The sequence below is a fragment of the Lepidochelys kempii genome, chromosome 10 (genome assembly GCF_965140285.1).
Source record: "Lepidochelys kempii isolate rLepKem1 chromosome 10, rLepKem1.hap1, whole genome shotgun sequence".
Taxonomy (NCBI): Eukaryota; Metazoa; Chordata; order Testudines; family Cheloniidae; genus Lepidochelys; species Lepidochelys kempii.
This window is the reverse complement of record NC_136389.1, coordinates 69,561,071-69,705,249: the sequence shown is the minus strand read 5'-3', so window position 1 is coordinate 69,705,249 and position 144,179 is coordinate 69,561,071. Positions and strand designations below refer to the sequence as shown.

The window sequence follows — 144,179 nt, the reverse complement described above, 5'->3', positions numbered from 1 at the left end:
AAATATTTATTTCGTATACACAAAATAATTACTGTAGTCTACTCAGTAATCATGGAAATATACCTATGAGTGTGCCTGGAGTAAGTGTAAAGTGCTTACTTATGTGACACCATAAACTTTGCACTCAAAGTAGAATGTATGCTCAGAGCTGCTTTATGGTGTAAACTCTTAAACCCTTTTTTATATTTTCCATTGTTATGTACACAGTACGCCCTTGCTTAGATATGGCTAAATGGTGGCTTGGCAACTGTCTGTAAAACACACGACAGCTACAAACGTGTAACTGGAGTGAATGCCTATTGAACCAAAGTACCATCATGAACTCTCTCACTGTCACATGTTCATCTGCTCAAGTTATTGTTCCTGAAGATTACTGGCGCTACACTTTCCAGCTTCAGCCTTGGATCTTTGCTCCCTTGAATTCATTTGAAAAGTCTCTCCTTTGGTGCTTATGCTACTTTGAGTGCTCTGATTATTTCATCCCCATGGGTATACAATGGGACAGCCATTATTTTCAATGGTTCTAACATGGATGCTGAGCAAAAGTAACATTGACAAGACGAGACTCCTTTACGAGGACTTGAGTCATGAAGTGTACCTGCCTTTTTTACACTACTGCCCCCTCTATGAATCCTGTACACCACCAGTTGAGGAAAGCACACTTAGGGCAGCACTTAAGCACATGCTTAAACACAGTTCTGAATGGGGAGCATCGCTGGTCAGCGTGGAATAACTAGATGCACAGTCTTCAGCTGCAGAGAGGACAAAGTTACTTTGCAAACAAGATTACGAGGTCAAAAAGTTTCCTCCAGTCTCCCTGTCCATCTCCCTAGGGTCAAGTGCAATACCACTTACTCTATACAGCGAGCTCATTAGGTTTATTTAATCTCTGGGAGGATGGACACAGATCCTGACATTTAGCAAGGAAAAGCAGTTCTCCAGCTCCAGTGCAGAAATTAGTGGGTGACATTTCTGTCCTTTTACCCCTCTGATGTGTGGAAGGAGGAGAAGGGTGAAAAAAAGGGTTGTGGATAACCGCTCAAGGAGTTAGAGCACCAACGTGGAGAGGCATATGCAGAGCATAGCACATCAAGCTCCCCCCGGAGTACTAACAATCTGCTGATCATTCTTAATGAGAGCAACAGCAGTGAAGAGCAAGGTGAGATTTACAGGGTCCATCTGAGAGGGAGCACGTAAGAAGTGTCAGAAAAATCCTTCATCTAATATTTCCCTCTGAGCGCGTCTCTGCCAAGGAGAGCTCCTTCATTTGAATGCACATAAGGAGCCAAGACAAAAACAGCGAGCATTGTATAGACAGCCATCCTTTACCACCTCATCCTCTTTGTATCTCCAATGTCTTTTGAGCTGTGAAGCAGTGGAGAGGTAGGGGCAGAGCATGAGGGATGTTAAGGCCACTCTAAACACCAGCAACATGCCAGATCAACAGCAGCATATTTCACGAGAGTAGGGAAGATAAAATTAAAGAACAAAAAATAAAATCACCACTTCACAGTCAAGCTACTATACTCAGCAACACTAAGGAAAGAGAAACTAACGGGGTGACATGCACTGACATCCTGGTCCCTCAGGAGTCCTTGACAAAATTCTCATCGACTTCAGTAGGGACAGGATTTCAGCCATGCTGCTTGGGAAGGCTCAAATATCAGCTTAACAGCCCATCTGAACAATCCTGACCTTCAAACCCTAGTTTCAGACTGCTTGGACACATGGGAAGATCAGATTCAATCCTGAATAAGAGACCTAAAATGGGTCCCTTTTTTGATAATGGAGCTAGCCAAAATCCTGACACCAAAAAGTATCCCAATTTTTTATTTTTAAAAAGAGAAGTTTGGATCCACATTCCAAACTGAATTCTGTAGCTCAGACCCAAGTCCAATGACAACAGACAGGGTTCATAAAAAAGGGAGCCCAACATTTTAGAACTAGATAAATACAACACACTTCCTATGACCCATTTCCCTGTATCACTAGAATGTTCCCTATTTTAAGCCAACTAGACTGTCCAGTAGATTCAGTCTTCAAAACCAGCTACTTTTACAGCTGCTCAAATAGGTATAAGAACGGAACAAGAAGATGGTAGCTCAATATAATGCATAAACTAAATCAGTCAGCCTGGCAGCAAAGCCAGGCAGTCAAATGGATTTAAAGTTCTTCAGGGTAGGAAACAAAGGGAGCAGGAAGTAGAACATGAACAGTGAAGTGATACAAAGAACGGGAGTGAAACAGGACCCATTTTTTTATTACCCTGCACATACAATCGCAAGCATGGCCACATTTGCGGCTGGCATGGAAAGGGAGGTGACAACAAAGATGATGTAGTGTCAGGCTTGTTCTGGAGTGAAGACCCATAGAGTTTAGTGTAGCAATGTGTTAAGTAATGAGACGAGAGAGGGAAAATATAATCAGGCAACATGCTGACTATGAAAAGTACCAGAAGTGATTAAAGGGAATCTGTGCCATGTACAAGATACCTGGCTGTAGAAAAGAGGGGTGGGGGAAGGAAGGCATTTGCTCTGTGTTGATTCTTGATATCCCCATTTTGTGTATGGGTATGCACACTCCCAAATTTATTAATGTGATTTTGGCACCACCCACCCAACCCCCTGCCCAATTCTGCCCTGCCAGCCTTACCTGGGCTGTGCCTGCCGCTCCTGGAGTTCTTCACCTCCCCTCCAAGGCCTGGGAGGGGGGCTGCAGCAGCATCTCCTCTCTCCTTTCCAGGCTGGGGGTGCAGAGAGGGAAGGGGAGAGGAGCAGTCCCATTGCTTACAAGGAGGGGAGAAGGAGGAACTGCTCTGAGCTGCTGGGCTTTTCTTTCTCGCCCGTGAGGCAGGGCTGCTGAGGAAAAGTGGGGAGGGGTGGTTGGGTACAGGTAGATGTCTGGTTTCTTTGTGAAGCAGCTGATTGGCTGCTCTTCCCCCTGAGGGGAGAAACGGGGAAGGCAGCCAGTCAAAGGAAGTTTCCTCCGCCAGGCAGGGCTTGGGCTGAAATTCAGGACGGGCTGGCGCTTGTCACACCAACAGGAGAATGGCAACAGCTCAAGCCAAACTGTAGGACTGGTGAGAGGTCAGCGGAGCTGGCAATGCTGGTTATGTGGTGCTTGCCCAGTAGCGCTGTCAGGCAAAGCATTAGTGAAGCTGTATGAGACCTCGGTGCGTACAGCCAAGTCTACACTACAAACTTACATCGGTATAACTAAGTCACTCATGGGCATGAATCATCCACACCCCTGCATGACACAGTTATACTCGCCTACCCCCCCCCCCAGCACAGACAGCTCAATGTCAACGGGAGGGCTTCTCCCATTGATATAGCTACTGCCTCTCACAGAGATGGGTTAACTACACCGATAGGAGAAGCTCTCAAGTCAGTGTTGCAGTGTCTTCACTGAAGCTCTACAAGAGCACAGCTTTGCTGCTACATCATTTTAAGCCTTGACCTACCCTAACTGACCCCATTTGGGCTGAACCCCAGACCTTCAGTACTGAAAGCATGAGCCTCGATTGCATGAGCTAAAGAGCTTACTCCTCTGTGTGTAACAGAAGAAGATTCATTAACTTGCTATGTAGACAAGCCGGGAGAGGGGGACAAAGACCCACAATCTCCTAGCGTGGCTCTTGCACAATTCTAATCGCTACCCCACAGGAAACATTTTAATAAGACTTGTCTAAGATTCTGGGGGTTGCAGATTAGTAAGAGGCAGCTAGATGTGCCTTATTTTTAACAGGCCTTTGAGAAAATACAAAATGGAGGGGGAGTTTCCTCTGAAGACAGAGTAGAACTACTGTTTTATTGTAGTTTCATAAAATCTTTTCTCTCGCATTTCCTGCTGGGGTTCAGCCAGCGTAGAAGATGCCAAAGCAGCTCACTGCTTCCAACCGTGACTGTCAGATACTACTTGTGGCACAAGAGCCAAACCTTCCCCCCAAAACAACAGATGTTTGCTGCCTGCATCCTTTTAATACTTCCCTGATCAGTCCATGGAACACTGCCATGTGACAGTTACTGCCTGAAAGTCAAACAGTATCTTCTGTGCATAGGCAGAATATGTGGTTGTAACAATACAGCAGTTGCAGGTGGATTCATTTTGTGATAAAATAGATGGTTTGGAGTAATGGTGTTTGATATTCTTTAACACAGGAAAATCCACTCTCTTGCTTGTGTACAAATCTTTAAACGAACAAGAAAATTCATAGAATCATAGAATATCAGGGTTGGAAGGGATCTCAGGAGGTCATCCAGTCCAACCCCCTGCTCAAAGCAGGACCAATTAAATCATCCCAGCCAGGGCTTTGTCAAGCCTGACCTTAAAAACTTCTAAGGAAGGAGATTCCACCACCTCCCTAGGTAACGCATTCCAGTGTTTCACCACCCTCCTAGTGAAAAAGTTTTTCCTAATATCCAACCTAAACCTCCCCCACTGCAACTTGAGACCATTACTCCTTGTTCTGTCATCTGCTACCACTGAGAACAGTCTAGAGCCATCCTCTTTGGAACCCCCTTTCAGGTAGTTGAAAGCAGCTATCAAATCCCCCCTCATTCTTCTCTTCTGTAGACTAAACATCCCCAGTTCCCTCAGCCTCTCCTCATAACTCATGTATTTCAGTCCCCTAATCATTTTTGTTGCCCTCCGCTGGACTCTTTCCAATTTTTTCACGTCCTTCTTGTAGTGTGGGGCCCGAAACTGGACACAGTACTCCAGATGAGGCCTTACCAGTGTCGAATAGAGGGGAACAATCACGTCCCTCGATCTGCTGGCAATGCCCCTACTTATACATCCCAAAATGCCATTGGCCTTCTTAGCAACAAGGGCACACTGTTGACTCATATCCAGCTTCTTGTCCACTGTAACCCCTAGGTCCTTTTCTGCAGAACTGCTGCCGAGCCATTCGGTCGCCAGTCTGTAGCGGTGCATGGGATTCTTCCGTCCTAAGTGCAGGACTCTGCACTTGTCCTTGTTGAACCTCATCAGATTTCTTTTGGCCCAATCCTCCAATTTGTCTAGGTCCCTCTGTATCCTATCCCTACCCTTCAGCGTATCTGCCTCTCCTCCCAGTTTAGTGTCATCTGCAAACTTGCTGAGGGTGCAGTCCACACCATCCTCCAGGTCATTAACGAAGATATTGAACAAAACCGGCCCCAGGACCGACTCTTGGGGCACTCCACTTGATACCAGCTGCCAACTAGACTTAGAGCCATTGATCACTACCCGTTGAGCCCGACAATCTAGCCAGCTTTCTATCCACCTTATAGTCCATTCATCCAGCCTATACTTCTTTAACTTGCTGGCAAGAATACTGTGGGAGACCGTGTCAAAAGCTTTGCTAAAGTCAAGGAACAACACGTCCACTGCTTTCTCTTCATCCACAGAACCAGTTATCTCGTCATAGAAGGCAATTAGATTAGTCAGGCATGACTTGCCCTTGGTGAATCCATGCTGACTGTTCCTGATCACTTTCCTCTCCTCTAAGTGCTTCAGAATTGATTCCTTGAGGAACTGCTCCATGATTTTACCATTATTACAGCAGAAGAGAGAACCCTGTTGGACAATACATTAATGGTGTTAGTTACTGCCATTAAACATTAAGCCAATATAAGTAAAGTCTTGGATTCTTTCCGGGCAGATTGATAAGCCTGCCAGGAGTTGGATTGCTGTCCAAGCAGTGGACTTTAGATTTCTGTAGTGATTTCTAGCTTCCCTGCATGTAGGAGGAGAGGATAGACCTGCCAGTGTATCATCCTCAGGAGAGTTGGGTTCAAATCTTGGCTCAGCCACAGACTTCCTGTTTGGCCTGAGCCAAGTCACATAGGGTTGGTCTTCACGGCTGTGTTAGCTCGAGGTAGAACTTGAGTGGAGCCCTTAACCCAACTCCCATGCACACACACAAATCTCTAGCTCTACTGAAGTGGTGCTTTAAACTCAATCTAACTGACCTGTCAAATTGTGTGGGGGTGAAGCATGAGCGCTGCTCGGGCCGGAGCTAGTTATGCAGGGGGGACTCAGCTGCTCCCCGCTGCTAATCCAAATACTCCATGCAGCTCAAGTACTGTGTTGCAGGGTGACAGCTCTCATTCAAGCCAGGCTAATTCAAGAGACATTAACTCAAGTGTACATAACTTGAGCTAACACTGCAGTGAAGACAAGCCTCTTTCTTTGTGCCGCAGTTGTAAAATGGGGATAATACATCCTTGCCCCTCACCCCACCCTGTTGTTTAGTCTTTTAGAGTAGGAACTATCTATTATGTGTATGTTCAATGGAACTGAGAGCTCAGTTGGGCCATTAAGAACTACTCTAAATATGCTTCATAATTTAGTCCCCAAGCAGCTTAACTTCATCCAGTTCAGGGGACAAAAAACACCAAGCATTTGGTTTCTGTATTAGCTATAGCTTTAGTCAGACACACAGTAGTTAAGTCTTGTGACTCTAGCCTGTGTCTTGTCTCAGACTCACATATGAACTAAGCCGTTCACCTGCCATGAAAGTACAGTTGTGCCAGCTGTTTTCTCTGAATAAAAAACTCATTTTAAATTGTATCCAAAAATTAATTCCCTTGACAATACCACATGGCAGAGATTCAACTGCTAGAGCAATCTGGTCAGTTAAAACGATACCCCAAAAGTATGGAGATAAAAATCAAATACCCTGTTCCCACAGAGCTGCACGGAGCATTCGAGGTGCCCTCAAAGCCCAGTCAGAAACCTGTGCTGAAGTATAGCTTTGGGGCAGGGCTGCCTGTACATGCTTCCAATGTGCTGACAGAATATTAAGGGAAGAGGACAGAACACCCATTTGTGCAGCTGCTTTATGTCCCTGGCTATCTGAAGGTATACAAGAGAGAGTTAACTGTCCAACAAATTGCAGGAGCGAGAGCATGGTAATAGGATAGGGTCATGGAGCAGAGAAGGTTGTGGGCAAAGGGGCTGATCCAAAGCCCACTGAGGTCAAAAGGAGTCTTTCCATTGACTTTAATGGGCTTCGGATCAGGCAGAAAATCAATAGCATGCAGTTCACCATAAAAATCTCAGTTGGCCATCAGCTTTCGCTAGTAGGTGGCCATGAACACAGGAAATGAGAGGTTTGGAAGTGAATCCTTGCTTTGTGTTGCAAAAATAGATTAGGGAAAAACAAAGGCAAGTGCAGTTAGAGGTGATGTTTTATATGAATCTTATATCAGATCTTGTTAGGTCTGATTCAATTTCCTTTTAAAAAATATACACAAAACATAAGTAGAGCGCTAAATTCTGCTCATTTATGCTGATGCATGGTAAGTAGCATAAAATTCACTTCATGGCATCCTCCTTGGGTTGATTTATTTATTTTTCATCTGTGCTGCATCCTTTTGTGTTTTTGCTTTTAAGGAAGCAGCAGCAGCTAAAACACCCACTTCCTTTGCTTCTAAAACAGCTCGACGTCAGTTGATAAGTTCCGCTATCTGCTCCCTGCTCTCACTTGAGCAATCTTTTGGCTGCTGGACATCACTGAAAGCATTTAGGGCAGCATCAAATCTAAATGCAGGTGCAGCGTGTCCCTCAATCTCAGCAGTGGAGGCGGTTTGAGCAATAAAGAGGGACATTGGTAGACTAGGATTTCTCACTGCCACCTTTTTTAAAAGATGGATTCCTTTGTTCAACACATATTTCTGTTCTAGGTAGCAACAGAGCACTAACTGAGACAGACATGACAATTCAAATTAAGCTAAACGGCATTTAGATGAAACTATCCTGAAGGGAAAACTATTGTGTGGCAGTGAGATCAAACAGACATTTTGCATACAAACCAAAGGAACAAACACTTGCAAGGTAGGAAGGGAGGGCAGTGGTTTTACCTCATACTCTACTTTTGCTTTTCAACGTTTTCATTTGGTGTCAGGCTGAGATATATCCCATTAAGTTGGGTCAATCACAGACAGCGATGTCACCCATCCCATAATTTTGGTGAATAGATGATGCTTCCAAAATTGTGCTATCCGGAGAAAATTCCTTTCAAAGGGTTTTAGTCAAGATGTTTAATTGATACAACAGTTTGAATGTTATTTAGTATTTATAATAGGTTAGCACCTAGAGGCCAGCCACATCAGAGCCCTATTGGGCCAGGTGCTGTACGAGTATATCTAACATATCAACTATAGCTAGATCTCTGATATTCCCAGTAATATCTCCAAATTTATTCTCATCATTTCTGGGAGGTGAAAATAATTCTTCTATCACACATTGTAAAGCAACACTGTCCTAAAGGTAAATTGGAACTCTGAAGCTGTTAATTGCGCAGAAAACAAACAAACAAACAGTTTAAGGACACAAATGACTGCTTTCTCTTAGGTCCCATTTCAGCAGAGCACTTCAGCACATGCTTAACTTTAAGGTCTGGCCTTTGTCCTAGAACTCAATGGGACTTAAAGAACATACCTAGAATTAAGCAGGTGCTAAAGTCCTGTTGAGTTCTGGGACTCAAGCCCATGCCTTAAAGTCAAGGATGCGCTGAAGTGCCCTGCTGAACAGAGATAAGCCCTGATTGCGCAGCCTAAACTGAACGTTGTGTTGTCACAGTATGTCCCAAAGTATGTTTGCACTTTTGCGCACATATGTCTAATGCAGACAAGACAGGGTCACATGTGTGTACAAAATCAGGGTTGCAGGTATGCACACACATCAGGACTCTGTGTGCCTATGGTGGGCTTGTGCAAAAGCACTTAACATTTTGACCATAATGTTTCTCAACAGGAATTTAACAACCCAATAATAAATGGCCTACAGACGCTCCCTGACTTACACAATTGTTCCGTTCCAGAAAGCCTTGCGTAACTCGAATGTTGCGTAAGTCAGAAACCTATACCCGAATGTTATGCAACAAACAACCCCCACACCACTCTTATTTCTAGCTTATGGAACTTTTTCCATAAGTGTGAATTTGCATAAATCAGGTCTTGCATAACCTGGAGAGCGTCTGTACAAGGAAGCGAGGCTGGGATGTACAGCACATGGATACGATGTTGAGCAGGAACACAGAGGCTTCCTTAAGCAGCTAAAGGAAAGAGGAATGAAACGTTCTGCTCATAAATGGCTACTGCAATGGCATTTTACCATATAAAACACTCAAGAAAAACCCTAGCAATAGTGACACAGCAGATGGTGGATGTGATGCTTTATGTCTGAAAATGACCCTTTGTATCATTGCTGCTACCACTGTTATACAAACCATCAACTCTTATACAAAGTGCATCACGTAAGGGGGGGGGGGGTCCAATGGAAAAGTTACAATAGCTCAGTGGTTTGAGCATTGGCCTGCTAAACCCAGGGTTGTGAGTTCAATCCTTGAGGGGGCCATTTGGGATCTGGGGCAAAAATTGGGGATTGGTCCTGCTTTGAGCAGGGGGTTGGACTAGGTGACCGCCTGAGGTCCCTTCCAACCCTGATAGTCTATACTCTATATAAATAGGATTATCCTAGTTAAATCCATGTATCATCTTTGTATCTGAAGTTATGAACACTGGCTACATATTTGTATCTCAACAGGTATTTGTTCCTGGGTGACGCCTCACAAATAGATTTACATCAAGGCTAGACACTTCACTCTAACAATGGGCCATAGAAGAAACTCATTCCACCCAGATAGTTCTCCCTGAGGATGCCTCAGACATGGAGGGCCCAATGGCCAACCCCTATGAGTCAGCAAACCATGAAAGGCCATGTGATATGCTCGTGGGACCCTGGACTCCATCTTGGGCCAGGAACTTTCCACAAACAGGAGCTGTGGGCTTTGTTTGGGCTAGTACAATTCTGTCCACATGGCAGAGGATCTAAAGACACACCGGACATCTTCATTTCTTGCTTCATTTCTCTGGACTGGATTTCTAATAAGGAAGCTCTAAACAAGGACTGATAACCCTCCCCCAATTTGTTTGAGTGATTCCAGAGAGACTTTTGCAAGTTAACAGTTTATTCCATCACTGCAAGAAATACGATATAAGGACTTCGCAATTTCTTGTATGTATAAGATTCCTTAAACCATTTAAAACACTCTTCTTTCTTTTTCTTTTTAATAATAAATCTTAGATTTAGTTAAGGATTGGCTGTATGGCTGTATTTGGGTAAGACCGGAGATTCATATTGACCTGAGGGTAAGTGTCCAATCCTTTGGGATTGGTAGAATTTTAAGTATAGGATTTTCTCTAACTCCTGACTATTCTAGACTTGGTTGTCTGGATGGGAGCCAAGGGCTGGAATGCCTAAAAGGGACTGTGTTTGGCCACCAGTGTGGTACTGCAGAAGCTCTTTTGTTACTGGCTTGGGGAATCTAATTATAGAACACACACCAGTTTGGGGAATTGCCTGCCCTATTTCTTGCAGTCTGGCCTGAGTGTAACATTCTCAGTGTGGCCCATCCAGGCACCAGGTTACAGAGGTCTACTAGGGAGCAGTTTTCCTGAGGTGTACCATAGGCCAAGCAACAAGAAATGGAAGGTAAAAATGAGCATTCAAACAAATTGTAGCACCAACATTGATTTCCTGGTGAGGTAGAGGAAATCAATCTCATGTCACTTAAATACACACCCCCAGCAGTCCTGAAGGTCTAATTTAAAAAATGGCTCTGCCTTGAGGGCAGAAGTAAATCAGTTCCCATGGTGGGACTGAGGAAAAACAATGACTTGCAGGAGTTGCGGTATAGGCTGGAGGCCAGATGTACAGTATGAAGCTGTTGGCTATGGGGCATTTTCACTGAGCTAACCAAAAATCAAGCTCCAACTGGGAAAATTCATGTCACTTATTTCTGAGAGCAAAAAACAGCCTGGAGCGGAGTATGGGGAGAGAAAACTGTGATATCCAAAAAAAATAATTAAGCTATGCTCTTGCTCTGCTTTTGTCAGATGGAGACTGCAGCCTCAGGTCAGAAATGGCAAAGGTACAAAAGCCTAGTGAACAAGGATATGTTGTCAAAGAGAAGCCAGACTGGGAAACTAGCTAAGAGCTAGGAATGCATGAGTGCAGGGGATCAGAGAAATAAGATATATGTGGACTATATATTGTGCATTCAGGGTCACAGTTATTGCAGAAGAAAATTATTTCTTGAGAGGAGCTGGAAGGTTCTTGTAAAAACATCCAAGAGGGAGAAATCTAGGGCATGAGAGGAACATTACCCATGAATACAATGACATTTCCTCTGGGACTTCTATACCTTAAAAATGAACTTGTTTGTGTTTGTCTCCCATGTACATTATCCATTGCTGAAATAATGTTAATTAACAACAAAATTCTTATATACCTTTGATATCTGTTTATTACTGCCACCCAACTAAACAAAGCCAACAATTTCTATGTTAAGTGGAATTCTGTATAATAGCTACAGCAAGAGCTTTCTTCTGTTCCCCCAATATAGGCCACAATCCATAAAAGCACTTAAGCACCCGCATAACTTTAAACTGGTGAACTTAATGACTTCAGTAGGACTACTCACTTTCTTCAGGGGATTCACATGCTGAAGCACTGTGCTTCAGTGGAGCACATATCTGAAGGCAGATGTGGAAGGAAGCTCTCAGGGACTCCCGTATTTCCCTTTTGAATATGCTTATTACAAGCTTATTGGCTTTACACAGCCACACCAAAATTCCTTATTGGTTTGCATTCAACTACTGCCAAATTGTTGCAATCAATAAGTGAGAGGTAGCAGCATGTCTGAGTTGAAAGAACAAAGCCAGGCAAAGAAAGAGAAGTTACTAAAAAAGTTCAAAATGCTGCTTAGGATGGTTGCGTCACCAGCTGTAGTTTTTAGTATTTGTGCAAGTCCCACATGGCCTAGGAGCCAAAAATAGGAGAGAAGATTTAGAAAAGGGAACTAAATAGGAGGGAAAATTAAATCATTAACTAGGCAGGAACAGCTGCCATCCTCCTTCATTTGGGTAGATCTCTACAGTAAGTGCTACAGTCCACAGCTCTGCCGAATTCAAGTAGGTAAGGTTAGAACACTGATGACAGAGTTCAAAGAATGAAAAGTAAGTAACACTGCATATAGCGTGCAACCGTTTCCTGTTTTATTGAAAGGCAGGAGCTGCTGGTGCAATACTTTGAAGGTCAGCATTTCAAGAGCTGTGTGCAAAAACTTAAGGACAAGGAGACAAATCTATTTTTTTGGCTTTAAAGAACTCATAACGCTGGAATATCTAGACATTGTACATCATATATACTTCCAGTAGTCAGGTGACTTTATTTTTGCCAAAATGTTAACTTTCAGCTTGCCACATTAGTAATATTAATCTATGCAAATTTCATAGTATCCTACACATTGAACATATTCAACTTCTCAATAACCCATTTTGAGAATGTAATCTGAGAATCTGTAATTTGTTTGCAGATGAAAATGCTCCTTATGAAATGGGCTCAATCAACATTTGCAGAAATTGTACTTTTTTTAATAGAGCACATTTATTAGGATTAGTTCACATTGAAAACAAAAAGAAATCTAATAAGAGCCTGGCTTCAGGTACTGAGTCCCCTTAATTCCCAGTGACTGCAGTTGAACGTGCTCTATTGAACATGAAGAACTGAGCCCTAAACTGCTGCTGTAAGACAGTATGATGGGCACTGTAAGGGAAGGGGCTGCCACCTGGATGTTACTAGGACTCATAAGCAAGAGCATGTTGAGAGATGTACCTCCCAGGAAGAGCTATGTAACTATTATTACATTTCACAACCTCGAACAGAGAAATTAGATTAAAAATAAGATACTCTTGCTGGAACGTTGCTACTTAATTTCTTAGCATTTAGAACACATGGGAATGTTCCCTTTCACCCCCGCCCCCTTGCAAGAGAAACAAAGCAGGTTGCTCCCTAAACAGAGGGGCACAGCTCACCCCATCCAAGGCAGTCTGCAGATCATCTGCTGCTAGGCATAGCTCACATGCTTCCCTACAAAACCCCCTAGTCTGCAAGTAGGACCCAGAAACCCCCTGAAATTTAAAGCCTACAATTAGAACCGAGTTTTCTATACATCACAACTAGTAGGACTATTAAAGAAGGCGCTTGTGGCTCATTTAGAGAATCCAGGTGGAGGGTAACTGTCAGCCAAGGGAGCTGCGAAAGCCTTAGGAGGGGCTGTAAGGGTAACATGCAGGGAGCAAGAGGTACTTGAGGAGGCAAGGGGTTAAAACCTGGAGAAGGGGCTTTCCATCAAGAGACAGCAAGGATGAACAGAAATAGTCACAAACCCGCTTCTGGGGGGGACTACATCTCCCAACATGCCCTTCCTTAAAGGACTACGCTTCAGTAACAGCCAGGAAGCAGCACCTTGCCCTTAAAGGTCCCATCACACCTTGTAACTAAAGTAACTTCCATTACAACTTAAAAAAACAAAACAAAACAAAAAACCACACACAAGGGTTAACTCTTACAGAAGTCCCATGCTAAAAAACCAGCAGCACACAGAATTCTCAGACAGGGCTAGGTTACAACTTGGAGTCAAAGCCTGCCAAGGCAGTAAAGGAGAGTAAGAACCCCCCTTTGCACTCCTGGATGGGGAACCCAGACTTTGGGTCCTGAGACACAGGAGCTAGGGGAGGCTGCACAACTGCCCACTCTGCCACAGAGCAAGCGGGAAGGTAGTGAGCAGAGCCGTGGCTCTTCTACTTCTACTCAGAGGGCAGCAAAGCTGAGCAGACTCTTGGGGTGTTAGAGTTAGCTGCTGGAATAGGTCAACAGCAATGTTTCTGCTTCCTTCTCCAAGAAAAAGGAAGCAGAGGAGGACTGTGCCTCACAGGGCTTACACATGGTCTCTTTATTCAGGGGAATGTCTCAGGGCATTGCCTGCCCTTTAGTGTTACACACATCCATCGAGGTAACAAAAGAAAGCTTTACAGACTATTTCTATTGGACTGTCTCTTTTTTTTAATTGTTCAGTGAGCATGAAAACAGCAGCACCCATGGTATAAGTACATCAGTGATTGATATGTGCTGCGGCATAATAGTTATGGTATCATGATTCCATTTGACAAAAGATGATTTTTTTTCAAAAAGGAGCCAAGAGCATCATGTCAAATATTATGAGACAACAGCAGCCTATTAGTTCCAGTGCCGAATTTTAAACCTCATACCGCCTAGAAACCGGAGGATTGTTTTTATTTTTTTCAAGGCAGCCCGTCACCTCTTCAAGGTATAAATAAATAGCATAGTGACTGGTTCATCTCTGCCTGTCTTCAGACCAGAAAAAAAAAAAGTCAAGAAAGAGCTAAAATTTCCTTTATATGTGGAGTCTTTTCTCCTCTTGATAAATATCTGCAGTTCTCACTGGAATACATAGAACACACACATGCATATGGGGCCTTATCCTCTAAAAGTGGTGAGCACCCTCAGTTATACCAAAATTAGAAAAAAAAATCACTAAATCGCTGCACTTGACAGTGGCCAATGCCAGGTGCCCCTGAGGGAATGAACAGGTAATCAAGTGATCCATTCCCTGTTGCTCATTCCCAACATCTGGCAAACAGAGGCTAGGGACGCCACCCCTGCCCATCCTGGCTAATAGCCATTGATGGACCTATCCTCCATGAAGAAAAGGAGTACTTGTGGCACCTTTTGTTTTTGCGAATACAGACTAACACAGCTGTTGCTCTGAAACCTATCCTCCATGAATTTATCTAGTTCTTTTTTGAACTGTGTTATAGTCTTGGCCTTCACAACATCCTCTGGCAAAGAGTTCCACAGGTTGACTATGCGTTGTCTGAAGAAATGCTTCCTTTTGTTTGTTTTAAATTATTAATACAAACCCTTTTGCCATTTAGTAACCATTTCAGGTCAATAGCTGTTACTGCAGTTATCTATGTGCAATGAATTGGTAGTTTTAAGACTGTTACTAGAGGACAAGTGTTTACATACAAAATCTCACTACCACCCAGAAGACACTCAATGGCCATAGACAATGAACCACATTGCCCCTATAGACAGAGGGCCAGATCCTCAGCTTGTGTAAGTCAGTCACAGTTTCATAGAGTTTAAGGTAATAAGGCACCATTAGATCACCTAGTTTGACCTCCTGTATAACACTGCCAGTAGCATTTCACCCAAATACCCATACTGAGCCTAATGACTTCAGTGGAAATAGACTCATTTACACCATCTGGTCCATATTGATCAGGAAGTTGTCTCCAGTTATCTGCACATCCCATTGATCTGAAGTTTTTTTTAATGTCCCCAGACAATTTTTGTTGAGCAAGATTGTGTGGAACTTAACTGACATGAAAACCTTCCCCTTTAGCTACCTGCTCTCAGCTTTGGTTATTTTAGGCACCAAGTTAAATGAATCACACATCCGGCCCTTTTTTCAAGTGTTTTACATGCTTATCTCTCTGGCACCACACTCCAACTCTCCTCAGTGACCATGACTCATGTATATCATATTCAAGAAGAGATCAGTACATCCAGTCTGAACTGTGGGAACAGCTAATTTGTCAGTTGGCTATGAGCTGGAAGTGGGTGTTTTTATGACTCAAATGCATTTACTTAACATTATAAATACAAATAATACTTTTCATTCAAGGCCACAATTTGGGTTACTTATAAATTGCTGTACAAAATATCACCCACTTAGGTAGTGTTTGAATACTGTATATATTAATGATGCATCAAAAATATCTCATTCAGTCAAGATGTCTTCCACTAATGAAGTCCCTAAAGAAAATCACAACAGACTTCCTTAGCTAAGATATTCTGACTGCTTGGTTTTATCAAGAGATAATTAAAATAGCATTAGATATAAGATCTTCCTAGTAACATTCACCAAAGAAGCACAAACATCAAAGAGTTTTAACTATTAAATTATTCTTATGTTTGCATTGATAAGAAAGTAGGGTAAAGCCCTATATGCATAACTATGAAATATGCTATGGCTCTTGAACTTGTGTGACTTTCATAAAATGTGAATTTTAAAACCAGTTAATTTTTGCCTTATATCTAATAGAAAAATGGCATGCATAATGTATCTAATATCATAGCATGCGTGATTGCTCACTCTTAATGCACTGACACCAAATATTTTCAAGGAATTACGTTGTACATGAAATTCAGCTAACAAACCTAGACTAAATTTAAGCACTAACAAGTCATTTCGCAGTTCCTTTCTGTACATGTATGGGGAAAAAACATGGTCAGATCAGACATGGTCAGATAGCTTTAAAAATGTATATCAATTAGAGATCATTCCTTATGATAGAAGCATCAGTTCCCAGTTTAATTTCCTCCTCTGAAATAATTAGAGCATCTTAATTCTGTACCAAGAGTCAAATGATGGCAAAATGCTAGAGATTCAATTATAAATCTGATTTTACTCATGAACAACTTGTGTATTAATATCACTTTTCATGTACTCTATTGAAAAGTAAGATGCATATTTGAAGACTTTCCAGTAACTTCACCGAGTTCTGCTTGAAAGCTTTGCTCTTCCATGGTCAGAAATTAATACCACACTAAAATACTTGTCTTCCATATTGCGTATAACTTTTAATGTATGTACAAGTTAATTGCACATCCATTAAACATTATGACAATTCAATTATAGAAAACACATTTCTGTAGCAACCTTCTCTCTGGGCATTTTACAAAGGTAAAGGACTACTGGAATAGTGACTTCTGATGTCAATACACTTGACCATGACAGCACTGAATAAATCAAGAGGAATGAGCTGGGTTTAAGGGAGAGTCTCTCTAATTATAGATGCTGAGTTATCTGACTAACACCGCATGCAACCCCATTGACTTATACTTAGTGAAGGAGCTTCAGCTGAGGTTGTTGCTCTGTTATTATTGGAGTTATCAGTAAAGCTAAACTCCTGGAAAAGGGCAAGATCAGACAATATGCAGTATACGTACACTCCGTCTGGAGCAAAGTGGGGATTCCATCATCTTACAGTGACATAATACATGGTGATCTGTGACATAAGATATTGGCACTTAACCTGCAACAACAATCTATTCCCCACCCCTGTTCCCCCATTGAAATGGGGCAAAATCCAGAGCCCAGCACCTGAACTAAATAGTTAGGCAGAACACTAGGTAGGTGAGAAGGGGGACAAAGCAAATGCACCTTGCTGTCAAGTTGTTGAGAGTAACAGAGCCACTCCATGAATCTAGTTATGAGTAGCCCATTAGGAGCCCTTATGGCCCTCCCCCTTGGCCTCATTTCTGCTGTGCAGGGGAGCCACACCGAACTGTGCTATGCCCCCCAGGGAATACACCCTTTGCATGGCCTATCATATCCAGTCCCCCTCTCCTCCTGCCCCTAGTTCTGCTGCAAGGGTAACATCGTCCCCATGGAGCAAGTTCTGGATTTGCCCCGCAATAGGTGGATTTGGCATGCTGGGTAAGTGTTCCGAATAGATTGTTTGCCACCATCTCACAACCCAATAAGTTTTAGTTTAAACACATGGCACTTGAAAACAGAGTTATCAGAATTAGCCTTTTAACTATAAATTGCAGGTATTAGAGATCTGTGGTAATTGTCTTATCAAGTTCTAAATGTGCTTACAATGCTAAGAGAACAAATTGGTTTAGGTTCTAGACAGGCTTTTCCATTTTCATACATTGCTCTGGGAAGCAATAGGATTTCTGAAATGTAAGAGAGTTGCTTTTGACAAACGGGTTTTATTCAAGGACCCTTGAGAAAGGGAAAAAAAAATCCACCAGGGCTTTTTAAAAGGGAGGGATGGACAGGAGATAACAGATGTCATCTTAAACAGTAGGGGCCTAATTCTGCTCTCAGCATCCCCACTGCCAATCCAAAGGAAGCCCACTGAATTTAGTGAATTTACACTGGGGTAGCTGAGAGCAGACCTCTCTCCTTGCAGATTAGGGTGACCAGATGTCCCAATTTTATAGGGACAGTCCCGATTTTTGGGTCTTTTTCTTATATAGGCTCCTATTACCTCCCACCCCCTGTTCTGGTTTTTCACATTTGCTCTCTGGTCACCCTATTGCAGATGGATATGCAGGAAGTGTGCAAGCTAGACTAGCACAGGGGAGGTCCTTGTGTTTTCAAGGGCACAAGTCTAAAATGGGATTCTGTAGGTCAGAATGTGCAAAGCATGACAGGTAATGAACACTCGGCATGATCTGGAGAATGGAACACACACACACACACACACGAGGGGAGGGGAGGGGAGAAAGCCAAAAGTATACAGGGCCAATGTTTGGAGGGAAGGAACCATATTAATAGCATGCTTAGCCCCTCCTGCTCTCCCCAAGGCTGCTGCAAACCTGCAGCTAATCTGTGGTCTTTGCTCCCACTTCATGCCCCGTGACTCCCCAAGCTTGACCCTGACACATTGAAGTCAATGAGAGTTTTGCCATTAACCAAATGGGCGCAAGATCAGACCCACAGTGCAGCCAGAGACAGACAGCCAGTGACAGTATATTTACGAGTGCTACCATGTGACTTTGGCTGCAGTGAGGGGAGTGTAGGGCAGCATGGAGAGGGATTGTCTCTGCCTGGAACATACATTACACAGTACTGGGAACTCAGACAGTCCATGCTGTGGAACAGTTTCTTTCCTGATTCCTTTGCACTTTGGGTTATATCTTACCTCCCTGCTCTGGCTTTCATGGCAGCAGAATGTATGTACATTTGTCTGCCCCAGAATTAGAGGCTCTCAAATTCAAAAAAACCTGAGATGCACACATTTTGGATTTTGGTGTGTCTCTCTGTTCAATCTCTGAAATGGTCACTGCCATATGCAAAACTATGGACCCAATGTTCTTGGTGTAAGAGGGTGCAACTGGGCCTCAGTAGCATGTTGCTCTTAAAATTATACTTAATTTACATCTTTGTTTATATTCGCTGAGTATTTTGAAGAGCACATTGTTATTCTGTGCACACTGGACATTTATGATGGTGCAATCTGATAAAGATCTGAAAACAGATTATCCTATAAGATATTAAGATGCTTTATCCAGATCTATAATTAAATTATAGATTCCCTTTCTGAAGTGTCTAATCTTGTGTCCAAAACTCCATCAATTGTACAGTTCAGACAGGAAAAAGATGTAAAGATTGTATAATCAGAAACGGATTGGTCACATATCATGAATATACTGAGTGGGGGTAAGAAATGCAAATTTCAAAGTGATGCAGTGTTGATTGCAACATACACTGCATTAGACTTAATCTGCATTTTACTGATTGGGAATAAAGGAAATAGGGGCTTGAATGGGAACAGTCCCAACAGTAGGAAGTTATATATTTGTGGGAATGCTCAAACACCACTTTTTGGAAGCCAACTATTCAGAACATTTCAGGTGAAATTATACCTGCTTTGTCCCAAGTATATTTTCCACATGATTTCTCTTAATTGCAGAATACATCCAAGAATGGTGCCACTAGAATTTTTAAAAATATTGGACCAAACTCATGCCTGGTGTAACTACTAAGGTTAGTGGAGACAAATGTGCTCCATTCTGGTTTACCAGTGGCAAACAAACAGAGACAAAACCTTCTCTAACTGAGGGAGGCTCTCCTGAAAGAAAAATAGAAACTCTGCAAAATAATGGTGAGAAATACAAAAGCATTTTGGAGCCTGGGCCATATTAAATCTTCAAGGTGTTTGGTTAAAGATACTGCCATATTCCCTGCTTTGTAATTTTTTAGTGTCCCCTTCTTTCTCGCGCCTCTTTTCACAGAAGAATGGATAAAATATTTATTCCAGAACTTAGTCGCTGACTCTGTGGGTGCTTCAGGGCTAGAGCACCCAAGGGGAAAAAAAATTGTCACCAATCAGCTCCTCCCCCTCCCACCCACAGCCCCGCCAATCAGCACTTACCCCCCTCCCAGTGCCTCCCGCCCACCATGATCACCTGCCTGCAGGAGGCGCTGGAGAGGAGGGGTAGGAGCGAGGGTGGGCTATCAAGAGGTGGTGTGGGCAGGAAGAAGCAGGGCAATGAGGGCCTTGGGGGAAGAGGTGGAATGGGGGCAGGGCTGGGGGTGGAGTCAGGGTCAAGCATACCTGGGGAAAGTGGAATGTCAGCGTGTATGTCTCAAGAATATGCTGCCTGATGCATAAAGATATCTTTTATGTTATTTCTCTGTCAGAAGACGTTCCATGGGAGATCTGATGCGGATTCCCCCCCTCCGCTTCCAAACACATATACTTTTTTTGTTTATTCACAATGGCTTTTGTTGAAGTTTTCGCACATAAAATCAATAAGTACATTTTAAAGGAAAGTTTAAACAAAAGTGGGTTGGTATTAAGGGACATAGCAAAATAAATAAAAATCCTCTAAACAGGAGAGGTTTTAAGTCACCCTGGTACTCTCCAGTCTGGTCTGGCTGTATGCTAGCTGCTAAGAGCAAAGATTAAAAACTGCACAAAGGCGAAGCCCTTTGCAGGGCAATTGTATTGGTCCTAGAAAAACAATGAACAATGCTGCACAAGATCTACTGGGTCTTCAGCCCTACTCCAGATTCACTAGTCCACTCCCCTTCTATCAGGGGGATTTCTGCCCCACGTTCCCCATCAGGCTGGTAGGGGAACCCAGGCCCTCCTTCTCCAGTGGACTCCAGTCCAAAGCCCCTTTAATAAGCAGCCAAGGCCTATCCAGATAGGCCTAAGACAGGTGAAGGTAGGAAGTGGTCCTGGGAGGCAGCAAGAGGTCTTTCTCACAGCTTCTTCCCAGACTCACAACGTACCACCATGTCTCCCCTCCCCCCGCAGCTCACTGCAGAGCTTCCTAGCATTTTCTACTACCCAGCTGGCTGTACAGCAGGAGTGTTTTCCCTGCTCCCCTCACAAAGTAGTCCTTAACCCAGCAGGAATCTTCCTGATGCCCACAGGCCTCTCTGTCAACACACAGAATCCTGAACAGACTCACTTCCCACCCCCCTTTCCCTTAACAGCTGCCTGAGGCTCCCCTTTGCATGCCTAGCTTCCTTGAGGAAGGCCATGCCTGCTAGCAGCCTAGCTCATCACCCCAGCTCCAGACAGGTTTCTCTCACTGAATGAGAGCCAGCAGCCTAGTCTCTTTCCTAGCCAGCCTACACCTGACCTGGGTGAGCCCCGTTAAGCTTCCCTCCAAACTTGACTGTGTACTGCAGGTATAGCAGGGCAGGACTGATTGAGCACACAGGCTCTCATTAACCTTTTGTGGCCCAATTCGGGATAGGGTTAGGGTTACCTTTCTAACTGCTGGTAACCATACCCCTGAGGTCCAACTCAAGGTCCGGCCCGGCCCGGCCCGGCCCTACCCCGCCTCTTCCGCAAGGCTGCCCATCCTCATTACTCACTGGATGGTTTTAAGGAGCTTGCCCACAGGGAGGAGACTTTAAGAACAAGGCTGAGCAAGGGCTGGCGCAGGTTAATGACTCGGCACCTCCTCCAACCCACGATAACTGGACTTTTGGTTCGAGTGCCATAAAAAAAACAGGCACCTGGCAACTTTAAATGGCACCCAGACACAGAAGCCAAAAACCAGAGTGTCTGGGTAAAACCCAGCCGGGTGGCAACCCTAGTTTGGGGTTGGTACACCCCATTACAAGAACACAAAGAGAATTTCTTGAGGGAACACTGGTTAAATCTTGATACTTTGCTGCCTTCATTCCCCCTAAGGCATCGCCTTTATTGTGGATTTTGCTCCCACATAAGCCACATCATTATAGTTGTTTACATACCATCACTAACAATAATAATAATGGATACATCCTAATTCCTCATTTGAATGTGACAAACGGCTTCTTCTCTCAGTAAAAATAAATACACAGGGAAAGGGAAAATACATCAATGTTACCAGCAAATGAGGCATAGTGCAAGAAATTAAAATGTCTGGCTGATAGAAAAGGAAAAAACTCCCTTGGATGGAAGCCTTAAACCAAAAGGCAGAAGGATCATTTACTGAACACAAGAAAAATTAATAGGGAAGAAGGCTAATTAAGAGAAATGAAAATGTTTGCTGAAGTTCTGTATAGCTGAGTACACACAGGCACATAATCAGATTCCGAATAAGAACACAGTTTAGGATCAGACAATTTACTTAACACCCATTCACAGGCAACCTGTCTGTGTTTATTTTTTTATTTATAGGTTTCAACAATAAACAATGCCCATACAAAAATGGCTTATCCAGTGGTTAACCTTCCCATGACATAAGGTAGCAGCTCAGGTTAATTTTCACTTGACTGAGACAGAACAAACTGAGCCCTGCACTCTCCCCTATTTGTAAAAACAATGAGTAGTACTTGTGGCACCTTAGAGACTAACAAATATATTTGGGCATAAGCTTTTGTGGGCTAAAACCCACTTCATCAGATGTTAGTCTCTAAGGGTCCCCTATTTGCGTTCAGCTCGGCTGAACCAGTCAACAACCTGGGATTTCAGGGGTTAATTCCTTGTCAGGAGTTCAAAGGCAGCACAGGGATGCTACCAGCTGGGAGCTAATTAGGCAGCAGCTGAGCTTATTTAGGACCAAACACCTTAAAAGACAAGGAGAGCAAATGAGGTTGGCAGTAGGAGGGAATAGTGGGGTAATACTTTTTGTTTTGTATTTGTAAGTGTTTTATTGCCTGCAAAGCAAGGATATGCAGCTACAGAGGCATTTAAGAAGGTGGAGTCAATTTACATTAGGCAAAGACTCCTTCAATAAAATCCTACATGGAGAGGTTTCAGAGTAGCAGCCGTGTTAGTCTGTTTCTGCAAAAAGAAAAGGAGGACTTGTGGCACCTTAGAGACTAACACATTTATTTGAGCATAAGCTTTCGTGAGCTACAGCTCACTTCATCAGATGCATTCAGTGGAAAATACAGTGGGGAGATTTATATACATAGAGAACATGAAACAATGGGTGTTACCATACACACTGTAAGGAGAAAAGGAGTACTTGTGGCACTAAGTACTCCTTTTCTTTTTGCGAATACAGACTAACACGGCTGCTACTCTGAAACTCACGTGAGCTGATCACTCTCCTTACAGTTTTCAGAGTAGCAGCCGTGTTAGTCTGTATTCGCAAAAAGAAAAGGAGTACTTGTGGCACCTTAGAGACTAATGAATTTATTTGAGCTATCCTTGATTATCACTACAAAAGGTTCCCCCCACCCTCCTCTGCTCTCCTGCTGGTAATAGCTCACCTTACCTGATCGCTCTCATTACAGTGTGTATGGTAACACCCATTGTTTCATGTTCTCTGTGTATATAAATCTCCCCACTGTATTTTCCACTGAATGCATCCAATGAAGTGAGCTTTAGCTCACGAAAACTTATGCTCAAATAAATTTGTTAGTCTCTAAGGTGCCACAAGTCCTCCTTTTCTTTTTACATGGAGAGGGTGATTTGTGCACTGTTCTGCCCTGACCTTGTTACAGTCCCTTCTCTTCCCCTCTTTGTTGCAAAATAGATTACACGGGGCTCAGGCCAAGGATGGGCAATGTTCACAGTGAAACCAGTGATGGCTTTATCTGAAATCTTAGGGCCCTTCAGAGTTTTAGTCACTTGAAAGGCAGAAATCTCTTCACTTCCAATGAAATGAGGCTTTTATTTCTAGCTCAGGCATCTAATAAGATACTGAGCCTTAAACTCATTCCATTCTTATGTAGGCAAAAGCTATTCTACCTAGACAAAAAGGTATTTTATAGGATTTTGGAGGTTGTTTTTTTTTAAAATGTATCAGTCAGAATTTACCTCTCCTTCTGAAGGCTTAGACTCATTGTATTGAAAGAGCTTTCCTGTGCCAGTGTGGGGGGAGGTGTACAAAAACTAGTACTTATACATTCTTTAAAAAAACAAAAATCTCTAAAACAGCCTGTCCATAAAATATGGCATATCCAGACTACATGGTGGTGTGAAGTAGGATAAAAGTTTTATTGACATTTGTCTGGGAGAACTTGTTACATAACTCACGAGGTTTGAATCTAGCCACCCCAAGCTCAGACTCAGGGTCTCTCTAGACTATGTATATAAAACTTATCAATATTAAAAATGTTTTATTACGCTTTTAAGATCTACTTTAGCAGCCACAACAATAATTTGCCAATGTCTGTTCTGAATAGTTGGGATTTAGTTTGACACTGAAGCAGAAACCTAAGACTTGATTCATCAAAAGGAGTCAAGGTTGCCCAGGTTCTGATTTTCTCCACCTTTTGTGCAGTTTCTTAAGCTGCTTATAAATCCCTGAGGATTTAGCTGCTGCCTTTTGGCAATGTCTCTGGCTTGCTGCTAAGCCTGCAAAGATGGCCAAAAGCACACTCCTTTTCTAAAATGTAATTCTTTTTGCTACTCTAACAGTAATGAACAATATTGCTGAGAAATAGGCAGTGGGGCAGTCATATGAAACCAAATGATAATAAGTGATTGCTATTAATTTTTGGTGTCAGATGCATGGGGTGTCTGTGCAACAACTCAAAACCCTGATTCTCAGAAATGTTGGACCCATTCAGTTATGAGACTGTAGAGCATTCAAGCAACCAGCTCCTTAAAAGAACCTGTAATCTATTTTTTAACCACTATAAAAGGGAGATTTAAGTTAAAGAGGCAAAGTTTTCATTTCAGTGAGATGTCTTACGTGACCCTTACTTTGAGTTCATGTCCACCAACCAACTTACAGAAGATTAGCTAACATCTGAAGAACAACAAACACAGTAGTTTCTCCTGCTCTTGAGACAGGAAAAACAGCAGCAGAGAAATTGACAACTAGCCCTATCTGAGCAGGCTTATTCATTAATCATTATTGTTGCTATTATTTCATGTGCATTTATGTACACGCATGCACATACCTGAAAAGAGCCTCAGACTTGTGTGTCCTGTAGTGCACAATGACAGAATGAAGAAGGCATCTATATTTAATGACATTCCATTATATTATTACTCACTCTTTTTCCAAAGTGAAATGTTTTGACTTTGTTTTTCTTTTATATTAAAGGGGAGGAGGTATCTCTCAATGTGCATATAATTAATCATGAAATACTGTGCTTTGTTTCAGCCTCATAGTGACTCAGAACTTCCATGCTCATTAAAAACTAGTTCAACCTTTACCTTTATTTCCGAGTGACTATTAATGTCACTTGTGTGACACGCTGCAATGAGGAAAGGTCCCTTTAGTTCTACAGTAGTGGAAAGGTCTGGATCATGTAGCCAATGTAATTTCACTCTAATGGTATCATCCATAATACATTGTTCTAATGAAAAGTGCACAGGAGAAATCAGTGTGAGGCTCTGGCAGTTGTGATTACTTAACAAGTCTAGGTATCATGGGAAAAAACTAAACTTTTGTTTAAACCATGAAAGAAGGTACATGATAGAGGGAAACTGAGCCTTCCAGCCAATAAAAAGGGGACAGTGCAAAGTACTGTAGTTGGTAAATACTGCTCAGCAATATTATTCAAAAATAAAAGCAGAGACTGGAAGTTTATCTTTCTGTCCTGCTAATAGCTCCGGTGTGGGGGAAATTGCTACAAGGCCATTGTAAAAGAGGATGGAATTAAATTCTAGGTGGAAAAACGACATACTGGCTGCAATCTTTTAGAGAGTACGGACAGAACAGGTATAGGTACAAACCCAAATAATCCTCACTACCAAGTGGTCATCTAGCCTTCCAACAATAATGTACCAATCCAACTCCTTTTGAAGTTAATGGCAAAAACCGTGTCAGGCCTTTAGTTAAACACAAGCTTCATTGGACCACTTCCCAGTAGCCTCTCCCAGTGGGATTCACCATCCTGTCATGTCAAGAACTGCTCCATCTGCCAGCAAACAGAAAGAGCTATCACCTCTCCCTAACTCTATTCCAAAATAGCTATAGATATTAACTCTCTGTGAGAGTCATCTAGCAGTTGATCACATCAATGATTGCTTGGCACCAAGTGCACCCATTCAAGAGCAGCCATCCCCTAAGAAGGAATGTATCTCCAGGCTGAATCTCTGACCTCAGGACAGAACAATGCTGGGCTGTAGTAAGAAATACTCTGCATCTGTGTATCTTGCCATATATTTGGGTAAGCTTTCACATTTCAAGGGTCATGATCTCCTCGGACTGATCAGTTGTGATGGGTGAGATGGCTCCCAACCCCTCAGCTGTGATAGCATGTCTGACCAAGCCCACCTACCCCAGGGAAATAAAAGCCTAACATGAATCCAGTCTCTCTGACTTTAACCAAAAGCCCAAACCCTGAAGTGTGCACTGCCATTACATGGAAAAGGGTCACAAGGAGCAGGAGAAAGAGACTTTGTACATCTAGCTGGAGTTGGTCCCATTGCTTGCTCTTCATGTACTCTCACCTTGTGTGAACAATGTTTAAGTTGATGCTCAGCTGTGTCCTTGGCAGTTTCCTGCTGCTCTCCTCCAAACTAGACAGATGACGATGTTTAGCAATCCACCTGTGCCACCCCTTGTTTGGGTCTCAAAAGTGTTAATAAAAAAAAAAAAGGGTGGAGAACTGTTAGGATATAGATATTCAGGCCTCTCTGCAAAGGCCTGTACTCTAAGAATTTAGGTGTATTCTTATCACTTGGCTAGTGATAGAGGTATAAAAGAAAGAATCAAAATCACTGTCTGCTGGTGTAAGGGCCTTCTCTTACTGTGACAGTCTGAGGCCCTGTTCTTAGGCTAAGGCCTTTGGCTAAGCAGCAGAGGCAGCCATAAGCTGGGAAGCGACCGGTCACCTCCTCACATTCCAAACTAGTCACACTGAAATAAGGTGCTATTCGGTTGTTGGGAATACAATCCTGTCCTGATAGTTCCTATCACCTCCAGAGAAAGGGAAGTGCCTAGAAAATGTAAAAGGAAACTTAGTTTGATAGCATCCTGTCTGGCAAGAACTCACTTATCAATACTGGGATGTGAAATCCTCACTTCTGTATTGTTTTGTCATTATAGTTCCCACTTTGCTATTGTTTGTCTGTATAATCTCTGTCTGGTTCTGTGATTGTTCCTGTCTGCTGTATAATTAATTTTGCTGGGTGTAAACTAATTAAGGTGGTGGGATATAATTGGTTACATAATCATATAACAATATGTTAGGATTGGTTAGTTAAATTTCAGGAAAATGATTGGTTAAGGTATAGCTAAGCAGAACACAAGTTTTACTATATAATCTGTAGTCAATGAGGAAGTGACTGGGTGTGGGTGTGGGTGGGCATGTGGGTGTGTGAGATGGGAACAGGGAATGGGGGTAAGAAAATTGGAATCATGTTTTGCTAAAGGGGGAAATGGGAACAGGGAATGGGAGTAAGGAAGTTGGAATCATGTTTGGCTAAGGGCAGGAATGGGAACAGGGACACAGGTGTAAGGCTCTGTGGTGTCAGAGCTGGGAAGGAGGATACTAAGGAAGGAAACTGGAATCATGCTTGCTGGAAGTTCACCCCAATAAACATCGAATTGTTTGCACCTTTGGACTTCGGGTATTGTTGCTCTCTGTTCATGCGAGAAGGACCAGGGAAGTAAGTGGGTGAAGGAATAAGCCCCCTAACAAGAACTAACAACCAGGCATGTGAACCTATCCTTCTGCCTGAATACAAGACCTGCCACACCCCATCCCTCCTGGTATCCTGAGTTGTGCAAGTGTGGGAATGAACAAAAGAGACTGATCCAGCTCTAATTCAGAATAATGGATGCTGAAATATTGGAGCATGGGACTCAGAGGATAAAATCTAGTAGAACTCTCCCCAAAATTAGAAGTAGGTAAAGGATTTCCCATTGCCATTGAGGAATAAGAACTCTTCCCTGGGACGGTAAGAAGGCAGTATGCTTTCCATAGTGTTATCACAGGGCACGCTTGCCTAGTGAGGTGCTTCTACAGTGTAACATTGGGCCCCGCACTCTTATGGTCTGCCATATTGCTTACTAAGTTATGTCATCCTGAGAAGGGCACATGCTCTGCCTGTAGCTGCCTCTAGCTGGTCATGTCAATCACCCTGCCCCACTGTCATGCAGCACTGAGCTTAAGCATCCTGGCCATGGAGGTGATAGAAGCAGCTATATGGTATGAGAAAATTATGCAACCAGCATTTCCTCTCTCTGCTCCATCCCTGTGTGATCAACCCCCATCTATATGATAGTTCCTCAGTTTTCCTTCCCCTGCTCCCAATTCTACATGGCAGAATAGATCATCTGGGCCTTATGTAATAGAATCATAGAATATCAGGATTGGAAGGGACCTCAGGAGGTCATCTAGTCCAACCCCCTGCTCAAAGCAGGACCAAGCCCCAATTTTTGCCCCAGATCCCTAAATGGGCCCTCAAGGATTGAACTCAGAACCATGGGTTTTGCAGGCCAATGCTCAAACCACTGAGCTATCCTTCCCCATACTTAGGGCTTATTATTATCCCTCAAGGACTTTACAACCAAAAACCCAGTAGTTAGCTATTAACAGAGGCCACTGTATGAGAGAGAAAGGGCTAAGAGTAAAACTGGGTCTGCAAATAAGAGCATGTAACTGCAATAATTCTTTAATTTCCATGACTGATGAAATGAGACTGCACTGCCAGAGCTGGAGTGAGGATGGAATATACTACACCATACATTTATAAAAGAGCAGGTTTGCATCATCCACAGGGCTACAGAAAGACAAAGATTTATGCGAGCCAGAATTTTGGCAGTACCTCCACCTTTGTTCTGTTTTCCAGAATTGTTCGGCCTATGGTTGTGCCGAGCTCCAGATGGTGGATTCACATCCACACTATGAGAAATTAGGCTTAGATCCCATCACGCCTCTAATGTATACAAGTTTTTGATTCAAGACGGCTCAGAGTAAACAGAATTCCGCAGCTGAGATATTTGGTAATCCAAGGTGGGAGAAAATACACAGAAGCTTTCAAGAAACTACTGTGCTGTGATTATAGATGCTAAGTTTAACACTGCACGAATTTAAAATACATCAGCTGCCTTGGACAAGACAAGAAAGAAAAATACTCCAGACCACACCAATATGTAAGAAAAAAAACCGTACGGACTAAGGATCAAATTCAGCCTCAGTGGCCATAGGCATCCACCTGGCAGCACATATATCCTGGATCCCTCTCCATCAGGTTCACGGTAAGGCATGGCACGGAGACAGCATTTGCTGCTTTGGTGGGTCACCTACCACTTATCTGTAGGCAAAAGAAATACATCCATATGTATCTCGCTTTACTTGTCTGGCATATGGTACTGTAGATCACCTACTACTCCTGTCCCACCTGCAGGGATGAATGAAAATGCCTTTAAATGGCTCACGTCTCTCCTCTCAGACCAAACCCAAGGAGTCAGTATGGGCAACTCTTCTTCTAGCTCCAATAGTGCTCTCAGACAGTGAATCCCACAAAGCTCAGTCCTCTGCCACTCCTTTTAATTATTCAACATCTAGATGAAGCCAGTGGGAGAGCTAATGAAACAGCATGGGCTGAAATGCCAGCAGTATACAGAGCTCTACATCTCCTTTAAATTGAACCTAAACAGCATCACTTCTCCAGCTTTCTCAATGCCTAGCACAGCAGTTCCCAAACTGTGATCCATGTACCACCCATGGCTGGTCCCTTCAGCACCTGCTGGTGATCAGTGGGTAGCAACCTAGACTATGGTGGTGTCTTCTACCCCTTGTTTTCACATGCTGAGTTGTATTAAAAGACAGACACATGAAACACTTCCCTGATATTAATTCTCCATGTAAGCAATTGCTATATTACCACTGGGATGTTACTTTATTGCCACAGGGAGGGGAGGGGGCAGTCTGTGTGACATCTTTATTAAGATGTGGCCCATAATGTGGAAGAGCTTGAGAGCGCCACTGAAATCAACATGTAGATGAAGAGCACACAGCTAAAGATAAACCTGTGCAAGACTGATGCGTGTAGACAGAGGGAAGCATTTTGAAGAGCTTGCCTCCTCTGTAACATGCTCAACTATTGAGAGGATCTGCATTCACTTTGTGATGTTAAGTTGCAGCTTTGAGGTCCTTTGGTTCTTGTGCTCAGAACTCTCAGAACAAACGTTGCTGGCACTCCAGCTCTTGTTGTCTCACTTGATTTGTACCCTTCTGAGACATTAAAGACTAATTGCTAATTTTTTATTAATATTAGCTTTTTTTAATATTGCTTTTTTTTAAACCACTAACCAGATCCTATTTTTACTCTTACAACTCTGTTGAAAGATTATCTTTGGAAACAGCTTAGTCCTCTCTGCTCCCAGTTGATCTAAAGGCCTATGATCTGTTCAATCTTGAATGAGCAAATATTATAAGTGGCACAGTTCTTTCACAGACTCACTCTATCCTTTTGATGTATCACTTTCCCAAGTTTATAGAGGTGCTCAGAGATTAGGCTAGATGGAAGGAAATGGAGATGCAGCGCATGGCCTCTGGCCTAACCGATCATTTTGATATAGGAAAGGTGGTCTGATAGTTAGGAAGACAGCCTGGGACAAGAGACCTGCATTCAATCCTCTGCTCTTCTGTAGACACCCTGTGTCAGCAAATCACTTAGGCCCAGATCCACAAAGGTATTCAAGCTCCTAACTTCCACTGAAATCAGTAGAAGTTAGGAGTCTGAATACCTTTGTGGAACTGGGCCTTAGTCTGTCTGTGCCATAGTTTTACATGGTAATGAGAACCATATAAGTATCTAAGGTAGATATGGAAGAATCAAATTAAGGTGTCTAAAAGAAAATTAAGGCTGGCTTCTATTTGCGTTTGATGCTGAAATGAAGAAATTGCTCTGCATCCTTATTTCAGACTATTAATTTTCTTCTTAATCCATCCTCCCAGTTGTTCCTAGGCATCACAAGATTTGCCACAAATTTTAGTCCTAGCCTTTTCAGATTGAAAGGGAAGATACTTGGGATAAACATTTCTTCCAGTTTGACAAACTGTAGCGATCTGACTTTATCTTATATTTCCTTGTATTCTGGTAACTCTGATCTCGGTTAGTAAAATTTGCTTCTTGCTGATGATTTGCGTGAAATTATCCTATAGCCCAGATCAACAGCTTCCAGGCTAGATCTCTAGTGTTCCTCTCACAATTGTTTTTGAATATTTTTCTTAGGCTCTAGACATAGGCAAAATCCAATGGTGAAGAGGTTCTGTTTGTATCAGCAATAGTCAAAAGTTTGGCTGCTTTATCTCACCTTGCTTCTTGTCCCAGCTGAAATCAGGAAATGAAGAGGCAAAGTGGTTTATTATCATTGTTTATTAAAAGAGAAGTTAAAAAGTTATCCAAACAAAAAGATTCAGGTAGGGCTTGATTTGGAAGTTTCAGTCAGTTCTTATTTTATCTGGATCAATTCCTCCATCCCATATTGTAAACATGGAATCCATATAGTTTTTATCAGAATCAGTTCACCAATAGTCTTAAACCATATAATTAATCTCTCTTTGGCTACTTGAAAACTGTGAGCAAATTTGAAATCTTTCATGAAAATTTCAAGGGTAAAAAATTTAAATATAGCACGAGACGTTGTTAATTATCATGCCATTACTAACCTTTCTTACTTCACTTAAGATACTTCCTAAGTTGTATCCATTCTGTTTTAGAGCCACATGGATCATCAGAATTTTAATTAATTCTAATCAGTATGGCTGACCCAGGACTGCACAGAGATTGTTCTCCTTGATTTAGTAATAAGTGCTTGTCTCGGCTGCTGTCTTTAGATTTATTAGTTGTATTTGGTACCATGAACCACACAGTTATGATGGCCTCCAGTTGGATGCAGGTCTTTCTGAAATGATTGTGGATTGAGTTCCTTGCATTTAATTTATATCATTAGTGAAGTTTGCATCTTCCCTTTATTATGGGTGTTTTGTAACAGCTAAATCCTGTTTGGAACCATTCATTATTACCATTAATATTACAGCCAGACTTGGAGTCTGAACCTACTCCCATTTATATCATAGCCATATTCCGCTGCAGACCTTTAGATTCATTTGTTTGCTTCAGCAAATGTTTTTGTAGATTCTCTCTAAACTGCCCATGTGTTTGGCTGGTGTTAAACTTAGATATCCAAACCTTCTGAGACCAGAGGCAAGAAAACACTGGAAGGAACCTTGTATCTTGTAACTGATATTCTAATTATACTTTGAGAATTCAGGCAATTGAATAACACCCACTCCGGTGTCAAAGAATCCTCTGTGAAATATTCAGCTTCACTCTGACAGACCCAACAGTTGGGCACTGGTGTTTCTCCATTGACTTCTCCTGATATGTGTTGATGGAAGGGAAGGGAATCAGATCTCCAGAAATGCTGTTGGCAAGTGTACTAGCATCTTAGAGGGAGTATGGTGGTCTCACAGATTCCAAAGCATTCAAGACTTTGTGGGTTGAACCCAACACATTAGTAGCAGATTGTAAAGTAATGGATTTGCCCATGAGCTTGTCCTCAAGTGGCATGCCCACAGGTAGGATGAAAGACTGCTGCCACCTAGTGCAATGTCCTTTATCTCATATGGTAGAGGCCTGTGGTTTTGGAACTGAAGGAGTAAGGTTCTTGTGTCCCATGCCCAAGTTGTGGGTTTGTGATTTATCTAGTCACTGTGTCTGTGCAGAATGCCAAGGCCAGCAAAAGAGAGTGAGAAAGCATCATAGATCACCAAAACATGAAATTAAAAGGCAAGACAAGCCTTTACTACAGCTACTGATAGGAGTGTTGAACATTAGAGATAAGAGGAACCACCGCTGCCCTCCTCCCCGAAAAAAGGGTTTGAAGTAGGACATTCCTTTTTTATTTAAAAACAAATTATATCCACTATAATAGAGAAGATAACGCTCAGTATAGAGCTGTGCAGAGGACAGAAGTTCTGCTTTGTGAAGGATTTAGCTCTAGTTCTACAGATTCAGCAGGAATAGGGGCACATGTGAAAGAAAGATAGCGGGTGGTTTTGGGAGTCAGGCTTATTGGCTTGGTTTGTCCTCTCAAGGGGCCAGCTGTGGAGTGCTTGAAACATGGGCCAAGAGTTTTATGAGGCGAGTATTGAGAAGTGTAGTGTTCTATGAAAATTATACAAATACAGGAACGGCAAACATGTTCTGCATAGCAGGACATCATGGCAGTATGATATTATACGACTGCAGAAGTGAAGTTCCCTAGGAGCTCTCTGAATTTAATGAGCAGCATCATATTACTGAGGCTCTTTATTAATGATATTTAGGCTAACAGAAAACATGTTGTGGGGATAATAAACAATCTGAAGTTACACAAAAAGCAGTTGTGGTAATGCTTCATGTGAAAAAGCCAAGGCCAAGATTTCCTGCAGATAGACTCCTAAACATCGGTGCTGGAACTAAGGGTGCTGCCACATTCCCTTGCACAAAGTGGATTCCACCACATACAGGGTTTACAGATTGGTTGAATAACTCTCAGCACCCCCACTATAAAAATTGTTCCAGCAACCCTGCTCCTAAATCAGTACTTAGGTATCTAAATCTTTGGTCTGAGCTTTCACTGAAGTCAATAGGAAATGTTAAGTGCTTGGCCCTTTTGAAAGATCAGGTAACTTATTTAGGTGCCCAAGAGTTTCAGTGTAGGCACCTATTTTTGAAAATAATGGCCCAAATGTCCTTTGTGACAGTATCAAAACATTTTCATTCTGAATTCCTGCTTTTAGTAGTACAGCAGTATTACTTACATTAACCAACAGGTGTCTTGTTAAAAGTGATTCTGAATAAGCTGATAAATGTTGCCATTCCATTCTCTGAGGATAGGACAAGAAGCAATGGGCTTATATTGCAGTAACAGAGGTTTTGGTTGGACATTAGGAAAAGCTTCCTAACTATCAGGGTAGTTAAGCACTGGAACAAATTGCCTAGGGAAATTGTGAAATCTTTGTCATTGGAAGTTTTTAAGAACAGGTTAGATATACACGTCAGGAATAGCCTAGTTAGTATTTAGTCCTGCCTTGAATGCAGGGGACTGGATGAGATGACCGAGTGAGGTCCCTTCCAGTTCTACACTTTATGATTATCATCCTCATCAGCTAATGATCTTAAAAGCAATGTATTTCCATTGAACAGAAAATCCATGTTGTGACTCTGGGACAAGAAGTCTTGGACAAAAATGCTCTTTGCATATCATATGCTTTGATACCTTTTGTATTAGTTAGGTAGGAAAGATCATTTTAATCAAAGAAATCTGTTGTCTGCAAAGTAACATATTAAGTCATTTTTATCATTGATAAATGGTTCCTGCTGTTTTGTTCTATTCTCAGTTCCCAGTTTAGTCAGCTGTAGTTTATTAAGTCAAAGGTTGCCTTATAACACATCCCACTGTTCCTCTCCATGACAAAAACAAACATTAACCTTTATGGATGCATCCATACAATTTTGTCAAAGGAGACATCAGACTTTCAGGCTGTAATAATCCAATGTGAAACTGTAGAGCTTCACATGATGAGGTATTTGAATGTGAGCATTGATTGTCCAAACCTGTTGGCTGATAAAGCAAAGTATAATTTTTTAAGATGCTGTTGCAATATTTAAATTCCCAGAGAAAGCTTAGTATGTGATAGCATCTTCTTCCTCAACTTATTGACATAACCTATATCAACTACAGTGCCTATGACAATACCTAGAGAGAAAAAGGAAATAGAGTAGTATTTTTAAAACCATATTTAGGCTTAATTTAAAAACTATCACGCCAAAGCTGGAAGTCCTTATTCAGAATTTACTCCAACCATACTCAGGCAAGGGGAGCGCAGTGGGCTGAAGCCAGTAGCATCCATGAATAAACAGATGCCACCACTCAGAACTCCCACTGACTTCATAGAGAGTTTTCCCTTAGTAAATTCTGTCTAACACCAATTCTAGATTGTGAGCTGCCTGGAGCAGGGACTTTGTGTTATCTGTACAGCACCTAATACAATGGGGTCATGATTCCCAGGTAGGGTCCTTGGGTGCTACCACAGTAGAAATAAAAAGAACAAGTAATAATTTCAGGATTTGGCCCTGTAGCAGTAATTTGCTCTTCTGTAGGGACTCTTCTCTATGTCTCAGTGCTTTACAGATGTTACTGGATAGAAGCCCACCGTGCCCTGTGTCATTCTGTGGGTAAATCATTTTTATTCTAATGTACAAAACAATCCACATTGGTGTCTAATGCCTGGTACTGGCTGTTTATATCCAGGTTTCTGACTGTTTTTCCCAGGGTCTGATCCTGCTTGTGCTAATTTACAGATAGCAGCCTTATTGCTTTCATTAGGATTCTTACAGGTTTGATTTTCAGACTGTGCTCCAGGCTGTAGGTACCACTTTAGGCCCCCAATGAATTGAACCCTTAATTCTAAAGGCATATTTCATGCCTTTTCCCAGCAGTGTATTGCGGGCATAAAACAGTCTGTGTAGTTCAGTGGCAGTCTCTGAACTCTACCTGCGTAACTGGAGGTCTACTTTGAAAATCAGACGTTGAGTGAGGACTGCTCCCATAAGGACAACTCCTTACAGGAGTGGACTCGCTTCCTCTAGTGTGGGCCTAGTTACTGCTGTTGTAATTAGAGCTTCATCACTAACTACTAGCTGTTGGAAACTACGTCCAACTATGACTGAAGCACACTGTAAGCCCTTGTCAGACCAACAGGGGAAAGAAAAGCCTCCTTAAAAGAAAAGACTGTGACAAATACAACAATACACTGCAATATCCTGGATAAGCCTAACTGAACTGAGTTTGATATGCTGGGGGTCCATTATATTAAAAATGCAATTGTTTGTGTGTTATCGCATATAACTTCGAGGAGGAGGGGGTACGCTAATGTATTTGGCTCTGGTTATCATCCCTTTGAAGTGATGCCTGGGATAGGTTTGCATCTACTAATTCAAACTGGATTCTCCAGGGACCAACAGAATTTTTGGATAAAAAAAACAAACCACCTGTTTAAACTGACTCAGGGTCTCCTTTCTGATCTAGCAAACATACAGGTCCAGGGTGGGCCCCAATCTTTAGGGAAGAGTTGGAAGGAGTTTGGCCTACTGAGGCCCCAAAGGCAGAGTGCTTGTTCTGAGCCAATGCTATGATGAACATATGATCACAGGGAAGACCCTGTGTGCGGTTTGAAAGACTAATCACCAACCAGAGTCCTTGCTGAAGGAGGGGGAGGGGTCATCTTTGGTAACCTTATTAACATGCATATAGGTTCTTTTTAATATGTTGTCTCTGTAATACTTTTACCTTAAGAATAAATCTGCTTGCTTAGAAACAGCTGTGTGGTAACTTATAATTGTGGCAATCACTCTGCATACTGTCTGAGGAAAGACGCAAAGCAGGCCTGCTTAGACAGTCTGTCTTTGGATGGGAAAAATGACTGTATTGTCAGGGTACTGTGAAGCCCAGAAATAGCCTTATCAGAAGGGAGAGAGACAATGGCTGGTGACCTGGAAGCCTAGAGGAAGTACCCTTGCTGGACAACACAGAGGGAATACAGGTGCAATTGCCCTGAACTGTAACAAAGACTACACACAGTTTCCAAATCATCTGAGTCAGTGGTGTTTTGCAATTCTCTCATTGGCCATTGACAAAAAATAAGACACAAATTGGAAGCATGAATCATAGCTTGATTTAGCTTGTCTCTTATTAATAAGAAGTAAGTTACTCAATTATTTCCCCTCCCTGTAAGACTCAGCAGGAGAAGGACTAAGAAGCACATGATGGATCTAGAAGAAGAGAGAATCCAACTGAGTCATCTTGAACTTTGCAATCCCCTATTTTATTGTCTTGCTTTTACATTTATTTATGCAAGAAAAATTCCTCTAAGGATTTCTGTACAACATACTCTCCTAAATTGGTTTTTAGCATCCATATATCATCCAGTCATTGGGAGGAAGGGGGCCTTTTGGTTAAGGCACCGGACTAGGATTCAGGCTTCAGTTCCTGACTCTACTACAGATGTCCTGTGGGACCTAGGGCAAGTCACTTAATCTCTCTGTGCATTAGTTCATCTGCAAGATACAGATAATACTACCTGGAATTATAGGCATGATGGAAGGATAACTGATTACTGTTTGTGAGGCACTCAGATACTAAGGTGATGGGGTAAGCAGATATATAAATAGCTCTGAATTGTAGCTCTCTCTTCATAAATAAAGAGATCTATTACATTCAAATAAGAAATTGAAAGAATCAGAAACAAAATCTCCTGAAGCAGCAAAGGAAATATGCATTAGGTTGTGGATGTAGTTTATCAATGTCATGGTTGTTGTAGCACTCCACAATAGAACTGAAAGTACAAAAAAAAAAAAACCACTTGTAGGAACATAGATACATTTCAAGTAGCGATTACATGCAAAATAGTGGCAGTATTCTAGAGGACATAACATAGCCCAGATGGCACATGGAAATAATCCAAATCTTTAAAAAACCCACATGCATATTTTTATGCTATTGCAACATTCTATGTAAACCTTTTGTAGTGTTCCAATATATCAGTGGGGTAATGCACCTTATTGACATAAAATGCCTACAAGTACCGCCTGGCTAAGTTACAAAACTCTATACTTATTTTGCAGAAAGTTGCAAAATCCAAGCAGACAGGGTCTACTTCAAAGGAAGAATTTGTTATCAGTGAAAACAGATGTGTGGTAACAAAACACAGATTAAATATTGATGAGATCCAAAGTTCCCTGTGCTAATATATCAACCTTTGCTACTGGGACAGAACAATGACAAAGCTATTTGGAAACAGTTCTGCAGAAGTATGCTGAAGAGCTGTTGCATTTTGAAGAATTTTTTTTAAAAAAAATCAACTAACCAGCTTTTAGTACCATTCTATTCTATTGCATCCTTGCGAAGCAGAAAGCAAATCAAGGCACTGTCATGTACTTGATGATCTATTCTATTTCTGTTCTATGATGCTGATATCATTTTAAAGGACCAAGAATGTTTCAGTGTTGTACATAGTGAAGTTTTACAAAGGCTAAAATTTGTTTTTATACAATATAGCACTTTTCATAATCCAGGAGTCCCAAGCACCTTTACAAAGTGATTACGTTAATGCTAGCAGAGCATGAAGTATATAGGCAAATGGTGTAGCAACGATCAGTTTAGCAATAGCTTCCACACAGCCTTGGACTGTAGAACCGTGAATGTAATTTTACATTCATATTGGTACTTTTGGGTACTGTAATGGAAAAAAAATCAAAATAGATATGTTGTTTTTACTAAGAAGTTAGCAATATAGCATATTATGCCTGGCATGATTATGGTGATAGCCAGAGGATTTGCTTATAATAATCAATAAACCTTGAATAAGTATTCTAGATCATGATGATCAATGGATCTATAAAGAGTTCAAACCCATCCCCTAAGTCTAAGGAAATGGATATTACCACAAGCAATCTAGAAAAGTTGTGCTCCCCATAGGAAGACCATAGAGGACTTCTTGCCTGTGAATTGTTCTATGATCAGATAAAGTTAGAAACAAATGAAGATAACTTGCCAAATATATTTCTCAAGATTTGTCTATTTGATACCCATCCTGATATTCTCTAATTCTCTGAACAGCAGCCCTAAAAGCACAAACAGGAATAAACAAAATTTGTGGGAGACAACATGCCCTCCAGAATGTCCCATAATCTGGACCTGACCAAATCTCAAAGCCAAAGAAAAAAGATTTCCCTTCACTTCTCAGGTATTTGTATTAGACTCTCTATGAGCATCAACATCCCAGTAGAATAAGAAGAGAAATAATGACATAAATCAGGTCTTTCCATTTCCCAGCTGACAGAGTACAGTCATTTTGTAACCAACAGGTAATAAAAAGAGCAACTCACATTAAAAGTCTACAAACCCACATGGTTATTACTAGTCAGACCAGCAGCACCAGCTAATAAAAGTTGCTTTATGAAATATAGTTCCCATTTTATAAGGTAATACTCAACTTTTTCTCCCTTAAGCTGTTTCTCTGACAACTGCAACCAACACTTCATCCTTCACAAAGCCTTTTTCAGGCCTGGGACACAGAATATATTTTATACAAATATTTAAGATGTTATGCAATATTTTGCTTGAAGGGCCAGATCCTCAGGATGGGACTTTTAATGCACAGTACATTTAGAAGTGGAACCAGGAAATGCTCTTTAAGGATCTCTGATCCTTACTCTGTTGACCACCAATTCAGCCGTGAGTAAAAATTTAGAACATTCTCAGGGCTACTCTGAATTGCATCACTTGTGATGACCTCCCCCAAGATCAGAACTCAGCAGTACTTCAGTCATACCCCTTTCCTTCCAGCCATGCCCCTTAGGAGTGGGGTGACTGAGGCCAGCCAGGGTAGCAGTGAATTGCAAGCAGATATATCGTCTATACATCACCTGGGGATTCCCCTAGTGCAGGGTTTCTCAAACGTTGTTGTACCATGACCCCCTTCTGACAACAAAACTTACTACATGATCCAGGAGGGAGGACCAAAGCCTGAGCCTGCCCGAGTCCCACAGCCCCAGGCATGAGTGCCAAAGCCTACTACCCCAAGCAGGGGGGCCAAAGCCAAAGCCCAAGGGCTTCAGACCCATGCGGGGGCCTGTAACCCTTGGGCTTTAGCTTTGGCCCTGGGAGATGAGGCTCAGGCTTTCACCCCAGCCCCCAGCAAATCTAATGCCAGCCCTGGCAACCCCATTAAAAAGGGGTCATGACCCACTTTGGGGTCCTGACCCACAGTTTGAGAACTGCAGCTCTAGTGTATGAAACAATCCACCCTGCCCTGCCCAGCCCTCAGTGGCAACACTTTACACGTGCTTTTCACAAGTGTAAAGGCAGTAGAGAATAAGGTCCATATACTGCAGTGACAAATGAGGCACAATGTACATAAAAAAAAAAATCATGCATTTTGGGTTTACCACACAATGGGAGAGAGAGACAGACAACCAAACTACCCTGGGAGAAAAATAAAAAAGCTTTCCAAATCAGACTGTTGTGTTTTTATTTCAAGAGATGTTTAAACCATCTTCTTAGCAAGTAAATACATCTGATACCATTGTCTGACATGGGAAAAAACAAAAGGGAAAAGTTAGTAGGTAGGTGGGCTGTCAAAAAAAAAATCCGATAACAGAATGTGCACCATGTTGTGGGAGCAGAGTTCCAAAATGAGGAGGCAACAAGTCTGGTTTTGTTTCCTCATGATTTCAATGATCAGTTGAAAGTAAAAATAAATGCTAAGATTCCTTCTGAATGTGACCATTTGAAGGTACCTGTAACTTCCTGTTTAGGCCCCAAATCTTGTCACTTGAAAGCAGTCATGCCTGCCTCTGGAAGCATGACAGAAACTTACAGCTGGCAGGCACTTACATTTCAAATTGCCTGTTTGTTTCCTCAGCAAGTTTGTTTCCTCACAGTTCACAGCTGCACTATCACCTGAAGTGTGAAGGGACACAATTCGTCTTTGGTGAGGAACATCCCATTCTCTGAACTGGCACTTTGTGCCAACAGAACACCATACATCAGTTCTGAAACCCCTCTTTCAGTGAACTGATTGATTCCTTCCATTGTTCACAGAACAAGTGCTCAGTCCAGTTCTTGTGCTTCTGGCCGTATGGTCAGCATGAGGAGGCAGCGGCAAGTTGATTTTTTAAGCTTCTTGGTTAGATCTTTCAACCACTTGTATATAGCAAGGGTTGGAAGCGGGGCCTGGAAGTTCACCCCATTCCGTAGACTTCAGAGCTTGAGCTCCATCCCAAGCTGCAACTTCAAAGGGCTGTCTCTGCAGCCTGGTGTCTGAGGCTCACTTCTACGGGCTGCAAAACGCTGTGTCAATAGACTCTGAATGAGCAGGGTAAGGCCAGGAAACCCCTGCCCCTGTGCAGGTCCACCAGCCATTACCTTCCCACGGAGTGAAGGTGCAGTAGCGGCAGGGAATATGGAAGCCTAAATCTGTAGCAGTAGTGTCAGGGAGAAACCTCCCTACCACTCCACAGCTTGTGAGGAACTATCCTTTCCTCTCTCCCTGTTGTCCCTATGGATGCCCTCAAGCCATGCCTAGCTATGGTCAAGTCAAGTCATGACACAAATGTGCAGACACCTGAGCATCCATGAAAAAATATGCAGGTGTAGCACCCTGGTAATTAGGCCTCTGATAAAGTATAAAAATCACCCCGATATTTACAATGAAGTTTTGGGTTTCTATACGGGGGGAAAGTTACAAAGAGGAAAGGATTCTTCTGTCTGGGCTCTTGACTCCCGTGGGATTATGGGTTGGGAGATTGATTCATGAGTCCTGGAAATCATTTGGAGTAGCTTCAGGAATGGTGCCAGTTTAGCTACCGGTGTTGTATCATTTCCACGTGGGTCATCCTTCCGAAAAAGGAATGCAGACAAGGGAAAGGCTGCTCCCGCTGCCTGTAAAGGTTACAAACACATCTGTAATTTCTTTCCTGGCACTAGGGTGACCAGATGTCCTGATTTTATAGGGACAGTCCTGATTTTTGGGTTTTTTTTTTCTTATATAGGCTCCCATTACGCCCCACCCCCATCCGATTTTTCACATTTGCTGTCTGGTCACCCTACCTGGCACCCCTTTAAAGGTCTGTTGATGCAGACTCCAATAACATATCCAGCTTGCTGCCGAAATCAGTAAGATTTGTATGTGGTCATTATTGCTTCCCAAGCAAGCACTTGATAATGTTCACATATTTCACTGAACAAATTTAGAAGCAAACAAACAGTCTCAGAGAGAAGAGATGAGGTAAAATTAATATAGACCCAAACACAGTCGATGGTGCGACACAACTTACTTGTTCAGAAGTTCTGGGCCAGATCCCAGCTCATGCTAATGTCCCTTTGTAGAGCTGGAGCAGTGCCAGGGGACCTAAAAGAAGCACGAAAGGGGGTATCTTCAGCAGGCACAGAACTGGCATAGCAGGTCCTACTGCTGCGCCAGGTACATCTCAGGAGCAAGAGAGCCTGTCAGAAATGAAGCACATGGCACTCTAGAAATCATTGGCAGCATAGTAGCTCCTCGTGGTTGTTAGAAGCCAGGGCAAGTTAAAGCAGCCTGTAGGCTGCTCTAACTTGTACCAGTGTGACCCCTGGATAGCCCCATAACAGCAAGGGGAGGAAAGGCCATTTAAAACTACCTTTGTCTCCCTGCAACAACTACATTGATCTCTACTCCAGCACAGTTGAAGATTTAGCCCATTAAACCCTATTCTTCTGTTCTTTACTCTGGTGTAAGTAAGGAATGATGCCATTGAAATTAATGGAATTATAGTGATGTCAAACCAGGGTACACAAGTGTCACTGACAGCTCTACTCACCACTGGAGTGCCTCCTTCTGGCCACATCTGGGGATTATCTCTGCCAGGCCAACGCCCCTTCCTGTGGTTGCACTCCATCACTCTCTCTGTGTCGCACTCTCCTCAGGACTTAACTGCTCTCACTTCATGGCTTGGCCCCCCAGCCTTCTAGGAAATCAAAGTCCCGCAGGACCAACTGTCCCAGGGAATCTTTCCATTCACTGCCCCTTAATGGCACCACTACCCAGTGGCTGGTAGAGGGACCAAGACCTGCCCTCTATACTGGGTTCCAGCCCAAGGACCTTACAACAGGCAGTCATGGTTTGTACAGTCCTGAACCTTACTGCTGTAGCCTTGGGCTATTTCCTATCTTACTTTCTCTCACCCTGAGTGTGACTTCAGTTTCTCTCCCTGCAGCCCTCTTCTGCTCTCAGCTACTAGGCTTTATACAGACCCTTCCTGTTCCTGTCCAGCTGAGCTTTATCTGTAATTAATTCTTCTTGCTCCCTGGCTCCTCCTCCAGGTGCAGCCCAGATGGATAATTGGCCCACATAGCCGCCTTAACCCCTTCAGGCTCTGTGTGGGGTGGACACCCCAGCACAGTGAGAAGGAGAATCACGCATGTTTTCTCTTTATTCAGTGTGTCATTTTGGGTTAAGATGAGCACATAGACACAGAGACTTTTTAGCAAGACAAAGTTAAGGGTGCGTGAAGCAAGCAAAATCAACGGTAATCAAAAATATCTAGGGAGACCAGCCATCAGTCACACACTTCTTATGACACCGAGGATACGAGCTGCACCTGTGTTAGCGCTTCTGTAATATTCCGAGTTCGTCATTTCATTTCAGAACTTCCGTGTGAGAGCTAACCTACAGCAGTGTTCCCCCTTGCTGCATTTAATAAAGCTGACTGTACGTATGAGCCATCGGTATATGTCGTGAAGTGGCAGTGATGCTCTTTTCCCTATTAGCTGAACACAGTCTCAGTCCATGTAAGTCTCAAGCTGTGAGAAACACACTTTTAGATGCTGTAAACCAAGGTTAGACATTTCACGCTGTAATCAGAACTGGCATCTTCCAAGGAGCTCCTTTGCTATTTAAAAGCAGAACTGATTGTAAAGTAACAAGGTGATAGTATGAAAGAATGATTTCTCTAGCAGGAGCCCTCCTGGCATAACTAGATGACCTGCTCTAAAAGCTCTCATTTTAAAACAGCAGGGTAGACATTAAACATACAACTCAAACCTGGAGAAAATCTCTGAATAGTCAAATAAATATATAAATAAACAGCATTACCTCCCAGTTGGTCCACCGACTTCCAGATCTGTAATTCTTGCACTTCATTCTGTAATCTGTTTATCTAGCAGATTCTACTCCTAGCTCATAGTTCAGATTCATCGGGGTCGACATCTCCTTCCACTTCTCTGGAAACACAATGTTCTTCAAATGAGCAACCTGCAGCCTAATGCTCCTCACATATTACCCTCTCCTAGTATGGTCACAAGTTATATTAGGGTTCTATTTATAAATGGTGTACAAAGAGTTACTAGGTTATTAGCAGATGTTAAAAGCATCTTACAGACATGAGTAACATGTGTTAGGAGCACCTCAGTTAAAGGTGTTGCAGATGGTATAAACCAAGATCACGACCAACCTATTGACCTGTTGGACTCTAAACCAATCCAAAACATTTAATCACCCATTTCTTGAAACATCTATTAATTCTTTATTTAGCCTTTATAAAGTGTCTATAAATGTAGCCTGGACATACACTGTGACTGTAATATTAAAGAATGATATTTTACCTTTTCTTTACTTAAATTTCAATTTGGCAAACTGGGAATATAATCTAAGCAGTAGGAAATTTGCCAGATTATCGTTATCTGACCAAAACATTACAGCAATTCGCTGCCTTTGGCCCAGTGATTTAAATGTAGACACCTAAATCTGTATTTAGACATGCAGAGCTCAATCCTGCATGATGCTGAGCATGCTGCCCGGCTCCAGCAAAGCACTTCAGCACCTGTTTAACTTTAAGCATGAGAGTAGCCCCATGAGTTTGCTGAATCAGTGCAGGATGGAACTCCTACGTGTGTGGATTGATTTTCAGAAATGCTGAGTACTCACTACCTTTTCTGAAGTTAATGACTCTCAGCACCTTTGAAAATCAGGCCATTTTGGTAGGCACCTAATTATGGAGTTAAGTGCCTGAGTTTAGGAATAGACGGTATAATTTTTGCCCTTTATTTATACATCTCCGGCACATCACAGTACAACAGGTGTCTGCACAAATGCATAATGTGCAACCTTAATGTAGTTACATATTAGGGTCCTGTCTTGCAGTTGTCCTTTTGCGGAAGCCTACTGGGTGAATGAGGGTGCATTAGCATAGATGGTCCAGCTAATAGATCCTACTGCAAGAGCAGAGTCCAGATGAGATTCCTTCATTGAAACTGCAAAGCTTGTGAGTGTTTTTTTTTTTAAACAAACCTTTCATGAAAATAGATCCTTCCTGCCTCTTTCATGAACCAGTTCTTTTTAATAATTCATACTGATTTAAGAACATTTTATTATTCTCCGTAGTGTTAAAAGATAGCCTGACTGCTAAATTAGCAACTTCCTGCAAATTGCAGATTTTAATAGCAGTGGTCACAGTTACAGAAAAACCCAAAGAGAATCCAATTAATGAACTGAATCAATTAAAAAAGACTAAAAGAAACAACATTAAGAAATGCCACTGGCTTTTTGTGGTAAGAAATGATAGGGCAAGTAAATTATGTAAGCCATTGATAGGTGTGACAAGCAGACCTGGCAGCTATGAGTTAGCATCCCAAATAATTTCTTAATATCCTATTTTGGAAAAAAATCTTACAATGTTATGTGATTTGTTACTATTGCATAGCAATTGTTATTTCTCTAATGCCAATAATGAACAGACAGGAAGAAGGTAGGACTCTAACTATATTATGTTGCCAAGTCTTGCAATTTTCTCACAGGTTTCGCAGTATTTGGTGTTTTTTGTTCAAGCCCTAACTCCTGAAGCTGAGCAATTTTGAGACAGTTTCTGCCTTCATTTTTTTCACAAAGTGTTTAGCTTTCATGGGTGAGGAGAAAAGCTTGAAAACATGACCCGGGTGGGGCCTAAAGACTCAAAATCCAAGAGACAAATAAAAAGAAACCCAAACACATTATTGTAAAAAATCTCCTGATTTTTTGTAGCCTGGTTCATGATTTTTTAAACGCTTGCAATTGGCAATAATGATATTCTGCTCTATTGGGTAGGCATTTCCTTAGAGACTTTACCTGTGCCTGAGCTGCTTTTCACTTGGTATTAAAGTTTGTACACTAAGTGAGGGACTAAGTGTGTCATTTTGCACGGACCCGCGCTGGAGGTGATGCAAACCACCCCACTCCACGAGCTACAGCACAACAGGACCCAACTTGGTTGCAGATTTGAAGGGCTATCTCAATGTCAATATTAAATAAGAATAATGGGGAGGTATAATCCTTCCCCCAGCAGCCAGCTGATCTGGGTATAAATTGGCCATGGGTAAATCTGGGCTGGGATAGAAGGTTACTAAACCTCCAAGAGGGAGGTTCTAGAGTAGCCTTCCAATAAAGTAATGCGGGGCAAGAAACCTAACTGATTTTAAGATGGAGCTTAGTAAATGTGGTAAAGGGACTACATGATGAGGTTGCCCATGATAGCGGAGGACTGGAATCAAGGGCGCAGGACATCCCTTCCAGTGCTATGTTCTTAGAAGGGTTCACCATCCTTTTGCAAGCTGTATGGACAGAAGAATGGAGCCATGTGTCCACCTACCTGAAACTCCCCACCCACTCTGGGTGTTCACCAAAGGAGCAAGGACTGGCTCCTGTGTGGAGTGCTCAAGCCAGATTAACTTCCTTGCACCCTGCCTCCTGTGCATCCAATCAAAGGTCAGTCATGGTCTGGCTGTGATTCACTGAAACTACCCCCAAATAGGGTGACCAGATAGCAACTGTGAAAAAACAGGATAGGAGGTGGGGGGGTAATAGGCGCCTATAAAAGAAAAAATCTCAAAAAATGGGACTGCCCCTTTAAAACAGGACATCTGGTCACCCTATCCCCAAAGAACTGAGTGTGTGACTGGCATGCCTTCCCCTTATTGTTAATGTGGTTGGGACAGGTGTATTTTGGGAAATGCAATTTCAAATGCATGCCGGGCACTTATTAAAAGGTTGTTTGCCTTATACTAAAGTAAACTGACAGGTTTCAGAGTAACAGCCGTGTTAGTCTGTATTTGCAAAAAGAAAAGGAGGACTTGTGGCACCTTAGAGACTAACCAATTTATTTGAGCATAAACTTTCGTGAGCTACAGCTCACTTCATCAGATGTATACTGTGCAGTTGATAGATTATCATACACATTGTAAGGAGAGTAATCACTTTACATAAGCTATTACCAGCAGAAGAGTGGGGTGGGGGGTGAGAAAACCTTTTGTAGTGATAATCACCCATTTTTTCATGGTTTGTGTGTATAAAAACGTCTTCTGTATTTTCCACAGTATGCATCCGATGAAGTGAGCTGTAGCTCACGAAAGCTTATGCTCAAATAAATTGGTTAGTCTCTAAGGTGCCACAAGTCCTCCTTTTCTTTTTACTAAAGTAAACTGTCTCTCTTTGGGTCTTAATAACAATAACGCTAGAGATATACAAAGGTGTATGAAAATAATCTGAACGGCAGTAAAATAAGTGCTTGCAAGCTGGGCACTGCATACTTCATGGTGGGCTTGCATTTTAGTGCTCCTTTTGCTCATCTCTGCATATTATATCATCGTTAGACTGCAATGTGTCACAACATTACACACCACAAATTAAGCATTGCATCAAGCTGTTTTTGGCTTGAGATGTAAAAGAAATACATTTGGGTGAATGTATACATGCAGCAACGTAGACAGGCAAAGATTCCAATCAACACAAATGCTCCTAACACAGTTTGGTGCAATTTATAGATTCAGGGACAGATCCTCCAATGTTGTGCAATGCTGGTTTAAAGCTCAATCTTTGCTCTCTTGGATCATGGTGCTGTTTTATGCAGGCTGGGACCTGAGAGCTGTGTGAGAGTAGCCTGAGATTCCAGTCTGACCTTGTTCCCACACAGGTGTGCTAAGAGACTAGAGTTTCTCTGTGCTTGGTTTCAGAGTGGTAGCCTTTACCCCCTGCCCTGACTGTAATCCAGCACCTGAATTTAAGGCACTGGGGGGAATGATCTGAAATATTCACAGAAGGAATACAGTAAAGAGAAGGCAAAAGACAATCTACTGTAACATACAGTGGGTAGTTCCCCATCAATGCATCAGCAAACACACATATTATGGCAGCTAGCAGATGGCTAAAATGGAGCCATACGCTTGTATCCTGTGATGCATGGCTGTGTCTTCCTTTTCTTCATGCTCTTCTTTATCCCCCCCTGAAACACAGAAGTAACATGGATTATATTTCTCTGCTTGTTTACTATCGCACTGAGACTGCTGCCGTCAGTGCTCAGGTACAGATATGCATTTGGAGTGGATTGAAACTACATAGTGTCCATGTTCAATCCTCCTTTCCCCTCAGAAAAACTATGTAGCCACCTCCTTCTCTGTGTGCTCTCTGCTCACCTTTTCCAGTCCACCAGCCCCCATGACATTCCCATCCCAGCACTTTCAGATAGACACCTGGGTCCAGATTCAGAGCTAGCAAGCCATGTCCTCAGCTGTTGTAAGTCTTCATGGCTTTGTGAAATGATTTCAACATAGTAATGTGATACCTACCCTCCTTTGTAGAGTGATTTGAGATCCTTGGATGAAAATTGCTATCTTATACTATACCGTAATGGTCTCCCTGTTATCAAGCAGATGAGCATGGGGTCCAATCAGAAACAATTGCTTACACCAGTCATGCCCTGCTACCTGCGGTTGGTGGCTGGACTCTGCCACCAATCGGGAAAAACTGTGAGGGTCTGGCCATGGGCAGCCACCCAGAAAATTACATTGCTGCTGAGAGTAGGTAACCATGCTCCAATTAATCCAATTAATTCCAGATTAATCTGGAGTGCAGTATGAGGTTAGATAGCTGCCCTTTATGAATCCATGGTCTACAAATAGAAAAGACTTTCACAAGGACTGCTGTTTTTTGAGGGAGGGGAGGTTAGTTTCCCCAAAGTATTAGTTCAAACTATCTGCCTCTGTCACCTTTTCAAGTGATTTCCCTGGCCGCTTTCATTAACAGGACTTCATCCCTGCTAGGACAGTGAACTGGAGATATGCTCCATAGGAAAAAGAGAGATACACGGTATTCAAGCGCTTGCTCTCACTAAAACAAAGTCCTTCCTCTTTACAAATTACTGAACATCGATAAGGAGAAAGTCACAAAGGCCCAGCCTTTAGAATTATCCCATCTCATTAGTTCCTTGGCTAATAAAATAATCATAATGAATAAGACTTAGCATTTCTATAGGAGTTGTCATACAAGGATCTGAAAATATTTCACAAAACATTCCTATGGGTAGGAAGATAATGAGTGTTACCCTGTTTGTTTGATGGGTACACCCAACCATGTAGGGGACAAGGTCAAAAATTTCAAAAGTGATCTTTTTTCTCTGGGGTTGCCCATTTTGAGACATCTTGGGCCTAGTTTTCAGAAGTGCTGAGCATCAACAGCTCCCATTGAGTTCAGTGAGAGCTGGGGGTGCTTAGCACTTCTATCTTATACTGCTGCCCATCCCTGTAGTATCTGGGCCCCATGTCAGTAAGTCACTATTGAGAATCAGGCCTTCAGTGCCTCGAGCTGGACACTCAAAAATTACAGCATCCAACATTAGTTGCCATGCTTGAAAATTTTGGCCCAAGTGACTTGCTCAAAGTCACCCAGCAAATCAGTGACAGAGGTAGAAAAAGAACCCAGGAAACCTGATTCTCTGGTCCCTGTTGTAACCAGTAGGTATTACTCTCTCTATAAGTAAACCTAATTCTCCCTACTTTCGCTGTGATGCCTTACAGCTCCTCTTTAGCTTGAGGTCCCATAGCTATCTAGAAAGATACCTCTCTTTATGCACAGCAGATGTGCTACAATATACAAGGGCACCTTTGGGAGGAATGCACATAGACTTGAAACTGCCATCCCGGTCTTCACAACAACATTTAATTTGTCTTCCTCTGCTCATGCAGTGTGCATCTGCCACTTCCTGGCACTGCCCTGGGTTGTAGTGTGGGGGATTCCCAGCTTCCAAACATACACACTGTATCCCATTTGTTCCTTTTGGATTATTTTCCCTCACGAGCTTTCCATGCCTTTGGCTGGCTAGCATTCTATATCCACAGAGTCTTGAAAATGCACTTGCTGAATGGTGTATAACAGAAGAACTGGAAACAATTATGTGGCCAGATCAAAAGCTAGCCCAAATCCCTGCATACATTCTATCTCACAGCTGAGGGTCATCACTAAATCACCACCATCCAGGTGGAGGTGTCAGCTGTGGATAGACCCTAACTATTCCCTGTATACAAACCTCAAGGCTGAGTACCCTTTGCTGACTCACAATAGAATTTTGCTGAACGCTCAGTAACTTCTCCCCCAAAAATGTCTTTTTCCCTCATCTAAAGGATCAATGCTTAGACTGAGTTCAAGATTTAAGGCAGTTTTACTTTGCACAGCCTCTGAGGGATGATTATTGCCTAACTGTACAGGTATTTATATATGCCCATCACCACAGCATCTAAACATCTCACATTATTTGTAAACAGCTCAATGAATATAATGCACAATAATCTACACTGAAAGTTTAATGCACTCCTGGAAGGTGCTAGATAATATGGTGATGAGCACAGAATAAGAACCTGTGGAGAAGAGAATAGACAGTCATGTTTCCATCACTCTTTCAGCACAATGATGACTTGCCTTCACCAAAAACTCATCTGAACAGATGCACCTTCTGTTTTGCCCTGAAGGCTGCTACATTCTGACTCTAACTAACAGCCAAAGGAAGTCAGGACCCTTTATTCAGAATGCACTGCCACTGGCCCAAGAAAATTCTCTCTGGAATCAGAGACCTCACAAATCCAGGTGACCTTGCTGCTATGGAGAGAGAGAAGAACAGAGGAGGTTTTTCAGATTATGATGTCCCAGACCCAGTCTGTTCAAGTCTCTATAGCCAGCACCTTTAATTGCGCCCAGAAACAAATAGTAGCCAAAGGATAGCGAGGAACATGGGTGTAATACATGTGGCAGTTTTATGTACTCACCCACATGAACGGTGGGACACTATTCCACACCACCTACTGTATTTCTTTCCTTAGTGACATACACCTTTTTTGTTAAATGTAGCACATTTTAGAATGTGTAAAAATCAATCTTCTCGGCACTGATGGAACAGTGATAAGAGCACAGAGAAGCCTTGTGACAACTGAAAAAAAAAAGTTCTCCAGAGCAAAGAACAATATCAAGTAAGCTTTGAACTGACAACTTCTGCTGCTGAAATCCAATGCACTGGCAACAAGCCACCACCATGTACAGACAGCAAGCAGCAGCCAATAAAATACGAGTGCATTAGAAATGCATTAAGTAAGCAAAGTATCACCAGAGCAGAATACAGTAGGCACAATTATCTTGTAATTTATTTTCCTGAGGAAAGTTAAACTTGTATTCTGGGCCCAATTCTTCACCACTCTTGACCAAGTTATGAACTCCTTTGCACCAGTGCCAAGTGGGTATAAAATCAGAATGATAGCATGTTATACCCCCTCTGCACTGGTTTAAATGGTGACACAAGGTTTGGAGCAACAGAGAGCAGGTCCCCCATGTCTAGTTTACAGTGCCCCCCAGGTTTTGCTCCACTGCCGTGTTGACTACCTGTGATGTTCGCAGGTTCCCAAATCATTTCAGCTGCACCTGCACAATCAGTGCACGCACACACACACTATCTGAGCTCATATTCCTGTTGCCTTTTTTTGTTTGTTGCTGGGACTGGTTTATCCAGCATTGTATAGGTGGCTTTCAAAGAACGGAGACCATCAATCATTTGTCAATTCCCTGATTGAATAAAGATAGCATGTGGCCGAAGGAGAAGAAAATAGGAAAGAAAATGGTTGTAAGTGATTCCGAAGCCTTGTTTGCTATGATTTCATACGTTTTTGATAATTGACACATGCTTTTTCAGAGTAACATTTCCTTTAAAAGCTTTGTACTTTCTCCAGGCACCATATCCCTTTTATTTTCAAATAAAATACTGTAGATAATCGGAAGATGGCTGACAGCACAGGTTGGATTAACTGCTTAGCGACTGGATTGTGATTCCCTTACACGTGTTAACGGCCCCTGCCTCCACAAGTACACTCACTGATTTCAGTGTGAGTGAGGGGATCCAAATCTGCCCCTAAATATTAGTGATAACACCAACCCGTGCTACAGCTACTTAATTGTCCTGTGCTAAGGTCACACCAAGCAGCATTTTGATGAGTTTGGTTTCCAAAATGAGCTTGGTTACTAAAATTTCCAGAAGCAGGCAAAGCGGGCATTGATTCTGCAATACAGCATGCTTCTGTCAGCACAGGTAGCGTGTCGATATTTTTTCCAAAGTTGAGAGCCAGTTAATGAAAGCTTTTTTTCAAAATCAGCCACATTTATGTTTTATATTGAAAAGTCATATTTATGTTTTACATATAAAAAGCTTAATCTTATTAGTCATGTTTTACATCCACAGAATACAGAAAGACAACAAAGGGCAGAACTGGGGCTGCCTAGATATTTATGTTAATGTTTGGGGCGGGGATTGCCTCCAAATCTAGTGAGTTTCAGATCTCTGGCCTTGAATCAGCTCCCACCTATGCTGAGTAACTCCACTGACTTCAATGGAATTCAACCCATGTTATACCAGTGTAGGAAGGAGGCGGCTGTGGTTCACTGTACTGTTATTGTTGTTGCATCCACTTGCTCTTTCGAAGAGGCATAAGTCCAAAGAGCTGTCACTGCAAATCTTTAAAACTGGTATAAGTTTGATCTCTTCCTAGATGAATGATCTAGCCTGACAACTTTAAACTGTGTTAGTCAGGAGAACTCCATGCTAAAACCCTACAGGCTAATGTAAGCTCTCCCAGCACTCCACAATATTGTACAAAGCCATTTATATTAAACTGCAAAACACAGGTGACTAAATGTAATTAAATCTCAAAATTGCTTCAGTGAGGGGTTGCAATGGGTGCGGGTGAGAAATGTCCATTAAGCATCTTGCTATACAGCTCTACAGCTTTGTTTCTCTATTGCCTAAATCCCCATCACTGAGACTGCTGAATTTATCAGACTTTATGGCATGCAACACATTAGAAATTGGGCTGAGATCTCTTCGCTATTTACAACCACTGTATCAGAATAATTTACACCTTTCCCCCCAACCTGGAGACATTCAAAACTCAGCCTTCCAGGTGAGACTTCATTGATTTAAAACTAGCCATACATCTGCTGACCTTTTTGACCTGTGCTTTTTGTTATGGGGAAGGGTGCGGGGAAGACACCCTGACTTATTTGATGTTATGAAAAAGGGACTGAATTTCCAAACTCTGCTGTTAGAGATAAAATCTTATCACACGCTCATTTTTTCTCTGTAGGCATCAGATGTCTCCTCAGATCCTCCACATTTTGCACAGTGATTATATCCTTCTGCTTTTCTAATCTATTTTTTCACACTTTCCCACTCCTCCAGAGCCATAATAACCTTCTACAGCAGTGGTGGGCAACCTGTGGCCTTGCACGCAGCCCATCAGGGTAATCTGCTTGTGGGCCGCCAGAAAGTTTGTTTACATTTGCACAGTGGTCCGCAGCTCCCGGTGGCCACGGTTTGCCGTTCCCAGCCAATGGGAGCTGAGGAAAGTGGTACGGGCTGCAGGGACATGCTGGCTGCCACTTCCCTCACCTTCCATTGGCCGGGAATGGTGAACCATGGCCACTGGGAGCTGCGGGTGGCTGTGCAAATGTAAACAAACTGTCTGGCGGCCCACCAGCGGATTACCCTGATGGGCTGCGTGCAGCCCATGGGCCACAGGTTGCCTACTACTGCTCTACAGTCTCTCATGCCCAGCCCCTCTACATTTTCTCCCTAAATTGTTGCATCAGAAAGAGAATTAAAGCTGTTTTGATTTCTAATTCTCTTTAAGCAAGAAGAGTAAACAACCACAAAACCCAGGCTCCTGCGTCTGTTAGTGTGTTCAGCAAGTTTTGATTCCCTGAATATGTTGGGTACTGCCCTTGAACTATGCACGGAATTCCCACTGACATCACAAAGAGTTTTGCAAAAAAATAACAAAACAACCCCTCCAGGGTAGAATCTGTATGCAAATAGAATATGCAATGCTAGGTTCAGGCTATGTGTACACTCCTATGTACAGCCTGCACAAGGCTTTTACCATTTTCATTTTGAGGGCTTGAGCGGTAGTGTATGGACTGTTGTTTGGGAGTGAATTTCACCCACCTTGAACATGTGTTGTATTTGTTCTCATTGACCTGATCTGGTGTAGTGATGCTAGATGATACAATTGATGTTATCGGCCAGGTATTTTTCCTCTTAGGAGACATAGCTGTTGTTTTGTGGGGGGATTTTTTAGTAGTATTTCACTGATTATGGTGTTGATTCAGGAAAGCATCCCCATTCAGGACAGCATTTAAGCACTTGCTTCACATTGACTGCCTAGTAAGCACAAGCTTAAATACTTATGAATCAGGGTCTATACCGTTGTGGCCTCAGCATTCCTTTGCAACATTCCCTCCTTTAGCTGTATCTTCAACTTGGACAACAAATAGATCATCCACGGTAACCAAAGTATGTAAAATCTTTAAGTTCATTTCACTGTTTTATTGGAATGGAAAAGAGATTTTCATAATGTGGGTGCATTAATATGTTCTGATTAGCTCTTAACAGTGATAGGAGTAGATAAAATAAGCCCTCTAACATACTTCAGAAGTGCGCAGAAATGTGTTAAATTGGTTTAACATATTTTTTTAAATGAGGCTTTTGTTGTGGGTGTGAGTGTGGGTTTTTTTAATGACATTAAAAAATTAGCTCTCTGGTTCTTTAATGGCACATTCATTTATATCACTTTATCTTCCTTGCTACCTTCACTTTCTTACAGGCATTGTTTTCAAAGTCCCTGCATTATTAGGATTTAAGTTAAACAACTGCTGCCTTAGCCAACCTACTGATTTAAATTACGTAGCTTTTCTTCATGTAGCACATTAGATGCATACGTGAGTTGTCTGGACAATCTGTTTGTACAGCGCCTAGCACAATTGTCCATGACTAGGGTTCCCAAGCACTATGGCAATATTTGTAGTAATAACAATAATAATTATTTGGACCATGCAGACCTAAGCCATTTTCCTGATACCTGCTATTTTCCGCACAGCTTGTGTTGTCACTTTAAACCACACAGAAAGTTGGGCTGATTTGAGATTTTCCAGACATGGTTCCAATCCCTTTCCCCACCAGACACCTCTTCCAAGGCTCTGCAGTAGGACTGGGTGGAAAAAGGTAATTCTGTTTTATGGAGAATTTCAATATTTGGTTCCATTCAGATTAGGAATTAATTTAAAAAAAAAAAAAAAAGAAATTCTCAATGAAAGAGAATAGAGCCTGGACTCCAGGACAATCCTCATGGCTGGCTGTCAAGGAGACAGGCAGGTGAGCTGGCAGCAAACCACACAGATTGAACTGATGACCGGGTTCCACTGGAACTTTGGCCGCATCAGGCCTTCTCTGCAAAATATTTCAATTTTGCTGAATTGGCAAATTCTGACCAGTTCTGCTCTGCACTTCCTCTCTGGACAGCAGTGTTTTCCCAACAAGTCTGTCTTATTCAGTTGATCAGTCTCAGATCTGCCTGATTGACTAACTGATACCAGGGATGGACATACACTTATTGCCTATTGTTGTATCTTCTGAAAAGTTGAGCTCAGCTGACCAGAGACAAGGGTTTGGTTTCGGGAAGAACCAGGAGGTTCACTCCATCCTTGCACTTCTTTGTACTTATTTTTTTTCTAAGGCTCTCAGAGCCAGAGATCAAACATAGTTGCATGGTCCCAACCCCTGTGTCATCTCAGTTCACAGTAGACAGCAGGTCCAGATAACTTGCAGTCAAGAGTTTAAAAAGAGCTGGCTGAGGAACTTGCTGTGTCATTAATGCTGATTTTCAATAAGTCTTGGCACACTGGGGAAGTTCCAGTAGACTGGAAGAAAGCTAATGTTGTGCCAATTTTTTAAAAGGATAAACGGGATGATCCGGGTAATTATAGGCCTGTCAGCTGGCCATTGATCCCAGACAAGATAATGAAGCAGCTGATACAGAACTCAGTTAACAAATAATTGGTGGAGGGTAGTGTAATTAAAGCAAATCAACATGGTTTTATAGAAAATAGATCCTGTCATTGGATCTAATTGGATATCCTTTTTGATGGAATTCCAAGTCTGGTTGTTAAAGGATATAGTGTTGATGTAATATACTTCGACTTCTGTAAAGCTTTTGACTTGGTACCACACAACATTTTGATGAAAAAAACTATAATGATATACAATGAACATGGCACACATTAAATGGATTAAAATCTGGCTCGTGGATAGGTCTTAAAATGCATTTGTAAACTGGGAATCATCATCGAGCCGCTGTGTTTCCTGCATGGATCAGGTCTTGGACCTATACTATTTATTTTTATCAAAGACCTGGAAGAAAACATAAAATCATCACTGATAAAGTTTTCAGATGACACAAAAGTGGGGGAATGGTAAATAATGAAGAGGACAGGTCACTGATTCAGAGTGATCTGGATCATTTGGTAAACTGTGCATAAGCACACAATATATGTTTTAATACTGGTAAAAATAAATGTATACGTCTAGGAACAAAGAATATAAGCCATGCTTATAGGATGGAGTGGGGGAGTCTATCCTTGGAAGCAGTGATTCTGAAAAAAAACTGGGGGTCGTGGTGGATAATCAGCTGAACATGAGCTCCCAGTGTGATGCTGTGGCCAAAAGAACTCCTGTAATGTGATCCTGGGATGCATAAACAGGCGAATCTGGAGTAGGAGTAGAGAGGTTATTTTACCTCAGTATTTGGCCCTGCTGGAATACTGTTTCCAGTTCTGGTGTCCACAATTGAAGAAAGATGTTGATAAATTTGAGAGGGTTTGGAGAAGAGCCATGAGAATGATTAAAGGATTGGAAAACATGCCTTATAGTGATAAACTCAAAGAGTTTATCAAAGTTTAACACAGAGAAGGTTAAGAGTGATTTGATTGCAGTCTATATGTATCTACATGCAGGACAAATATGTAATAATGGGCTCTTCAGTCTAGCAGAGAAAGGTATAATATGATACAATGGCTGGAAGTTGAAGCTAGACAAATTCAGAATGGAAATAAGGTGTAAATTTTTAATGGTAAGAATAATTAACCATTAGAACAATTTACCAAGAGTCGTGATGGATTCTTCATCAATGACAATTTTGAAATCAAGATTTAGGAAAAACTATTTTACTAGGAGGGTGGTGTAGCACCGGAATGGGTTACCTAGGGAGGTGGTGGAATCTCCATCCTTAGAGGTTTTTGAGGCCCGGCTTGACAAAGTTGGGGTTGGTCCTGCTTTGAGCAGAGGGTTGGACTAGATTTAGTTGTGGTTTGTCCTGCTTTGAGCAGAGGGTTGGACTAGATGACCTCCTGAGATCTCTTCCAACCCTAATAGTCTATGATTCTATGATTGGATATTTTTCTAAAGCATATGTTCTAGGGATTATTTTGGGGGAAGTTCTCTGGCCTGGGTTAGACAGGAGGTCAGACTAGATGATCACAATGATCTCTTTTGACCTTGGAACCTATAAAACTATGAAAACACTGGGTAACGCAAACAGGGACTCATTCCAAAAAGACAAACCCTCAGATCAAGGTCTATAGACAGACTAAGCTCTACCAACAATAAAGTACTGTCCAATTTGGTAAAAATGCTTTAGATTTTGTCATATGTTCTGTAACATGTACTGAAAAGCAAGGCTACTTAGCTTTCATATCAGAAGTTCCTTCCATGGTGATAGATTCAGAGAATCACAGGGATTAGAAAAATGAAAGGAACAAGGCCTATTATGATAGGCCACTTTGTCCATCACAGGGTCCTTCCCTACAATATTTTTATTATTTGCCATTATTATTTTGTTTTTTGTAAGAAATACTTAGCTTATAGGAGAGGCATTCCCTTTTCCTTTTTTGTTAGCGAGAAGCCAAATATAAACTAAATAACTATACTGTATGTCATTTTCAAACATCTTGTTTCAACTATTCCCAGTGATGACACTTTCCCCCACTCTCCTGGGGAGACTATTTCACAGTTTAACAGAGCTTTTGTCCTGATATTTCCTAGATCTGAACATGATTACCGTGCTCCTAGTCATTGTTCATCCAAGCTATATATATTTAGTTCATAGTCTTTTCTCATGTATCAATCCTTTTAGCCCCTAATCATTTTAACTGCTCTTTGAGTTGTCTCCAATTTGTCTAGCTCTTCCTGGTAATGAAGTGGCCTGAACTGAGTGCTGTATTCCAGACAGGCTGCCACCAAAGTAATAGCAGCAGGTGGATTTCCATTATCCGCTCTTTTATACAGTACTTTATTTGAATACTGTAAAAGCAAAGAGGGAAAAATCCACCAACCATCCTTAAAAATGTTACAACAATGAAAACAGATGATCTGTATGCTCTGCAGTTATAGCTATAGACACATAGCACAGACGTGGTTGCATATTTTAGACCTGTGAAAATTAGACTGAATCTCTCATTCTTAGTATTTGCTATTTTTATTACGATAGCTCTAGGCCAAGATCCTGGCCCCACTGCACTAGCTGCAGTACATAGATAGGAAGAAAGAGTCCCAAACCCACAGAGCTTACAGTCTAAATAGACAAGTCAGAGAAAGGGTGGGGAAAAAGGAGTTTTATCAGTCCCTTGTGCACACAAGGACCTAAGGCCCAGAGAGATTATGTGTCTTTCCCAAGGTCACTCAGGGTGGCTGTGGCAGCACTTGGCAGTTAAAATCCCAGATTTCCTGAGTCTCCTGAGTCCACAAGATCATCCTTTCTCTCTGTTAATTGCATTGTGCTTGGTGGTTCCATGCTGGGACAAAATGCAACTAAATGCACAAAGTCAGATTCTACCTGGCCCTGATTTGAGTGAACAGTGAAGGGAGGGCATAAAGGGCTCCCTCTCCCATCACACACAGCCTGCACAAGGACCAGGCAGAATGGGAATCCCTGTGCTCCCAGGGCACATACAGCAAACATAGTTCAGACAGATCCGGCCAGCTTAGGGTGTGGAGGAAGCCAGGTTCTGTGAAACTGTTGAAGAGTGCTTAGTTTTAGAGAGGGGGCTAGAGGAGGGCATCAGGAAGTCTGGCTTCCAGTCCTGACTCTGCCACTTGTATGCTATGTGACCTTGGGCAAGTCAACTGACTTCTTTGGGCCTCATTCTAGCTATGTATATAGTGGGGGTGACAATACCTATCTCACAGAGTTGTTGTGAGGCTGAGGGCTGGATCCTGCTGCCAATGAAGCCAATGGGAGTTTTGCCTTTGACCCCAATGGGAATAGGATCAGACACTCAATTAGGTCAAATGCTCTGAGATCCTCTATAAGTGCAAACTCTTGCCCTGAAAATACATGGCAAAGCACTTGACTAAGCCAAAATCCTGCTTTCTATTTGTATGGTGTCAATGTGCATTAGAAACAGAGATGGAGCCATGCTGGGAAATTCAGATCCAGGGCAGGATTTTAAACCCTCCAAAGTTTGGTGTTCCAGATTAGCCTCTTTAAGAGGAAGGGGCACCTGCAAAATTCAGCTCCAGATTTTACTTTGGTTCTATGGGATTACACTCTTTCTCTCTCTCTCTCTCTCTCACACTCACTCACACACACACACACACACAAGCTGGAAATATGGATCTGGATCCTCTTTTGGATATTAAACGTGAACGCTTCCCCTGCAGCCACTTCCACACAGTGACCAGGTCTTGAGGTTTAGTTCAAACCCAGCTCTGCACTTAAATCATTTGCTTATCCATTTTTATGATACAGCCATCACATAAATATAGCACAAAGTTCTCCATATGGCCATCTGGGGACTTGGTAGCCAGCCCAGCAGCCTTGTTATTTTGGTGTTAAATAGAGCAGTAAGAATAGAGTGAAAACAAAATCCAAACAAAAACAAAGCAAAGTTCCCTCCCACCATAACAGGATTTCGGGAAATCATTTCCTTGCATTAGGCAATTGATTCACAAGGTGCTACTGAGCCAAAGACAAAGGCTTAATGTGTCTCGCTCTTTATCACAACAGTAACCTAGACACCAAAAAGAGATATTAGAAAAATTGGATCAATTCAAATAGAAATGGCAGGTTCGTTTAAAAATATTTGGCAGGGTGGATTTAAAATATGATGCCATATGTGGTATTTCTTCAGATCAACAGCATGTGCTGTGCATAATGCTGGTCCCACATCAATAACATCTGCTGATTCTGCTTTCTAAGCAGAGTAATCAATCCTTCCCAGCAGGCTGCGGGGCAGAAAAGTAAGCTTGCAAACTGAGACTGCCATCTGTATTCCACCCGCCGCAACCCCAATTCTGGCAGTGCTCACCCCAAGAGCCGGGTCAGTCCATTCCTCAAGGGTCTGTGACTTCAAAAGGTGTGCAATTTTTCAATATAAAGGACATGCAAATAGCATCATCAATAAGCTCCTGCAGTGGTGCTAAACTGGCTATTTACATTTTGCCACCTATCTGCACTGAATATAAATATTATGTTCCTGAGAGCAGCTTTGTAATTCACTGCTTGATAGGTTTGCCTTGCATGTAATTGTAAACTCAAATTGCAAACTATGAACAGGGTAGCAGCAAAGTAGCTAGGCTTACTGGCAGCGTGTGTAAATGAAGTTTGATTCACAGACAATGTTTTGGAAATATACAAATTGGAGGATTGGGCCAAAAGAAATCTGATGAGGTTCAACAAGGATAAGGGCAGGGTCCTGCATTTAGGACGGAAGAATCCAATGCACCGCTACAGACTAGGGACCGAATGGCTAGGCAGCAGTTCTGCGGAAAAGGACCTGGGGTGACAGTGGACGAGAAGCTGGATATGAGTCAACAGTGTGCCCTTGTTGCCAAGAAGGCCAATGGCATTTTGGGATGTATAAGTAGGGGCATTTCCAGCAGATCGAGGGACGTGATTGTTCCCCTCTGTTCGACATTGGTGAGGCCTCATCTGGAGTACTGTGTCCAGTTTTGGGCCCCACACTACAAGAAGGATGTGGAAACATTGGAGAGAGTCCAGCGAAGGGCAACAAAAATGATTAGGGGCCTGGAACACATGACTTATGAGAAGAGGCTGAGGAAACTGGGATTGTTTAGTCTGCAGAAGAGAAGAATGAGGGGGGATTTGATAGCTGCTTTCAACTACCTGAGAGGTGGTTCCAAAGAGGATGGTTCTAGACTATTCTCAGTGGTAGAAGATGACAGGACAAGGAGTAATGGTCTCAAGTTGCAGTGGGGGAGGTTTAGGTTGGATATTAGGAAAAACTTTTTCACTAGGAGGGTGGTGAAACACTGGCATGCGTTACCTAGGGAGGTGGTAGAATCTCCTTCCTTAGAAGTTTTTAAGGTCAGGCTTGACAAAGCTCTGGCTGGGATGATTTAATTGGGGATTGGTCCTGCTTTGAGCAGGGGGTTGGACTAGATGACCTCCTGAGGTCCCTTCCAACCCTGATATTCTATGATTCTATGAAATACAGTCAGACCTGTCTAATCCTTCTTGAGTTTGTCTGCAATGCATTTGAAGATCTGGAAGAGTTAAACTATAACCATTTGAAAATAGATTTCAGACTAGCAGCCATGTTAATCTGTATCCGCAAAAAGAAAAAGGAGGACTTGTGACACCTTAGAGACTAACAAATTTATTTGAGCATAAGCTTTTGTGAGCTACAGCTCACTTCATCGGATGCATTCAGTGGAAAATACAGTGGGGAGATTTATATACACAGAGAACATGAAACAATGGGTGTTACTATACACACTGTAAGGAGAGTGATCAGGTAAGGTGAGCTATCCTTGATTATCACTACAAAAGTAATAGCTCACTTTACCTGATCACTCTCCTGATCACTCTCCTTACAGTGTGTATGGTAACACCCATTGTTTCATGTTCTCTGTGTATATAAATCTCCCCACTGTATTTTCCACTGCATGCATCTGATGAAGTGAGCTGTAGCTCACGAAGGCTTATGCTCAAATAAATTTGTTAGTCTCTAAGGTGCCACAAGTACTTCTTTTCATTTGAAAATAGGTTTTTGTTAGTGACTGGGTGATATCTACAAGGGTATTTTAAATTAATTTTCATCATGGGGCCAAATCTTTACTTCATTTTTACACAGTCCTTACCGTGAATATGGAGTTTAGGATTCGGTCCATGATTTGGATGAAACCAGATGTGACTATAGTAGAAATCTTTGACTATTCTGTTTTGCACAACTATTGAAATTCACTGAGATTATGGGAATAGCCACAAATGTTGGACTCATCTGATCCACAGAGTACACATATCAGCTACAGAGAGCTTGGTGCCTAACCACCCATCTTCCCCATCACTATTATTCTAGAGCATTTCCATTACCTTAGCCCTCTCAGGCCACAATCAGGACCGCAGGTCCAGTGTGCTGGGCATTCCGCAAACATAACATAAGACTGTCCCTGCCCCCAGAAGCTTAGTTCCAATCTAAGGTCCTGATCCTTCAAATACAAACATACATCACTTTACACAGGTGAGTAGTCCCATTGAATTCTGTGGGACTACTCATTTATGCATTAGCAGGATCAAGGCCTTAACAAATGTTCACCAATGTTTGCTGCATAAATTGATAGGTTAAAGACAATTTAACTAAGTGTCAAAAGTGGGTGAAATTGGGGCTGGTGCAGAATTTCCTGCTGACACATTCATGTTTACATTGGTAACATTCACATTCTCTTCTTGAAATGGAAAGTAGAATTCAGGGTAGACTTGCCATCGGTTACAGAGGTTTTGCGAAATGAGGCCTTTTAGACTAGGTGAGAAAATGTAGACTCTGCAATGAAAAATGGGGAGGACGAATTGTTTCCCTTTCAGCCCTTCTCGAGTTCCTTTTCCCCAGCAATGCCAGCTTTGTGAACTGGCAAAAAAATAGAGGGGGGTTTTGCTTAAGGGCAAAGCAACATTCCTTCTTGCTAAAAAGAAATGGCCTTTCACCACAGTGAAACTACGCGTGTTTGGCAACACACATTTTTTTGGGTGCTTTTCACAGATCTAACAAAAAAGGGATATTCCCCTCCCCCCACTTTCAGTAGACATGGCATCTTTTTATCTCATTCCAGAGGAAGAAACTGTTCCCTTCCCACAGTGATTAGTCTCTGTTTTCAATGCTGAGAGTTGAACAATTGTTTTATTACCTATGGAACAAGACATTTTCTTAATGCTTTGTCCTACTTCAGTCCTGAGCAGGAAGAGGTGCTTTCTCAGTGTAGTGCTGCTGTGAGTTGCCCTATACCGTAAGACTGAAAAATGCAGCCCCGCAACTACCAATATAACAGAAAGCAATACCGGCGGCTCCTGTCCAACAGACCAATTGCCCTATCACAACCAACTGTTCTCATTAACAGAGACATGAAATGGAAAGTATCCCCCACATGAGAGGACTCGGGAAGCAGCAAGCACAGCAGGTAGCTGAGTGTTCAAAACAGCACTGAATTGTTCTGCATATCTCCAGTAGCAGCATCTCAGCAGTAATGTGATTTGGGATTCAGACACGTGCAAAGCTACAAAATATGCATGACCTTTAAAAGTCATGCTGTAGAAGGATGGACCCTTTCAGTTTGGGAGTGGGGAGGGAAATCCAGCTAGATATATTTTCATTTGTCAAAGAACTGTTGGGGGGGTGGGGGTGAAGGCATATGAAGTATGTATCCAGTCCTTTGTGTAGTATATTACAAAGGCAATCTATTTTTGTTCTGCCGTTATGCCATGGGTAATTCATCTCCTTGTAACAACAAAACAATAAAGAAAAAATTGGACCTTTTCCTGTGAATCAACTCCAGTACTTTTGGGAAACTTGCACCTACTTTCGTAAGAGCCTTATACAAGCCCATATTTTCCTTTGGGAACCTGGCAGTGAAGAGCCAAGGTACTCTTGAATATAGAATGTGAAATGCAGTGACACAGGACAACTGAATAGGTCTTGATAACAGCCAGCCTGAATTAACATCCAAACCTCAATGGAAATCAATGTGAGCTTTGGAAAAGTTAAAAAATCTTTTAAAACAAATATATTAAAACAAAATCACTTTTGCTTCCTATTTGCCTCCTTTAATTTCTTCAATGCAAAAATGCAACGTTCATTTTAATATTGATTCTCTAAGTACATTCTGGCTGTGGGAGGTCTCCATGTAACTCAATTCTCACCAAATACTCACCAAAATTCTGAAGGAGAGAGACGAGAAATCAGCCCAAGTATTAAAGGGAACGAGACCTGTGATGATCAAGGATGACTATGGTAAAAATTTATGTCATGCAGATCTCATTATTGATTAGAAGTGCTAGCATTTGCTTGCAAATTGTGATATATGCCTTGGTGGTCAAACGGATAAGACCAGAAGTCTATTTCATACATCCTAATCAGGTTAGTCTGCAGCCATACAGAATAGAAATTATATTTTGCCCTATGTCATGCACAAGGTCACGGCAAGAGTCAGTTTCAGACCTGAGACTCAAACCCAAATCTCTTGCCTCTCTGTCTTTTGTGCTAATCAATACTTTCTCCCAAATAAGCAGGCACCTTACTGCAAGAATCAGAAACACTGTTCTCATACTATTTCCGTCCCGGAGCAAACCAGAGAGTACCAGAAATGTCACAAGGAAACCTAATCTCATAAGGCCTCCAGCCTAATTTCCAGAAGAAGAGCAATGAATTAACACAGATAAGCTTTGGTTTCTACTCTGAGCCAAAGAGGAATGCCAGACCTTTAGAGGTTTGTCTGTCACTCATAATGACTTATTGTTATTGCAGGTAGCTATTGTTCAAGCTGCAAGTTCTACAACACGCTATCCTGACCAAGATGCTGTGTAATAGAAAAACATTGATTAGTCCTATAGTGCTGCAATTGCTTACATGCACCAAGGTGACTAACCAAAGACTTCCTAGTGAAAAATTGTGAAAAAGGTTAAAATAATAGTGAGAGAATATATTTAGAGTTGGGAAGGTAGATTGGCAGGCACCCTGCAGGGGTTTCACCTTCCTCTGCAGTGTGGGGCACTGGTCACTTGTTACTTTGAACTACAGAAACTCCACCGTTTACTCTGATTTGAAATCTGTAAATCAAGATCTGAGGACTTTAATAATTCAGCAGAGGTTATGGGCCTGTTGCATGAGTGGGTGAGTGAGAGGTTCTGTAGCCTACACTGTGCAGGGGGTCAGACTGGATGACCATGATGGTCTCTTCTGGCTTTAAAGTCTCCTTCACTTCCCCCAGCCCAGGGCTGGCCCACAACATTTTGGCACCTGAGGTGGGGAGCTCAAATGATGCCCCCATGCCCCCTCGCTTGGGCCAAAACTTTGAAAGATCTCAATTCTGCCTTCTTCCTGTTCTACTCCTCTCATGGTACTGCTCTGCTACCTACCCCAATAAAGGAGAACTAACAACTTAAAATGCCTTGTTCCAAAATTTTAAGTAACACTTAACTTTCAAACGCCTGAACAGCAATTGTAACTTTTCTTGTCTGCATAGTAAATACTGGCATTTTTATCTGTTTGAATAATCAAAGTGGTGCTTTCCATGCCTTCTTGGTTGCAAAGATTTGACCTGCTTCCTGCTGAAGGTCCACAATCTAGGCCAGCTCATGCTCTATTGAGATGGTTGCAAGGCCGACCAGCCTCTCCTGTGTCATTGTGGAGAGTAGGTATGTTTTTATTAACTTCAGCTTGGTGAAGCTGCATTCTCCACTGGCAACTGTTACAGGAAGTGTTAGAAGTATGCGCAGAGTAACAAAAGCATTTGGAAAGAGGGTGGTCATCTTATTTGTGCACATATGTTCCTGAACAGCCTTTGGAGTTGATCCTGCTGAAATGTATCTTGAAAGTACTTTCAGTTCATCACCTAAATCATTCGCATCAATATCACGCATGTCATCATGTGTCAACACTGTCTCTAGTGGCCTGCATTGCTGGTGTAGGTCTTCTTCAGGTATAGTGAGGAGTTTTGGAATATCATACAACATCCCAAATATACTGCTGTGTTCCTTGAGCTGCATGAAACATTATTCAACTGACTGTATTGCACAATCTAGCACCTGGTTAAAGAATTCAACTTTGAATTGTTGTTTGGGGTCTCTTATGGGATTATCCCGTGCCTCATAATCAAAATGTCTTAGTCTTAGGTGACTCTTGTATTCTTGAATGGGTGGGAAAATAGCTTCAGTGTGAAGTTCCTCTACCAACTTCAGTGCACTCTTCAGAACGTTTTGAAATCCCTCATCTGACCAGTAAGACTGTAGGTATGACTTTGCTTTGTCCGGTTGTTCCATTGCTTCAGATATATCAAGGTCAACACCTTGGAGTCTCTTGCTTACAACATTTATTTCAAACAGTATGTCATGCCACAACACTAAGCCAAACAGAAATTTGAAGTTATGTATTTTTCTGGTGATTCCATTTCCCTCTGCCACTGTTCTCCCACGAACACTTTCTGTCATAGCATTATCCTCCATAATGGCAACTATGACATCATCTATCTTCCCAATTTGGTGTTTGATAGGCTTTATCACCTCTACTCAACTTTCCCATCATGTGGCACTCAGTGCTTTCAGTGTTAGAGAGGATGTTCCCAGATGTTGCTTCAAAATTTGCCATCGATGAGTTGATGCAGAGAAAAATACTTAGATGCTTGGAATTACATTCAAAAATTCAGCAGCCTCACTAGAATCTGATGTTGCATAACTGACCACCAAGTTCAATGAATGAGAACTGCATGGGACAAAAAAAGCTCAAGGGTTTAACTCTCGGATCCATGTCTACACTCTGTTCTTTCCTCTCATGTTGGCACCATTATCATAGCCCTGACCTCTCATGTCAGCTATCGCAATTCCCATATCTTCCAGCTTTTTAAGAAGCACATTTGTCATACCAGCTCCTGTAGTATCATCAATGTCAATAAATTATAGAAAATGCTCTCTGACAGTCACCATTGCAGGAACATTTTCACTAGGTTCTGTTGTTGTTACAAAATGCACCATTAAAGTAATTTGTTCCGTATGGCTCATGTCAGGTATGCAGTCCAGAATAAAAGAGTAATATCTTGCTGACTTCAGATCTGGCACAATCTTCTGCTTGACTTTTGTTGCCAGTAACTATATTATCTCATTTTGAATTGTTTTTCCAAGGTAGTGGTGTGTGTACATTTCTTGGTTGGTGATTCTTCTCAGATGCTCCTGGAGTACAGCATCAAACTCAGCCATCAGCTCCACAATTTTAAGGAAGTTTTCATTGTTTGGCACATACAGCTGATCTGAAGTGCCACACAGTGCTAGGTTTTGGGTAGCAAGCATTCTCACAAGGGCAATGAGCCTTTTCAGAACATTTTGCCAGTAAAGAGACTCTGTTGCAATCTTTTCTTGATGCTGATCATCTATGGTGGCCTTTAACCTTAGTCTCATCTCAAGCTCTTTCCACCTATGGAATGCTCTTTGGTGATTTGCTGCCTTCTTATGGCATGCCAGATTTCTAGCCAGATTTTTCCAGTCCTTTGTTTCTGTAGAACCCAATGTGGCTGGAACATTAGAGAATGAAAGAATTTGCAACAAAAACAGTATGCAGCATTCTGGGTTTTTGAGTACATAAGCCATGGCCTCTCCACTTTGTCACCATTGGGGATTTCACGCTAGTAATGTGTTGGATGGAAATTTCTATTTTCATTGTCTTTGGGGAACATGAAGTTTTTCACTTGTTGTGGCCCATGCAGTACAAGGAAGTCCCTCAGGCTACTGCTCAAGTGGGTCCAGAGTCCTGGATCATCTAGACTTAAGGAATTAAACTCAGCAGCAGCTGTTTCTTGTGCCTCCACCACACTCTTCTCTGATCGACACTTTTCTTCAGGAATGGGCATGGTTACATCCGTTTGAGATAGAGATATGGATGCTGCAGTAGCTGCAAGGTCACCTGCACTCTGACTAACTGGAAGATCAGGCATCTCCTCACCACTCACATCCTCACTGGGGCCAGAAGGCTCACTGTTAACATTTGTGTCTATGTATCTCAGGAGAGCTCCTTTCTGCTTAGATAGAAATGCTTCCTTTGCTTTCTTTCTTTTTCTGAATGTTGCCCCAGAGGGGCGTTTTCTTCTTTCACTCGTGACTGCTGTTCTGTGCCAGCTATAGTGGCTCTCAACACTCAATTGAAGGGGACAAATAAGCAGGCTGGTAGCAGGGCCTGTGTGAGGGAAGATATCAGCATCTTAAGGGCCTAACTGGCTCCTACTACTTCAGTTGACTGCCTGTTCGCCTCAAGTGGGTTCAGGGAAGCAGCCGGAAACAGGAAGCTCCCTGAGAAGCTGGTGTTAATCAGTTCAGGCTCCTGGGGGTGCTAGAGAGGTAAATAAGAGGATCCTCCTCCTCTCTCTCTCTCCAGCTCCTGCTGCTATTCCCTCTCACCTTTTCTCCTGCCTGCCTGTTATGCCTCTTGTGCCCTCCTTCCTCCAGCACAGCACTCCACCATCTCTGTGCATCTAGAGCAGAGAGAATACATATGCACCAACAGCAGACATAATTTTCTACACTCTGGGTCCTAGTGGTGTCCCACCCTTCCCCCGAGGCTGCCTCAGTTCGCCTCATGGTAAGGCCAGCCCTGTCCCCCTCTTTGTTCCACTAGGAAAAGGGGAGAGAAGAACGAGAAAACCCTGAACATTTCAAACAAAAATCTGCAAAACAGAAATGTTCCTTTTATTTCAGAAAAAAATTGTTTTGAATTTTTTCATTAAAAAACAAACAAAAAAGTAAAAAATTTCAAACAAACTGGAAACTGTTCATTTCCTTTCTAAATGTTTTGTGTGGGAAAAAAAAGTCAACCACCTCTTAATACAACTCACTTCAGAAAGGAAGACCGACTCCGACCCTATGATGGTGCTTTGAAGAACTTGACTATATTATTCTTATTTACTATTTGTTTTGTCATAGCGCTTTGGAGCCCCAGGCATGGACCAGAACCCACGGTGCTAGGTGCTGTACAAACACAGAACAAAAAGACGGTCCCTGTCCCAATTAGCTTACAATCTAAGCATAGGACAAGAGCCAATAGTTGGATACAGACGGGAGCAGAAGGGATCAAGGAGACAATATTGGTTAGCACGATAGGCTGTGGTTTCAGTGGACCAGCTGCTTAACCCTTGTCAAGCTTTCTGTAGGCATTACAAAACATCACTGGAACAATGAGGTACTCGTGTTTTCAGGAAATCAGTAAGGAAACTGCACGTAATCCCGTCTTTAGTTACGATAGGTCTAGCAAAACCAGCATTCACCCACATAAAACTGATTGTCACATTCCCAAAACAGAGATGGACCTGAGCCCATCCTCCAGAACCAGACAAAGTGTCTCTGGATGGGGCGTTTGAAATCCAAGCCCTGGCCTACGCCTGAATTCTTTAAAAAAAATCCTATCTTTCTAATGAGCCAAACCATACCCTCAGAATGAAGCACCCTCCCATTTTGGGATCAAAATCCAGATCCCGAGCTGACACCGGCTGCTTGAGTGTAGCTGTGCCCAGAAGTGCAGTGACGCATCACAAGAAGAGTGGAGTTGAGCTGTGGTAAAGTTTCTGCTGCTGTGCCATTTGGATTTGCTCTGATCATTCTCTCTAAGGTTTCTGTAGCTCCCTGCATAGCAGGGAGTCTGTCAAGGTAGGGAGATCACACAGGCATTTCAAGTAAATTTGGCTAAAAATAGGTGCAGACAGTTACTTTGAGCTTCCTAATGTTCTCACTCTGCCTCGTCTATTTTCCTGAAAATAGGGAGATAACTGTACATTTTGGTGCTCCAGGGCGGAGGGGTTTGGGAGTCTGTGACAAAAGAGGGATGTAGCCATGAAAATGAGAAAGGCAAAAGGATGATTGAAAAATAGAGACAAAAACTAGCTAAGGGATGGGATTTGAAAGCAAAGAGATCCCTCCAAGTTCCCTTTGGGAAAGAAATAGAGTAAAAAAGCAAGTGAAGGGAATAGGGGCAACTGGTGGAGGGATAGCTCAGTGGTTTGAGCATTGGCCTGTTAAACCCACGGTTGTGAGTTCAATCCTTGAGGGGGTCATTTAGGGGATGTGGGGCAAAAATTGGGGATTGGTTCTGCTTTGAGCAGGGGGTTGGAATAGATGACCTCCTGAGGTTCCTTCCAGCCCTGATATTGTATGTATGTATGATTGTATGTATGAACTGCAGTAGCTTCTTCTCTCATAGTGAGCTCTCAGTGAAATCGACTGGGATCTCAGTGGATGGCTTCTTTGACTTCCTGAGTCGGCAGCAGAGGTAGGCATTGCTTTGGGGAACAAAGGGGAAAAGAGCAAGAATAGTGGGCAAGATGAGAAGAAAAGAAAGATGAGCAGAATGAATGAGGCCCCAAACCAATAAGCCACAATGGCAGGGCACTGGGAAAAGTGAGAGGCACAGTTCAGAGCCCAGGTCTCTAGATGGTGTGTGCCGGCTTCCCACTGAGTAGGTGTTAGAGTGGGATACAGAGAAGCCCAGCCACTCAATCATGTGCAGGGAGCTGACATACAGCATGCAGGCACGGGGCTGGTGAAAATTAATGATGCTATTTACATTATTTATCATACAATTAAATAAATAATAAAATCCTACGAATATTAACTGGAGTTGCCAGCATTAATCTCCCCTGAATAACGGCAAGGTGTTGCACACGCCGGTCACCCCCATCATTCCTTTCCCAGCATTGCTGAACTATACAATATTAACTATTCTTTAATATTTAAATCGCAATAGTATCCAGAAGGCTGAATAAGCCCTTTGTGCTACGTGCTGTGCACACGTATGCTAGAGCTAGATACATGAAGGATGTATCACTGCCCAGTGCTGTCGAAGTGATATGGAAATGTGTGACACAACAGGTCTTCTTTCCCACTGATTGGCAACACACACTCTCTTGTGTGCTTCAGACGCCTCTATGGTATTCATGTCACTGGCCATGTTAACATATTCCAGCGGTCTAGTTATTTATTAGATGCTGACAATGCACTCGGTACTCTAGAGGACACAAAATAAGTTCGTTCAGGCCTCCAAGATATGTTACTGTCTGGAAGATAGACACAGAAGCCAGGGCATACTTAGAAATGTGGAACAGGAAGTCACAGTGGTTCCATACATAGATTGTAACTGTTCTATGCGGAAGAGGGCTCAGGTGCATCAACAACTGCAGCCTCTGTCCTTGCCCAGACAAAGCAGAGTGCTCTCCATTGGCCTGGGGAGAAGGTGGAGTGTTGTCAGGCTGAGGCAGTAGTGGGGTTGGGCTAGGGGAATGCAGTCCATTGCTCTTCTGACATTTCTGGTACTCTTCCCTCTGGCCCCATGGAAATTCCTCAGGCATGTTAATACAGTCCCATTGTATCTATCATTCAGTATCCTCTTTTAACGGCATGGGGGACAGACATGGGCTGGGGAAACCATGCTGCCAGGCTCTGGGGAGCTGTGACACCAGGATAAAGAGCTGGCAGGTGGCCCTGATTCCCTGCTGGTCCTCTAGGAAATATATGGAGATGGGCAGGGATTGTGGGTGGGCCCTATACCTAGGGCCCACCCACTAACCCTAACAAAAAGAGTTAGAACTCATCCTACAGAAAAGCCCACCAACCCTTAGTCCCATCCACGGGTTGGCTTTTCTAATGTTATTTGCTTGGTTCTTGTGTGTATTGAGGAAAAGTGAGGCTTTAGGAGGGTCTTAAATGAGGATAAGGAGGTGAACTGGGATGGGGAGCATTCCACACATAGCCAAGGCCCTGAAGTAGCCAAGGGATTAAATTTACATTTCTCTGTCATCGCCAGTTGTTGAATTCATACGCCGCGCTCTCTGCTAATAGCCTCTAGGATGCTTTCATTGGCATTTGGTTAAAGTTTCCAGTGGTTTTTTAGTCCCAGGAGGTAATTTCCAGTGCTTTGACTGAGTGGTTGGTCGTTATCTTCCCACTTGGCAATGCTGACATTTTCACGGTGTGTTCCATTTTCATTTGCAAACATTTTACGGAATCACAATGGGCATTTTTGAACAGCACTAATTTTAATCTATTTTCAGGCAGGTTGGTGGGGGGGTAAGGTCAGCATTTTGTCAATGGCAAATCTAATGAAAATAAAGGTCCAGATACCAACACGTTATGGAACTGGATAAGCCTCCTTGACTGTTGTCATTACAATGGATAGTTCTGTTCAGTCACTTTACATTATATTGATTTTTTTTCAAGCACTCCACCTTAAACTTATTTTTCATTTCAAGAAATCAATACTATGGATCCTTTGATATAAGGCATGCAGTGTGCTGCCAGAATATGTATTGCATGATGGAAGAAGTTGAGGGGGTTTTTTCTACCAGCTTTTTCCTTGTTGAACATAAATTGAAAATCTCAGTTACTTAAAAAAATACAAAACTGGGCAACATTTCCTGCATTTGATTCTTTGGCACTATATCACCTTGCTTGGTGCGTGCAAATGAGTTTCTGCTTCCAAAACCCCATTCTTCATGAAGGGTAGAGTTATGAATGCACTAGTCAGTTCTAGATTCATCATGATCTTCACTGGCAATTTTTTTTCCTTCTTCCAATTCAGCTTCCCTCGCCTGGGATGGAAAAAATCTTATTTTTGAATGTCAATTGCATGGAACAACAAGTTTGTACCTGTCAAGGTTCTGATTTGTACAGCTGTGTAAAATATTGAATGCCAAATTAAAAATGCTTGTGGGGTTTGCAGAGCTTCCACAAACACGCCGGTGCCGCACACACAATTTTTCACATCATCCAAACGTTTGTCACTCGTCGGTGGGGGAAAAAAAGGTTCAGGATGGACATCTGCAAAAATTCAGAGGCAGCTTTTTACAGGGTGTTTCACCTCAGCCACATGTTGGGAGGCAAACAGCAGAGGTGATGCAGTGCTATCAGAGAGAGGTCTTGGTGGACATGAGCTTTGTGAGGTCAGAGAGTCTTGGGGGCCGAGTCAGAATCTCCACAGGTTAAAACTGCTCAGCCATCCATCCCACCCATTTGGATGGTTTTGGTGAATCACGCTCTAACCCGCTTGAGGTTGAGAACTCCTGAGCAGCTTGTTTAACCAGCAGGGGAAAACAAAAGAATATTCCTCAGTAACTGTGGGTTCCACCAGTCTGACCGAAATCAGCCAGTCAAACCTGTGGCCCAGCAACTTTGGCCTGACCACGTCGACCCTCACACGCATGCACCATAGTGCCCACGATATATCTGGCTGATAAATAATTTAGTTTGGAAAATTATCGTTCCAGTAAGCTGCAATAGACTTGCTGATGTGAACGAGCGCTGCTCCACGTGATTAAAGGCCGCAGTATCAGGGCAACATTGTCGGGTTGTAGACTCCAGTGGCTGAGCGATGTGCTGCCCCTCAGCACTGACGCTGACCTGGCAGTGGCCCAGGACTTCAGCCAACAGTCTTTTCTATTTCCCTTTGGTGGAAGGGGAAGCAAGCCTTGTACTCCCTAATTCTCAAAACCAGCTGAGAAGCCATAACGTTTTTTTAGCATTAATGGCAGTAAATGAACAATTTTCTAAACCTGACGTTTGAGTGGCATGCATTGGCTTCCTTAGTCAGGAAGGCTGAAGAGAATGGCAACTACAAGGTTAAATCCCCTCTCAGCCCTAGTGATGATGGTCCTTAGTGTGAGGCAAACCCACAGCCAAACCAGGTGCCATAACTCACCCCTCCAACAGAGCCAGCAGTGACTCATTCCTCAGGCAGGCAGTACCAGCCTATCCCTGAGCAAATCAAGGGTCAGATGACCCCAAGGCTCAGGTATTTCCCCAATCCCGCCGGAGCTGCAGATCAGTCTGTGCAACAGTACTACCCAGCCAGGAACCCTTCTGCAGCCTTGCAGTGTGATTGATTCCCTAGTCTCCCAGCCTGCTCTTGATCCAGTTCCTGTTTCCATCCAAGCTTTGCCCAAGCCTTGTTCCAGCCTTGTCCAGGCCCTACTCTGAGCCAGTACTCCAGTCCCGTTATGACCTGCTTCAGCTCCACATCTGCCTCCTGACCCCCACACCCACAGACTCCGACCATTGCTTGGACCTTTGCCTGGCACACAAACTCTGGCTATGATACTGATTTGGCTTGTTTACAGCCTCTGACCCTGGCCTGTCCCTGGACCGTGTTTCCAATGCTGCCCTGAGCCTGGTCCCGACCCAATATCTGGCTCTGACCTCTGCTCCATCCACCAGGTCTGACTATGTGGGTATGAGTGTCTGATGCTTATGGTTGACTGAGGTCATTAGCAAGCACATCTGCACCATGGCTCCCACAATATATCTGGCTGGTAAATAATTTAGTTCCCAGTGTTATGAAATATGAATCCCTGGCTCTTTATGAGTACAAATATTCATACACAGTCTTGCCTTTATAAATAATTAAAGTTGGTTACACACAATGACTTTTGTAAATGATATGAAATTTAAGTAAAAAGCTTGAGTATTTATCTTTCCTGCTCAAAGGGAGAAAAGGTCACAGAGATGACAACATAGGAGTATATATGAGAGATCAGTGGACTACATATGTCCTCTATATAATTCTCTGATCCAATGTACTTGGGACTGCAGATATGTGATTTTTATGGAAAATGAATTCAATTCAGACAGAAACTGGGTGGTGAGGGAGGAGTCTGCTCTGAGCATTTGTGAAGGTGTAACAGGTATCAAAAGACACTACTCCGCATTCAGCTCCTATTAAGTCTACCGCTAACACAGAATGCTATTAGCAGTCCTGGCACAATAGAAGAATGTGGGGTAGACAAAGAAAGAAAAAAAATCAGGATTGATGTTCTTTTCCTGTATTTGTGATCTTACAGAAAACAGCCATAGAATACAAATCAACACATCCTATCTAGAAGAAGGGTGGGATCCTCTGAGACTGGTACTTTATTGATGAAGTCAATACAGTCATCAGAAGGTAGAAGGCACTATGAGTGTAAAGAAAATCTAACCTTGTGTAAATCTTTTATTTTTTAATTAAGTTCTTTAGGAACACAGCACTTGATAATACAAAGGTAAAGCTGTCCAGCTTTAGCTTGGCTAAGGAATGGCATAGCTTTTGTTCAGCAGAAGAAACACTCACACTGATTGCTTCCACTCTCTTCTTGGAAGCTCAGCCCAAGTGTTGCAGGGACATCTCGAGTGGTGGGTCTGGCTTTTATACAACAAAGTCACAGCAGGTTTTCTCTCTCTCTCTCTCTCTCTCTGGTTAATAGTTACGCCAACTTTAGCCTATCACCAACACATTGTGCTACGGGTGACTCTCCCAGTCAGGGCTGTACATATTCACACCATCTGGACACATCGCAGCATATCCTATGTGAGGTCATACCAGGTTCGTAAGGCACTGGAATGTTGCTGGTGCCCCATGACATAAGACGGTTATAAATTACTGAAATTTCTTAAAGGTAAGGAGGAAAAAACCTCCCCTTACGTATACAACCCCACAAAACATCAGACCACCTTGTCACACGAAGAAATGGTAATAGAATAGTACATAAACACTGGCAGATAAGGAAGATACTGTTAGGAATTCAGAGAGCTAAGGGGGAAAATGAAGAATAAATGGCCAAATATATAAAGAACAATTCTTGAAGTGCACCAAATGTAGTATTTGTATTGCAAGAGAGACCAGAGGCCCTAATGCCTGATTGTGCTAGGCACTGTGAAAATAATAGCGGAAAGACAATCCCTTAGATCAAATTACTGAAGACTGCAGGTAGTGGACAATTCAAGGAGGAAAAGGAGCTTACAGAAAAGCTTACATCATTTATATGCATCAGTTTTCACTATGGGGTATGACAGGAAAATCCCTAAATTCTTCACAATCAATGAAAGTGAGTCACTGTCAGAGACGAGAGGAATCAAAAGGAAGTGATTGAATGACACACAAAATTAAATTGCAGTAAACAATCAGCACCGAATGGCATTCACCCAAGATCTCTGACAGAACTAAAAAGTGAAGTAGCTGAGGTAGGAGCAAAAATATGCTATTTATCATATACACGAGTAGTGCACTAGATGTTACCCAAGGGAAGCCAATATCAAATCCATCTACAAAAGGATGCTAAGAAGATCTGAAAACTGTAGAAATCCCTAGATTAGCACGCTGTGATGGGGACAAACATGCATGGCTACTACCTGGGTAACTCGTGCCTCTTGGACCTGTTGGAATTCTTTGTACAAGTGAACAGAACAATGGCTAAAGGAGAATCAATGGCTATTTATTTAGATCAAGAGATATAATTTAGTTAGATTTTCAAACAGCTTTAGATAATGTCTACCACAAAGGGCTATTGAGAAGCTCAGCAACAAGAGAATGAGAGGTGAAGTCCTGTTATGGATTAAAAATTCAATCTGTCCCAGACCCTATTTGCTAAACAGTAGATGAAGAGCTCGAGGGAAGGTGAGGGTCAGCAGGGAAAGATGATCCCTGGACATATGTGAGCGTGTTAAGCCAAAATCAGTTAATATGGAGCTTGATCCTGCTCTCATTAAAGTCAGAGGCATTGACCGATTGACTTCAATGGTTTGGGACTGGGTCCATGAGACATACAGTAGCTTTTTGTAATCTTTATTCATACATCCCCTTTAACCTGTGCAAGCCTTCACACAGTGAATAGCAAATAACATGGGTCTCAACACGAGAGAATATTTTTGCGTTTCCTTTTAAGATCTCAAAGAGTTTTACGAAATTTAATTAATTAATCCTAATAACTCCCTTCCGAGGTAGATCAATATTATTTACTGCAATAAGGTGTACCAACACCACAGTGTGTCTGACGGGGTTAATGAGAGCCCATGGGTGCAATCAGCCTCGCCCTGTGACAATGGCAGTAGGTGTCAAGCCTGGAGGAAGGAGTTAAAAGGACTGAACCTGCTCAGGTAGACTCTGACCAGGAGGGAAAGCAGATCTCTGGTTGTCACTCAGGAAGAGAAGTCCAGCTGGAGTCAGGGAGCTCAGGTGAACAGCTGGCAGACAGAGCTTCTGCGAAGGAATGTATGCCTGCAGCAGGGAGCCCAAGGCACTCGAAAAGCAGCATGAGGAAGTGAGTCTGCCCAGGATTCTGCACACTGGTGGAGGGGCCAACTGAGTTAGGGACTGCCCTGCCAAGGGAGTGGAGAAAACTCCCCTCCAGCAGAACCAGCTGGGTGGTAGAAAGTGCTAAGAAGCTCTGCAGTGGGCTGGTGGAAGAGGCTTAGAAAGTGTAAAGCTGATAAGCTCAGAGTCCAGGAAGAGGCTGAGGGAAAGGCCCAAGACAGGGCAAGGTAGGAAGTGGTTCAGTGAGGCAGGCAGGGGTCTGAGTAGTCAAGCTTTGACTGCCTAGTCAAGGGTTCTTGGATCAGAACCCAGTGGAGAGAAAGGGCCTGGGTTCCCCTACCAGCGCAGTGAGGAAGCTAGAACGGAACCGACTTCTGACAAGGGGTAAGGACTTCTGTAACCCACCAGATAGTAGTAATCTGAGAATCACACCCCTAACTTGTAGTGTAGACCTGGCCTGTGTGATTTGGCCAGGGGGCTGGCTCACAAAAAGCAGCAGACCACCACAGGCCTGGAATGGGTTGTCAGCAGGGAGGGCTAAACGAGGAGAGTGTGACTACGCCACAACACCTACCCAATATGGGGCACATGGGCTGGTGAGTCGCATGTTTACATGTAATCTTTGTACAGGCAGGGAATCTGAAGCATCTCAAGGTTAAATGGCTTGCTCAAGGTCATATAGTAAATCAGAAGCTCTTGTGTATAAGAATTAGGTAGTATCCCTTTAATAGTTTGTGAGCCCTCTAGTGGTGCTCGCTGTGTTCTGTGTTTCAGAAACCAGTCAGTGCAGTATCCAGGTAGTTAGGTCTTGTATGTTTGGATATATTTGGTAAACATATTTATTTGAAACCTCACCAACCCCGGGTGTTTTTCTTTCATTGCATAAAGAGCAAAAGACACAAGAGCAGCAAAGGCAGCAGTCAAAGAAGCACACCTTGCTCCTAGTCCCATTCTGTCGGAAAACACATCCTCTCGCATACCTGTATACAGCACCAAGATAAGGCTGCAGCCTTAATTCTTAGCTAAAGAACAGATGGAAAAGCTAATCTGGGAAACATGTTCAAATGGGTCTTTAAATTCATCCCTTTTGCAAATGTTGAATGTGATCCCATATACTCATGAGATATGTATTTAGTGCATGCAAATGTGCTTTTGTACCTGCAGGTCAGGTGACTATACCTAATAGACTTGTGTCTGCTAGTGCATTTTTACACATAAAAATAGCTGCCTATGCAAAATGTGTGGGTACAACCTGGACAATCTGGCCGTTAACATCATTTTAACACTGACGGATCAAACTGACCTCAATAGAACTACTCGGAAGTCATTCAAGGAAGGACTTTGGTCCAGTATTTGTTTTTAAATTCCTAATTCTGCTTTTCAAAGCATCTGAGACAACTGTTGGTACTAACACATTGAAGAAAAACAATCTTAAAAGTCAGCCTGTTATTAATCATTATTATTAGTGTTACAGTAGCACCCAGGAGCCCCCATCGTGGACCAGGACCCCATTGTGCTAGGTGCTGTTCAAACAGAACAAAGAGACAATCCCTGCCCCAAAGAGCTCACAATCTAAGTATAAGACAAGAGACAACCTGTGGATACAACAAACAGACAAGAAGAGCACAAGTAAACAATGAGACAATACCGGTCACCATAATAGGCAGTGGTCTCAGCGGCTGGCTTGCCTGTCTATTGTCAAGTTATTGTATGTATCCTGCCAAAGAACAGCCTAGGGTGTACTGCCACGTGAGAAATCTGAGGTTGGAAGCGACGCCCAAGGTCATCAGGAGGTGACTGCACAGAGGAGACTCTTGGGGCCTGATGCAAATCTCAGTGAAGTCAGCTAAACCTTTTCAATGACTTCCATGGCCTTTAGATTAGGCCCATTGATTGAGCTGGGCTGGGTCCGAGCTTCTCAGATCTGGCTGAGGCACGATGAGCAGAAGGCCCACCAAAGGACTAAGTGTACACAAAATGTAACTCCAATTTTATAACAGTGGTGGTTGCCCTAACTCAGGGTTTCCTATTGCAAATTAAACTGTCATTTAAAAAGGGGGGTTAAAATGGAAAGGACCCAGGCTGTAACATGGAAGTTCACTTAAGGTAAGATAGTAATAATTAGAGATGACTGTAGATGGCAATTGTATTTCCAGACAACTTTCCAGGTCTTGGTATTTGTTTTCATTCCACCCTGGAACAAAAACAAAACTTAATATTTTCATGAAAATTGAGTTGTTTTGAAATGTCCATTTTTTAAAATAAAAAACCTGAGGTTTCTAATTTGGGAATAGGTGTTGAAATGTGTGTGTGTGTGTGTGTGTGTGTGTGTGTGTGTGTGTGTGAGAGAGAGAGAGAGAGAGAGAGAGAGAGAAGTCAGTTCTAGTAATAATGCCCGTGCTTTTATTTCATATTTCAGAATATACAATTCTTGATCCTCAGACCCCAGAGCAATATAAATGTGAATTGTGTGTGCTGATGAAATGTAAATCTATAGAGCCTAGCCAGCTATGTGCTTTCATTTAGAGTTCATTTGAACCAGAACTAAACTTTTCTTCTCATTCCAGCAACACTCCCGGAATGTGGGTGCTTAGTGAAGCTAAATATGTCTCAGTGATGTTTCTCACATTACAACATTTACCCACCTTGAAAAGCAAGAGAAATTTAGCATCTAAATATAGACACAACTAATTAGCAAAACCCAAAATTTGACTGTGAAACTACTTATAATGTTCCCTCTTTCCATATCACCTTCCAGATTAACATATTGTGTGGACAACTTTAACTCTTATGCTATTTTCTAGAGCTTATTGGTTTGTGAAGTAGAAGCAAGAAATGGGTCGTTAAGGAGCTACCCAATGGTCACTCAGATGACCACAGTCCTTTAAATGACCAACATTACAAACTCCCCAAAGCAGTTAGGATTCACCATATTTCCAAAAGTACCATCTCTGGATGGTGGCATCTCTGTGAAGTGATGTAATGACATAAGCCAACAGGCATTGTTCAAATTGGTGATGAAATTCGTAGTTCCACTTTCACAGCTTCAAGCACAGCAGTTCAAGGAAGGACAAGACTGATATACAAACTGTATGCAAGGATCCAACCCCTCCTGTGTTTGAGATACTTTTCCATTCTGATCTGTGCCTAGTTTTCCATCTTAACAGCGGTTGCATCAGACTATTTTATAAATGTAGTTTAAAGAGTTTCATAACTATGTTAGTGCCATGCAGGAGCTTAAGAAAAAGAGCAAACCTGATCTTCACTCCAATGGCTGGTAGGGGCTGCACTTGCTGTAGAGTTGACGGATTAAGGTGTGGGTAGAGTGTCCTAGCTCCAAGTCCAATTTACAACCTCTTTCCTATCTAGCATTTCATGGAGCAGTAAGGGCAGCCCTTATGGATCTGGGTGTAATTCCAATCTCTCGGCAAAAGGTAATGTGCTTCCAAAGCACAAGGGCTAGGGCAAGAGACAAAAACTGGTTGGTGAGAGAAAGGTCTGTTGTAATGATTAATAAGGAGTTGTAGTCTTCTGACACATAGGCAGCTAATGGCTGGAGGGATGTTACAGGACATGCACTAAAATAAAGACACCAGGGAACTTTGAAATCTGTCATCCAGGGAGATTGATTGGACAGAATAGCACACTGCTCTACTGGCATTAAGCTTACATACACAGCCAGGGGAGGGAGAATAACAGCTAAGAGAATTCCATATATTCAACACTCTTCTGTAATGGGACTGATTCTCTAGTCTTTACATTAATTTCAGTGGAGTTTGAGCTTGGTACAACCAGATGAGAGGCCCTGATCATCCACTCTTATAATAATTTATCATATGTACTGTGGTAGCACCTCAGAGCCTGGGTGATGGACTGGGACTCCATTGTCCTGGACTTTATGGAGGGTAAATGTAGTTGGAATGCAAGGAAAAGCTTTCTCCCACTACCTGCCCTATGGCTTCTGGAGAAGGTAGAACTGGTTTACCATGACTTTAAGATTAAGAAGAAAATGAGTATTTAAAAAGAAAAAATATTCCTCCTGTGTAAATATAAAAGACTGTTTCATTATTGCCAAGGACCAGTAGAAATAAAGCCAACACTTCATAAAATTCACAATACACTGTTACATCTAATTGAATCTTCTGCATCTATTTTTAATAAGGAGCTAGTTTGTTTAATGCGGTGGCTAAATAATTACGAGCATGAGTTTGTTCTCTAGATGGGACGCATTGGTTCATAGATATTAAGGTCAGAAGGGACCATTATGATCATCTAGTCTGACCTCCTGCACAATGCAGGCCACAGAATCTCACCCACCCACTCCTGAGATAAACCTCTCACCTATGTCTGAGCTATTGAAGTCCTCAAATCATGGTTTAAAGACTTCAAGGAGCAGAGAATCCTCCAGCAAGTGACCCGTGCCGCATGCTACAAAGGCGAAAAAACCCCAGAGCCTCTTCCAATCTGCCCTTGAGGAAAATTCCTTCCCGATCCCAAATATGACGATCAGCTGAACCCTGAGCATATGGGCAAGATTCACTAGCCAGATACCCAGGAAAGAATTCTCTGTAGGAGCTCAGATCTCACCCCATCTAACATCCCATCTCAGGCCATTGGGCCTATTTACCATGAATATTTAAAAATCAAATAATTGCCAAAATCATGTTATCCCATCATACCATCTCCTCCATAAACTTATTGAGTTTAATCTTAAAGCCAGATAGGTCTTTTGCCCTCACTGCTTCCTTTGGAAGGCTATTCCAGAACTTCACTCCTCTGATGGTTAGAAACCTTCGTCTAATTTCAAGTCTAAACTTTCCGATGGCCAGTTTATATCCATTTGTTCTTGTGTCCACATTGGTACTGAGCTTAAATAATTCGTATGTGATGGTATTTAATTACTGTCTCTCAAGGAATTATGAGAAATATTCAGCCATGCACATTGAAAAAACAGTGATTGAGTCCTCACTAACTTGTCTGAGCAGCCGACCAAATGATTTATGTCCTGGATATCTGTGTGGGCCTCACTGAAGGACTGGGGCCTTAGACTCAGGTTTCTTTTCATTAAATAATAGTGTGGGTCTCTTGATGGAAAATAACCCAATTGCCAGTACACTGCTACAAGCATAATTATTACTGATCAAGCGGTTTCTTTAAAAGGAAAAGGAAACCTCACATAAAATAAGCAACAGTTTAATGTAAATCACTTCCGAGCAACAATTGCTGAGCTATTATAACCAACGTAATCTAGCTGTTGAGAGTGAAACAATAAGAATACACATTTGTTTTTATTGTGTGTGCATGGCACTATTTTCACTATAATAATGGGTAAGGGAAGGTGCAGACCCCGGATCTCTAAGGTAGAGATTGAGGCTTGGGCAACTTGGCCCAGTATTCTATTTCTCAGATCTGTGCTCTTTCTTGCAGTCTCTCCCTGCCACACACTGCTACAGCATTTTTTCAGTTCTTCTGCTCCAGCAGCTGATTATTTACAGGGAGGGGTGGCAGAGGAATGGAACTGAGAGAATTATTCTTTGCAAATAACATGTTATGAATTTATCCCTTTTTCCTTCTTCACACACCATTAGGGAAATGCAACCTAGATGGAGCTACGATAAGGTGGGTGTAAAACTGGTTGGAAAGCTTTTCCCAGAGAGTAGTTATCAGTAGTTCACTCATGCTGGAAGGGCACAATGAGTGGGGTCCCACAGGGATCAGTTCTGGGTTCTGTTCTGTTCAATGTCTTCATCAATGATTTAGATAATGGATAGAGAGTACACTTATAAAGTCTGCGGATGACACCAAGCTGGGAAGGGTTGCAAGTGCTTTGGAGGATAGGATTATAATTCAAAATGATCTGGACAAACTGGAGAAATAGTCTGAAGTAAATAGGATGACATTCAGTAAGGACAAATGCAAAGTACTCCACATAGGAAGGCACAACCAGTTGCACACATACAAAATGGCACATGACTGCCTAGGAAGGAGTATTGCGGGGCCATAGTGGACCACAAGCTGAATATGAGTCAACAGTGTAACACTGTTGCAAAAAAAAGCAAACATCATTCTGGGATGCATTAGCAGGAGGGTTGTAAGCAAGCCACGAGAAGTAATTCTTCTGCTCTACTCCACGCTGATTAGGCCTCAACTGGAGCATTGTGTCCAGTTCTGGGCACCACATTTCAGGAAAGATGTGGTCAAATTGGAGAATGTCCAGAGAAGAGCAACAAAAATGACCAAAGATCTAGAAAATATGACCTATGAGGGAAGATTGAAAAAAATTGGGTTTGTTTAGTCTGAAGAAAAGACGACTCAGAGGGGACATAATAGCAGTTTTCAAGTACATAAAAGGTTGTTACAAAGAGGAAGGAGAAAAATTGTTCTTCTTAACCTCTGAGGCTAGGACAAAAAGCAAGGGGCTGAAATTGCAGCAAGGGAGGTTTAGGTTGAACATTAGGAAAAACTTTGTAACTGTCAGGGTGGTTAAGCACTGGAATAAATTGCCTAGGGAGGTTGTGGAATCTCTATCGGTGGAGCTTTTTAGGAACAGGTCAGACAAACACCTGTCAGGGATGGTCTAGATAATACTTAGTCCTGCCTTGAGTGCAAGGGACTGGACTAGATGACCTCTCAAGGTCCCTTCCAGTCCTATGATTCTATGACTCTTCTAGGGGGAAGTTGGATGGCCAACAGCCATTTTTATAGCGTCTTCTGCTAGCTCCTTTCTGGAATGACTCTGAACAGGATCTTAGAGATGGATATTCTATCCTCCTAACTGCAAGAAAGACTCAGTAATGACAGCCAGTAAGAGGAGACAGGATATAGTGGAAGGAAGGGGATAAAACAATATCTCAGACTGGCAGTGAAATATCACATCCAATGCCTGAATGCCCCAACAGCTAAGAGAAGATTAGACAAATGAACGATAAAACTAACAACTGCATCTGGTCCTCACTGGATAAGAAAGTAATGAAAATCTCAAGAAAGATAAATGGAAAAGTTAGTTTTAAATGGATTTAATAAAAGTAAAGGAGTACAAGTGTTCATTCTGGTCTTCTGACTTAATCTTTCTATATTTTAGTCTTCCTAACTGAGTTCTATCTCATTAGCCATAGTTTAATAAAGGGTTACATATTCAGCTGAAATCTAAGCAACATTTAATACATTAAAATGAAAATAAGATGTCCTTGGCTGGATTCTTGCATATTACAATGTGATCTTCAAAACCAAGGGATTTTTTTTTGGAAGGAAAAAAATAATTCAAAAAGTGTTCCATCTTTCTTCATTCGATTGGGAATAATGCAAAATCTCAATAAAAGGAAGAAAGGTTTATCGTAGAAATTTAGGACTGGAAAGGACCTTGAGAGGTCAAGTCCAGTGCCCTGCAATTTAAACAGAATTAATTCTAAAATGAGTGGATCTTATGAAGATAAGTGTTCCAAAATTAGCAGTATTTTTTTAAATTCTATATTCTTTGTTTTACAGTTTCTCACAAACTTTGGAATTGAGCTAATTTATTTCCCCCCTTTTGCCTTTTAATAATTTATTAGTTTTAAGTCAAGTTTGCTCAAAGTTAGCACTGTTGAACCTCTGCTCAGAAGGATTCTCAGTAAGCTTGTATGGTAAGAAAAATATATGGAAATATATTCCATCTTTTTGTTCTGTTTGTATAGCACCTAGCTCAACGGGGCCCTGGCCCATGACTGGGGCTCCTCAGTGCTACTGTAATATACACAATAATACTGATTTCTGAGCACAAAATGGAACTCATCTGCTTAGATATTCTGGAAGGAAGGTCAATACAATGGGCGAGATTGGATGAAATGTGTTTCAAATTAGTATAAATGATCAAAAATCCTCACTAAAGCAGGATGCACAATATAAACTCAGCCCAAGTTTTCCCTTGCTCCTTCCATCAGACCTAGCTCCACACAATCTCCTGTTCCCTGAGCTTCTCCAGCTTACTGCCAGACCTCCTGCCTCTGGCAGTCTCAGCCACCTCCCTCCTTGCAGCTTCCTGCTGCCTTTTACATTGGATCAGCAGATTCCTCTCTGGTGGGACCATGGGACTCATCTTGTAAGCCTGACCGGCTAGCCTCAGGCTCTCCAGCCGCTAGGCAAACCACCTTGTTACAGTGGGGATTTCACCACCTCCCTTGGTGACCTGTTCCAGTGCTTAACAATCCTTATAGTTAGACAGATTTTGCTAATAGCTAACCTAAATCTCCCTTGCTGCAGATCAAGCTGATTACTTCTTGTCCTACCTTCAGTGGACATGGAGAACAATTTCATCACTGTCCTTTTTACAAAAGCCTTTAATGTATCTGAAGACCATTTTGAGGTCCCTCCATCAGTCTTCTTTTCTCAAGACTAAACATGCCCCGTTTTTTAACCTTTCCTAACTGTTAATATTTCCTAATGTGCTATGGACTAGAAACAGTACTTTATACCTGCAGAAGGTATTTAGGTTAGAGGGCCATATCACAACACAGATTATTGAGCAGAACTTCTTACTGAAATCATTTTGCTCTGCTTAAAAGCTGATGGCATATGACCCACTCTTTCTACCATTCAGCCAGCTGTGTGTGTTACTGCAGAGCAGATGTTCCAGGCTGCTGTTTCCCTGGGCTTAGTTGCAGCAAAGCTATGAGATACAGAAAGGCCAGTTTCTCCATTTGGTTGCTGAAAATAAACGTAAACACAAGCTTAGGCCTCAATCCTGGTAACAGTTAACCGTGTGCGACACTTTATACAGACACACAAGTAGTTTTATTGACTTCAATGGGATTATTTAAGTGCGTAAAGTGAAACATCACAGCCTTAAATGTTTGTCTGCTTATCTTTATTTCATGGATCTTTTTATATCAACCAACCTGCTCCTTCCAGGGATAACATAAGCCCACAACTAACGGCTAACATTCGAGGGACTGAATGGAGGGCCGCCATAGCCAAAAGCACAAGCTGTTACAGTTTGGCTAAAGAGCCAAGGCTTTCCAGGTGGGCCTGTAGCAACCCATATCCTCTGTGGGTTCTGCACAGAGTGGCACCTGCAACACAAACTCACCAGTGGGTTACCTCATAATGCAGAGGTATGCACAAGGTTTTTGTACAGCTCTTAACACAATGAGGCCCTGCTCCACATTTAGGGCTCCTGGGTGCTACGATGACCACCAATAAGAAGTAAGAAAAACATGCTTGAAAATCCAAGTGGGATCTTCCATCTGCTAGGCATAAATCCCAAATCCAGTGTTTATCTGTTTAACAAGGAAGTTTTCTTCTTCAGCTGCATGTGCGTGATATTGTACCAATTTTCATCTAAAACAGGCAACACCAACAAAAATGATTGGATACATTTTCTCAAGCAACCTGGAGCATTTCTGATCTTACATAAATATTGTACAGTGGTTCCACCCATGCCTGTCTCTTGTGAGAACCAGGAAAAATCTTTCGTGTTGTTTTTTTTTAAAAGAAAGACACTATTTTTATGGATTACTGAATATAACCTGCTGGTGTGAACAGAAATGGTATAACTGCCAGGGAAGTCCATAGGGAATACTAACCACACACATTAAAAATGAGGCTCCCATTCCAAATGCAAATTTAAAAAATAAACTCTAGGGTCTATTTGTGTAGTGCCTTCTAATTAACTTCCTCTTAATCACTGCAATTGCCACAGGCTATTGTAATCCTGAAGTTTGTTCCACCCATGCTTGTCTGTGCTAATCCTTTATGATGTACATACATGAAGGCTGTCGAAATAATTATCAGCACATATTTCACTTGCTGTACATATTTTCTAGATGAACAAGAACAGAGTGAAACTTTGGTGGTGGGTTAACTTGCTGCGCTCTTGCAGAGAAGCAAAGCAGCATTAAAGCAGAGTTTAATTTTATCGTTCTCAAAGTCCTCAGTCAATAGGGCTCTGACTCATTAAGCTAGTAACCTACTTTCTACACTCATACAAATTATGGGAGGGGAAAGAAATCACCAAACTCAACCTGTTATAGCCACCGCCTTGAAATCAGATCTTCCTGATTTAGTGGCTGGGCATGTCACCATTACTATTTCTTAGGCTGAAAGTCATTATCTTGTATGCCTTGCAACAGCATTGTTCACTTGTTAAACAGAGTTTATATTTAGCAAAATGTTGTATATAAAAAGCAGAGCACTACAGCCATTTGGGATATGAGATTCAATAGGACAAAGTAATGAGCGATGAAGGTTTAGTATACACACTCACCTTGTCCCACATTTAAGGCTACAGACAACAAACTGTTTTGTGGAAGACCAAATAGAACCAATGAACAGCAAACAAGGGCCTCACAGAGATGCAGAATGATGACATATTACTATTAAATTCTTTCCCTTAGGACCTGTTGTAGCCAGTGTATCTTACAGTAGTCCTTGGGGAATTCTAAGATATGCTAGGGGTTGGTCAATGATCAGAAGAGTTGGACAGTGAATTAAAGCCACCTTTTCCTCTCCAACACGCTAGGTCCCGCGCCAAGGACCACACCATCCTTCTCCTTCCTCACTACGTCCAAACACACTGGAAGGCTGTGAAGTGCCAGCCATGGGACGCTCCAGCACAGCGCCTTTCAGCAAGGGAAGTGGCATTAGTGTAGAGGCAGTACTCACCACTTCTTCACGAGAGATCCATGTGTGGGAGAGGGGCTCCTGTGCTGGATCAAGGTAGGAGGATGTGGCCGCTTGGGCTTAGCCCATTTGGATCTATTGTAAGGCAGCTGCGGTGCACTCACTTTGCTGAGTTTAGCTGTCAGAGATACACATTGCTCTAGTTATAAAGCACATCTGAAAACCAAGCAGCCAATTGAAACTGCCATTTCACAGCCTCCTACTGGCAGCCACCATGCTGATGGACACTGGCAGGATGTGGCACCCTGAGTCAGAGATTAGAAACCATTTTCTACCCTGCTTTCACAGTGATCTAGTGATCAGAGGCAGAACTTCACGGCTTCATATTTAAATAACGTTTCATATTTAGTCAGTAATGTTAATCTGTGTGCCACATATGGTTCCCAACCCTCCAGGATTGCCCTGGGGTCTCCAGGAATTAAAGATTAATCTTTAATTAAAGATTATGTCATGTGATGAAACCTGCAGGAATATGTCCAACCAAAATTGGCAACCCTAGTGCCACAATAGTATGCAAGCATGGTGGAAACTAGTTTACAACTGGAGATGTCCCCTGTTACAAATTACAGCAAATCAGGCCCACAAGTTCTAATTTTAGCCAAAAACTGACTTTAAAATTTAATTTACATTTATTTTCTACAAACCAACAACTGCCTTTGTTATTCCCCACTGCTCGTGTGTTCTGTGCCTGATTCACAGAAAAGGCAAGTTTATTACAGCCTCTAGCTACCGCGCTTGGCTTCTTAACTCAAGCTGTGTGGAAATCTGCACTTTCAGCTCCCAAGGTCCCTGATTCAATGCCTGGGGCTGGCCGAGATGGTGGCTGTCACGTAAGTGGTTACTGGGAGCTGTAACAGGCCAATTTCATTTCAGGATGCAGTGCAGAGCAAAACAATGAAAACAGGCATTTGTAGAGACTTCTAACCAATGATCTCAAAGTATTTTACAAACATTAAATAAAGAGGCTTTGCTATTAATTCTGAGAGCTCAGTTACCCACTGCGGAAACTGAGGCAAAGCTATTAAATCACCTCTCCAAGGCTACATACTCTCAAAACAGAGAAAACATATTAAAGTGAAGTCACTTTAGGCAACAAAAGTTTCAGGGAAACAAGCCTTTTCTTCTACTTAATAAGCTGTAATGATGCTTTTAACACTTGCAGAAAGAACAGTATTTATCCTGAAACTGAATGAGTAGTGTACATCTGCACACCAGGATCTGTGAGGAATCACCAGGTGGCGATTTGCAGAACAACTAGGAAATGACTTGCTTCATTTCCCCTCCATCTGTTTAATTTCTTGGATTTCTGGTTTTTTTTTTATCATCTCTAATCTTTTTAAAGGGTTGATGGGTTCACAAAATGATGCCCCCTAAAGATTATTGATCGTATTCCTCCTCTCTCTGAGACATTATCAAAAAACCCTAAAAAGAAGATTGACATGGTAAAGAACTAACACTTCTGTACAGTGGTGAGCTGGAGCCGGTTCGCATGAACCAGTTGTTAAATTTTGAAGCTGGTTTAGAACCGGTTGTTAAAGGAGTGGGGAAGCTCAGGCGGGACAGACAGGATCTGGCCCACAGAACTGTCCTGTCCATCCCACCTGAGCTCTCGGCTGGGAAGTCTCCCATGTGAATTTTTACTGACCCAGTGGCACTCCGAGCCTTCAGCAGCGGGTCCTTCAGTGCCGCCGAAGACCTGGAGGGACTGAAGGACGTGCCACCAAAGTGCCGCTGAAGACCCAGAGCAAGTGAAGGAACCGGTTCTTGAGCTTCTGGCAGCTCATCACTGCTTCTGTAGCCCCAGATGACAGTCATCCTCCATTGCCAGAGCCACAGCACAGCCTGATTGGACGGCACATCTCCATAACAGCTATGGCAGCTCCAAATCCTTAGCTAGAGGAAATACAGCACAGCTTCCTAGTGTGTTGTTAACATCTCTGCCTGAACTGTCACCTTCACCACGGGGTTAGATGAGTCTGAGCCGCAGCAGGTTTCTGGCATGAAGGGCAAGTTCCCTCTTTTAATGATGAATAGAAAGAGCGAGTCACAAACTGCAGCCCCAGGCCTGGGGAAACAGAGCCATGGCAGCTGATTAGCCAGCTGGAAGGTGGTAGTCTTGGTCTCCATTGCACTCAAAGTGTGTCTTTGTTACACTGTAATTGATTATAACTGCTCCAGAATTATTTGTTCTTTTAGACTAGACTTTTAAACAGGTTCCTTCATAGGTTGGGTTCAGAGACTCATCTGCTCTCCCTGCATTTGCTGTTTTTATTATACGTAGATTTTCCAGTCAGGATCTCCGTCTTTTGGCTTCCTTCTCTATGGGGACTAGGAGTGACTTTAAAACAAAACAGAAATCTGTGGCATTTGCTGTTTATCCTTTTTTTGTTATTAAACTCCATTTTGTTCACGTGACTGTTTTAGTGTTGTTGTGCAGCGATCTGTGGAATTGTTACCCAAGACAATAACAACAGCTGAAGGTATGGCCGCCCCAGCAGCTTGGGATAGAGCCTTTCAGCCCTAGTTTGTATCCAACCCAAGCCAATTGTGACCAGAAGTCATATCTGATGGCTGTTTGCAGGCCTATGTGAGTTTAGTGGTCTCAGTCCAGTCCCCAAACCACAAGTGTCCACATGACAAAAACCACCGCTACAGCTAGCAGTAATTAGCCACTTGGCTAGCACTCTCATTGGAGACCAAGGTTTGTACTTCTTATTGAGACTGAACTAGCTGGTCATTTATTAATTGCTATAATGACTATAGAGCCTAGCAGTCCTAGTTGTAGACCAGAACCCGATTGTGCTGTGTACTATATTCACATAGAAGAAAAAGACGGTCCCGTACAATTTAGATCATCCCTACAATTCAGAGCTAAAGCACATTGATGGGAGCCTTGACCAGAAGATAGGGCTTGGGAGTGGAAATAAGAAGAGCAGGGTTTTATTCCTGGCTATGCCAATCACCAGCTGTAATATCCCAAGTAAGAAACAACTGCTCTAGGCCAGTTTCTCTATTTGTAAAATCCTGACAAATTCCTGACAAGAAAGAAATTCAGACAAAAGCAAGAAGATTTGTAAAAGGAATTATATAAATCCAATATGGATTGTATTTCTATCTAAATCCAGAATGAAAAAGTAATATCCAATTGAATCGGTCTCTATAGCAATTACTCTATAAACCTGTAATATTTAATAGCAAATGATCCTCTTCAACAGTTTTATTTGTAACTATTTCAATATAAAGTGTATAATTCTCTACTCAATTCTATAAGGTGGTAACAAAAACCTATAGAAAGGTTTTCATTTTTATTATATTCTATGGGACATTTCCATATGTATTAATATAGATCTGCCACTCCTAGTAATTAAATCTCTTTGTTTTCAGCTGATAACATTCAAGCCATAGAGCGCTATCCATTAAATAACAGTTCTTCAAATTTGTGTTGCATGCATTTTTCATTTGTCACTTTCCCATGAATAAGCTAAATTATAGAAATGTCGGCATGCCTTTCTTATTCCCACAGGTACTATTGGATGCGGTAGAATAAAATATGTGTTTATTTTATGCACCATAATCTTGCAGTCAAAGCTATTCTGAAGTCGTCAACATATTTTGTTCCCTAAATATGCATCGGAGCAGTCTCACAGGGACTGTAGTCTTCTCCTGGAATTGATAAGCCATTTAATGCATTATCCTGGTGACAGACAAGATGGCATTTGCTACATGCATTTTTCTTTTCATGATTCAATAGTTTTCAGAAAGGCTGAGAAACTAAGCAGCAAATTTACATCATAACAAAGTAAAAACTAAGATCTCAGCTACCTGATGAATGACTAAGCAGCTTTTGTGTGTCAATTTCTATTCAACTTGCTTGGTGGAGAGTTATTATTTGCATTACAGCAGCCCCTAGAGGCCACAATCAGAACTGGCATTGTGCTGGGTGCTATGCAAACAAAGAGGAGAAGATGTACCCTGCCCCAAAGAGTTTACAGTCTAATTAAAACAAGAAGCTACGAGTACGTGCAACAAACAGTTGGAAGGACTGTGGGAAGGAGAACAAGGGAGAGAGGAATAGAACATGCATTTACATAGGTCCATAAATAAGATAAAAATCAGAAGTCCCTACTTAGTTGCCCTAGTTACCAGCTGACAGTTTCCTAGTGTCATCACAGCAGAAGTGTGTCTTATGGAGGAATTTGAAGGACAGGGGAGTGACTTTATGGGCGAGCTCTGGAACCACATTACATGCACCAACAGATGAGCAGACTCAGTAGTAAGGGCTGGCTCATCCTCTGGCAAAATAGATGAGAGTTAGATGTTCCACCCTCTGCTCCCGAAGGGTGGCAGGGCCAGGTAAACAGTTCTCGTCTCCTGACTTCCCGTTCTCCTCAAAGCGCTAAATCTCTCTGCCTCCCTTCAGGAAGTGTTCAGCACCTGAAAAGCTTGAGTGGCAAGTATCCCAACCATATCTGTTCAGCAGAAGAGGGCAAAATAACCAAACCTCACCCATTTGCAAGTGGATGAACCAGCCATTAACATTGTGTCTGTCCATCCACTGGCACCTAGCCGCCTTTCTTTATGTCCATCTGTGATCCCATATCCTGCAAAGAGCTCCTCACAAGCCAACATCTGCACCCTTGCAAAGCCCCAGTGAAGTCAATAGAGTCCCAGCTATGAGCAAGTGTCCATTTGCAATAGGCTCACTGCAGGATAAGGCCTATGAACCTCAGCCAAAACTCACAGAGGTTAATGGGACCATTGACTTCAGTGGGCTTTGGATCAGGCCCATAGGCGTATAACACCATGTATTATTGTGCAAACCACTTTTAAATCATAAATAATTTAAGCCTCCAGTGATTTTGCCTTACATTTGCGCCTCACTCACAGAATCTGTACCTCGCATAGACATGAATGTGCTTTTAAAAAGAGTCATTTTCAACCTTTAAGTTAATTTGTCTCTTAGGCCTTTATTTTGGGGAGAGGGTAATTAAACTAAAATATCTTGGAAAAGCCCCTTGCAATAAATAATTTACGAGTTTCTCCCCAGGGACAGTTTTTAATTTTAACTCCTCCATTGGTCAGATTTTAGTGAAAACTCTGCGATAGCTAGCGTTCCCTGCTGGGATACTGAAGTATAATTATTTCTTTGGTAATGATATTTTCCCTTAAACTATCCATTTCTTATGCAAGGCAGGCAGACTTGTTTACAAACAAGGTGGAACTTTACTGCTTCAACTGCTTTGTCACGAGAAGAGCGATAATGATGTTCACTGTATTTGGAGACTGAAACAGACCGTAGCGTACCCATTTGGGGAAAGATTAAACCATTTAGAACACATTTTTATAATTCCTAATGTGACATTCCAGCATTAATGGATACTGTAGAAGAACCAGTCAATTCAGTTTTGGCAGTTTGCCCTGCTCCCCCAAGTGATATTGTATGCTGAGTAAATTTAAATTATTCTGACCTGCATTCCAGTTCCTTAACCCTGTCCCATGAAAACACTGTTATATGCTGTAAAGCTGACAATGATATCAGGGTATATGGCCAAAAAAAAAAACCTGAGTGGCAGCAGGAAGGCTTGGATGTCCAATTAAAGCTGTTGCATTTATTTAGCTTCACCAGGGCTGTAACCAGGACAGGACAAATGGGGCAGCCACCCATGACGCAAAGCCGTGGAGGTGGAAAAATGGGGCAGAGAAATGAAGGAAAAATACAGTAGGGGATGCAAATATGCTCGCTCACACCGGGTGCTAAAATGCCCTAGTTATGACTCGGAGCTCCACAATTGTCAAGATAATATAAGTTCATGTTTTTCTATCACCAAATTGAAAGAGTCACCCACAATAACCAGTATCCAGTGGTTCCCAAACTATGGCCAAGGGAGCGCTGTTGACCTACAAAACACCTTTGGTGATCCACTGAGAGCTGGCTGAGCACATAGTACTAACATCTCCTGCTTGTTCCCAAGCAAAAATACATGGAATACTTTCCCATGTAAACAACTGCTGTAATAGCCAGGGAATGGTTTGCAACTGGGACTGGGAGGGAAAGTGTCTATGGGAGAATCTCGGTATTAAAATGTGGTCCGCAATATAAGAAGTCTGAGAGCCCCTGATAAATTATGGCCCTAATCCTTCAAAGACTTACACATGTGCTTAACCTTGTACACTAGGTGGTTGCACTGACTTCTGTTGGCTCTTGCAAGTAAAGTTAGGCGTATGCACAAGTCTTTGCAGGATTGGGGCCTATATTTTTAGTTCAAATTCTTCCATTTTCCCCCTCAAATTTCCACATGAAAAACAAAACAAAAACACGAAGTAAAATCTATAACAGAGCCTTTTAGCTCCATCTCAGTACTTTGTTCCTGTGCTGAGTATTTTGTGCTGTCCCCAGAACCTATTCATCATATAATACTTTTTTAAAACATGGTTGATTACCTATTATAATCCGAATGGAATCTGTACCAGTCAGCCTGGCCATTATTCATTTATTAAAGTTAACAAATCAAACTCTAACCAGTCAGATAAGAGTTTATTCAAAAAGGTGATAGTAAATTTTTTGTGAATAAAGAGATATCTAATTGGCTAAGGTACAATAATCAATCTCTTCTATAAAGAATGCCGCAGGACATCAATGGTACATCCTGAAACCATTATTACACTGGGCGAACAGGCATCAGATAAAATGTTTCAATCTACAGCAGTCATCCTGTTTAAATGAAATAAGTCATTCTAATAGAACATGGTCAAAAGATTATGATGTCCTAGTTTGAAAACAAACTCCATGGCTTTGCCTCAGCATTTATGTAGCAGCAGGAAACCATTATCCTCTGACAATGTTCTGTTTCACTGGTGTGATCTCTTAATTTTATGTATAATATGAAACTACAAGAGAATCTGTGCAGTCAAAATTAGGTGTCTAACAAAAAAGGCAAAGCTCCTAATGTCGTTTTCAAATCCTGATTCAGCAAACCATCCATAGTCAGCAAAGCACTAGAGCATTTGCAGAAGTCCCATTGACTTTAATGGGATTTAAGCATGTGCTTTGCTGAATAAGGATAGATTGTGCTTGAAGTGTTTAGCTGAACTGTGGTCTCAGTCACACAAGTGCAGGTGCATTGACCACACCAATATAACAGAGAAGAATTTGCTCCCAAACTCCTAACAGCTGAGTGCTCACAAGGGGTTAATGAGCAGTGTGCATCAGTCCGCAAAAAGAAGCTAGAATTCTACTCCTGCACACTAATGTTCACAAACATGCTGCAACCATTTTTTCATACATTAACATAAGTTCAGTGATGGGAAAAGGATTATAATAGTCAGAACAGGAGTTGTACCAAATCTGCATCTTCTCACTCAGCATGTCTACTCCGTGTCTTGAACTGTAACTGCCTGACTTACTGACATAACCAAGTTTGTACAGCTGCCAGCCAATACAGGTAAGGAACAGCAAGCTGGAGACTATTCTCCTTCGGGCATCATCACCAAAATTATCAGCTAGCCTTCTGGCTGCAGTCTTTATGATGCAAGAAACAGAAAGACCCAGCTTGACTTTCAGATCCCAGGCTGAGTTAGCAAAATGGGAAGTTAGAAAAATCATCTTTTCACTGGTTTCAGAGTAACAGCCGTGTTAGTCTGTATTCGCAAAAAGAAAAGGAGTACTTGTGGCACCTTAGAGACTAACCAATTTATTTGAGCATAAGCTTTCGTGAGCTACAGCTCACTTCCTCAGATGCATATCGTGGAAACTGCAGCAGGCTTTATATATACACAGAGAATATGAAACATCTTTTCACTGGTAAACTGAGCCAATTTGGTATGAAAGTGATTGAAGGCAAAGAAAAATGAACATTCACTGTGTTGTTTTTACAGACTATGTTCATAGTTGAGCGTTTCAGTTCCATTTCCTGAGTCATTTCTTAGAGCATATAAAATATATTAACTGAATCCAAATCCTCAATATTATAAAGTGACTATATATGAAATGGCAAAATATCCATTTCATTACAACACCATTAATTACATTTTATTAAATTCCATCCAATAATGCACAAGGCTGACATTAATCAAACGCCATACATTACATTTACATTACATTCAAATCCTGTATTTCCAAAAGATCATCAGCACATCAAAAGCCAAACAAAGGAGTTCAATGCACATGATAAAGTGGTGCATAATTCATCTTTCATAAAACGCAAATCCTCTCTAATAAAATCTATCTGCACTCAGTTTACAAAACTGAAAAATAAAAATCAGATACTAATGCATGGGAGCCATAATTTTACTAACTATATCATACCAGAAATTGCTACCACTAATTCTGTTAGGTCTTACACCATCTATCCATCCATCCACCCACAAACAGGAACCTTAAGGAGCTCACACTGTTTAGCTTATACAAAAGAAGTTTGAGAGGTGACATCATTCTGGGATGTATTAGCAGGAGTGTTTTAAGCAAGACACAAGAAGTAATTCTTCCACTCTACTCCGTACTGATTAGGCCTCAACTGGAGTATTATGGCCAGTTCTGGGACTCACATTTCAGGAAAGATGTGGACGAATTGGAGAAAGTCCAGAGAACAACAACAAAAATGATTAAAAGTCTAGAAACGTGACCTATGAGAGAAGATTGAAAAAATTGGGTTTATTTAGTCTGGAAAAGAGAAGACCGAAGATGGACATAATAATTTTAAAGTACATAAAAGGTAGTTACAAGGAAGAGGGAGAAAAATTGTTTTCTTTAATCTCTGAGGATAGGACAAGAAGCAATGGGTTTAAATTGCAACAAGGGAAGTTTAGGTTGGACATTAGGAAAATCTTCCTGTCAGAGTAGTTAAGGACTGGAATAAATTGCCTAGGGAAGGTACAGTATCTCCGTCATTGGACATTTTAAAGAACAGGTTAGACAAAAACCTATCAGGGATGGTCTAGATAATATTTAGTCCTGCCATGAGTGCAGGGGACTGGACTAGATGACCTAATTAGGTCCTTTCCAGTCCTATGATTCTGGCTGCCTATGAGACCCCGACCCACCCATTCTGACTGCATTCTATGGTGTGTAAGTATCTCCGCAGGGAGAAAGTACCAGGTATTAAGGTCTCTTTTAACCTAGTTGAGAAAGGCATAACAAGAACCGGTGCCTGGATGTTAAAGCCGGACAACTTCAAATCAGTGCTAAATGCAAATTTATAACAGTGAGAGTGATCATCCATTGAAACAAACTGCCAGAAGCAGTGAAGGATTCTCCAGCTCTTGAAACCTTCACATCAAGACTGGATGCCATTCTGGAAGTTATGCCATAATCAAACACAAGTAAATAGGCTCAGTACAGGAGTAATTGGGTGAAATTCCCTGGCCTGTGTTATACAGGAGGCTAGACTTGAAGATGCAATGGCCCTCTGGCTTTAAGATGTATGAATTAATCTATATATTTACCTACCCAAAGGTAGAGCCTTTAAAATAGACCCTATATGAAACAATGAGCATTGACACAGCAATTTAATATTATATACACTTAAGTATTATTCCTGAAATTTTTCAGCTTGCTAATGCTGGAAGGTTGAGTTCTCTGTTTGGACACAGGCAATGATAATACAAGCGTCTCTGTGCTGCCCAACAATATTATCAACCCTGTTCTGTCGGGACTGCCTCTAGGTGGCCTCAGAGTCCTTCATTCTCCACGTTTCATCCATTATTGCCTTCTAAGCTGAGACTGCCAGTGAGACCACCAGCTCCTACCAATTAAAGGGCTGAATTTATGGCAGGGGCATCAGTTCACTAAGAACTAGCCTGAGACCACTAACTCATTTCTGATAGGTCTCCATATAGCAGTCATGCTTATCAGTTAGTTTATCAGCACTCATTTGCAATGATCTGCATAACTCACTCATTGCTTCAGCATTTGTGGGTAATGTGACCACCCCAAACTCACATCAGTACATATTTATCCAGCATCTTCATGTTCTCTCTCTCTAAAGATTCCATTTTCTAGAGGTACAACTCAATTTCACTTAAAAATCCCATAAGGATGACAGTATATTATTATTACTCATATCTTCTTCAAGATAAATTTGCCCTTTTGGTTAAATTCAAGAGGGCCAGTCCCGCAATCCTTACTCACGCAAGAAATTTGGTCAAAGACAGCAGGGTTGTATAATTAAGCCCTATATGCATTATCAGCAGATGCATCCACTATTTGAGGAGCTCTATCTATTTGGGAGGTTGAACTCAAAGAGTTGATCATTTTTTGCAGCAACAGATCTTTCCAAAGAGCTGATCAGCAATGCATCTGCATTGGGACCTTTCAAATGCAAATACCCTCCTGGGCTGTTTCAAAACAGAGAATTCTGTCAGATCTCTTTGTGGCTTCTTCCATTCCATGGATACCGTCATTATATTTGGGAGAAATTTAACTTCATCCTGAAGCAAACCCTCAAATCTACTGAATTTACAATTACATAGGATTTTTTAACAAGTGGTTATTGAGTTACTATGGTATCAAAAATAGAAGTGAAATTGAATACAACAGTTCTAGATTAAAAAGCCCATGTATATTGTAAGCATGATTTAGTTCACAAAAATTATCGGTGAAGTCTTAAGGGCTTTCTGTTCTGTAGTCAGTGCTTGAGAATTCATAGAATTTTTAATGTGCAAACAGACTGAATTGGTTAAAATGAATGAAATAATGTGCGGGTTGAAAGAAATTATACATGTACAAAAAATGTTCTGAAGGAGGCAAGGGTAGGATTGAAATAAAATGAAGATTGCGTTCCCTTTCATTGTTACCTTCTGTTTCTCTTTAATTCCCATATCTGAATATTACATTAAAACGCTAACTACCACCACATCCTTTCAATGGATATTTTTCAGTCTTCACACAATTACTTTGGATGGTGCATAGAGCCCAATACTGGGAATATTTTGGTGCACTCCAATGCTATTTCTTACCTGGGACATGGACAGAGAGCTATCTGGCATAGTGCTACAAAAAAGCTAGGTGCTGAATTGTGCACAGACAATTTTATAAATCTAAATACCCACAGGATGGGCTAAATCATGACTATCGAATCTGTCCTGAGCCAGGGGCAACATCCTATTGGGCTGCCACTGGAGCAGCCCGCTAAGGAGAGCGCACAGTGCTCCTCCCACTTTCTATGCTGCTCCAGGGAAGCACAGCCAGTGGGAGCCGCGATCGGCCGAACCTGCGGACGCGGCAGGTAAACAAACTGGCCCGGCCCGCCAGGGGGCTTACTCTGGTGGGCTGCGTGCCAAAGGTTGCTGATCCCTGCCATATGAGGTCTATACCCAGTGTAGCTTTGCCAGTAAGAACATTTCCACACTTTCCCACCCACCTGCACAGGGTAAGGGACAGAGCAGCTCTGCACTGCCCACTTCCCTTCCTGCATTGCTACCTGTAGCATAAATAGCCCATGGAAGAGAGTAAGGATCTTCCTTCTCCCATGATTCAGCCCTGAAGAAGCAAAGAATTGCTATGCATAAGAATAGATTATCTGAAGCCAGATCTCACTGAAATCAATGGAAAGACTCCATTATCTTCCATTTGCTTTGGATCAGCCCCCTCGTCCTTTTTCCATAACTAGTGAGAACAATTTATCCTGTTCTCTCTCCCTTTATGTAAGTTATTCTGCATTCCAGAAATGTTCCCTTCCACCATCTCCAATAACCCCTTTCACCAATTTGTACCTATTTCATTCCTTTAACCTTTTCTGAATCCATCCCTTCTAAACCCTATCATCCTGCAATAGTTGCTCTCCCTGCAATTCCTCTAGGCTTCTCTCTTGCCTTTCTTCAACATATTGTACCCAAATGTCATGCACTAGTCCAATACATTATGGAGTAACGACATCAAAAATTGTAGGTTTTAAATTAAAACCATTTCTGAGTTATAGTTTAAAAAAATGCTCAGCTTGAGAACTCATCTACCAAGTTTCTGCCCAAGGGAATTTTTATGGGTTTATATTTGAAACATGGAGATTGGGTATATATTAAAAACATGGATTGGGTATATATTAAAAACATGGTCAGATCCCTAACTACAGAGTTGCTAGCATACAGATCTTCTACAATTAGACAATGGTTTAACCACGGTGACAAAGCTCTGTCCTTGCCTCCGTGGGTCCCGCGTTTCCTGGCGGATTTCGCTAGCCTCAGAGGCTCACTGTGACCCTGCACGTAACCCTTCCTTCTCTAGAGACAAGGGTCACAGTCTACTGAGCCATTTTCATCATAAGCCAGCAAGGGAGGTGAGGAGAAGTTATCCTTCTTTGCACAGTCTCTGTTGTCTCCCAGTCTCAGTGATTAATCAGGGGGCAAAGGTGGGGGGGGGGGAGCCCGGGCCCACCCTCTACTCCGGGCTCCAACCCAGGGACCCTAATAGTATCAGCTATGGTAGCTGACCTTTTAGAAACATGACATGTACAATGCCCTGGGCTACTTCCCGCACAGCAGCCCTCACTTCCTCAAGCTCCGCTTCACCCTTACCTCAGGGCCTCCTTTCTTGTGCCTGATATGGTGTGTACTACTCAGTCTCTCCAACAGCGCAACTTCCTCCCACAGCTCCTGACATGCACACCCACCTGACTAACTGGGAGGCTTTTAACCAGTTTCAGCCAGCCCGATTGGCTTCAGGTGTCCCAATCAACCTAGCATTCTCCCTGCCTTCTGGAAAGTTCTCAATTGGCCCCAGGTGTCTTAATTGACCTGGAGCAGCTGCCATTTCACTTATCTTGGTACCAGGGATTTGTTTAGCCTGGAGCTGATATATCCGTCTCCCACTACTTTTCTATAGCCATCTGGCCTTGCCCCGTCACACCACCAAGTATGTAATCTAAATTGATTTTACAATCAAAGGCTTTTTCTATTTACCCCTTTGTGATCATGTTAGTATGATGACTTAAGCGGTGATTTCTTGGATACTAATGTTTTGTTGATGGTCATGCATAATTGGTAAGTGCTATGGCCATATTTGAAACTTTATTTCCAACAAATAGTTGCTTTCAGATTGGATCATGACATCTCATTAGTAACTGAGCTTGATTTTAAAGAAGGGCAATAAAACAGTCATGTTAAATATTGGGTAATTCAACAAACAGAAACATAATTAGATTAAATTATCTTTATTTTAATAAAATAGTCACCTATTCTTGTTTCTATTGATTCTAGAATAAGACTTCACAATAGATATTTGATAATTAGAATGAGATCAATGTAGTCCTTATTAACATGAATGTAGGGCTTTTTTGTTTTGTTTTGTTAAAAATAGTGTATTTTATTGCTACAAAAATAACGTATGACTATTACAAGTTTGTGCCTTGATATGAAATCTTTGGTTGGTCAGTTTGTAGTCAGCGGTATCCAGATGCTTTTAGCTATCTTCATAAAGGATTTCATCTATTTGGATATCATTTTCTGCCACTGGCACTGAGTCACAGATCTGTTCCTTGAAAGCCAAGGCAATTGTGTAAGGTTTTCCTTTGGGATGATGCATGCATCGTTCAAGGTAGGTGTCATAGTATCCTTTCCCTCTTCCCAATCTGTTGCCACTTTTATCAAACCCAAGGCCTGGCATGAGGATGAGGTCAAGGCCTCCTGTTGGAAAAAAAATACATCAAATGAAATAAAGAATAGTGGATTAACAAACCAGTGCTGTGGATTTCCCTATGGCTTAAATATTTACACATATCTGCTGACATTAAGCTAAAATGCTAGTTTTATATTTTGCCAAATGCCTCCTTTTTCTTGCATAGATGAAAAATACCTTGAATATTAAATCTGAAACTCTACATAGTCACCTTATCAAGTGCCTATTAGATCAGCAGCAAAAATAATTAGGCCTATGAAAAGCCTGAAGGGAAAAAACACCTATCTTCAAACAAGCCCTAGTAAGTGTGGGAAGAAGAAGAAGAGCAACCCACAGTACCAGCCATAAAACGTAGAAGAAAAAGAAATTAAAAGAAAAGATATAGTGGGAGGAAACTTCTCAGCACAGTGGTAGAATTTCCTGTAATTGAACCTCCTCCTGGCTCCCCATAAACCAAGCCAAGGGATGTGGTATGTTCTAAACATAGGCCACTGTGACAAACTTGCTACTTTATTTTATATGTAGGACACACTGTATGCTCTTGTTAGCTAGGTCAGGTTTTTTTAAATGATTACCCACAGTTATTGGGTTGGGGGAAAAAACACTGGTACTAGTAATAATCTTGCTTGAGCCATCTCTGTGGCTCCCATGGCTCAATCTACAACCAGGTCCCTCTTACTCCCAGTCTCCCTGATTCATAAATTTTGGCTTATATGCTATGGGGTCCCATTCTGTTCTGTGGTGGGGAGCAAAGGCCAAATAGGGGCTAAATTGTGGGAATGGATGCATGCTTCCCCACCTTCCCCAAGGATATCTGAGTTTGTGTGGAAGGGGGCACCATCGTGGAGCCATGGAGCAGCCACTCTGTATGGCATGTTCCCCAAAGTTCAAAGGATTTGTGAGCAGAAATGTACAGAGGACGCAACGCTACTGTAAGCGGTATTAATTCCTCTGTTTGGCCTATCCCTTTCTGGGAGGCAGTGGGGTGGGCAACAGTGAATAGCTGCTAGGGGCTCCAGGCAGCAGCACAAAGATGTTGACTCTCCTTGTGGTTGCATCAGGATCTGTCAGCTTTGGTACTGAGTTCCCCAGAGCCTGAGGGTTTCAAGGCCAGGCCCCTGCCCCTCTATGATGCTCACATTCCTCCCCAGTGAGGGCAACAGTCTTCTGAAACCCCAGAAGTTCAGCCTCTTGAAATTCTACAAGAGCTTTTTTCTCTACATGTTTTTCCCACAGGAGGGGAGAGTTTATCCCTTCATGACTGAGCTTCTAATCCCAAGTGGGTTAGCAGTTAGCTTGGATAGGAGAGAAACCAAACTGCTGTTGGCTAAGAAGTCATTCTCCTAAACAAAACAGATATGTGGTCTAATGTGTAAATGGTAAAACCTTTACAGGTGATCCACCCAACCAGACTAGAAAAAATAGCACAGTACATTCAGGATCAGATTAACCATTTTTCCATCATTAGTAATACTTTGGAGACTGATGTGGTCTGGGGGGTCAAACCAGTAGGACAACTAGAATTTAGAGTCTGCTGCCCACCTTGTTTTGGAAGATGATTCACATCTCTGCCAGGCAGAAAAAGGAAACCGACTATGCTGAACTGCTGCCAAGTTTAGAGGCAGACAACATGTAGAGCACGACTGTTTGTCCTGCGAGTATGAAAAGTCCTGCAAAGGTATCGTCTGAACAAATAAGCCTGGCTAACCTAGTGCAGCTCTTTGGAACCAGGAGCACCACGCTTATTGTTTCACAGTGTAAGGAAACAGTGTTCTGTCCAATGTTGCTGTGCCAGAAAAAAAGATTAAAATGAGGAAGACAGAAATATAGGGTGAAGCCTAGAAAACACAGCTGATCTGTAAGAATCTGGATAGGGCATTCATTAACATCCTGTTTACTGTTCCTTATTTGCATCCCAATAATGGTGTTTCAGCAGTGGTGTTTTATTAAAGTTACTTTGGTTACTTCACTAGTTCCAGGTATTTTTACATCTTGCCCTAACTGCAAAACAGCATCTGCCACCATCTTGAATTGCATTGTTCTTATCTCAAACCAACATCAAAACGGGACACCTAGTTGACAGATAATGCACTACCTCCCATCTGTGAGTCAGGGATGAGGCTTAACACACAAGGCAGTGTAGGGAAGATTACACTGGAAGTGCTACAGGTGAGTAGGGATGTTTCCAGGGTATCCACCTGATGCCATGTACAAGCACTAAACTCTGGAAAGTAAGTTAAAAAATACACTCAGGACAATACATTTGCACAAACAGAGCAGACTGTCCGATTTCCTTTCACTGCTCATCATTCTTGAAAGAAGAATTACTGGTGTGAATGTCCATCCATTCTACCCTTCTGTCTAATTAGAATATAAAAAATGCAAAGTGAGATAGTGGAAGTTGTATCTCGCAAATATGGCTTGAGCCAGTTTAGTCATCTTGCTTTCAAAAAAGCCAAGGGAGGAACAGCAGGGAATTGGCCAATGGGAAGTCTGTGAAATGTTTATTGGTTCCCTCCAATCTGAAATAAAAGGGGAAGTGAGAGCACTGTAGAGTTCTGAACATTTTGATTTAAAAGGGGAGACAAATGGCAAATAAGAGTAAAATAGGAACACAGAAGAGCTGAGCATGAGGTCTTAAAATTCAGTTGTACCTTAAAAAGTGACACTGTAAAAACAGCATCACGAAGTTCCATGTTTATGGTGTCTCAGCCACTGGAGATCATATGTGCTCAGTTTACAAGTCAAAAGATACATTTGCTGACAAGCCTGTAAACTCAGTCTGGGATCTAGGGGTACATCTACATGGTAATTAAAAACCTGTAGCTGGACCATGCCAGCTGACTGGGCTGGTGGAGCTTAGTCTAAGAGGCTGTTTAATTGCAGTGTAGACGTTTGAGCTCGGACTGGAGCCCGGGCTCTAGGATCTGAGCTGGGACGGACCCAGAGCTTGGGCTGTAGCCCAAGTGTCTACATCATAATTAAACAGTCCTGTGAGCCTGAGCCCTGTGAACTTGAGTCAGCAGGCATGGGCCAGTTGCAGGTGTCTAACTGCAGTGTATACATACCCTAAGAGTCAAGTGATCTCTTTCCTCCTTTAGCATTGTCACCAGTAATAAAGGTCAAATTCTCCCCCCAGTTACCCCTGTACAGCCCATTCCCTTCAAATTATGCCTCTGGTATCTCTTGCCTTTCATTGGGGCTGCATGAGTATAAATGACTGACCCTGCGACTGGAACTTAGAAAACAATTATGCTGACGATGCACAAGGAATAGCCTCGAGCGCACTCTCTCTCAGCTCGCTTGAGCTCATAAGACAAAGAGCAGTAAAAACTTATTTTAGTCACTAAAGTCAGCAGATATGAATATATACAAGGGGCAAATCTCCAGAGTAACAAGGTGCATTTTACGCAGTCACTTTCCTTTTACTTTATATGTATATTGCAAGCAAGAAGAAGGCATTGTGAGTGGGAGTGCTGTGGAAAGAGGGAATTGGCAGGGACAATGCTGGAAGAAATAAATTTTCTGTATTACTTCACTGGTGGCACAAGCCACGCTTCAATGAATTTAGATGTATTAGTTTAAGAAACTGTTGGATTTTTTTCTGGGATCTCTAGAGAACCAGAATCTGTTCTAATCAGTATGCCCCTCTGCAATCATTGATTTTATGCTGAGTAACTCAAACAAGCTTGTGCAAATCTTCAATATGAAAAATTATGCTGTAAATATTGTAATAGGCACCCTCACACTTTTCAATATGCCAGAGTGCTGTAGAATTTCTTTGCCCTGACTCACAATGTACTGTCTGATTTCAAAACAACTCACGCAGCACAAGTAAAGTAAAATACCCAACAGGATTTCAGTAGAAACATGACATGCCATGGGTGCTACCCTGCAAGGAAACTAAAGTCAGTTCAGGTAGCATTAGCCCCAAATCCTGCCCCCAGACTCTAATCTCTGTAATTTGGCGGAGTGCTGGAGAGCTCCATCGGAGAAGAATCCTCCACTCCTCAGGCTGCAGGGGAGCAGTGAAGCCCCCTTATGACAATGGTTGGGGACCAACTATAGTAGGATCAGAGGTGCAACCACATAATTCACACAGGGGTACCAGGAATGAAGCTGCAGAAGACCAGCATCTGCACTGAACAGGGCCTCAACAGGATAGTACAAGGTTGGGAAGGGAAAGTCCCTCTCACCCCCATAGCGCTTGCCCCCATACATAGGATCCTTGTGGTAATAGTGACACCTCCACCCCTGCCTCCCAAGTAGCTGCCACTCATGGACATGCTAGCACCTCCTACCCCCACAGAACCATGCTCCACCCAGTATGGACCCTTGCCTCTTCTTTCCCTTTTCTCCACACACAGCTGGGTCCACGTCCACTGAAGGACAGGGTGGGGATTTGGGCTGTACTATGTAAACAATGATTTATTTTTATTATCGTTCAAAACCTAAGCGCAGTTTAAACTGGAAAGGAGAGAATGCCCGATTCATTTGCCTTTCCTTATCGACTTTTTCCTTCTTCTCTGCAATGTCCACAAAAAAGACTATTATCAATGTCAAATATGAGGCTGCCAAAGTAGGACTAAAAATCAGTGAAAAGAAAATGAAAGTCATGATCTTAGAAAGAGGAATCAGCAATGATGGTGCGCATGTGATTGAGAGTAAAGAATACAGCAGAGTCAATGAGCTTGTATATCTTGGAAGCACAAGCAGTGCTGATGGCCATCTCCATAAGGAGGTGAAAGCAAGAACTGGAAAGGCAAGTGGAGTTTTTCAAAACTGGCAAATATTTGGAAAAATAAGGAAATTCATACAAGAACCAAGATGAAGCTATACAGTGTTATTGTGATCCTCACATTGTTACATGCTTCTGAAACTTGGCAAAGAGATGCTTGTGGAGAATACTTGGTGTCAGCTGGTGGGATAAAGTAACTACAGCAGCACCTCAGAGTTACAAACATCTCAGGAATGGACGTTGTTCATAACTCTGAAATGTTCGTAACTCTGAACAAAACATTATGGCTGTTCTTTCAAAAGTTTACAACTGAACATTGATTTAATACAGCTTTTAAACTTTATTATGAAGAAGAAAAATGCTGCTCTCCCTTTATTTTTTTTTTAGTAGTTTATGTTTAACGAAGTACTGTACTGTATTTGCTTTTTTTTTTTTTGGTCTCTGCTGCTGCCTGATAGTGTACTTCCAGTTCCAAATGAGGTGTATGGTTGACTGGTCAATTCATAACTCTGGTGTTTGTAACTCTGAAGTTCTACTGTAATGATGACGTGTTACGAAGGACTGGCCAAAAGACTATAGTGACAATGATTCGAGAAAGAAGGCTAAAGCGGTTTAGCCATGTTGTACTGATGTCAAAAAACTATTCCTAGACAAAACCTTCGTTGGATACCACTTGGAGGAAGAGGGAAAAGAGAAGGACAACAGATGACATATGAGAACACCCTTGAGAAAGATATCGCTGTCATGGAAACAGACTACGAGGAAGCAAGAAACATGGCATTAGACACATGAAGGCGGAAACACTGGGTTGCCTCGTGTCACAAGGCATGAGAACATTTAATAATAAGATAATACATAAAATATATAATCTGCAGTATTCACTGCCTACTTATACAATAACATATTGCACTGATATAGCATCTTCCTTCCAAGGACCTTATATTTTACAAACATTAAACAAGCTTCACAGCACCTCAGTGGGTTTGGAAAGTACAATTATCATTTAACGGATGGGCAAAATAAGACACAAAGGGGTGAAGTGACTTGCCCAAGGATTTGACAAATCAGTGGTAAAAGCAGAAACAGAAACCTGGTACGCAGGTTTCCAGTCCCCTGCCCTAATCACTGTTAGGTCACAGTCACTGCCAGTGGTGGGCTGAAACACGGATACCACTCTAAGCTGATTTAAACAGTGATACAATGAGGCTTCGCTTTCTCTTACTGCTGTGGTGGATTTGCCCTCATTAGGCTGTCTGAAGGCATGATCTCACCTCCTCCCACCTTTCCTGTCCCCTCTGCGGCTTCGTATATGCCATTAGAATCAGGGAAAGAGCAGCCCCTCTACTCCCCAAAGCACAAGGCCTGCAATTCTGTTTGTCCCTAACATGGGCCATGCAAAGCGTGAGGGAAGACTCCTTATTCCCCTGCCCCCTTGCACCCACACAATGCCGAGGCAGAATCTGGGCCTTGGTAGTCAGAGGTAGAATCACAGCGTTTCCTGTGTCCCTGCAAGGGAGAGGCAACATATGTCAAAAATGCATGCTCTCAGCACATAAGCCTCCTGAGCTTAGGATCACAAAAGGTCAGATAAAAAGAAAAGGAGGACTTGTGGCACCTTAGAGACTAACTAATTTATTTGAGCATAAGCTTTCGTGAGCTACAGCTCACTTCATCGGATGCATTCAGTAGAAAGTACAGTGGGGAGATTTTATATACACAGAGAACATGAAACAATAGGTGTTACCATACAGACTGTAAGGAGAGTTATCAGGTAAGGTGAGCTATTACCAGCAGGAGGGCAGGGCCAGGGGGAACCTTTTGTAGTGATAATCAAGGTGGCCCATTTCCAACAGTTGACAAGAACGTCTGAGGAACAGTGGGGGGCAGGGGGGAATAAACATGGGGAAATAGTTTTACTTTGTGTAATGACACATCCACTCCCAGTCTTTATTCAAGCCTAAGTTAATTGTATCCAGTTTGCAAATTAATTCCAATTCAGCAGTCTCTCGTTGAAGTCTGTTTTTGAAGTGTTTTTGTTGAAGAATTGCCACTTTTAGGTCTGTAATTGAGTGACCAGAGAGATTGAAGTGTACTCCGACTGGTTTTTGAATGTTATAATTCTTGACATCTGATTTGTGTCCATTTATTCTTTTACATAGAGACTGTCCGGTTTGGCCAATGTACATGGCAGAGGGGCATTGCTGGCACGCGATGGCATATATCACATAGGTAGATGTGCAGATGAACGAGCCTTTGACAGTGTGGCTGATATGATTAAGGCCTATGATGGTGTCCCCTGAATAGATATGTGGGCACAGTTGGCAACGGGCTTTGTTGCAAGGATAGGTTCCTGGGTTAGTGGTTTTGTTGCGTGGTGTGCGGTTGCTGGTGAGTATTTGCTTCCAGTTGGGGGACTGTCTGTAAGCAAGGACTGGCCTGTCTGCCAAGATCTGTGAGAGTGATGGGTCATCCTTCAGGATAGGTTGTAGATCCTTGATGATGCACTGGAGAGGTTTTAGTTGGGGGCTGAAGGTGACGGCTAGTGCTGTTCTATTTTCTTTGTTGGGCTCACTTTACCTGATCACTCTTGTTACAGTCTGTATGGTAACACCCATTGTTCCATGTTCTCTGTGTATATAAAATCTCCCCACTTATATTTTCCACTACATGCATCCGATGAAGTGAGCTGTAGCTAACAAAAGCTTATGCTCAAATAAAGTTGTTAGTCTCTAAGATGCCACAAGTACTCCTTTTCTTTTTGCGGATACAGACTAACACGGCTGCTACTCTGAAACCTGTCATTAAAAAAGCTCAGATAGTAACCAGCTCTATATACCGTCGTCTCCACCTTTCACAGCAGCCATTTGGCATTTTAACCATTTTCCTGAAGTACAGCGTTTGTGCTGCTTATATTCTTGTTAGGGCTGTCAAGCAAATGATCGCACCGTTAAACCATAATAGAATACCATTTATTTAAATATTTTTGGATGTTTTCTACATTTTCAAATATATTGATTTCAATTACAATACAGAATACAAAGTGTTTAGTGCTCACTTTATATTTATTTTTTATTACAAGTATTTGCACCATAAAAAAACAAAAGAAATAGTATTTTTCAATTCACCTAATACAAGTACTGTAGTACAATCTCTTTATCATGAAAGTTGAACTTACAAATGTAGAATTATGTACAAAAAACTAAATTCAAACATAAAACAATGTAAAATTTTAGAGCCTGCAAGTCCACCCAGTCCTACTTCTTGTTCAGGCAATCGCTCAGACAAACAGGCTTGCTCATATTTGCAGGCGATAACACTGCCTGCTTCTTGTTGACAATGACACCTGAAAGTGAGAAGAGGTGTTCTCATGGCACTGTTGTAGCTGGCGTCTCAAGTGCCAGATGTGCTAAAGATTCATATGTCCCTTCATGCTTCAACCACCATTCAGGGGACATGTGTACATGATGACGACGGGTTCTGCTTGATAACAATCAAAAGCAGTGTACACCAACGAATGTTCATTTTCATTATCGGAGTCAGATGCCACCAGCAGAAGGCTGATTTTCTTTTTTGGTTGTTCAGGTTTTGTAGTTTCCACATGAGTGTGTCGCTCAAAAAAGACTTCTGAAAGCATGATCCACACCTTGGCTGAACAAGAAGTAGGACTGAGTGCACTTGTAGGCTCTGAAGGTTTACATTGTTTTGTTCTGAGTGCAGTTATGTAACAAAACAAAAATTTTCATTTGTAAATTGCACTTTCACAGCAAAGAGATTGCACCACAGTACTTATATGAGGTGAATTGAAAAATACTATTTCTTTAGGTTATCATTTTTACAGTGCAAATATTTATCATCAAAAATAATATACAATTTGATTTCAATTAAAACACAGAATACAGTATCTATGAAAATGTAGAAAAACATCCAATATATTAAATAAATTTCAATTGGTATTCTATTGTTTAACAATGTGATTAATTGTGATTACTTTTTTTTAGTTAATTGTGTGAGTTAACTGCAATTAATTGACAGCCCTAATTCTTGCATCCGCACAAAGGGCCTTGCAGCTTGTGTAATATTTATTTGTTATACAGCGCTTTCAATCCCTCGATCACACATTGATTTGGTAGCATTTGCCACTCACTTTCATAGCTGCGAATGATTGCAGATCAATGGAGAATCGATCCCAGAGAGCATCATTTACTTTTGTGTTTAAGCCATCCTCCTGGAAAGATATTCTCTCTCCACAGAATGGACACCATAAGCAACAGAAGACCAGTTTATGTGCCTGCCTTTCCAACACCATTCACTGCTGACTGCTTTCAAAACCTATCCAACATCAGGGAATGAAAAGTTTCTTTGATCTCCGAGTTATGCAACTCAGCTGGGTGGCAGATCACAGAAATAAAAATATCTACATTTTATTTTTTTGTAAAACTTCACTTTTCAAACAGGGAAAAAACTCTAACTGCTTTCTGCCTACAGTTCTATTCTGATTGCATAGAAACAAAAGTTAACACACTCAATTGCCTTTAACATTAAAGATATCCATCCTGGTGGCATACAAAACACAGAAACGGGTAAAGCAGCTGGAGATAGGGCTTGCTTAGCTTGGGAAAGTTCTAATACTAAAGGCTAACGGCTTGCAAAGGCTCTATCTATGCACCTCATCACATATTGAAATTCTTTATTTCCTTCTAAAAATAATCTCTCTCTAAATTTTAGCGCAAGATTCATTTAAACATGGGTAACATTTTCAAAAACATGTAAGGCCCAGATCCTAAAAGATATTCAATGGGAGTCAGGAGGTAACTTTGAGAATCTGGGACTCAGTGACTTAGGGGACTACGACTGGATTTGCAGAAGTGCCATTGAAAGTCCATTGGAGTTAGGCACTTTACCTTGCTTAGGCACTTTTGAAAATCCCATTCTACGAATCATTTTCAAAAATTACTTAGTCATTTAGGAACCCATTGACTTTCAATGAAACTTTGGCTCCTAACTGCCTAAATCACTTTTGAAAACAAGACTTAGCCTCCTAAATCACCAATGTGCTTTTCAAAATTTTACCCAAGGTAAACCCATTCAACAGCATGCCCAGTTGTGACAAATGGATGGAAGCGGGAAATACACAAAGTGCTACACAGTCACTAGACATGGAGCCAGATTTCCAGCAGTACTTAGTAGCTGTCACTATGGCTCTTTCAGACAGGATGCTGAACTCTGAAACCTGTCTTTAAAATCTATCTTCTAAAACTTGGCTGCTTATTTTGGTGCCTAAATGGAAGCAGAGCTCTTTTGAACACCTGACCCAAGACATCATTTGTACTGACATCCAGGGGATGAAGTTTAGATGATTTGTTGTGGATTGGAGGATCCAACCATGGGTAATAATGATGTGAGTAATCTAGGAGTGCCCTTTAATAGTGGGGTACTTCCTTTTGAGCCAATTAGGGCACACTCATGGTTATCACTTAACATCATTCCTCATTCACACACAAAGTTTACCGACATTTATTTGGAAGTTTCATTGGCTCAGAGACTCACTTGTCTCCAGTGCTGTGCTTTCCCATGCTAGCTTAGCCCCAGACTACCTTTGATATAAATTTTCCTAGCTCAGCCACTTGTTTGGTGGGGTTTTGGGGGAAGGACCTGGGTATGTGCCTGGGCATGACTGGGGGAAGGTGAGAGGCTTTTCTGGAGTATCTGTACTTCTGTTGACTGAGGTAAATTGCTACCTTCGATTAATGAAGTTAATTTATTTGTATATTAGTATTAATGCTTTTGGGTGGTTATTGCAAGTTTAATTATTGTCAGGGTGCTGGGAGCTTTTGTATGGGCATTCTTTTTTAATGTAAGGTCTTTAGGGCAGGGACTGTCTTTTTGTTCTGTGTTTGTACAGCACCTAGCACAATGGTGCCCAGCTCCACAAGTGGGGCTGTTAGGTGCTACCACAATATAGATAATAAATAGATAAGAATAATGGTATATCTAAATAAATAAATAATTTGATAAGTAGCAGTGATGCTAGGCTGAGGGGCCTTTTCCCTGCAAAGTCGGGATGAGGCCAGCACAGCTGCTGCAGTTGTTAATAACACTAATACTTCAGCTCTGAAGTTTAGAAAAGTCCTGAGCTTTTGTGGAAATCTTTGAATTCAAAATCAGAGTCTTGGTCATTGCAGAGGTTGCACTATCTGAGATGACGGGTGTAAATGAGAAACCTGCTCACTTTAGGGCCTAATCCTGAGCATGTTGAGATCAACAGGAACAAGTCCACAATCCTGAGCTGGGAACATGGTCCCAGAATTGTAGGGCTCAGTTTCAGAGACAACCATCTGTCTGCCCTTCTGGCTAAATGGTAGGGAGGAAATAAAAACAGCTAAAGCAATCAGTACTGAGAGCAAACTTGAAGGACCCTGGCTGTGGGAAACCTATAGCTATGCTGCACTTTCCCAAATCATTGTGTGTGGAACCCATGCCCTGTAGTATACACATTTAACAGTGGGAGATGTATTGTTTTATCAATCTGCCCTGATCTAATGAGAAAGGAGACAAAAACATTGCCCTTTGCTGCAATTAATAAGCTATTTGGAAAAGTTATTCATCCAGAACCAATTATGCTGACATTTACCAATAATGCAAGTGATTACACAAACACCAGCAATTACGTATCTCAACTTCCCCCAGCCAGTCTGCTAAAAAGCAGAAAGAATCCCCTGAACAGAAAGAAAATTCATATCTAATAACTCATGTTAGCTCACACAAACAGTCAAGCCCTTGAAAATCAATACCCGTCACTCAGCAAAAATTCACACCTCCTTGGAAATAGTAACCTAAAGCAAAAAGGGCCAGATCCTCGGCTGGGGTAAATCCGCATAGCTCCGCACTGTCTCCACTTTGCTGTGCTGAGATAATGAACTACATGCGAGACACAACAAACAAGTTACCTACGTGAGAAAAATCATTGATTCTTTTTCTGCCATTTTAGGTATTTGCTGGGGGGATTTTAAGCTGCTTTTCATGTAGACATTTCTATAGTTCTCACTGCCATACTTCCCTTACAATCTCAAACAGATTTGTATTATGGGACTAAACTTCAGATCTGATTTTATTTGAAAAAATCAACTACCATAGCTAATTTTAAATGGTGACTATTTAAATGCCTTTCCCTCCAGATGTGTGATATGCAGTGAATGTTTTTAACAATGCAGTATTCCAGGCACTTTGGCAGCATTTATTTTGTTTATTAATAATGATGCTAATTATTCTAATTATTGATGTCCACTTATTTCTTTGGAATGAGGTCCCAAGAGAGACTACCATTTATTCAACACATGCCAAGGTATCAATTCAAGGGTATCCATTCAAAACGAACGGCTAGATTAGGGTTCCCACCACTGTATATCAAAAATATGGCACAGACCTCAGTCTTCCCTTGAGCCTCTAGGGGTGTGTCCCATCTCCTCCCCAGTCCTTCCTAGGGGTTCTCTCTCTCCAGCATTGGGTGCCGCAGAGAACCCAGGACCTCAGGCAAGTACCAGGAACTGAGCTGGAGGCTGCAGTGGCTGATCTTTGCCTGCTGCTGAAAGAAGGGGTGGGGTGTGGACTACAGGAAGGCAGAAGCTGGAGGAAGCTACGCCCACAATATTCAGGGACACGGTTTCAGATTTCAATGCGAGGGGTAACTTGCAGTGGTGGTCTGGAGACAGAGGGGTGGTAGGCCAAATCTGAGTGGTGGTGTGACCTGGGGCGTCACGTCAAGTTGCCAATCAGCAGCACTTTGCAAAGTGAAGTGCTGCTCCTTGCTGGATTTCAGATGCTGGAGCAACACTCTGGACCAGTATGACAGTACTACGATCCTGGTTGAAATATGAGATAAAAGGCATGCCATACTGATTTTTAGTATGGACAGTTTTCTATTTAAACGAGGGATATCCCTTATAATAAAAGGACAATTGGCAACCTCATGCTAGATAGTGAGACCCCCAATTCAGCAAACCATCCCTAGTGAGTAAGGGCCTCCTTCTGAAGACCACTGAAGTCAATCGGCTGTGGGTCAGGCCCTAAAGCACACGCTTAAGTCCCAATGACTTTATTAGGACTTAAGTACATACTCAAATGCATTGCTGAATTGGGGCCTATCAGAGTAGAAAATACTAGATAACTAATTCCTCCCTCTACTCTCCCTGTGAATCCCAGTACTCTCTTGATCAGTTTATTGGCACTTGATTTATTTATAATGTTAAGCAGCATCCTGAGTTTTAAAGGGCTAAAACCAAAATTCTTTCTTAAGCACTCCAGCCCAGCCCTTCCTCCAGCACAAAAGCCCAAGTCACTGCACTGTATGCTGAGAAGTTCTTTGGAGCCTGGAGAAGAGCTCCTTACCACCACAGTGCACGATGATTCTGCTCCCGCTTCGGAAACACTGCTCCCGCTTCGGAAACACTGCTCCCGACCTCAAGGCCAGAACAGGCTCTGTGGTGACTGTGCACCACTCCTCCTGCAGCAGGGATGGCCAATGAATTCATAACACAGCAGGTCCACAGTCCTTGCTACAGCTGCTTCCTTGGCCCACCTCACTGCCAAGTCCCCACTGCACAGGGAGTTCCATAGCTGGGCTCCATAGCTCACAAGATGTGCTCCCTTGGAGCCCCTGCCCCCCAGCAGTGGAATCACACTGGTTACACTGCAGGCAATGCCTTGTGCATGTCCACAAGAGGTGGTGGTGACCTGTGTTGACATATTCTCTGTGCAATACCATTCACTCAGAAAAATCCCAGTGGAATACTGTCCCTTTATACATTAAAATCCCCCAAAAGTATATCCATCCAATACAATGACTCAGAGTAAGTTAAATATTTTTTGTTATTACCTGAATAAAATATTTTGCAGAAAACAGAATCATCAGTGGACTCAACAAACAGGTATTGAGCAATTCATCATTTATCCATCTACTCATCCATGTCAATGTTTTGTGTCAGCATGAAACATTAGTCTTCACAATTCACACTTGTCCTGCTGAACTATGGCTTAATAAAATATTTACACCTCTCCCTGAGAAACTGCATGATCCCCATCAGTCATACAGGTTTAAAACAGATGAGTGGCAGTAATTCTTTCATTAATAAAGTTGCAAAATACACCAATAATGCTCTTTGCTCAGCTTTTATTCCAATATCCTGAGATACAAATAAACAGTCTCATTCCATTTTTATTCCCTTTTTAAAAAATACATTATTGTACATTTAGTACCTAAGAATGGGAGAGGCTTACAGCACTGGCTGGAGCCAGGTATGGAGTACATGTCCGCATTCCACAGACATTCCTACTAGCTTCACCAATAAATATCCTTTCATTTACAATCATGGCCTCTGGTGGCATCACTTTAAGACTTGAGCCAAAACTGTAGCTGGTTTCACAATATGAAAAAGAGTACGTCAGGGATCAGACTGAAACCATCACATGCTGCCTTTCACTTGTGATTTAAGCTATATGTCAGCTCAGGTTTAAAGTTTAGTACGTCCCCTTTTCAGAATTTGCTAGGAGAAATGCAATTTAATTGGGGTGGTTCTTTGAAGTATTTTCATAAAGTATATTATGTAAGCAAAGCATATAAGCCACATTCCTCACTTAAAGCCATTTAAAACACTCTCTGGTTTTGCAAGTCCAAAGTCAAAGAAATAATTGCTTAGAAAGGCTCTAGTTATCTGCCTTAATACTTCCTTCTTTGACAGGTGAGTTATTTGCTCCCATAATCCCTATTCCTGAGCAAAAAGGCTAGAATAACTTGACTGGAAAAACACAGATAGTGAAAGCTTTCTGGCGTTAAGGGGTTGCACCTGGGTCAAAATGCAAAGTTAAGACAGCAAAATACAGAGCACTTGCTAAGGAGCCAAAAGGAGGAGGACAAATCTGTGCAAGAGCAACTTTGCAATATGTTGATACCTTTTGTTAGATCAGCAAATGCTAGTCACAAAGCTTCTGCTTTAAAGAAACTTGCAACAGCACTGGCATTTGAAGTGTTCATGCCAGGATGGACCTTATACTTGTAAAACAGTATAAAAATATGAGGATTTTAGGCTTGGTCTACACTGCAAACTTATTTCTGTATTACTGTCACGCTCAGAGGTGTGAAAAATCCATACCCCTGAGCGACATAGTTATACCGACCAAACTCCTGGTATAGACAGCACTAGGTAGATAAGAGGTCTTCACTGTTGACACAGCTACTGCCTCTGGGGAGGTGGAGTACCTATGCTGACAGGAGAAGCATAGGTAGCGTCTTCATTAAGTACTGCTGCTGCACCTCTGCAGTGCTGTATGTGGGAACAAGCCCCCAGTGTACATGACATTTTCAGATCTTATTATTCTGCTTCTCTGTATTGTTATTATCTGTACACTTTAGAATCAATAAAAATGACTAAATGGAAATATGACAGATAAAAAAAAATCCCCAAACTATCCACTATTTATAACAGATTATGCAGTGTTACTATCAATATTTTTACTCCATTGCTGGACCAACTAAATTGTCTGTGAAATATAAACCATTAAGATGTAAGCCATTAATTTCTTCTTTGATGCATAAACATAACTCCCCTAAAGAGTTAGTCCAAGGATAGAAAGGTTAGGAAAGTTTATATGGCAAGTTTATTGTGCATGTAATCAGCAGGTGACTGCACCACTACCATCTGTGTCAGACATGTTTTATCATCACAATGACTCTGAGAATGGCTGCTTTCTCCCACTAAATTTCTTACACACAAGCCTTTTACAGACGACCAGCTTTATAAAAAAGACCACACCTAGAATCCCAGCACCTACTCCGTGATCGCTCATTATTTTAGACATTAGGTTGGAACATTTGCTCTCCCCTGTGTGTGACTGCAATGCCTAAACAAGATTTTAATTACAGGAGACAGCAAAAATGACACTAGCTCACGCTACTAAATCTGTAGAATCCTGACACCTGCTGGTAAAGGGAAATCACTGCATCACTTCAGAGCACGAAAGTGCTGGCTTGATGGGTCTTCACATCACAAATACTCAAAATAACTAGAGTCAGCACAAGCTGGAATTGTTGAACCGGAATGTGATGCTCAGGCTGAGTTATATCCCTACTCACATTATGAAGCAGCAGGAGAACCATCCCGCACTCTGGCGCTGAGGAGTCCTCCTTCTCCAGGCTCCAAGGTACTTCCCAGTGTACATAATGAGGAGGTCCTGTGAGTTAACTGTATTACAAACTGGTCCACTGTTAGTCATCTCACCAAAGAGGACGAGGATTAAATGGGCCACGGAGGGAGATCTTCCCTCCCGAGAGATGGTGCATCCAAGACCAGGCTGAAGCACACTCTTGGGCAGCATGGAGACATATCCACTCCTATTGCCCATACTGTCTCTACTCTGTGGACAAAGAGAGGGGTCCAGGCTCCAACGCTGCCAGTCCTGCTCTACATTTACTCCAAAAGTCATGAACAAAAATAATCTGTAGAATAAAAGCAATGAAGATAAAATCTCTCTCTTTAGTCTCGTGGAGGTAGAAAGTAATACTCGCATGTTCAAATTTTTCTCTTAAAACTCTGATGTATGTCTCGGGCCATAATCCAGAACAAATGCCAACCCATTATTTGCTTTTGAAAGACTTCTGTATCTAGGAAACAGTACCAAGAAAATAACAGTGGTATTGTTCACACTGTAATAAAATTAGCCCTCTTTGAGACAAAACACTTCAGAGCCACTTACAGTGTATTTACAACCTGTTACTATGCCATTTCCACTTTCCTTTACACTTCAATTAATTACAGAAAAAGTAATCTTTTCGGTTGTTTTGCTGAGTGAGAGACATTAACAAGGACATTTTATGCACAGAGAATAGTGATACAACACTTAAGTGTGATTAGAAGGAACAGCAATCTTTCAAACAGTTAATGAACTTTACAAGAGTGAACAGCTTTAATATTCCAAATGCTTTTAGAACTTCAGCAACACGCTGTTGGTTAGATATGCTGTTAGAATTAAGCCATATTTTGTTCATGTTCTACTGGCTACACAAAATGAGTTCAGAGTAAAGAAGTTTAAAACATTACAGAATGATGCCAATGAAATCCACCTGCTTTTGTACTTCAGCAGTTCATTTATTTATTACATTCCAAAGAAAGGGAAAGCAGAAGTGGTGAGGGAAAAGGGACTTTAGTATCATATGTGTTTCTGAGCACAAGAAGAGCTAAGGGCACAACTAAAAGTGCACATAAAAATCCAGAGGAGTGGGTGCTGATTGTTACTAAACAGGTTCAGGTAGCTGCTAGAACAGGGGTGGGCAAACTATGGCCCAGGGGCCGCATCCGGCCCTTTAGATGTTTTAATCCAGTTCTTGAGCTTTTGCTGTGGAGCAGGGTCCAGGGCTTTCCCCGCTCCGGCACTCCAGCTGGGGAGCATGGTCAGGAGCTTGCCCCGTTCCGCACAGCTCCTGGAAGCAGCAGTATGTTCTCCCTCCAGCTCCTGCATGTAGGGGCAGCCAGGGGGCTCCACACGCTGCCCCAACCCAAGCGCTGCCACCGCAGCTCCCATTGGCTAGGAACTGCGGCCAATGGGAGGTGCAGGGGCAGCGCCTGCGGACGGGGCAGCACCTCAACGTAGGAGCTGGAGTGGGGACATGCCACTGCTTCCAGGAGCTGCTTGAGGTAAGCGCCACCTGGAGCCTGCACCCCTGACCCCCTCCTGTGCCCCAACCTCCTTCCCCAGCCCTGATCCACCCTCCCACCCTCCAAACCCCTCCGTCCCAGCCCGGGAGCACCCTCCTGCACTCCCAACCCCAGCCCCACCCAGAGCCCGCACCCCAACCTCCTGCTCCAGCCCAGAGCCTCCTCCTGCACCCTGAACTCCTCATTTCTGGTCCCACCCCAGAGCCCGCACCCCCAGCCGGAGCCCTCACCCTCTCCCACACCCCAGCCCCCAGCTGCATGAGCATTCATGGCCTGCTATATAATTTCCATACCCAGATGGGGCCCTTGGGTCAAGTTTGCCCACCCCTGTGCTAGAAGCTAGTGAAGAAGCCAGATCAACAGCAGGCAACTCTGTATGACTCTCATGTCCTCAGTCCAAGAGCCAGCTGGTAGAATGTCATATTAGGAGGTGGTAGAAGTCCCCATCACTCAGCCAAAGGATGGAAAACAAAAGAAGGCCAGTGGGACATGGCTGCTGTCATGGCTGGGTCTCAAACCTGTACTGTTTTGGCTACAGGTGTTATTCCAGCCTTACCCATTAGGAAAGCTCGAGCCAAGCTACTGCAAGTCTGTCTACCCAGGCTGGGAGGCTCACTCCCAGCTCCAATGTAGACATACCTTATAACAAATAATGTATTTTATGGACCTAGAGGATATGGAGGGTAGTTTTTGTAACAACTCAGGAAAAAGACCTGGGCATCCATGTGGACTGCTCTGTGGGCAGATGATGTCAGAAAGCAAACATTAGGGTGTATACAGAAATAGAAAAGAAATAATACTGAAAATATTACACAGCCATTACATAAATCAAATTACATATACCTTTGCTTCAGATACTGGATTCCATTCTGGTCATCCTCTCTTTAAAAGGAGATAGCAGAAATAGAAGGGGTTCAGAGACCAGTGGAAGAAATATCAGCGGCCCAGAGAAGACGGTTGTGAAAAGAGACTGGAAAGGTTTAGTTTAGAGAGGAAACAAATACAAGGTGATAGGATAGAGCTTTAAAAGAACAATTAATAGTATAGAGAAGGTAAATCAGGTGGTCATAGTTACCCTCTCATAATACAAGGACAGTAGGCCAGTTGATGAAATTGAAAGGTAGAAAATTTAAAATTGATACAAGGAAATATATTTTTACATTGCACATAATTAACCTGTGGAACTCATTGCCACAAGGTAAGATTAAGACAAAAAGCTAACTACAATTCCGAAAAGGATTAGATTCTTATAATAATGATGAGAGCAAAAGAAAAGAAAGAAAGAAAATATGGACACATTATTACATAGCTACACACTCAGGGATTTCTTGCACCTTTCCCTGAAGTAAGTATTTGATATTAGACACTGTCAGAAACAGGTTACTGAACAAGATGCAACACTGGTTTTATCGAGGATGGCAATTCCTATGTTACAAGGGAGGACGAATCATCTCTTCACCAAAGAAGTCAACACCAGAATGTTAACAACTCACTAGAACTGAATTGACTCTTCCTATGCAACAATACACTATGGCTCATTGTCTTCAAGTAGAAGTTCAATCCAAACTTTAAATCATTTCATTAAAAAATAAATTACATTAAGAGCTAAGATTCAATTTTCAATTTGGTTTCATGCCATGGTCTCAGCTTTTCTTTTTATGACCATTCTAAAGAGATTTCAAATTATAATCTATCTCTTGACATATATTGTACTGTAAGTTTTAATCAAGTCTCCCCAAAGAGAAGACAATCTACTAGTACCCTCAATCACTTTAAAATCTTGTTTGGAGCCTTCTGTTTTCCCACTATGCAGTAATATTTAACATCATTGCTTCCAACATATGTACATTCCATTCATCTGACATTCAGAACATATCTTCTTTCAGTCTGTCTCAGTAACCCCCAGAGTATTGTATGCAATGTGTCTTATTTCAGAATGCCTAACACAGTTTTATAAGCTACCATCATATTTTCATGTATAGCTATTGAACAACTAATGTGTCTGAAGTGACATATAAGACATTTACTTTGCTTTCAGTTATACTATTTTCCTCTTATATTGTTTTCTATTTCTAAACTCCTTTATATGTCTCATATTTCCAAGTTCTCTTATTCCTGGTGCACTGTTTTTAAAATTCAGCCTCTTATCTTTTTTAAAATGCCAGCTTTCTTTGGTAGCCATATGTTTCATGTGATCCTCTCAAGAACATATTGCCAATCCATATGTCTCAACACTAAAGGCTCTATATATTTTTAAGTTGTTAAGAATTCTGAGCTGACTATAGCTCCCAAAGTCCTGCGTGCAGTGAGTGCAACATAAATAAATAGTAGGACTTAAAAGGTGACTAAAACAGAGTATTTCCAGCTAAAAATATTTCCACAAGGTAGTTCCCAATGGCAAACTTTGAAATGGGGCTAATGCTCCCTCAGTAACAATTTCAAAGTACTTACCAGTGGGTTGCTGCAATTGTAAATTGAAAGTATCCATTTTCCTTTCAAAGGGATCATGCTAACTGGTGTAAGCAGCTCTACGCAACCCTAATGCATCCCCAGAGCAAGTCTATCCTGCGCACTGAATTAGACAGGAGTTGTGTGTTAAAAATAGTAAGTTATCATGTAATTAAAGACTGAATCATAACGCAGACTCACAAGGGGCTGAACTTTGACTTTGCCACTGTTGCACCTTCGCTCATTTTATTGCTTAGTACACCGGACCCTCACTAGAACGCGCGTCTACGTAATGCAAATTCGGATATAACGCAGTCGCGGCCATGAATCCCAATTTTAAGTAAGCACAGTACAATTTTTTTTGAGTATAGACGTGATAAATTGACCGCTGAGAGCTCTCCTGTCGACTCTAGTACACCACCAGAATGAGGAGTGTAAGTGCAGTTGACAAGAGAGCATCAGCTATTCCTGTAGCTGAACTTGCGTATCTTAGATCGACCCCGCACGGTAGTGTAGACAAGCCCTAAGACGATTGCTGTAGGCCTAGAATGCCATACAAATGTAATGTAATAAAAATGTACAGGTACAGTACTGTATTTATCTTTAGAAAGATGTCAAAAATGTCGGGCAAAAGGAAGGCTTACTCAGTGCAGGAGAAATTGGATGCTATCGAACGACTTAGAAATGGCGAAACCCAGGCAAAGATTAGCCATGATACTGGCATTAACGAGTCCACCTTTCGTGGATGACTAAAGAATGCTGACAAGCTCGGAAGTTACATTCCTAACCTGGATGAAGAGCACATTCAAAGAAAACGAGCCCATTTATCGAATGCTGCCGATCTTGATTCTGTGGTGTACATGTGGTTTGTGCAAGAACAGCAGAAAGGCATTCTGATCTCTAGTCTTCTAAAAGCCATACAAGCGGAAAAATTCGACTGGGAACTTAATGGTGAATTCAGCAATTTTAAGGCGAGTTCAGAAAAGACACGAAATCTCTCAGATTGCAGTTTCGGGAGAAAAACGCTCTGCTGATGATGACGATGCACAATCGTACCCTGTGAAACTGAGGGAAATTTTACAGGCAGAGGGTTACTCGGAGGAACAGGTTTACAATGCAGACGAAACAGAAATTTATTATAAAATGTTGCCCGATAAAACCCTGGCTGTCGGAACAGATGAACATAAGAAAGAAGGATATAAACAGGCAAAAGATCGCCTTACTTTATTGTTTTGTGTGAATGCAATAGGCAAGCATAAATTAAAACCATTGTGCATTGGAAAGTCTTGCATGCCTTGGTGCTTTCATCACGTAAATGTGAATTGCCTGCCGTTTTCGTACAAGAACTCCAGAACTTCCTGGATGACAAGAGAGATTTCTGAACAATGGTTCTTCACCAAATTTGTCCCTTCTATGCGAAAGCATTTGCGGGCAAAATGCTTAGAAGAAAAGGCTGTTCTTTTGCTACACAACTGCCCAGCACATCCTCCAGCCAAAAGACTCAGAACCTGTGACAGTAAAATATGGGTTGTATACTTACCTAAAAACACAACTTTCAAAATCCAGCCACTTGATCAAGGTGTTATCGCCATTTTTAAGCTGCACTATCAACGGAACTTGGTACGACACATGATAGAAAGCGAGTTGTCTGTCACCGATTTTCTGAAGAAGTTGACTATAAAAGACTTCTTTTACATTAGCGGCGATTCCTGGAATTTATTACATGCTGAAACAATAAACCGTTGTTGGATGGTGGGACTGAGAGAGTCGTTTGGCCACCCGCTCCTGGAAGAAAATGAAGAAAGCAGATCAGTCTGACGAGGAATTCGACTTCAAGGGATTTACAGAGGAGGAAGTTGGAAGAACAGACATGGAGTAGATGCAGGAGCTGTGCCCGCAACTGTCCACGCTTGGGGTAACTGTTCTGCCACAAAATATTTGAGTCCTGGATAAGAGGCGCCGATGAAGCAGAAGAATTTTGTCCTGTTGCTGAAAGTCTAACGGATGACCAAATTCTTCAGGTAGTTACGACCAAACAACATTCCAGAAGCTGAAGAATTGGCTTTCGATGTGGAAGAAGAAGAGGAAGATGAAGTGGACGTTGTTCCAACGTCAACTGCGACTGTAGCCGGCTTAGAGACTGCTTTGAGATGGTTCGAGACGCAAGACGTTGAGCCTATAAAAATTATGCAGCTACGTAGCCTTTTGCAGTTTGCTAAGCAGAAGCAGCACAGCAGCAAGAAGCAAAAGCAACTCAACGACTTTTTTAAGAAAAACTAGACTAGTTTATTGTAATGTCTACTTTAAATCTCGAATAAAGCAACACTTTTTTTCTCATTTATTGTTTCCTTCAAGTAGTTTATTTTCTAAGGTTTTCTATACTTTATGGATGTGACATTTACTGTACACAGGAATTTCATTTTAACGCAGTCCCCGCTATAACGCGGTACTTGGCATGGATCCCAAATCCCGCGTTCTAGCGAGGGTCCGGTGTATCTAGAAAGGCCAACAGAAATCAACATTGTAAACGACAAATGACCTGTGTCATTTTTACATGGTAGAGAGGATGAAAGACTTCCTCTTAGAGAAATTGTCTTGATCTATTTTTACATCAATAATGTGCGTAATGCTGTGCACAGCCAAAATGAAAATGGACAATCCTGATCTAACAGAGAAAGGACTATAATTAAAGGGACTATCCATCTGTTAGAACAGGGGTGGGCAAACATTTTGGCCTGAGGGCCACATCGGGGTTCCGAAACTGTAAGGAGGGCCAGGTAGGGAAGGCTGTGCTTCCCCAAACAGCCTGGCCCCCGCTCCCTATCCACCCTCTCGCACTTCCCGCCCCCTGACTGCCCCCCTCAGAATCCCCACCCCATCCAACCCCCCGCCCCTTGTCCCCTGACTGCCGCCTCCCAGGACCCCCTGCCCCTGGGACCTCATCCCCTATCCAACCCCTCCCTGCTCCCTGTCCCCTGACTGCTCCAACCCCTATCCAGACCCCCGCCCCGACAGGCCCACCGGAACTCCCACACCTATCCAACCGCTCCTTGCTCCCTCTCCCCTGACTGCCCCCCGGAACCCCCTGCCCCTTATCCAACCCCCTGCTCCCCGCCTCCTTACCATGCCACTCAGAGCACCAGAACTGGCAGCCGTGCTGCCTGGCTGGAGCCAGCCACACTGCCACGCAGTCTAGAGCACCAGGGCAGGCCGGCGGCTCTCGCAGCCGCGCTGCCCAGCAGAAGCTCACAGCCCCGCCACCCAAAGTGGCAGCATGGTGAGCTGAGGCTGTGGGGGAGGGGGAACAGCAGGAGAGGGGCTGAGGGCTAGCCTCCCCGGCCAGGAGCTCAAGTGCCGGGCAGAACGGTCCCATGAGCCGTAGTTTGCCCACCTCTGTGTTAGAACCTGGAATGCATACCCAAGGTTTAACAACACCATGCACAGAATAGATAGTGAGCTATCCTCCTTAAGAGTAAGACTTGTGAGAAGCAAAGAAGTTTTACGGACAGTCTAGATCTGAGCTTTGTGTTTTGTCATGTATAAATGAATATAGTCAGTGGTGACATAACTTATTGCTGTACCTGCAAGATATTTCATGGAAAATAAATTGCAATATATGCAAGCAATGGGAACTTTACTATGAAAACACCATGTTGTCTACTTATAACAATGTAAATACCATGCATCACTACAGTATTTGATCAGATCATGGAGATAAAGGAGTCAGACATTCATAATTACAATGGATGATAAGGGTGGTAACAAAGCAGTTTGGCATTCCTGCAAATGGACCAAAGTTTAATAAATATGGCAACACCCATAATAAAAATATGGCAACAACTTTTTGCACAGGTTCTGTATGTTTTTCTGTTAGGAATAGTCTGTCTACTTCGTGTCTCATCATGCAATAGCCTCAAAGACCCTAAATGCACTTTCTAACCTTTCAAAAGCTATTCAGGGGAAGAGGAAGGAGGTCTGCATTTCCAGTCTCTGAACAGGATAACCCCTGAACTCATCTAAAGATACCACAAATAGATAATAATAAGGTTCCATACATGAAGATTGAGGAAGAAAACTCCACCCCCTTAACCCAGGACCAAAACATGTTTTGCCATGTACGCACGCACACACACACAAGTCATTATTACAGAGAGCTGAAACTTGGGAACATTTTTTCCTAATTCTTTTTTTAATTCAAACTTCCATCAAAACATTCAAATTTGAAAAACTCTGTCCAGCTTTAGCTGCTATTCCAGCCCCTCTGGCACTACCTGAAGTGGGAGGTACAGGATCCATGTAAACCTGCCTCCCCGGGATGCCCTATTGCAGACTTCTGTGCCAGGCTCCTTCCACAGTGCACAAGAGCTACAGTGGTCCCTACATTACCCCTCCTTGCCATTCTCCTCCTCCCAACTGTAGTTGAGTTTTGCCCTATGATTTTCCTGTTTTCTCATTTTGATCTCTAACTTAGGCTTGTTAAATGCAACTAACCATAGTTCACATGTAGTAAGTTGTTTCTTATGGCTGAACTAAGCTTAACTAAATAAAATGTTAGACATTTTAAAAGCCACCTTTCAAAGGCCTCAAACCTGCTGATTAATAATTTACAGAATTTCATGCAAGACAGACAACAGGAAAGGAAGTAACAAAAAAAATGCTGGATACAGGGGAAAGAAAGAATGACCATAGGAGGCAAATGAAATCACCTGCCATCTAACCTGAATATAGAGAATTCTAAAGTGAGAAGGATGGACAAAAGAGAAGAAATTAACAAGTCAATCAACTGAAGCAAAATAAAGTGAATATGCTAATAGATGGAGACTTAATACTGGTGCTAATGCTGATAACACTAAATGACTAAAGAGAATTCCCATGAAAGAAAACTAATGCTTCTGGGAAAAGAACATGCTAATAATAAACATTTAAAATCCAGGTTTCAGAGGAACAGCCGTGTTAGTCTGTATTCGCAAAAAGAAAAGGAGTACTTGTGGCACCTTAGAGACTAACCAATTTATTTGAGCATGAGCTTTCGTGAGCTACAGCTCACTTCATCAGATGTTTACCGTGGAAACTGCAGCAGACTTTATATACACACAGAAATCATGAAACAATACCTCCTCCCACCCCACTGTCCTGCTGGTAATAGCTTATCTAAAGTGATCAACAGGTGGGACATTTCCAGCACAAATCCAGGTTTTCTCACCCTCCACCCCCCCACACAAATTCACTCTCCTGCTGGTGCTAGCCCATCCAAAGTGACAACTCTTTACATAATCAAGTCGGGCTATTTCCTGCATAGATCAAGGTTTTCTCACATCCCCCCCACCCCCATACACACACAAACTCACTCTCCTGCTGGTAATAGCTCATCTAAACTGACCATTCTCCAGGTTTAAATCCAAGTTAAACCAGAACATCTGGGGGGGGGGGGGTAGGAAAAAACAAGAGGAAACAGGCTACCTTGCATAATGACTTAGCCACTCCCAGTCTCTATTTAAGCCTAAATTAATAGTATCCAATTTGCAAATGAATTCCAATTCAGCAGTTTCTCGCTGGAGTCTGGATTTGAAGTTTTTTTGTTTTAAGATAGCGACCTTCATGTCTGTGATTGCGTGACCAGAGAGATTGAAGTGTTCTCCGACTGGTTTATGAATGTTATAATTCTTGACATCTGATTTGTGTCCATTTATTCTTTTACGTAGAGACTGTCCAGTTTGACCAATGTACATGGCAGAGGGGCATTGCTGGCACATGATGGCATAGATCACATTGGTGGATGTGCAGGTGAACGAGCACATCCACCAATGAACCTGGTGGCTGAACTTTGTGACTTTGTCCTTACCCATAACTATTTCACATTTGGGGACAATGTATACCTTCAGATCAGCGGCACTGCTATGGGTACCCGCATGGCCCCACAGTATGCCAACATTTTTATGGCTGATTTAGAACAACGCTTCCTCAGCTCTCGTCCCCTAAAGCCCCTACTCTACTTGCGCTATATTGATGACATCTTCATCATCTGGACCCATGGAAAAGAAGCCCTTGAGGAATTCCACCATGATTTCAACAATTTCCATCCCACCACCAACCTCAGCCTGGTCCAGTCCACACAAGAGATCCACTTCCTGGACACTACAGTGCTAATAAACAATGGCCACATAAACACCACCCTATACCGTAAACCTACTGACCGCTATTCCTACCTGCATGCCTCCAGCTTTCACCCTGACCACACCACACGATCCATCGTCTACAGCCAAGCTCTGCGATACAACCGCATTTGCTCCAACCCCTCAGACAGAGACAAACACCTACAAGATCTCTGTCAAGCTTTCTTACAACTACAATACCCACCTGCAGAAGTAAAGAAACAGATTGATAGAGCCAGAAGAGTTCCCAGAAGTTACCTACTACAGGACAGGCCTAACAAAGAAAATAACAGAACGCCACTAGCCGTCACCTTCAGCCCCCAACTAAAACCCCTCCAACGCATTATTAAGGATCTACAACCTATCCTAAAGGATGACCCAACACTCTCACAAGTCTTGGGAGACAGGCCAGTCCTTGCCTACAGACAGCCCCGCAACCTGAAGCAAATACTCACCAACAACCACATACCACACAACAGAACCACTAACCCAGGAACTTATCCTTGCAACAAAGCCCGTTGCCAATTGTGCCCACATATCTATTCAGGGGACACCATCACAGGGCCTAATAACATCAGCCACACTATCAGAGGCTCGTTCACCTGCACATCCACCAATGTGATCTATGCCATCATGTGCCAGCAATGCCCCTCTGCCATGTACATTGGTCAAACTGGACAGTCTCTACGTAAAAGAATAAATGGACACAAATCAGATGTCAAGAATTATAACATTCATAAACCAGTCGGAGAACACTTCAATCTCTCTGGTCACGCAATCACAGACATGAAGGTCGCTATCTTAAAACAAAAAAACTTCAAATCCAGACTCCAGCGAGAAACTGCTGAATTGGAATTCATTTGCAAATTGGATACTATTAATTTAGGCTTAAATAGAGACTGGGAGTGGCTAAGTCATTATGCAAGGTAGCCTGTTTCCTCTTGTTTTTTCCTACCCCCCCCCCCAGATGTTCTGGTTTAACTTGGATTTAAACCTGGAGAATGGTCAGTTTAGATGAGCTATTACCAGCAGGAGAGTGAGTTTGTGTGTGTATGGGGGTGGGGGGGATGTGAGAAAACCTTGATCTATGCAGGAAATAGCCCGACTTGATTATGTAAAGAGTTGTCACTTTGGATGGGCTAGCACCAGCAGGAGAGTGAATTTGTGTGGGGGGGTGGAGGGTGAGAAAACCTGGATTTGTGCTGGAAATGTCCCACCTGTTGATCACTTTAGATAAGCTATTACCAGCAGGACAGTGGGGTGGGAGGAGGTATTGTTTCATGATTTCTGTGTGTATATAAAGTCTGCTGCAGTTTCCACGGTAAACATCTGATGAAGTGAGCTGTAGCTCACGAAAGCTCATGCTCAAATAAATTGGTTAGTCTCTAAGGTGCCACAAGTACTCCTTTTCTTTTTATTTAAAATCCAGTTAAACTGAATTGGTTTGAATTGCTGCAGTATCCAACTTACAGGAGCTGTTGGCAACTTCACCCAGTGTGTGCAATCTGGTAAGTCTCTGTATAGGTGAGCAACTCTCAGGCCTTGTCTACACTGGCAAGTTTCTGTGCAGTAAAGCAGCTTTCTGTGGTGTAACTCCCGAGGTGTACATACTGCCAAGCCACTTTGTGCGCAGAAACTCCTCAGTTGCAGCGTTGCAAAAAAAACACCTTGACAAGAGTCGGAAGCCTTACAGCACAGAGGCTCTAGCGTTGTATTGGCAGTGTAAACACATTACAGCACAGAAAGCAATCAACTGGCCTCCGGAAGTGTCCCATAATCCCTCAAGTGACCGCTCTGCTCATTGTTTTGAACTCGGCCAGCTGCCGTGAAGGCATGCATCCCTCCACTTTCAAGGCTCTGTTTCTGACTGCCCTTGAAAAGCACCTGGCAACATAGTAGGATGCCCATGGAACAATGTGGTTGGGAAACCAATATCATGTGACACTGTGCCTGCCCCATGAGGCATTGCAAACCCTTCCCAAAGCACCCTGCGGCCAGTTGCACAGTTGCACAATGCAAGAGCTGCTAATGTGGATGGGCCCCACCATCACAAGGAGCACAGTGTGGACACGCAACAGTGGTTTAATTCCTGCGCTTTAATAAAAGTGGCGTAACTTGTTGCGCAGAAACTCACCACTGTAAACATACCCTCAGAATCAGGTTTCTCACATGAATTCAGCATTTGCTTTCCATTAATATTCTTAAATGTTGCTGCCAGTGAAGATGTTCACTGGAATATTTGCAGAAAGCAAACAAAGAAGGAATGTGAACAAAGGCAAAGCAAGTTTGTTTATAATTTGTGGGCAGTTGGAGAGGGTTGGATTGAAGAGCTGGATGTGGTGGGGTTTGATTTGGAGGTCAAATGGCAGTAAAATTAGTTTTCTACAGACTAGAATTTTTATATTGACTTATAAAACAGACTAACTTTTAGATCTTGTAAAGTGCCAAGAGCCTGAGGCTGAAATGAACAAACAAATGAAAATGTGAATGAATAATGACCCAAAATAATTTGAAATATTCACCCAGCTCTAGTAGAAAGTGCTTTTATTTTGCAGTCTAAGAACTTAATCCTGAAAGCTGTTCTGCAGGCTCTGCGAAGACACTAGGATACATCGACACACAACAACATTTAGGATCCAAGATTCTATAAAAATTCCTACAGTCCAGCCTAAAACTTCCAGAAATTAGGATATCAGGAACCAGAGTGCATTCTAACACACTGTCCTTCCCTTCTAATAGCTTCTTATTGACCCAAGGCAACTCCTGCTCATTGAGTCTGAGGCTATGGCTACACTACAGCTTAAATCATCATAAATTGTGTCACTCAGAGATTGAATTAGCTACCCCCTTGAGCAACATAACTTACACCAATTTAAGCGCCAGTGCGGACAGCGCTATGTCAGCGGGAGAGCTACTGCCAGTTGTGAGGGCTGGAGTAAGCTCTCTAGTGTAGGCATCACCCGAGATTCAGCATCAGAAAGAAGGAAACACTTACCCACAGACAACGCTTCTTCCCTTACATCATTATCACAAGGCTGATGAATGTTCCAAGATGTCAAAGGAAGTGAACAAATTTCTTCAGCGGAAGTTAACTTGACCATATCCATGTGACTGCTCTGGGGCTTGTACCGTGGAATGAAACACTCCTTCCCTCTCTGAAATATGTCCTTAATGATTTCTTCTGTCTCGATTTCGTCTTGCATACTCAGAAAGACTGCAATTCTTTGGGACTCTTGGTACTTGGAATGCCCAATCACCTACATGGGAAATTATTGCAATGAGGTTTAAAAGCTTATGAAAAGATCCACTTATTTTTTTTACTTAAAAAATCAGGTTTGAGCAATATTCTCTGTGAAAAGTTTGAAAATATAAACTCCCTCTTTAATGTTTCATATCAGGAAAACTTTTTCCCCTCCACCCCTCTGTTTACTAAAAGTGAAATTAACATAGATTATTTTATATACTCAGTTTATAAACCATATTAGCATTACTGAGGATATAGCAACATAGTTTTGGGACAGCATTTGTGCGATAATTCATGGATGGAACCCTCTTGTCACTGGCACAGGACCAGTGTTCAGCGTATTTTGCTGATCCTACAACCATTTGTATTTTATGTATTTTTAAAGTGTGTAGTATAAGCATGTTCAGACAAACATCATCACTGCAGAAAAAAGTGCATGGGATGGGGAGATGCTAGTCCACAGAGCAGAGAAAGTGTCTGTATTTCTCATTTATGTTTTAAGTCATACATTTTGTCCCACATGTGGGTCTTGACAGGTGAGAAGTACGTCAATGACAGTGTCAATGTCCAAAACTCAAAAAGAAAACACTAGCGAAAAGCTTTAGCTCAGGCAAAAGTTGTTTCCTCCTGCCTACCTAGGAAAATAAACTGAGGCTCAATGTCTTGTGAGATCAGGCCCTTAGTTCTTTAGCCTGAACTGACCTCTGTACAGGAGTTTGAGGTCCCAAAAGTGTTTTCCTAAATGCTTCTGCTGATAGGCAGTCTTACTGCTGCCCGCTCTTCTAGATGATCTAGGGAATGTTTGATCTAAAAGCGGCCCTCTAAACCAAAAAGCTGGACAAGGGAAGAGAATTAGAAATTGCATATGTGGTGTGCATGATAAAATGTAAAAAGTTTCAGATCTTGTATAACACCCTCCTGAACCACACTGAAATTTTAAAAAAGGGTTTTTAAGGCCAGGGTCCTGATTGCCCTGCACCTTGTGTCATCACTTACAACAGTACAAAGAAAGTGTAATATGCTTCCATTCTGATTTGAAAGTGATTTGCACTCAACTCTATAGTGGTGCAAATGGCAAAGTGCAGGGCAATATAGGGGCTACATTTATTAATTTAGTCTTATTTAATGGGACTGGAGTATTCATACCAGAATTAGAATTATCTTTTGTGTGTTTGTATAATCCTGGGCTAATTGCCTTTCTACGCTTTGACCTTGTCACTTTCCTTTTTTTATAGTTCTTTAATTCTCACCTATATTCCTTTTTCTACTTGCACCTGTTTTTAACCTTTGCTTAATTTTTCTCCCTCACCTCTGACTACATCTCTTACATTTGGCTATTCCCCCCTTTCTGTGTGTGTTATATATAAAAACTAAATCAACTGTATCTCTTTATTGCCTTTTTTTAAAAATAACTATCCCATTCCACTCTTTTCCTCTCTCTCTCTCTTCAGGTTCCCTCTTCCACCTATTCCTCCCCTTCCACAGTGTAGAAAATTCATAGTGCGATCAATGCATTGTGCAGTTACTTTGTGCCCTTGAAGACAAATACAATCAGACAGTCATTCACATTAGTACCAACAGCCTGAAGATGTCTCCCTGGCCCAGACAGTAGCTCCTGTCACACCCCAGAAGTTTCCAAAGAGAAAATGCTTTGACCTTTGTACATTAGCTGATGACTATTATTGCAGAATCAGAGCATGCAAACAGCATGACTTTAATCAGGAACACAAACATTAAGCAAGCGCAGTCATGCAGTAGCTAATTAAATACTAGTAAGAAGGTCAGCCTAGTGCAGCTATTCCAATTTGAATTTAAGATCTTTCGAAGACGGGAATTTACGTAAAGGCATTCTTCAAGTTCTAAGTAAAGTAGCCAAGTCTCTTTTATCCTTCTCAGCTGCAATTCCTATCATCTGTTATGAAGTTAATTTTTCAGCCTTTGCTCAAGATGTTTTCTCCACATTTTCAAACATTTCTCGATGCCCACTACACTTGTCTCCTGATAATGAAGGTAATTCCTTTATCTCCATTTACCACTTCAAATCTGTTTGAAAAGAGCTTTGCATTTAGATTTTCACTGTATATTTTGCAAATATTTAAGTCCCTGGCCTTGCAAACTCTTACACATGCTACTCACGGCAGTAAAGTTAAACACTTGTGTGTTTGCAGACTCAGGCCATAGTCAGTTTCCACATTCTGTTGCAAACTAGACAGTGGTCCAGTATCTTCCCTTTAGGTGAACCCAACTTTATCACTTCCAGGTCGGATGTTCAAAACCTTTCAGCACTGCCATAACTCTGCCTCCACTGATACGAATGGTAGATTTACTACTGAGTTCAATAGGACCAGAATTAGGTAAGTGCCAAGTGCTGCTGAAAATTGTACCCTTCGTGAATTAACCATTTATAAAGATGGCAGGAAATGCTATGTACATTTCTCAACAAAACTAAGGGCACACTGTCCTACTAAAGAAATTCAAAGATTGCAAGTTAAGCACTTGAGGTTCACTCAGAATTATATTTTCATGTTAAATTATGTTTTATATTAAATATTGTAAGAATAGGATTCCCAGAGAGAGAAACCTATTTAAGTTCCACTTTCTCAGACTTGGTAGAAATCTATACTTCTTACATAATGTTTGTGTGCTGTCACATTGTACTCCAGAGGTGGAAGCAATTGGTGCTAATTGGAGTCTATAAAGTGCTTTGAGATCCTTTGACTGAAAGACACAATACAAATGTGATTCCTCCAGAATTCCTGTGTTTGACTACATGCAGCAACTTTAAAATAAAATTGTATGCGGTTTATTAAAACAATAAAATATCTATAAAACAACTTTGTTAATCCATATGCACTGGGTATTTGAAAAATACAAACTATTAGCATGCTGTGTTAGCATATTATTTGTGTAAATACAATATGATAGCTTTTAAATGATAACATTAGCAATAAAATTACACAGAGAAAAACGTGGAAAGTACAGATAGAGTTAAAAATAAAAGCCAAGATGAGAGAAATCATTTCAGCACATGCTAGATGTTTATTTATAAATATTGCTAGGCACAGCCTATTAATTTAGAGCTGAATAAAACATACACAACAGAACCTGAAACCATGTGAAATGCCATTGCTTTTGGGTTTCTTTACAAACTTGGGCCCTGATCCTGTAAACATACACACACATAGTTTAACTTTACCATCATGAATAGCAGTCCCTTAAAGTAATAGGACTATTCACAGTAGTAAAGTTGAGGACACCCACAAATGTTTGCATTATCAGGGCCTCACAACTCAGCCCAAATTCATTTAAAGGCCTGTTGTAAAGCTTCTGAGCTTCTCATTGGTTTTAAATTATGCGTTTAGCAGCATCAGTTTAGTTGGTACTGTTCAAGGCACAAACAGCAGCAATCAGTCGAAAGAACTCTCAGTAGAAGAGAGGCTATGGGCTTGTCCACACTGGAATAAAAGGTGTATATTTAGAATATGCTAGCTGACAGGTTTTTAAACCCTAAGGGAGACAGGGCAAGTTGTATTTTAATGTGTGTTAATTAGTTGAGGTGAACTCTATGCACGCTCCCCTCACTACAGTAGTGTTTAAAAACATGTTAGAACACGTGCTAGCTTAGCTACCTTTTATTATTAATTATTATTATTAAAGAAATACATCATTATTCTAACCAGGCCCATAGTTAACAGGCTGCACTGGAAAATCCAGAGGAGCTGATTTAAAGGTTCTACATTATTTTAATATTATGAACTCGCAACTTGTAGGCGTGGAGGAAGAAATATATATTTTGGGTGGGATATGAACGGGGGGGAGAGAGGTCTGGAGATCATCTCCCCTGTGGGACACAGGTCTGGAGGCAGGAGTGGAGAGCAGAGGTTTAAGGGAGACGGGGGGGGGGGGGCAGTCCTGCAGCAGATTCAGGCAGCGTGAGGCTCATCTGCACCTGGGGCGCGGGGAAGGGGCCCCGAAGCAAGGCTGGCCCAGCGCGGGCCTGGCCCGGAGGACTCGCGGGGCCCGCTCAGGGCAGGAGCGGTGGGTAGGGCCTGCGGCTGGTATCGGGGCACGCTGGAGCCCGCGGGCCCCGAAGGCGATCAGGGCTGAGAAGGGCGCAGGCGGGGCCTCCGTCCCTGCCCCGCAAACGCGGGAAGCCCGTGAGCCACCGACCTCACCCGCTTGCTGCTGCTAGTCCTAGGGCCGGGCAGAGGCCGGGGGAGGCCCAGCTGCAGGGCAGCGAGGCAGGGTCCTGGCCCCGGGCCGCTCCTCAGCCCGCCGGGCACCCACCTTGCGGCTCAGCAGGCGGGACTGGCGCTGCTTCTCCGCCTCGCTCAGCCCCCTCAGCCGCCGCTTCAGCTCCGCTCGCAGCGCTTGTTTGGCGGCTCGCAGCGGCGCTGCCATCTCGCCGGAGTCGCCAGCCGGGCCGGGTCCCGCCCCTTGGCTCTCCGTGCGCAGAATGAGCCCCCGGGCGCTCGCAGCTCTGCGCGCCGCTCCCCGCCCCGCAGCGCCCGCTGCCCCGAGGCCTGCTGCTCAGGGGGCTGCAGCCAGGCCAGGGGCCCTGATCGCTAGAGATCTCACCGGGATCGCCAGCGCCCAGGCCCCCGCTGCCGGATCGGTCTCTGCTTCCCCCTGCCCAGGGGGATCCCCAGCGCCCAGGCCCCCGCTGCAGGATTGGTTTCTGCTTCCCCCTGCCCAGGGGGATCCCCAGCGCCCAGGCCCCCGCTGCAGGAATGGTTTCTGCTTCCCCCTGCCCAGGGGGATCCCCAGCACCCAGGCCCCCGCTGCAGGAATGGTTTCTGCTTCCCCCTGCCCAGGGGGATCCCCAGCGCCCAGGCCCCCGCTGCAGGATTGGTTTCTGCTTCCCCCTGCCCAGGGGGATCCCCAGCACCCAGGCCCCCGCTGCAGGATTGGTTTCTGCTTCCCCCTGCCCAGGGGGATCCCCAGCGCCCAGGCCCCCGCTGCAGGATTGGTTTCTGCTTCCCCCTGCCCAGGGGGATCCCCAGCACCCAGGCCCCCGCTGCAGGATTGGTTTCTGCTTCCCCCTGCCCAGGGGGATCCCCAGCGCCCAGGCCCCCGCTGCAGGAATGGTTTCTGCTTCCCCCTGCCCAGGGGGATCCCCAGCGCCCAGGCCCCCGCTGCAGGATTGGTTTCTGCTTCCCCCTGCCCAGGGGGATCCCCAGCGCCCAGGCCCCCGCTGCAGGATTGGTTTCTGGTTCTGCCCAGGGGGATCGCCAGCATCCACAGGACCCAACTGCCCAGGGGGATCCCCAGCACCCAGTCCCCCGCTGCCCTGGGGGTTTCTAGTAGGTTCCCTGTGCCAGTTGGAGCCCCAGTTCCCACACTCCTGCTGCCCAGGGGGTTTCTGACTCCAGGGGCCCAGCACCCAGGTTCCTGCTGCCCACAGTGTTCTGGGGCTCCTCACATGCTGAGGGTTAAGCCCCTGGAAGTGTTTGCAGGGTGGGGGGCAAATGGTAAGGCGACGCATGGGTCCAATGTGATTTTGTAATGTAAACTCTTCCTAGCTGTTTTTAACATTGTCATAAATATAAAGGGAAGGGTAAACCCCTTTGAAATCCCTCCTGGCCAGGGGAAAGCTCCTCTCACCTGTAAAGGGTTAAGAAGCTAAAGGTAACCTCGCTGGCACCTGACCAAAATGACCAATGAGGAGACAAGATACTTTCAAAAGCTGGGAGGAGGGAGAGAAACAAAGGGCTGTGTCTGTATGCTGGTTTCTGCCAGGGATAGACCAGGAATGGAGCCTTAGAACTTTTAGTAAGTAATCTAGCTAGGTATGTGTTAGATTATGATTTCTTTAAATGGCTGAGAAAAGAATTGTGCTGAATAGAATAACTATTTCTGTCTGTGTATCTTTTTTGTAACTTAAGGTTTTGCCTAGAGGGGTTCTCTATGTTTTTGAATCTAATTACTCTGTAAGATATCTACCATCCTGATTTTACAGGGGGGATTTCTTTATTTCTATTTACTTCTATTTTTTATTAAAAGTCTTCTTGTAAAACACTGAATGCTTTTTCATTGTTCTCAGATCCAAGGGTTTGGGTCTGTGGTCACCTATGCAAATTGGTGAGGCTTTTTATCCAACATTTCCCAGGAAAGGGGGGGTGCAAGTGTTGGGAGGATTGTTCATTGTTCTCAGATCCAAGGGTCTGGGTCTGTAGTCATCTAGGCAAATTGGTGAGGCTTTTTACCAAACCTTGTCCAGGAAGTGGGGTGCAGGGTTTTGGGAAGTATTTTGGGGGGAAAGACGCGTCCAAACAGCTCTTCCCCAGTAACCAGTATTAGTTTGGTGGTGGTAGCGGCCAGTCCAAGGATAACGGGTGTAATATTTTGTACCTTGGGGAAGTTTTGACCTAAGCTGGTAAAGATAAGCTTAGGAGGTTTTTCATGCAGGTCCCCACATCTGTACCCTAGAGTTCAGAGTGGGGGAGGAACCTTGACAAACATGTATTACTGTCTTTAAAAAATGGAAGCTCTTGCACAGGACCCTTCTGGAACAAAAATGATGAAAGGTCTAGAAACATGACCTATGAGGGAAAATTGAAAAAATTGGGTTTGTTTAGTCTGGAGAAGAGAAGACTGAGGGGGGAAATGAAAACAGTTTTAAAGTACTTGAAAGGATATTACAAATAAGAGGGTGATAAATTGTTCTCCTTAACCTCTGAGGATAGGACAAGAAGCAATTGGCTTAAATTGCAGCAAGGGCAGTTGAGGTTGGACATTAGGAAAAAACTTCCTAACTGTCAAGGTGGTTAAGCACTGGAATAAATTGCCTAGGGAGGTTGTGGAATCTCCATCACTGGAGATTTTTAAAAGCAGGTTCAGCAAACACCTGTCAGGTATGGTCTAGATCAGAGGTGGGCAAACTATGGCCCAAAGACCACATCCGGACCGGCCTGCCCGGCCCTTGAGCTCCCGGCCAGGGAGGCAATCCCCCAGCCCCTCCCCTGCTGTCCCCCTTCCCCTGCAGCCTCAGCTCGCCATGCCGCCAGCGCTCTGGGCGGCGGGGCTGCAAGCTCCTGCTGGGTAGTGCGGCTGCGAGAGCCGCCAGCCTGCCCCAGTGCGCTAGACTGCACGGCAGTGTGGCTGGCTCCAGCTGAGCTGCACGGCTGCCAGTCCTGGTGCTCTGAGTGGCATGGTAAGGGGGCAGGGAGTGGAGGGGTTGGATAAGGGGCAGGGGTCCTGGGGGGCAGTCAGGCAACAGGGAACGGGGTGGGGGTGGATAGGCATGGGAGTCCGGGGGGGCTTGTCAGGGGGTGGGGGTCTGGATAGGGATGGGGGCAGTCAGGGGACAGGGAGCAGGGGGCTTGGATAGGGGATGGGGTCCCAGGGGCAGTTAGGGGTTGGGGGTCCCGGAAGGGGGCGGTCAGGGGCCAAAGAGCAGGGGGGTTTAGATGGGTTGGGGGTTCTGAGAGGGGCAGTCAGGGGGCGGGAGCCAGGCTGTTTGGGGAGGCACAGCCTTCCCTACCCGGCCCTCCATACAGTTTTGGAACCCCGATGTGGCTCTCAGTCCAAAAAATTTGCCCATCCCCGAGCTAGACCAAAATCCCTAGATCCAAATATTCCCTGACTCTCATCTTTATATAATAAGTCAAACTAAAATCCAGATGTGAAGATCTCTTAATTATGTGGATGTTTGTATCTGGAGACACACTTTGCAGCTTTTGGTGGCTTTCTAGTTTAACAGTGAGGTACATGCGAACATCTCCTTCCTTTTTTTTCTTCCTCCAACAAATGACCAGCTAAACCAGGGTGGGCAAACTTTTTGGCCTGATGTGCCCCGCAGGCCATAGTTTGCCCACCTCTGGCCAAGACCCTACCTGTTGAGAGCACAAAACTAGGAAAATGGGTTGTTTTATTGCTTAGAAATGTGTAAGTCACATTCATATGTCACATTGTCTTCTCGATTTTCTCATAAAAACAATTGGCTTACTTTTTTTTGCACCATGTCATTTCCCCCACTTCTTAGAAAATGCTGAATAACTCTGTTTCATTTCATCATTAAATCAGCTCCAGGAGGTTTTTACAGTCAGTGGAGATGAGTCTCGGGCTTCCATTCACATGTTACAGTCATGTAATTTAAACGGAAATGTGCATTTAGACTTATGCAAACTCTATCAAGATTCAACAAGGCTTTGCTGACTCTTGTGGAAACAGCCACGCTGACATTTAGATATTTAAAATCAAGGAAAATTAGACTCCACATTTGAACTTTAGGCCAAATTCTGCTGGCTGTGTAAATCTACTGCCATCAACTCAAGTTTTACTTTAAAAAGTATGTGGGGGAAAAAAAGTAGGTTTGGGGGGTTTTTAGTCTAAAAAATGTGTATATTTTCCTCCCAAAATAACTGAAAACCTGGTGACTAGAGATTCCTCAAATAAGAAACAGAAAATCACCAATTACTAATAATAAAAAGACAATTGCTCGACTCATTGAAACATAAGTAAATCTGAGATGCAAATTCACCAGATTCACACTAAGACGTGTGCTGCCAGACAGACTTCCATCACCAACTCTCGTTCTGACCTGTGATAGTCAGTCTCATCAGAACATAAGAACGGCCATACTGGGTCAGACCAAAGGTCCATCTAGCCCAGTCCTGTCTTCTGACAGTGGCCAGTGCCAGGTGCCCCAGAGGGAATGAACAGAACAGGTCATCATCAAGTGATCCACCCTCTGTCGCCCATTCCCAGCTTCCGTCTCCCCTCTCTTTCCCTGTCCCTTCTCAGCCTTTTCTGTGTCAGGCTGCAAGAGGGGCCTCAGTGGGAGTCATGACCTGCTGTCCTTCCTGTTGGGTCTCCATTTTAGTGCTCAAGGGGAGCAGATAAAGGAAGGCCATTAATGCTCCTTTGGGCAAAAAGAGACTGAAGGGAAGGGACAGACTGCCCAAGAGAGAAGAACTGCTGCAGTCTGTCCCTTCCCTTCAGACTCTTTTTGCCCAAAAGAGCATTAATGGCCTTCCCAGAGGGAACACAGGCTTGGGGTGGATTGAGAGACTGGAGAGCCACTCAAGAGCAGCCTGGCCCCCGTGAGAGAAGCAGCTGCTGAGGGGTTGGAGGAGCAGAGAGCTGCTGAACATTTGAACAATCCCCCTCTGGCCCCAGTGACAGAAGCTGTGGCAGCAGTAGGCGAGAGGGAGAGGAAGTTCTGGCAGTAATGGGAATGATTTGGGGTGAGTTATGAACAATCGAGAGCAGTTTACAGTGGATGCTGAGCTGCACTGTCTCACCATTTGTTTTGCTGTAGAAGTTTGAATTCCCAGCTGCTATCTTTGCGATAGTGCATTCTGCACAGGGCCAAATCCTGAAGTCCTTACTCAGTCCTGAGAGATTTGCCTGGGTAAGGGTCTCCAGGTATGGTCCCTAATGTCTAGAGGAGCAACTCAATATGGTTTACACATGTAGCACATGCAGAGTTGCAAACAGATACAGCACTGATTGCAGGGGCTTTGCTCAGGTCAGCTCTGTGCTTTTATCAAGCACTTAGCATGCTCATTATTCAACCCCCCCCCACCTCTTTGAGTACCAGTTGAGTGATTGGCTTGTCCAGTGACTTGCAGCAGGTGGGGGCAGCGTCAGCCAGGATCCAGGATACCCTGAGCATAGTGCTACAGTACGCAGAGGATGTGCTATCTGATAAAGTGGCTGCTGACAACACTGTTGGGCACTTCCTGATGGATCTTATTAACCAGGTGCCAAGGATTTCACTGGAGGACTTTGAGACAGTGCTGAACAGCAGTATCAATGACCTGCTGATGGAAAAGGAGGACTTGTGGCACCTTAGAGACTAACCAATTTATCTGAGCATAAGCTTTCGTGAGCTACAGCTCACTTCATCGGATGCATTCAGTGAAAAATACAGTGAGGAGATTTATATACACATAGAACATGAAAAAATGTGTGTTTATCATGCAGACTGTAAGGAGAGTGGTCACTTAAGATGAGCTATTACCAGCAGGAGAATGGGGGTGGGGGGAGGAAGAAAACCCTTTGTAGTGATAATCAAGGTGCTGGAAATGGCCCACCTTGATTATCACTACAAAGGGTTTTCTTCCTCCCCCCACCCCCACTCTCCTGCTGGTAATAACTCATCTTAAGTGATCACTCTCCTTACAGTGTGCGTGATAAACCCCATTTTTTCATGTTCTGTGTGTATATAAATCTCCTCACTGTATTTTCCACTGAATGCATCCGATGAAGTGAGCTGTAGCTCACGAAAGCTTATGCTCAAATAAAATGGTTAGGCTCTAAGGTGCCACAAGTCCTCCTTTTCTTTTTGCGAATACAGACTAACACGGCTGCTACTCTGAGACCTGCTGATGGTGACCTATTTGGCAAATCTCACTCCGTCACAGATTGCTCTCCATGCAAAACTTCTGAGCTTATGATGGACTCCCTGCCTTCTCTCACTTGAGAACCTGAAGATACAACAGAGCTAGTCTCCCTACAATCTGTTCTGCTACTGAATTTAGTTGGACATTAATGTAATTTCCTAAATGATTCAGTATTCCCCCATATTCCTCTGATTCCCACCTCCGCCCCAAAAACCACCACCACCTCTGTAGACACAACTCACATCACCATATCTGTCTGTCAGCCATTAAGGCTGAACTGTGTTTTCTGAGACCTCCATTAAGGTGTTCCTGGGCAGTGAGCAGGTGTCACTATTGAATAGCAAAATGTCAACCCTCCTGAACCTCCTCCCCCGGCCCCAATTTCCAGGAGCTGATCGATTACAGAATGAACGGCAGAAGCTGATACAGTACTGACACTCTCCTAAAGGGATGAAAGGTTTCTCTTCTTTCTGACTCATCTCAGCACACACTAAAATAAAATAAAATAAACAAATATTACTTACCATCAGATGGGAAAGTAGTGGGAAAATTTTTTTTTTCCCCTCTAGAGCGTGCTGTACAACATCTGCTATTGTATGTGCGGTAATTTAGGGGAAATGGGCTTACTTACAAGAATTGGCTTTTGAAGAGCACAAAAAATTTCACAGAATTGCCCCAGACCTCGGAAAGCCTTGAGTCCTTCCTAGCATTTTGCATACAATTAGCTAACTCCTCAGCAGATCTGCAAACCGTTACAGAATATGGAATTGTTTGACCTGAAGTAACTTGGGAGTTCATCCTACTGTTGTTTGAATGACACAGACAGTTAAAGGGTTTTGCTCAAATGATAGTGCCAGCCTTTTTTTCTCTTTTATATGGGGAAACCACAACTAAATACATGCTAGGGTGAAAGTCTTTGCTCCAGTCTGCACTGTGTATCTCTGATGCTGTTCTGCGCTGTATGGGAATATTGAACTAAAGAAGAATCGTTTGCCATCAGCAATTATATGGCTTTTAGCCCATTTGCAGATAAGGCAACGGAGGGTTCTGTGTTTCACAGAAACTTGAGTCACCTAACATTCTATCCTGTAGTGTGTGGTGTTTTGAAAACTGTGTTACAATTGTAGGCTGTCCCTTTAAATTTCAGGGGTTTCCCCTGACCTTGCTTGCAGGTTAGGATCTGGGCCCAGCAGCAGTCAGTCTGTTATGTTTATGTTTTTATCTAACTTCTCTGAGTGTATGTCATGAACATAACATAGAGGACAGTGGTGACAAGTACACACCCGCACTGGCTAGTGCAAGACCACCCAATTTACACTAGGGGCAGCCCCACACATAGAACAAGGGAACCTGCATTACAGTTTCTCTGCAGAATCCGTATAAGTCTTGAGCCTGACTAGCTCAATGAGTCTGCCTGAGATGTGGGAGGAGAAAAATGGAAAATGTCTTACACTGTTGTGTAATGCCTCCAGGCTGGTCTGTTTATGCCCCATTTAACATTTCATTGGATGGATGGAATTTGAGACTTGCCAAGTTTTTGTAGCCGGCTGACCCTAGAAACAGGCCTACAAACAGGATGCTCTATGAGCCCTATTACTTCACTGTACTGGGGATTCTTTTTTAGCTCAAATGGTAGAGACCAGTTTCAAGTAGTAAAGTCATATGTTCTGTTCTCTATTGTGCTATTTAGTTCAGAGATGGAGCTAGACCAGAGGTGGGCAAACTACGGCCCCTGGGCCACATCCGGCCCACGGGACTGTCCTGCCTGGCCCTTGAGCTCCCGGCCGGGGAGGCTAGACCCCGGCCCCTCCCCTGCTGTTCCTCCTCCCCAGCAGCCTCAGCTCGTCATGCTGCCAGCGCTCTGGGCAGCGGGGCTGTGAGCTCCTGCTGGGCAGCGCGGCTGCGAGAGCCACCAGCCTGCCCAGGTGCTCTAGACTGCACTGCAGTGTGGTTGGCTCTGGCTGGGCAGTGCAGCTGCCAGTCCTGGTGCTCTGAGTGGCATGGTAAGGGGGCAGGGAGTCGGGGGGGGGGGGGTTGGATAAGGGGCAGGGGTCCCGGGTGGTAGTCAGGGGACAGGGAGCAGGGTGGGTTGGATGGGGGTAGGGTCTCAGGGGGGCAGTTAGGGGCAGGGGTCCCAGGAGGGGGCGGTCAGGGGACAAGGAGCGGGGGAGGGTTGGATTGGTTGGGAATTCTGAGGGGGGCAGTGAAGGGGCGGATAGGGAACGGGGGCCAGGCTGTTTGGGGAGGCCAAAAAGTTTGCCTACCCCGCTCTAGATAATACTTACCATGGGTGCAGGGGACTGGACTAGATTGACCGCACAAGGTCCCTTCCAGTCCTATGATTCTGTGATTCTGGACACCCATGAGACCCCCGACCCACCCATTCTGACTGCAAATCCTTGTAAGCTTGAAATCAGCCTTGCCAGCTCTTCTGGTTTTATCACCAGTGGTGCAGTGGTTGATGTTCTTAAACCTGTAGCTTTTGGAGTTGAGTGATGACTAACAGTCTCTGCTTTCAGAAAATTCTAATCCTCATGGTTCCAAAGAACAGTCTGAAAATGTGAGCCAAGTGCACCATAAAGAGTCAGAAGCCAGGCAAATAACTAAAGTCTTGTGATTTTTAAGCCAATCTCATGATTTGACTTCTGATTTTAGAATGCCTGGTGATTCACTACTGTGAGATTTATTTTAATGCTTCAGACTTTAGCATCTACTACTAAATCAACCAATTGAAAGTGACTGTCAAAAATACTTTGGAAGATGTCCGGGACCTGTGTTGTTTCTTTCTGATGAATGAAGAGACATGAAAGGTACTTTTCACTGTATTTTGGGGTTTTTTGCTACTCTATTAGAAATATTGCTCCAGATTCACTGCCCTGCCTGAGCTGTGCTCAGCACAGGACCAGAGGCAAAGATGGTTTTAATGTTACCCCCCACCATAATTTAGAGCAGTCTGAAGTTGACTGTTGTGTTCGTAGAAAGGCATCCCATCCAACACTTGGTTGCAAATCATGTTTGCCTCGTCTAGACAGAACATCATAAAGAAATCGCCCCCATCATGGTTTTGCTATCCAAAGGGGGAGTACAACTTAATATAATTTAACAGCCATTGACCAAGTGATTTCCCATCCTCATACTGACTAAATGGCAACTGGTGGAGAGTAGGAGACAGTGTCTGGAACATTAGGGGAATTTTGTGAGTTACAGGAAATGGACGATGGCTTTTTTTGTCAATGTGATTCCTCCTTTTCAGTATGTGTCAGCAGCTTCTGTGGCTTGTGCTGTCTTGCATCATGCCTGTCAGGAACACGTATTAACCTGTGCAACAATCTCCCAGGGAAAGGGGCAGAAGCCACATCACTTGGGGCATTTAAAACATCTGACCAAACACTAGTAAATACTAATAAATAATAACCAATGCTCCATTGGTAAAAAAATGGGATTAGGTGATCTGGTAGGTCTCAATGCCATCATGTGCTGCAGTGACATCCTGATACTACCTGACCACTGTACTGATGTATTCATCTTCTGTGCTGCTCCAGTGCCGTTTGACTGGCCTTTCCTCCAGAAACAGAGCATTGTCTGCTGTTCCAATATTTTGCCTGACAGTTGAAGTGATGTCTTCAATGGCTGTGGTATAGATACACTGCAGATGTGGTGGTGCATAACATGATGTCAGTAACCAAGCATGTTTGTACTTTCTCCTATGCTTCCCCTCAGCCTTGGGAAAAGTTCC

The 144,179-nt window shown here is 42.7% G+C and overlaps 1 protein-coding gene and 1 long non-coding RNA gene across 4 annotated transcripts; both read right to left on the bottom strand.

Annotated features, from left to right (window-relative positions):
• Positions 1–39,863: 39,863 nt before the first annotated feature.
• On the bottom strand, positions 39,864–87,301 carry LOC140895022 (uncharacterized). Of its 2 annotated transcripts, XR_012154041.2 has the most exons (5): positions 87,185–87,301; positions 47,534–47,594; positions 43,439–43,566; positions 41,643–41,716; positions 39,864–41,247 (listed from the first exon to the last, which is right to left on the bottom strand). It is a non-coding gene; the product is annotated as an uncharacterized LOC140895022 (long non-coding RNA). The 2 variants fall into 2 exon arrangements; XR_012154040.2 differs by lacking the exons at positions 47,534–47,594; positions 87,185–87,301 and having other exon boundaries at positions 43,439–44,057.
• Positions 87,302–98,810: 11,509 nt separating this feature from the next.
• MTHFS (methenyltetrahydrofolate synthetase) lies at positions 98,811–134,587 on the bottom strand. Of its 2 annotated transcripts, none has more exons than XM_073304122.2 (3): positions 134,382–134,587; positions 129,846–130,107; positions 98,811–100,816 (listed from the first exon to the last, which is right to left on the bottom strand). In XM_073304122.2, exons 1-3 carry the CDS (start codon positions 134,493–134,495, stop codon positions 100,593–100,595), a joined length of 600 nt encoding a protein of 199 aa, XP_073160223.1. In that variant the 5' UTR covers positions 134,496–134,587; the 3' UTR covers positions 98,811–100,592. The 2 variants fall into 2 exon arrangements, with proteins under 2 accessions (XP_073160223.1, XP_073160224.1); XM_073304123.1 differs by lacking the exon at positions 134,382–134,587 and adding an exon at positions 134,270–134,372.
• Positions 134,588–144,179: the final 9,592 nt, after the last annotated feature.

What these genes read in the sequence shown, in the direction of transcription:
- MTHFS (XM_073304122.2), bottom strand. Translation starts at nt 134,495, where the DNA reads ATGGCAGCGCCGCTGCGAGCCGCCAAACAAGCGCTGCGAGCGGAGCTG. An exon ending in CCCGCCTGCTGAGCCGCAAG is followed by an intron (nt 130,108 to 134,381) that starts GTGGGTGCCCGG and finishes TTTCCCATGTAG; the next exon opens with GTGATTGGGCATTCCAAGTA. An exon ending in GGAAGAAGCGTTGTCTGTGG is followed by an intron (nt 100,817 to 129,845) that starts GTAAGTGTTTCC and finishes TTTTTCCAACAG; the next exon opens with GAGGCCTTGACCTCATCCTC.